Raw genomic sequence first — 121,896 nt, 5'->3', positions numbered from 1 at the left:
TCTAGAGCTAAAGAGTCTGAGTGATGTTTTTCATAATTATTTGTTGTATATTGGTATTATTTGGTAACGTTTGTTTATGTCGCCATGCTTGAACTGGTGTGTTCGACGGCCGAGGTGGTAGACTTATGTGAAATATTAAAATAATGTGTAAGTTCATATGTGTTTTACTAATTTATTTAAATTAATTCATTTCTTCTGTGCTTTACGTATTTTTTTTTTAAGATCGTGGAAATCTTACAGGAATATGTTGAGGTCACCACGCCAAACTCACTGTGGGCGACGAATCGCGGGTTCAAGCCCCTCGTAGTAAAAGTGTCTGCGTTATCCACGAATGCTTATCCTGACTTAATCCTTAGGGTCTAAACAGACGGACCGCATTTCAGCTGCAATCCAACTGCAAATTTTCACTTCGGACGCAGTTTGAATGCAGTTGACACGACTGCAATAGAACTGCGAACCAACCGTACAGAAACTGTCACACGACTGCACGCCGACTGCAATTGGACCGTACGGTTGCAGTCGCAGTTTGCAGACGTGTCGACTGCTTTCGAACTGAAAATTTGCCTTCGAAATGTAGACCGTCTGTCTAGAGCCTTAGTTGTTGATTTTCCCGGGTAACAAAAGGGGAATAGGTACAAATAAAACATGTTTTAACAATAACCATATATATTTGGAACATCTACCACCCATACGTCTCACATGCTGCGGTCATACCTACTATACAATGGAACACTACCGGACGCTACCGAGAGAGAGTTCTAAAAGACGCGTTTTAGACAGGAGAAGCGTTGAATAAAGCCCCGGATACACTAGGGAACGTTTTGTCCCGCAACATGACGCGCTACACAAAATATACGTGACGCTGCAACATTGCATAGAGTCCCGCAACACCACCCTCCTTTTACGTGACGCGTTATTTGTCACAGAGTGTAGTCGCGTTTGTACGCAGCACTAATAGCCAGTCTCCTCGGGCGACATTCCACGTAGTTGTTGAGGAACATGTTGCTCCATTTGTCCCCTAGTGTATCCGTGGCTTAAGCTCTTCGGGCCCTTCAAACCGCCATCTGAGCAGTATACCGGAGTAATATAAAGTATTGTCGGTTAGTTCTCTTCTAACAATTGTAATTTACATACATATTTACATGTATGTATATTACAGCATTAATGCTCAGCAGGTCATTTCCAGAGCTTCATTAAACATTGTACTAAAATAAATGCGATTGCATCTTAACCGACATCAAAAAAGAGGGTTTCAAGAATCAAATATAAATAAATGCCAGAATCTCTCTCTCAAACTTATACAATAATTCTACAATTAAAATATAGCCAAATTTAACGCCATTTTCTCGAATATTTACAAACTATTTGGTCATCTAAAAATAACACGACTTCACTTTTTTATAGTCGAAAACTAAAACGTCAAATACCTTTAAGTAGCATTTAAGTGTCATGCTGTCACTTTAAGGTGTAGGGCGACAGATATACCTCTAACGACTTCAAGTTACTTACGTTTTAGTCTTCGGGGGATAGCATAACAGCACTCTCACTTTTAAACCGCGGCTTACACACAGTTTGGTACAAAAATATGTATTAAATGTAATTTGATAGTCGACAATCTATTTCTTAATTAATAACTTAAAAATTTCGTTTACAGAGCGATACTGAAAAAAATTGGCATCATAGAGTATATGACTATTTTTTATGTCCAAGACAGACAAAAAAATACACTTGGTATTTTTTTAAACAACTCTCTGCGCTGCTATTTCATTAAAAAAAGATACTGTCCCATAGAGGTTTAGATCAGTTTTTACTGACGACATTATTTTATGGAAATCCAAGTTAATTTTTTGAACATTTTTTGAAAGTTGTACAATTGACGGACAAAATTGATATTTGAATAGTCATAAACCCTATTTTAAGTACAATTGTAGATCGGTCAAACAGAAAAAATATAATTCCAAAAAAAATTAACATTTCATAGCAATAATATTGAATTGTGACAATATTTAGAGTTCCGTACCGAAACGGCTTACAGAACCTTAAAGAATAACAATAAAAAATGCGAATTACAGTTAACTTGACCATTTTTAATATTGCTTTGACAAAAGCGTTTCAAATTACAAATTATGTGCGGAACCATTTAAGTGCGACTCGCACTTGACCTATTAAAGCCTATTCAAGACCGTATTCAACAATAACACTGAAAAAAAGTCAAGTGACATTCTTTGTCACTGTCACGTGTAATGTGGAGACAAAGAGACATTTTCGGACGTCACTTCGCAAAGTGTAGTTCTTGAATATGGCCGATAATCTAAATCCCTAGACATCGTTCATTGATATGTAAAAAACCCGGGATGCATTGTCTCAAAAATCCTACTAATATTATAATCGTGAAAGTTTACAAGTATGGATGGACGTCTATTATTCTTTGACGCAAAAAATCCTCAACCAATTTGGACTAAATTTGGTACATACGATAGTTTACATCCCGACTTGACGTTCCCGTGGGATCATTTCGGATTTATAGCGGGCGAGCCACATGCAGCAGCTAGTCTTGTCTTAAGTGGTATCGGTCACGACGCAAAAGCTATTGCGCGACGTGTCGCGATTTCAATCCTCGCTAAGACAATTATTTGTGTGAGTTTTTAATAACCCCGCGATAGGACTCAAATCCTTAGTGTGGGAGTCGTAAAAAAGCAAACAAATATTTCGCATTAAAATTGTCCATCTTGTGACCTTCAAAATCAACCCAAACTAGCCACAAATAATACTAATTAAAAACTGTATATTGCAGCAAATATTCTCAAATACTAAAAAGCAACTTTAACGCATTGGTAAATAAATATAAATTCGCGAAAACCAACATTTTAAATCTTCAGTTCCCATGCCTACCGTTCGGGACACTGCATCCAGAGTTTCTACACATCAACGGCCTAACTTATAAATTTCCTAGCTATATCAGCGTTCCGTTTCGTTCACTATACCTGCATATATAATCTGTGTCGTCGTGTCGGTCGCGCGACTCACTTGGCGACCCCAACGAGCGCGGGCCGCACGCATCGCTCGTGTAACTTGTAGCCGACCTTGCTGACAGCCACTACTGTGCCCGCTTCGGCGCCCTCTACCTCCTGAGAAGGTCATAGGTCAAAGGTCAGTTAAGGACCAGACATAATTTACTTTCTATTTTCACGGGATAACTTCATGGGAAGAGAACCGGTCCTTTTAAAAGCGTGCACTGGGTCACAGGTCCAACATGTAGAGGATTTTAATCTAAAATGTGATGGGGTACCAGGGGCCATCCACCCCTGCTCTATAAAAGAACAGACATGGACGGTCCAAGGTGGCTACGAAACAATTGTAATTTTTTAGACTGATTAGGGCTATAGGTGTGTTAAATGTATTTCCTTTTAAAATTTGGGAACCCTATGGAAATTCTACTCGTTAATATTACGGCAAAAACAACTTACACTAATAAAGAAAATAGTATAAAGGTTTACATTTAAATTAAATATTAAACATACAAAACGTCACTGAAGTTAATCGTCGCTTCGATCAGTCTTTGTATGAATGGATTACAAATAATAAATTGTCAGAATCTTACCTGCTGGAAGAGTGCTTCATGCAAGTTGGGATCGAACTTCTCTCTTAGAGGTGAGACAGACACCAGGCCGTGTCTGCTGAACACCTGTGGACACGAAAATTACATTTTTTTTAGGTTTTAATACATTTTAAAGACTTTTTAATTAAGTATGCACTTTTTCATCTGGGTATTCTCTAGGCGAGTTAAATTGCTGTAGCTGAGATCAATTAAAAACCGCCACAAAAAGCGTAAGTCTTCCCTTTTTTAGAATCCTACAATTTCTTTTAACAAAATTTTCAAAATATTAACTTCTATGACACTCTAGAACTTGTTGTATAATTTGCTTGTCTGCTTTGTATCCCATGCATAATAACCGCAAATAAATTATTTCTAGACAGGTGACGGTTCTTTTGCCCTATTTTTTCTCCCCAGTTTCACAATCTAACGACTGCAACCCACGTCCAGGTCACCGGGTGGGGAGATATCAGTCTTCCACCGACTAAAAACACCCTGAACCCCTACATTTACCTAAACTAGAGTCACAGGACTCCGGCTAGACAGTTTCTCTGCCTTTCTTAATGTCTCTCCACAGTACCTGTGTGAGCTGATCTCTGGTCAGACGGGATATGTCGAATTCTCGCCGACTTATAACACCCTGGAAAAGCTAATGACCTCGGTCCACGGCGGGGTCACCGGGTGCGGGGAGATATCAGTCTTCCACCAGCTAAGAACACCCTGAACCCCTCCATTTCCCAAAGCCAAACTCCCAGGACCCCGGCCAGGCAGTTTCCCTTAAGTTCTCGCCGCGGTATGTACCTGTGTGAGCTGCGCCCGCGTGAGGCGCACGCCGTCGTGCAGCGAGCGCAGCGCGGCGGCGGCGCCGGGCTCGCTGCCGCCGCCCTCCGACACCTCGCTCTCCGGGACGCTCTCCGCCGCCGCCGCCAGCGTGTCCGCTACCTGCGCGGATACATATACACTCAAATATAATGTTCTGCCAAAAAATGTAACCCTCCTTTAATTAAATCGGATAAAAGTAGTTTATTTGCTAATCCATAAGAGTCAGCTATCTTCATACTGAATTACATCGAAATCGGTCCAACCGTTTGTGCGTGAAGAGGTAACAAACACACACACACTTCCCCATTTATAATATTAGTTTATTCATATAAGATGTGGCCCCACGTTGGGCGCCAATCGGACTTGTACAGCGTAATTGCCGCTATTGACAATTCAAAATAAATACTAAGTTTGTTAAAGTTGCACTCACATCAAGCAGGTCTTTGCAGAAGCTTTGTATGGCGAAGGACTTGGCGTCTTCAACTTGCTTCATCATGCGACGTCGGACGTTCTCTCCGTCGGCGAGGGCGCGCTTGTATTTATCCTATAGACAGGAGATAATAATTACAAGTGAAGTCTATTGTAGCGGGGGATTTCACAAACATTCAAGTCACATGCACAAAGACACCCAGGCTCGGGACATGCATTCGTGGATCACACAAATGCTTGTCCTACGGGGTTATCGAAAACACGCGACATATTGCGAGGTCTGGGTTTGGTGTGGTGACCTATAAGATTCGGGTGACCCACGCATGCGTGTCCTGAGTTTGGGTGTCTTTGTGCATGTGACTTAAATATTTGTGAAACACCCCACAATACAAGATTTAAATTCTTAAATGTAGTAAGGTTTTATAAATATAAAACCTGGGCAAAGGCCTCATTTATCAATCTCATCATCATCAGCCCATATTCGTCCACTGCTGGACATTGGCCTCCCTTGCATGCCATTGAGATCTATCTTCTGCCATCTTGCGGAGATCATCACTCCACCATGCCTCTATCTAAGCCTATATTTACACTTAATAGTTACTAATACTCACTTCATACTCTTTGGCCTGCACTTTCAGCGCGTTGAGTTCCACCGACAGAGTCTCGATCTGCTTGTGGCACTCCTCGATGGTGCTCGGGTGCTTCAGCTCTGAATCCGGCTCCACTTGCTTCTCCTCTGTGCTATAGCCGCGAGTTGTACTTCTGGAGGAAATGGCAAATGAGTTTGTTAAATACCTTTACCAGTGATATGCAAATCTGAGGTGTTGTGGGCTCGGCCTTGAGTCTGGTTGTGTCTGTGCATGTAACTTGAATGTTTGGGAACCACCCCATGGCAACGGGATAAAATTCCTTAATGCGGGAGTCGCTTTTGTTTTAAAGAAAAAATAAATCTGATGCTTCTACACCACTGCATTTAATTTTATATCCGACCCACTGTGTCCCAATGCTGGATAATGGCCACATGGAATCAACCATCACACTAAACATTTAGATTGTCCCACCATCAGTTCCTAGGCCTAACATGGCTGTATTGACCGCTTCTTTAGCTACTTAACAAAAGGTAAACAATCTTGGTGTGTCTTTTGGACAATGGTAAATAATAAATAAATCCAATCATGGAACATAGAAACAAAAAATCATGAAACATGGTGTTAATATTAATTCAGTCTGAATAATTAAATGCTGCTCTCAGTGATTAGTTAAATTCTTCTCTTACTTCTCTTACTAATAAATTAGCTCATGGAAAGAAAGAAGGTTCTATAATAGTTACAAGAATATATATTATTATAATAAGTATACAATTGCTTATTATGTATTCATGTTTTTTTACAAGAATTTCTAGTAACATAACATTGGATGATTCTGAGTGAGAGGCCTAAGCCCAGTAGTGGGAAGCATGGAAATAAAACCTTTGAGGAAATTTTCTGTTATCAGCTAGTTTCCACTAATAAGACCTTAGCAATTCTTATACAATTTTCTTATCTTATGACAGATAACAATTGAGAAATGTGCTTTTCGGATAATAGTTGAGTAGTATGAATATGAATATTGTAGATTTCGGTATTATTAATGGGCTGAAGCACCGAAATTTACCGTCTAAAGGCTTTGTTTTCAAATAACCTTATATTCTAAACACATAACTCATGAAACTTATAGATACTACTTTCTAAGTTTGTGAAACTGGAAATCATTATTGAAGCGACTAATTCAGCCACCTAAAATACTTGATTTAGTGTATTTATATCCAAATTATAGAGTTTTAATAAATATTACATCAGCTTTTAAATATTAATATATGTTACAAAAATAACCACTAAGTAAACAGAAAACTTTTAAATTACTGTATAAACAAATATGAAAGTATTTATAACAGTAATTTTATGAAAAAATCGGGAATTATTCCCAAACCTAACCTCAAATTGATTGCGCAATTCTTACCTGTATACACTAGCTCGAAGGGTCTTCAGTGATGATTCAGTGACGTATTTGGCAAGTCTGCCCACTGAATAAACTTTTAACGAAGCCATTGCGATTAACTCGAGTAATATTTTATTACAATTTCCAAAATAAAATTCACATAAAAACTAAAGAGGTTAGGCTGCAGTTCTGAATTCTATCTGTCAAGTTTTTTTTTAATACGCTATGACGTTTGTTTATGACACAAGTTTGGATATCATTCTCATATTATTTCTGTGGCAAAATAAATGAATACTTATATCTTTGTAACTCAAGATTTTCGAAGACAAAATAATGATCATAGTCATAGTTTTGATCTCTAAAATTATGGCATTTCGCATAACTTTGTGAGCCTAGAAGGTTATTGTTTTTCTGTAACAAAAAGCTTAGCAAGCTTTTGTGTTTTTTTTGAAAAATTAAATTCCGGCTTATAATATCGATATAGGCGTCTGCGTTGCTAATGTACGATGAGAAATAATAATACGTAATGCAGTAAAAAATTTCTTCTTTATCTAGTAGTCAATGAGAAAGTAATGGTTATACAAAATAAAAAGGTCTGAACTTGCGATGATTCATATTACGTACTAGCTGTTGCCCACGACTTCGTCCCTGTTTTTTCCTGCTCCGATTTTTCCACTGTATCTTCGTTTCTATTAGTCGCAGCGTGATGGTATAGCCTAAGACCTTCCTCGATGAATGGTCCATTCAACACAATAATATTCTTTCAATTTGAACCAGTAGTTCCTTAGATTAGCGCGTTCAAACAAATATACAAAGTCTTCAGCTTTATATATTAAGTATAGATAAAGGATTTCAAGTTTTGTACGTGTATCTGAATCAAATTATTCAAGGTTATGTCAAATTCGAATCAATATTGTCACTCGCCATGTTATCACCTGGTTTCTGTCAAAATTAACAAGACATGTATTTTTAATTAATAACATTAGAGAAAAAACACTCAAAGATCATGATTGCATCATCTAAACACTTCGCTCTTTATTCTTCAATCCCATATGACGTCATAAAACGTGTCTGCCGAACACGAGTTGAAACAGACATCTCGAACTGACGAAAAATATTTCGAATTTTATAATCAGTCAGTGTGTGGTCGGCTGCGGGGGAGAGCGCGCGTATTTTTTAAACATGAAGTCTTTAGCGATCTTTGATTTCGATCGTACTATCGTTGATGATGATTCGGACGCGACTATAATAAATAGATTGAAAGAAAAACAGCCTCCGCCCGAGTGGGAGGCTGGCAATCATGATTGGACACCGTACATGAGCAATGTAAGTTTATATATTTTTTTTTAAGTGCATTAATAAGTTTATCGTTATATGGCAATTAATTTCGACGAATTTATATTTTTCTCCTTTGCTTAAAAACGATTAAACAGTTTCGGATATGGCCGTGTTTACAGTGATATGTAACAGCTGAAAGGTCGCAGATTTGTTATTATTATTAATAAAATTGTAAATTGGCCTATACTGGTATAGAAACTAGGCAGTTAAGTCAGTGAGATATGGTTACAAAATTGTTGCGCGATATTTTTTTTTTGCTCTGATCGTTAAATCGGAGAAGTATCTCAATGAATTAATTTATCGTTACCTAAGAATTGAACAATCCGCCCAAAAGCGAGTCGACATCTAAAACGTGATAGTGGTAACAAGAATATTAACGTATAGGTATATTTTTTCTTGAAAAAAAAGGTATTAAATCTTTTCGTCGCGGGGCTTTTACAAACATTCAATTCACATGCACAAAGACACCCAGACTCAGGACAAGCATTCGTGGATCACACAAATGCTTGACCTGTGCGAGGATCGAAACTGCGACAGTCGCCCCCAGTGGGTGTAGTGTTGCGATTTAAACCACTAGGCTATACATGCAGTCCAATTGACAGAAATTTCCGAAATTACTCTTAGACGGGGTTTACAAACCCTGGACTTAGAACATCCCTTCAATCTTTCACATATACTTGCCTCGCCTCATCTCGCGGTTGATCGACATATACTTGACGCGGTTGGTCCCTAGATGGGTGACCATCTTTGTCATAACGAGTTCCTCCGGGATTCGGAAAGTATGTTAAATTGTGGGCCCCGGCTGTTATTTATACTTTTCTGATAGTCGTTACAGGAAGTTAGAAGCTTGACAGTCTGGCACCTGTCTAACTAAGGGGTATCGTGTTGCCCAGGTAACTGTGTTTAGGAGTTCAGATAGGCAGTCGCTCCTTGTAAAACACTGGTATTGAGCTGAATCCGGTGAGACTGGAGGCCTCGTTCTCGTGTCTGTGTGTGTTTCACCACACTCCTCCATGGACCGACCTCAGTGACGTCTGCTTGCTCCTGTTTGCTTCACAATGATTCAGATTCAGAGATCACAAGCATTCTAACCCGCCTCACGAAATATTATAAAATAAGACATTTACTAACCGAAGCGAAAAGACGCTCATAATTGGGTAAACGTCGCATAATCTATACTCTATACTAATATATAAAGCTGAAGAGTTTGGTTGTTTGTTTGAACGCGCTAATCTCAGGAACTACTGGACCAAATTGAAAAAATCTTTGTGTTCAGTAGACCATGCATCGAGGAAGGTTTTAGGCTATATAACATCACGCTGCGACTAATAGGAGCGAAGATACAATAGAAAATGTGGCAAAAACGGGAAAAATATTAATCTTCGAGGGCTTTCGTTCAAAAATTCCTAACTTATATCTTCTAACCACGCGAACGAAGTCGCGGGCAACAGCTATTTTATAATATAGACGAAGAATAGTTTCCTAGATATTAAAAATGCGTTATCTTTACTCATGGGAATGAATAGGCATACAAACAAGTGATTGAATATAGAGTATGAATTTCCACAGCTTTGTCTGTTATAAGTATCTTTAAAGCTTATCCCTTGGGGGCTAGCAGGGTACATATTATTCCACTAGCTGTTGCCCGCGACTTCGTCTGCGTGGTTAGAAGATATAAGTTATGTCTTTTTCTTCGCTCCTATTAGTCATAGCGTGATGGTTTATAGCCTAAAACCTTCCTCGATGAATGGTCTATTCAACACAAAAATAATTTTTCAATTGGAACCAGTATTTCTTGAGATTAGCGCGTTCAAACAAACAAACTCTTCAGCTTTATGTATTAGTATAGAGTATAGATTTCTCTTCACTGATTCAATATTACATTATACCGCACATAATCCGACGTACATATGTAAAATTGGGAGTGGACTTGGAAGATTTTTTTTTTGGTAAGGCGGGGATTCCTCATGGACAACCGCTCCCTCGGGGGAGGAAATGGGTAGGGTCAGACTCTTACTGACTAAACCTGAACCGCCGTGCTACGTCATCCGCGTTGTTGTGTCGGTGTATGGCAATGCGTTGCAATCCTTCATACACCGACCGTGAATGACGTTGAAAGATCTGTCTTAAACGAACATTTTTGCGGTGTAGAAGTGGTCTATGCCATTTTTAGCACTGTCACGTTCTCACAATAATATGATTTTGAGTCATGGTGGACCTGAAGTCTACCGCGCCTTTTTTCTTCCATTCCATCTTGCATAACTTTGCGCTACGCCTCTGGAAGAAATTTACGGGCTGGAAGCTTACATCCATGTTCAGTAATTTTATTGAAGTTTTGATGCTAGGTATTTTGAATAAAACCTGTTTTGTTTTTAAAGCAAAGTTTCATCAAAATCGGTATTGTTGTTTAGCCTTTAAAATACCCTTAACAAAGAGACATCGTGATGTACCCATTTAATTAAATGTCAGTATAGAAAACTACCTCCGACATGTTTGCAGTTGATTCAATAATATAACAAAGCTGTCGTTAAAAATATTTTCAATTTTCATTTGCGTATGTTTTATAATCACTGCAAACTTTCCATTGTCAAACGGGGAATCGAACCCGCGCCATTCGACTCATTGTATAATAAACTTTAATCTGCTTACAACTAAACATTGATATTTTCGGCTTTCAATTGTGTTGCATGTTTGTCTGTGTTCGAGAAATAAGGAAGTTCTTACTTTGGTTACAATATTCTCTATGTATAAACACAGTAATAAATTACGCAACTTAAAAACTGCACCATTTACGTCATAGTGTGTCATGGAAGGTATTTTTTTAGTAAATTGCTAAGTGTTATACTTAGCAATTGATCATCATCATCATCATCAATATCTCAGCCTATTGCCGTCCACTGCTGAACGTAGGCCTCCCCCAAAGAGCGCCAACCATCCCGGTCCTGGGCTGTCCGCATCCATCCGCTGCCAGCCACCTTCTTCAAATCATCGGTCCACCGTGCCGCAGGGCGTCCAAAACTCCTTAGCAATTGGCTTCTAAAAATTCAAAATACCTTCTTATAGTAAAATCTACCGAGATTAAGACAGACCTTATCAAGCGTAACTTAACCCGTGATCGATCAATTTGAGCAGGTTGTTGTTTAGGTACTTCTAAAACATTACAATAATGACTCTAGTTGCACGGGTTCCAAAATTACATTCCTATGGCGGAGAACTGCCATGAAATTCCATAATTTTAATTTCCAGTGCGCCTAAAAGACTCTTTAGCAGCGAGAAATTAAAAGAAAAGAACTTTTTTGAAGTTCAAGGTGTGTGTGACGTAACTATGTAGCCTAAAGCAAGGAGTGTCGTAAGCTTTTTAGCAAACTTGAGAAAATCTACATATACACCGTAATTTTTTTGTCGTCTTACAAAAGCAGCCCAGTTCATGTATCCAATGACTACAATACGTTCATGATAAAAAAATAGGTAATTATGAGATTTGAATGAATTTTAAATGCAATTTGAAATCAATATTATGATGCAATTTGTAGTTTTAGAGAGGAGCGCGGTCCGAGCCTTGTAACAATGGTGAGGGTCGCGGGCGGCGGCGTTTTTATCATTTTTAAGAGTATGTTTCCGATTTCTCTTGTTTCATTTTTCTTCGTACCTATTATCTTAGCTGATGATAAAAAGAAAATAATCGCGCCTGGGGGTATTTTACGTCGGATACATGAACTGGGCTGCTTTTGTAAGACGACTAAAATATTACAACTTTTCCACATCTACATTTGGCCCATTTGGTACTTTGTTAAAAGGATTGAGCGTTTTAAATGTTCACCCAAGTTTACTATTTTATTATTCTTGAGTCTTCGTTTTAGCTGATGTTCATATCACCCTAGGGATGTTAAAGAAGCTAGCGTACATCCTCCTCAAAAGCCGACAAGTCCTCTAGAGTTTCAGGTTGTCTCATTCGGCGGTTTTTTGTGTCTGTAATTAAGTCTCTGTAAAGAGATATTAGGTTCCGCACAAACTCGTCTCTTGATGTCTAGAACTAGTCGATCCATCGAGTAATTGTTTTGCCTCGAAAGTATTTTTTTTTGTCTTACGAGTAAATGATTAGGCTCAAGGGACTGTCAGACTTCTACCGAGTAAAACCCATCCATGTTCCTTCCTTTGCCCTCCGTTTACCGGGGCCACGGTAACTCTTCCAGATATTTCCGCTTTCTCGGCAATAGGGATGATGACAATTTTTTTGCAGCGTTCGTCTTGTAGTTTTTTTGTATAATAATGGATACGTATTTTTTTATTTGTCCCGCAAACATAAATTGACTAAATGACAGTGAATGCAACTTCGTGTGACGTCACGATTGAGTATAAATTTTACTCTATCGTTACGTCACAAGCCCCCTCTACTAAACTTTAAAGCAGTTAATCTTTGTCAATTCTAGTTTTTCTGAAAAAGAAAAAAATACGTGTCTCATACTGTTCAATTATCTAACTGAGGGACAAATGAGATTTTTCCTTTTTATACCCAGTCATCATCCCTATTCTAAAAATACTTAACACTCATATTTTCCATAGTTACTTCTGTAATGGAACCTCATTTTGTCTGTTTTTAAGAGAACCGCTCGCTCACCTGACTTGGATCCTCTCAGTGCCAAGCCAGGTGCAAGGTCGCTGTATTGATTCCTCGCCAAAAACTATCGCAGAATAAAATTTGGACGTAATATGTGAAATATAAACGGAATGACAAACATTCAGCCTTGATTTTCTATATTTATTGGATGAGTTTGAAAATAATTACGTAATTCTATTTATTACTCATTTTGCCTTTTGTCTCGTGATTGTATGACCTCGTTTATCAGGTAAATAAGAAATTATTAATTTTCTCGGAAATAGAAAAAAAAATGTGAAAATGTTTTTATTTTCCCACGTTTTTATACACTCACTTTTCTTGTTTGTTTGTTGTTCTGGTTGGAGTTTCGTAACTCAATTTTGAGAAACTTTCTGATTAGCCAGCTTTCAAGGTAGCTTAAAACCAGCTGATAATGCAGTTTACACCTTTTTTATAGGTGTCAGATTGTCGGCTTTTGATCAGAGTCAGATTTTGATAAAATTTTAATAGAGTGATAAATCGTGGGGCTTAGGATTTCTTAAATCGATTATTTAAACCTAATTATTTAAATCATTTGTATTATCAAGATCTATTTCTGTTTTCTTATCTGTCTACGTCATTTCTTTATCGGTTGCGGGAATAATTGTCAAAAGAACAATGGTTAATTTTGCTATCGAACCGTTATATCCAGAAATGCATGGATTAATACATAATAAAATGTATGACGTCATATCGTACACGTGTACAAATATAATCGCTTCTTATCACAAGGCTGGTATAAAATCATCATCATCATCATCATCCACAGCCTTTATCCTCCCACTGCTGGGCATAGGCCTCCCTTTTCTCGTGCCAATTTCTACGGTCCTGTGCCAGCCTCATCCAGACTCGACCCGAGACCTTTATTATGTCATCTCTCACTCTGGCTCCCGGACGACCGATGCTTCTTTTGCTAGACCCTCAACCCAAAATATATTTTGTCATTAGAAAACTCTAGAGTATCTGGAGATGGAAGTCAAAGTTTCGTGAACTAAACGTGACGAAATGGCATTTCCGTTATATCTGAGCGTTTTCTATTGAAGTTCATGCTAATATTATAGAAATTGAAGAGTTTTGTTTGTTTGTCTGAACCAGGTAATTTCGGGTTCGAAGACCGGAGAAGGATTTGAAAAATTTTAATTTTTGAGAATGGCTATAGGAAATAATCATGTATCAATAGGATCGGAGCAGTAATGGGACATGTTAAGAAACGGGAAAAGATTAGTGTAATTTAAAAATAATAATGTAGATTGTAGTTACTTAGGTAGAGGATCCGGTGTCAGAGTTTAGCTGCGTCTGATTGTTGGCTCCGAGTCAAAAATAAATGAACCGTGAATTAATGAATGGGAAAACGAAATCACAATAACTTATATTTTATTAGTAGCTTCTTTTATTTGCATGTGTAGACCAGTGGCGTAGCTTGGGTCACCGTCGCCCGGAGCGGATTCCCGCCTTGGCAAACTAGGTATCTAAAAACTCGTCTAATACTTTATGTATTAGTGTTTGTTTATATTTCGGTTGTTTTAATTTTACATGATAATTTGCCACTTTTCTCAATTTTGCCGCCCTTCTGATAGTAGCGCCCGGGGTGGTCCGCCCCTCCGCCCCCCCCTAGCTACGCCACTGGTGTAGACCAAAGAAAGAACCATTCCTTTTTGTCTGAAAATTATAAGAAAATACCGTTCGTTTTTGGATCGAAACAGCGTTTATAAATAAACACTTTTTTATCACAATACGTAGAAAAACAATCTTTAGTAATAAAATTTATGCGTCAGTAAAAGTATCTAGAAACAAAATAGGATTTTTTTGTACTGTAAATATGTTTTGGTTGAATAATAAAACATGCACGATGAAAGACTTGCAAAAAGTGATTTAAGTATTTGCTTACCCCGACAGTATTTTTTTATTATTATTTTTTTCTATAGAAAAGTGTAGATCGATACAAATAGAAAGATGTCGTTACAATGTCATTGTCAACTTTAAAAAAAAACGTCTCCCGCACTAAGGAATTTAATCATGGTGTCGCGGGAGTTTCACAAACATTCAAGTACAAAGACACCCAGACTCAGGACAAGCATTCGTGGATCACACAAAGGGTTTTCCTCCGCGGCACGTTGCGTAGAGTGGATTTGGCGTGATGCCCTCAACCAATCGACTATCTATGACTTCTTTTTAATTTCTATTTATTTTTTTAGGTATTCGAGCATGCATATTCAGCTGGGATGAACTCTGAAGAAATACTGTCAAGTATTGAGAGTATGAAACCTATCAATGGTGCTGAAAAGCTGATCACAACACTAGCGGCCGAGGGATGGGACATCATCATCATATCTGACGCCAACACAGTCTTTATTAACCACTGGCTTAAGACCCACGGTTTGATGGTGAGTAAGACCAGCCTGTAACTGTCCCAGGCCTCTCATACGGAGAACGAGCATTGATCAAGACATTTGTGAGCTGCCCCACGGTGGGGCGACATTAGCGAAAATGTTAATCAGACCATCTTGAGCTGACCGCTTAAAATGGAGGGAATTAGAAAATACTTTTTTCCTAGTCATCCTATCAAGCATTTCTAATTAATTTATTAGCGGGTTCTAAGACAATTACTAATTTCTTTGAAACACACCGAGCTGAACAGCTAATTGTTTTTCGCTGAATATAAAGAAATAAAAATTTATATATGGCAAGCTTATTCCATAAAAATGCTTGAACCTATCTCGTTGCAGGCCTCTCATACAGAGAATGCGAAATAATCACCACATTTGTGAGTCCCACGGTGGGCACCAAACCCGGAACCACACTTTTAGAACTAATACATATAAAACGCTACGTCATGCGTCATGACGTGACGTATTTCCGCATATAACACACATTTAATAATGCAATACAGTCGTGAACATTTTATTTTCGCCATTGTTCAAGGCAATAAGATCCTAATTATAATTATCAAGTTTGAAACACGAGACTGGATGTGCGATCAATTAATAAATAAGTTTTTATTTCTGTCACGAGATAATAGTTTTGTTGACATTCCAAGACGAGTAGCCATAAGGGTTGAGGAGTTCGTGGCTATCCTACAACTGCACAATTAGATCGATCATAGGTTACTCTTGATGCAGTCGGTGCGTGGATGGGTGACCATTTATGGGTGTTAACTGCTGCATCACCTTGGACCCAAGATTAACCACGCTCATGAACGTTGATACCCATCCAGTTGAAATATACATTGATAATCTTGAAAAATAATGATGAATGGACAATTTTGTGGTCTTTATTGTAGTACTAGCTTTTCGCCCGCGGCTTCGCCCGCGTCGAGGTCGGTTACAGCGCGTTTCCAAGAGAAATCTTCAAAAGTCCGGGATAAAAACTATCCTATGTTCTTTCTCAAGGTCAACTCTATCTCTGTACCAAATTTCATTAAAATCAATTCAGTGGTTTAGACGTGAAAGCATAGACAGACAGACAGAGTTACTTTCGCATTTATTATATTAGTAGGGATGATATTTCTAATACCAATACTCAATACTTTACTGCTTCCATGATGTAGTTACAGGTGATAATTTTAGGTATAATGAACAATTATGGACCCCGTAGGGCACAGCATTATGGTAGGAGAGAGGAAGAGCTCTGTTTTATACTTTATTAATTAATTATTTCACTTTTGTATACGACACCGTTTCAAAAACGTATAGCAAATGATAAAATATAGGTTAAGCAACGATTAGGACAGATAAAATTTAATTCAGCTTGTAATATTTTTCTCTAGCCTATTTCGAGGGGACCGCACTTAACCGGTTTCAAAACTCCACATTATTATCCTTCTTTCAGGATTGCATCACAGCCATCTTCACGAACGGCGCCTTCTGGCAATCAGGCCGCCTTTTCATCAAGCCGTGCATGAACCAGACCACTTGCCCCCGCTGCCCGTCCAACCTCTGCAAGAAGAAGGCTCTTACTAAGTGGTTGAGCTGCCACACTTACGCCAGCTTTGCGTATTGTGGTGACGGTAGGAACGACTTTTGTCCGTCAACTGCGATACCTGCTAATGTAAGTTAATCTTTTAATAATTATTTATGAAGGTAGGTTACTAAAAAGCACTTTCTGAAGGTCAAAATACAATGACCAGTGCTCATCATTCGCTCTTTACAGCTTCATAAGTGCTTGCAAGAGAAGAAATGGAAACAACTCCCCTTTTTTGACACTCATTCATGGCCGTTCATGTTTATCTGCATGGACTGCAATACGAGTGGCTGAGGTCACCACGTAATGTCATGTCGCGGGTTTGATCCCCGCGTGGAAAGAAGCTTTTGTGTCATCCACGAATGCTTGTTCTGAGTCTTCGTTTCTTGGCATGTGATTTGTGTGTTTGTGAAATCCCCCGCGACACAAGGATTAAATTACTTACGCCGCTAGTCATATAAAAAAAAAATCATAGATTTTGGTTTCAAATAATATTGATCTAACATCAAAAATATACAATAGACTTGTAATGAAAAACTGTTGACTCAAAATTTACGAGATTTTATGCGACCAAATGACAGCTATTTCACATTTAATAAAAAGACAATCAACAAAATCGGTTTATCCAGTCTGAAGTTCTAAACTAACATACAAAAAAAAGTGAATACAGACGAATTGAGAACCTCCACCTTCCTAAACTTGGTTGAAAATCTTCTAAATAGTATATTTACGATCACTGACTGCCTTTTCTTTTCATTTCCAGGGTATAGTCTTACCCCGCTACGGGTACCCCTTAAACAGCCTTATAGAGAAGGACAAGTCATCAGCTGAGCCCCTCATCAAAGCAAAAGTGTGTCCCTGGGTCACCCACCACGACATTCTGTCCGCCTTATTCCCAGAGAAATGTCCGCCTCAAATAAACTAAGATCATATAGCAGACAATTCAACTCATCTTTGAGTGAAGCCATGTGTGGGTCATCATCATCATCAACAATTCTTCCCACTGCTGGGCATAGTCGTGGCTGAGCTGTGGATCGATTACAGGCTAAGCTACACTTGATACGGTCGGTCCATGGATGGTTGACCATCTGTGTCATAACTAGTTCCTGTGTGTTTCGGAGGGCACGTTGAATTGTGGGTCCCGGCTGTTATTTATACATCTTTGACAGTCGCTACGTGTAGTTAGAAGCTAGAGTCCCACAACCCGTCTTACTAAGGGGTATCGTGTTGCCCAGGTAACTGTGTTGAGGAGGTCAGATAGGCAGTCGCTCCTTGTAAAACACTGGTACTTAGCTGCATCCAGTTAGAATGGAAGCCGACCTCAACATAGTTGGGATAAGGCTAGGATGATGATGATGAAGGAACAATGACTTTAAATCTCACGCACACATATCGCCCCGCGCAATGATTAGTTGTAACTATCTCTGCTATATATTTATAATAAGTTATTTGTAAAGGTATCGTAAGTCTCCCATTCCTTTGGACTGTGGTCTTCTCGTCAATGATAGCCTAGTGGTATGATTGGGTTGCCAAGTGAATGATCGTAGATTCGAATCTAGGCACTCACTAATGTTTGCCAAAACGCTTGTAAAGTCTCGCCAATATGTCCAATTGTCCAGTTAAGTAATCAAACGCTACGTTCAGATTAACTCTAGAAACCAAGTTCAAAAATCTCCTCAATGTCTTTTGAAATTCATGTCCGTATTACAAAGAAATTATCCCTTGCTGAAAACGGTGAAGGAAAACATGGTGAGGCGCGACACACTCTGACACCAGGGGGTACATCAACTATACGATCAGAAGTCAATTAGATTTCTATGGAACTCATTAGGGACTAAAGTTTTGTGTTTGGGAGATCTGCGATACCTTACAAACGGAGTAAGAGAGTTTAGAAAATGAATTATAGTTCAAATTGTTTTAAAGGTATTCATTAAATTTTAATATATAGACTCTAATGTCACCGGCCAAGTTTACTTCAGAACCGTGTAAAAAGATCCATCGTATTTTTTTTTATTATTTGTTGATACATAGCTGCAATAGAAATGCAAACTTCAACTGCCATAATTGTTTTTGAGAAATAGACGCTGATCGACGCACGGACACGTTTTTATACATTCACTTCCTTGTTTGTCTGCTTGTCATTCCGGTTGTTTTTTTTTCATTTTGACTACCTATGACAGTTCGTGAGATACCACCCATTGACAGCTGAAACACAGTGGACGTTTAGGAATTAAGTCCTGTTGACTCTATGTTATAGCACAATATTAACCATAAAATTATGACTGCAGTTTATGACAAGCAGTCACATTCTTTCGTAGATTCTTTTTACACACTTTATACACTCACTTTTCTTGTTTGTTTGTCGTTCCGGTTGGTTTTTTGCAACTCAATTTTAAGGCACTATAATAATTTAAAAGTAACTTTCGTCCATAAATGAAATGATTTATATTGATAATGTATTTTTTGTCTGCATATTGCACTGTTCAGTGGCGACATCTGTTGAATTTACAAAGTATTATAGATAAATTTTATTTACAAATAAAGTTGTATTTATAAGGGATTTGTTTTATTTTCTTTGTTAGCAATTGTTTTTTTCCTAATTTGCTTCTAATGTCTTATTCGCTTTGAACTTCCATTGTGGAGTGCAACAAATTTTATTCGCTTTGAATTTCCACTCGGCTACCATTTGCTAATTTTCTACTAATGTTCAAGCCGCTAATTGATAATCGGATACGAACTTCTACGGTAATCACGATTTCTTAGAATTTTACGATCGGGGCTCCGATTCAGCTATTTACAAATGGCCGATGAATGAATGGCAATTGGATTAAATTTGAAATTATTTCTATTCGCTTAAGCATTTTGCGAACACAATAATTGGAGATTCATTGTATTGATTTTGAGTATCGTCCCGTACTGAATATTGAATTATTGTCTACGAGGTTACGAAAAGTGTCATTTTGAGCAAATTTTCATTCATTCATCGACCATTGCAAATAGCAGAATTGGGGCCCTATACCGCAATTGAAATTGACTACGAATTTTTATAATGCTACGAAGTTTTCCATCTGCTACGAATTTTCGACCTACTACAGCTGGGAAATTGCTACGAGAAAAATTTGGCAAACGGACAGTGACTTTGAAAACTAACTATGAAGACTGACATGTTTAGAATTAGATTACAAGTGCTAATGTTTAACTTATTCTTATATTTGAAATGAAACTACTTTTACGGATTTTATCGCGGTTTTAATTTTAGATTTTAGTTCCCGACGTTTCGAAACCTTTGCAGGTATCATGGTCACGGGCAGACTGAGATGGCGTTCGTCTTGACAGAAGATGTTGCTCGTTCTACCTTTATATTTAATTAATTATTTGTGGTCCGACCTACGCAGTATGAGCTCACTGTGTCTTGATGTCTTGCAGCGCTGCTCTTGGGTTCGGCCTTGAGTTTATTTATTATTGGATCCCAAGTAGGTGATATCTTCCAGCCATCTTCTCTATTGAAATTAGGGTGTTTTTTAATCTCAATAGCCTCGCGAAACATCCTAGGTAGGAATTTGGATTCTTTAGCGAGGATCTGTGGTTGGTCAAATCTAATATAATGGCTGGAACCTTCAGCATGTTCGGCGACTGCAGACTTCGTTGAGCGGCGGTGTTTGACGTCAGCTATGTGTTCTTTTTGGGGAAAGGAGAGAAGGAGTATTTGTGTTACTTTAAAATAATACTGCAAAACATATATCTAACATCTTTTATTACGACAAATAACTTATAAAGTTTTTATTCATGTTTCTTAATTTAATAAGAAGCGCATGCAACGCCACCTAGCGTCTTGTTAAGCAACACATTTTAATAGGTACATTAATCTTAGCCTATAAGAAATCTACCAAAAAGCTGCGTAGTAAATATTTTGTCTTTCCATATGGCAACTTTGACATTTGACAGCTAATATGGCGGTGTTCGGATGGCAGTGATTAGTTAGCCTAATGGTAGATCTCAATCTTAACAATATTTTGTTATTTTAATACTGATGATAAGAATTAGGTCGTAAATGCGTTGATAAGTGTTACCATTTTATAAAATTTCTACCGTTTTGATAGTAAATAAATAGGGAATGCTTTAAATTACATTTTCTTATAGCTACCATTTAAATTATGATATTGTGTTTATTTCTTTAAAAAGATAGTTCTACAAATTAAATATTAAAATTCTACCACATCTTACTAAGCAGAAGATAAAACTGTTTAATATTTTTGTAAAATATAAAGAAATAAACACAAAATCATAACGCTTTATTTATAATTACTTTACACATTGCAACAGCAACATAAATATAAATTTAAATATATATATTTTTACAAAAGATCTAAAATAAAAAACAATATGAGGCCATCATCTTTAGTTATAGAAACGAATGATCTTTACAAATTAACGATCTTCACACACGCGGCAACGCAAGACTCCCATACGTGTCAACTTTTATCTCCGACGCGAACAAATAAAGTCTCTATGAACATATGCTTGTAGAGCGATAATCGCGTGGTGGTTTCAAGAATCGTCTGCGAGCAAGATTAGTCGACGATATAGTAAAGGTCTCGGGTCGAGTCTGGATGAGGCGGACACAGGACCGGAGAAATTGGCATTAGAATGCCAGCACGCCCAGCAGTGGGAGGACTAAGGCTGTGGATGATGATGATGATGATGTATCGGAGTCTTGTAGTGCCATACCTAAAATATATAACAGACCTAAAAATTACTAATTTCATTCTCGATAGGTGGAATAAGGGTAACTGGACAATCATTTTGATAGTAACTGTCTTGAGAATGACTCATTATTAAATGATGTAACGGTTTACTCACGCGTATTTATCGGGGTAGCCCGACTAGTTTCGGACTGGCTGGTCGGCACGGTATGCACCGACTCAGCCAGTACGGGAGCACGGATGATGACGATGACGACGGCGGACCACCACCCGCGACACCGGCGTCGCGATCTCGCCACGTCTGCTCATGATTAAGGACTCCGGTTGGGTCCGAAACTAGTCGGGCAACCCCGATAAATACGCATGAGTAAACCGTTACATCATTTAATAACTAGACAATCGACTCAAATAAGTATGAAAAGAAAAATCTTTAAGTAAGTCATACAACAAACCTTAACTAGTAATAATTCTTAATCTATTTATTTGAGTTACTCTTAAGACAGTTATAAGAGAAGTTCTAGTTAACTTCTTCATTGATTGTGTGAAGGTGAATCATTCGTTCCTATCCTAAAGATTGTATGCTTAATTCTAACTTATAATTATGACAAATCGTGGCAAGATGAGGACTGGCTACAGAACGTCGCTCGGTAGATGGCAAGTAGTTGTATTTAAGAAGATAATACGAAAGAAACAGGCTGTAACTGAAATGTGAGCTTTTATAGTAGTCTGTCATTGTGGAAGTGAGATAGAAAGAACAATTTGTAGCTTCGTCACACGTTCAAATAGCTTCTGCTATAGAGCAAGCGTATCTATTGTAGTTGAGTGATTAGCAACACGATGAAAATATTTAAAATCAAAATAGTAAGTAAGATTGGTTGAATATGCCAGTGAGTGTCAAGTAAAATGACATTTAAGTTAGTGTTGCTGATAAAATGATCGTTAGTTCTACTAAATTAGTAGATTCTAAATTTATTATTGCATAGTTTTTAACACTGAAACTGCATTGTTTTATTTTATATTTGATTTATAGCCATGTGAAAGGTATTAATGATTGATAATTAAATGTGTCAACCATATTTATTAAGTAAACTGGGTATCTTCGCCTTAGACTCTTTAGCTTGTAAAAAAATATACAAAACATCTAAAATTGCATAACTTTTCTGAAACTAACCTAACCCATAACTTATTTAATTTTAAAATAATACTAAACGTCAATACATTAAAGAATATAATACTTAATCTAATTAATTATAAAAATAAACAACATATAAACTAATATTAATTAATAAATAGATTAATTACAAGAATGAACACATTATATTTTTATTATTTATTGAAACTTTTTAATGTTTCTTTGCTTTGTCATGGACATGTATTGTGAATGCGGGCTTGAAACTTAGAAGAAATAAAATTATGTGATTGGTTTATTCATTTATGAGAGCATATAAGATGACAAAATGGGCTTTATTTATATTTACTCAAAACACTAGAGCCCACTTTCGCATGCTTATTGAAATACTCGGATTTTAACATTGACATTTCAAGCCAGTGTTGCCAGGTAGCAATCGTTATTATTATAGTAGTTTTACGCGTAATATTTTGTCTGTTCCACGTGGTTTTTTATACTTTTTTGTTTTGTCTATTGCAATAAATGTCCTACTCTCGGACACCTATTTTCGAAGCAATTATCTGCACACACATAAAATATTTATCAATAATCGAAGCCTCATAATATTATTAATTAAACAATCTTTAGTTAAGAGAAAAACGAGTACTTATAATCTTTAAGCGTATTCAGGTTAAAACCGCAAATGATATGAATTATACCCTATGTTTAAAAATGTTTACTCCCAAAATAATAATACTGGATTTTGAGTAAGAAGTCTCTGAAAACAAAAGAGGTTTGTCTACGTTAGAAAAATCTGTTGTCAGTGTTACTTGATTTGTCTCCGTTTTGTTTTTTTGGGTATCAAAAGTTTAGTCGAAACAGGCGCCTAATTTATTTGTGACGTCACACTTTTACATTCGACAAAATCGATTGATAGTTAAACGATATGCATTCCCATTCCTAAGGCCAAAGTCTTGATGTTCAGAAAAAGAATATAATGTAACGGTTTACTACAAGTTAGACAGGTAATCATGAGATTAAGGACTCCGGTTTGGTCCGAAACTAGTCGGGCGATCCCAATAAATACGCGCGAGTAAGCCGTTGTATCATTTAATAAAGTATCGTTCTCATGATATTTACTATAAAAAAGGAAATAGGGAATCAATTTCATGTCTTTTTTTAGTCCGAGTGGCTGTGCCTATAACCTTTTTTGAAGCCTGGATCTGCGCCTGAGTCGATTTGACGTTCTGTTTCAAAAGAGCAATCATTACGTTTTATAAGGCCTACGGTTTACACTCTGACACCAGGTTGTACATCAACCATACGAAAAGATCGTGTGTCATTAAGTATTTCAAGGTTCTGAAACAGAGAGAGCATTCTTGCACGGTACGCGGTGAGGTTAGTTCCTCCCCCTGTCGCCCCATAGTAGGCGTGCATGACGTTCTCATCAAGTATTATTATTAAAAGGAATAATAATGGCATGAAGATATTCGGGGTTATTGATACCTAAAAGTATAGGTATTAGGCCTTGTATACTGAGGGTCCAAGGTCATCTCAATATTCAATATTGTGTCATTTCTCTTCCTCACCAATAATATACTTTAAGACGTTAATTGTTCACTGTATAAAACTTTCATGAAACGTGCGAATGAGTTGGGTTTTAAACGTTTTGCATTATCATTACTATAATATAATTATTAATTAAGTATTATAGTAATTTATATTAATATGGGTATATTATGTCTACAGGTATATAAATACAAAAATGATTTTGTAATGAAAGGTTATGTTAAAACGATGAACCGTCAAAGTTGTTGATATTTTCTTCCTTAAATGATCAATGTGAACGTGTATTCGCTGTTTGTTACACCTTTGCGGCTAAACTACTAAGCCAGTTTTGATAAAACTTATATATCAGTGAGTTAAGATCCCAAGAATGTAAAAGGATATTTTTTTCCGTGATTAATGTCATAAAAACATGGCCACATACAAGAATATGGAATATAATGAAAAATATATTGCACAATGAGGTAATTAATCAACAATTTGACAGTCCAAAGCTTAACTTTACTGATTTAAGTCGAAATACACAAACACAACTCACATTTAACACGTCCTTAACTTCATACTGTCATTAACATTAAGTTTAAAGAAACTGACCGATAGATGTCGCTGTAATACGAGCTGTAATGGAAAGATTTGTACTCCCGGTTCTTGACCCCGGTACCGAAGCTAAAGCGACTGGGGTATTGAACCAATATGGGGTAAATTTCCAGAACGAAGTGTATTTTTTTCGGCTACAATATATGAGTTAAGTAAAAGGTTATGCATTTGACTGCACGGATAGCCGACTGGTAAAGGCAGCTACGGTAAACGATGTGGGTTCGATCCCCGCGTATGGCACGCATTTGTGTGATCCACGAATGCTTGTCTGAGTCTTTGTGCATGTGACTTGAATGTTTTGAAACCCGATAGCGATAAATCATCATCGGCCTAGCCTTTTCCCATCAATTTTGGGGTCGGCTTCCAGTCTAACCGGTTTCAGCTGAGTACCAGTGTTTTATGAGGAGCGACTGCCTATCTGACTTCCTCAACCCAGTTAACTAGGCAACACGATACCCCTTGGTTAGACTGGTTGTTAGACTTTTTAAGCTTCTGACTACCTGTAACGACTGTCATAGATGTAGGAATAACAGCTGGGACCCACAATTTAAAGTGCCTTCAGAAACACGGAGGAACTCGTTATGACGAAGATGGTTACCATCTACTGACCAACCGCGTCAAGTGTAGCGTAACCTGTGATCGACTCACTTACGCGGTTGTAGCTTAGCCACGAGCTCCTAAGCCCAATAGCGAGAACAAGGAATCAATTTCTTTAAGCTAGATTCGTCATTTAAATAAAAATCCAACATATTTGTGTAAGACAGATGGAGATTAAAACACGTCTTAAATTTAAGTTGTGTTTGTGAGTTATCTAAACTACTCAGTTAGGCCGTTACTACTCATTTCAATCTTATATTCAAATGGGGTATAAATTCGCTTTGTTAATCTGCTTTAAGAAAAATGATTTTACCCCAAGACGAATTACATTTTTACAAACGCAATACTCAACAAATCGCTCTAGTATATGACAGTGACAGGTAATGTAAATTTCATACATTTTTGCAATTTCTGTCACTGTTAACGTGTTTGTAAATATGTTTTTTGTCTGAGGTATGTTTGCTACGATTATATTATAAATCTTACACAATAGCTAAATATTACAATATTGTAAGGATGCATCAAAAAGCATGTATTATTGTCTATTGCCTGGGTTGCCAGCTCGTTAAAATGTGAGTGTTGTCATGTTATAAAAATAAAAACGTACCTTTAAATCAAATTAGAAAAAATATAAATTAATCGGTATGGAATTTATTTAGTGAATTTGAAATGTTAAATGTAATGTTCTAAAAAACCTTCTTTCTTAACATGACAACACTTTATACCTGTATCTTATATTATCATCTATTTTTCTACAATATACAGAAGATGAAAGTGGGGGTAGAATAAGAATTACAATTTTGTCGAGCATTTTGTAGTGATGTCATTACACTTTAGGATATAAAGATTTTGGGGTAGCAATACCTTTGCTTGTGATTGGGGCAAATTATCTAACTGGCTTCAACATATACGGTATAAATGGGGTAATTTCCACTTGTGAGTAAGGTATAAACTGGGGTAACATCCGCTTATGAGTAGCGTAAAATGGGGTCACTTCCACTTATAAATTGGATACAAATGGGGTCGTTACTTCTTACGTCTACGGTTTATATGGGGTAATTTTCACTTATGTATAGGGTATAATAGGGGCATTAGCTTGTATGAGTGGAGGGTGTAAATGGGGTCGTGTCATCAGTCTTGGTTCAGTGGAAAGGGGAGTTTCGCGCGCATTTCTTGCCACATGCGCACTTTCTGACTATTTCTATATCTTTGGTGTATCGTGTACCGTCGGCGCAGACCAGTCTTATCTGGAATGATGGAAAGAGGAAGAAGATTAGGTGATGCTGTTTGAAGTAACCAGGTTAAGGAATCTACGGTTGTAATGTTTTTTTTGTTTTTTTTTATAGTCGCACATCTACCGATATTATGTTGTGATTTGAAGAGTTAAGTATTTTACACTGCACACAATGTGATGGAATACTAGTCACATTCTTCAGATTCCTTTAAATTCTTTGGCATTTTGCTTCTGTATTCAATACATTCATAATCATTTGTGAATTAAAAGCTTTAATCACTGTTAAGAAACATTAATTTAGCAGTTGTCACATACCTTTCTCTTCTTGGTCTTCCTGGGCGCGCAGCAGTGTCCCCTGGCGCAGCCGAGCTGCCTGGCGGGCGCGCCCCCCGCGCCCCCGGCCGCGCCCCCCGCCTCCCCACGCGACACGCAGCGCGCCCCCCGCACGGCGCGCCGCGAACGACATGAACCTTCCGTTATTATCTCTCGAGTTGCCTCCTATACAGAATAGAATGGTAATTTTATTAAATAGTTACGAAGTATATGCAAAGGTTAAAATACAATATACGCTATTTCGATCAACTCTCTATTAGGGTCCACTGAAAGACAGGCTGAACTGCTTTTTTTATTGTAGCTTTTATTGGACAACCTATAGTTTCGCAATAGACTCGACTGTCAATAGGCAAGCTGTATATTTGCAATAGGCTTGGCCCCGTTTCGAAACTAGTCGATCTTCATTTCTAATGTATATAATTATATATTTTTTTCACAATTATTTAAGCCTTTCATACCTTTCTGCAGACGCCGATGGCAGGTGTCGGCTGTGAGGGTGCGTGTTCAGACGGCATCTGTTGTTTGTGAGACGGTGCAGCTGAAATTAGAACAAGCATATAATTAGTAGCTTTCTTTTCGTTAAATATCCATTCTTCAAAATGCAGTGCTGTATTTGTAAATTTAAATAAATAGTACAATAGATAGATTTTTTATGAATGTCTTAGTGTTTATTTGTTACCTGGTGAAGCTTGCACGTTGTTGATTGCCTGCTTCCGTTGTAAGACCTTTGTTCCTTGAGTGATGACGGGTGCGCCACCTGGTGGTCAACTTAATGTTAGTCATACTGTCGAAGTAAGTAGAAGAGCAAAAAAAGTTTAAATATTGTATCGTTGATACGGCATTATGAATACTACTAACACTAAAATTAAAGTTTTAAACTATCAACATATTTTTTTCTTTTCCAATCGTTATGACTTATTTTCATTTCACAAAGTCATGATTAAACTAGCCATGTCTGATTCACCTATTCGTCATAGATTACAAAATTATGTGTAAAAGAAACACTGCAACCAACTCTATTCGCGGATAACCATTGTAGTTATCCGAAATTAAAAAGCGACTATTAGCCTATTTTACTTACTGATAGAAGCCCGAAGCTCACACTGCGGGCCGGCGGTCCCGGCGCGGCAGCGGCACGTGTAGTCCGAGGGCGAGCCCTCCTCGCGCACGCAGCGTCCACCGCGAGCACACGGGTTAGGAACGCATGGGTCCTGCGAATAGTTGCGCTATAGGTCGACTAGTTTCGAGTAGTTGCATAACATTGAAGGATTGTTTTGCGTTCTACAATAGGTACCGCAGTGATTTAATAAAATTATTTGTTTTACAAAATATATTTGAAATTTTTTGTTAAGAATTTATTATGCTATCCCAGAAGATATTAAAGTACAAATATTGATAAATGTTCATGGAAAAGATATTTTTGTGAAATCGTCTTTATCTCTAGAATATATAAAATGTAACAACTGATAATTTTCTATGAAGAAACCACTTTGTTTGGGAAATTGATAATTATATCCTAAACTTCAAGGTCGGTTAGATAAGTACCTGGTTATGTCTCCCAGCATCTTCTTGCACGAAGACAGTTGCAGCTACAGCGCTGGTGGGCTCGTCCTCACCACAACCGGCTGAGGTCCTCTGCACCCTGACAGCGTTGACGTAGTCCACCCGCTTGTGGTTGATCCAGGCTTCTTTTAGACAACCTGAGGAGAGGAAGATCAGGTTAGGGTAGATTGCAACTCGATATGAGTGTAGTAACCAGGAGTGCGTCGGTTCCCAATTACTCCAGTATATATAATGTTTGATCTGCAAGGTTTAGCAAATCTCTTTGGCCTGTCTTATCATTAAAAAAACTGTTAGGTGTCAAAGTGATTGTTGTCCTGTTAGTGATCAATAATGGCATGCCTTTTGGCCTTGTCCGTGACTAGCTGTCTTGATAGAGATTTTTAAAGGGTTGAAGAATAACTTCCAGGAAGAAAACCTAACAAAAACAAGATCGAAAAAAAAACGAATCAGGCTACTAAGCAGCACTTTTTTAATAACAAATGCCTCGCACAGGGTCGCAGCATATGCTGAGAGAGGGCCATTTCGCGTGCCTGTGTCGCATATTTTTCTCATACTTTGTTCTTTTCTTTTGTATATATATTTGCTTATTTTTTTGTGTAATTTATGCGTCATATACGAGAATAAATGCTTTCTTTCTTTCTTAGATCTTTGTACACAACTTTTACCAAGGTTCCTTATTGTTTGTAGAGCGGGGCCTCTTAACACAGGTATATCCTTACTTAAAAGGAGGTCTTTACATAAGACTAAATGTAAAAGATGATTGTTAAAGAATAAATAATTTTTGAATTTTGAATGAAATTAAATAGGACAGCACCTAGTTGCCTACCTGTCACATCATCAGTAATATGCTTACCTTTAAAACTGGTTATGTTTCTGAGATGCCACTTGCTGAAGGCTTCCTTGGCGATGTCTTCCGGGACCCCACCGAGATACATCGGGCGCTCGAGACGGAGGTACTCCTTTGGACCTGAAATGAATAAGGTAGAAGTGAAGCTATGACTTAAAACTTTTAATTGAGATACTTTACTAAATTAGTATCCGCAAGAAACACGAAAATATGATATTGACCCGAAAATGCATTTGACTTTATTGATCGCATGATTGCGATGAGTCTGCATGCGGACACGGCCAGTGTTAGTGCTATCAATTTAAACAAATCAAGAGGAATCTTCGAAATGTATGCATGTACATAACCACCAAATTGGAAGACTCTCGGTTTTAAGTAAACGTTATTGTTAATACAAGGTTTGTGTGATATAAGAAATACAAAAAGAAGTAAATGATTATAAGAATCCGCAATTATAGAACAAGACTAAGTAGTCCTACCTTCATTGATGATGGACCTGGCGGGTCCGTCATCCACCTTCAGCGTGAAGTTCTTCTTGATGGCTATTAACTCCGCCTTGTGGTAGTTCCCATCTGACACCATCTCGAAACTGAGGGGAATAGAGTTTTGGTAAGATTATCAAAATAGTATTAAACTGGATTGGAGATCAAGATGGTTTTTAGAATATTGAATTATGGAACGATGCGCTCATGTTTCACTATAAAAATTCTCATATTTTTTGGCGTGAATTTTTGAAGGAAGAAAATTCTTGAAACTGTTAAAAAGGCAAACATTCGTGTGAATAGCCGGTACTCTGTAATTTCAAACACATCAGGAAACAAAGTATGGGTAGGTCACCACTATGCTTTTCATTTTTCAACACAATCATGCTTGCCACATCATAAGTCCAGCTTTTTCCCAACTGTGTTAGGGTCGGCTTCCTGTCAAACAGAATGCCCGTAAGTACCAGTGTTTTACGAGGAGCGACTGCCTATCTGACCACCTCAACCCAGTTACCTGGGCAACACGGTACCCCTTAGTTAGACTGGTTACTTTGCGAAACCTTACCTGTACATAGTAGAAGTGGGATGGTTCCCTATATCATAGCTGATGCGAATCCTTCCGTTGAAGAGTTCCACAGCGAGATGCTCGTTCTCACCGAAGTACATAAGCACGCCGTGTAGCTGAGTCGTACTGAATACTGAAATTATGCATAAAGAGGTTCCAGTTATGCTAAGTGTAGAGTTGGTAGTTGGCGGTTAATAGTAATAGAGTAGAAAAACTATGAAAGCGAGACTGTTGCAGTTGTAAACCAAAGTCATTGTCGCGTAACAACACCTTTATTTGGTTTTGCGGGGATTCTTCATGGACACCCAGCGCCTTAGGGCAGAAAGTGGGTAGTGTCAGACTCTTACTGACTAAACCTCAACCGTCGAGCAACGTCTTTATAGCAATGCATTTTGCACCGCCTTTGGGAGACCCTTGGCGAAATGGGGCCGACGGCCACGTGCCATAAAATGCAACAGTATTGTATAATGTATGGATGTTTGTTACATTTTTACGCAAAAAACAAGGATTTGCACGAAATTTAGTACACAGATAGTTTATAACCTGGATTTTGAAATACGGATTTTTAACCCCAATGTTATGTTCCTGTGGGATCAGTGCCGGCGTAAGGGCCACTGACACCCCGGGCGAAAATATTGTGGCGCCCACTTGAAGGAAGCAATATCAAGTGTCAGTTTTTTGCTGATCCCAAGTAAAATTATATTAAGAATTTCATCTTTCCTTTAGCGTTACGTTTGGCGGTGGAAGTATTCCACCTCTAACGTAGAGCACAGTTCTGAGGGTTTGCGCCAGGAGAGGCAAGAGAACTCCAACTTCAGACCTTGGCGCCCCCCTGAATTTGTCGCCCTGGGCCATCGCCCCATCACGATCCCCCCCCTAACGCCGGCACTGTGTGGGATCATTTTCAATTTGTAGCGGTTGGAGCTGTTGGTAACAGTATTCCATAATAAACTCTTGTAAGGAACTTGTTACTTACCCAGAGTAACGTTAGCTTGTGGTGCCGTTCTCAGTGGCTCCAGCTCAACCAGCGAGTCGTTGTGGCTGAAGGTAAGAGACGTCAGGTATTCACAGAGGCGACCTGCGAATGAGGGAAAGTTATGTTAATTTTTTATCATATATTTGGATACTTGCTTACTCAGCTTATGAAGCATAGGCTGACAGATACATTCTGATCAACTTTTAGAGAAAAGGCTGTGGCAAATGTCATGATTTTTAATTATTATTTTGACAATTCGACCTCCGCATGCACGAAAACTATTTGAATTCAGATTACGCAAGTTATATACATTATGCCATTACTACGATTTATTATAAACGTTTTAGTTTAGTTTAGGTACTAGTTTCTTAGACGTTCGTTAGGTCCATAACTAGTCGGGGAATCCCGATGACATTTTTATTTGTGGTCTAAAATCTTATCATACCTCATGTACTTATGTTTGATCAAATACCTATGTTAAATTGTTTATACCTGAGTATCCGGGCGCACATTTGCAGAGGTAATCATTAGAAGTGCTGAGAAGTGGTCGCTCCATTATTATATCATCCTGGAAATATAAACATTAACTTGAATTTGTGACAAAAAACCTGTCATCCTGCCACCTATTGCCCTCGCATCATTTAAGACATCATCCATCCTCAGCCAGCCAGCCCCCGGGCTCACCTGCAGCGGGCGCGGCTGCGGCAGGTAGCAGACGCCGTGCACGCAGTCGTGGTGCGCGCAGGGCGAGGTCCCGAGCGCGGCGTGCGGCGCGGCCTCGCAGTAGCGCCCCGCGTAGCCCGCCGCGCACGCGCAGCGGTACTCGTCCAGACCGTCCACGCAGGTTGCACCGTTCTGTGTAATGTGAAAATTTGTATTATTTGAAGATTCTGGAGTAAAGAAGTATGAATTTGTTAAGATATATAGACTTAGGTAAACGAAAAATCCTCTGTTGAAGAACGCAGTGCTTGTCCTGAGTATGGCAGTCCTTGTGAATGTGACTTGATTGCTTATGAAAGCTATTAGGCCCGGGTCCGAGTAATAAATACTCCAAAACACGAGACTGTATTAGAGAACTTTTGGAACATGAAATACAACCCTTCTTTAAGTTTAGATTCTAATTTCAATCGTGTTTTAAAGATTATCTGATATATTGTTCTTTAAAAAGCATTTTATATTGTTATTATACTTGCATTGGATATAAAACAAGTAAAGTCGAGTGTCATGGCATTTTTATCAAACAATTTAGAAGACTACCAAATCCAAAATACAACTAATTACAATATTAGATATTTTTTCTAAAGCAAAAGCCATCAGTCGCAATAGAATTGTTCAAGGTAAAAAAACAACTCAAAACTATCATTATACGGCAAGAAGAATATACCCAGCAGTGGAATTTATATTATATTACTCGATAATAGACTTTCTTTCTATACCTTCAAAGCCTAGTTTTGTATAAACCCCATACCTGGCACATATGGTTGATGCAGTCATCCGCGTTGACTGTGCAGTTCTGTCCGGAGTAACCCTTGGGGCAGGCGCAGGTGTAGTGGCTGCCGTGGTCGCTGCACACCGCACCGTTCTCACAAGGGTTAAACTCCTTCGTGCAGTAGGGAATCTTCTTCTCGCAGAACTCACCTGGTGGAGACATCTTTGATTTAGGATTGTGTATGTATTTCGACTGGTTGAAATTATTGTTGCAGTAGTATTATTAGCGCTTTTAACGTGAGTATTTTGGGGTTGGCTCAAAATGCAACGACAGATTTTAGTTAATTAATAGGTACTTGAAGTGGCTTTATGTAAAGCACTGGTGTCTCACCATTTATTCAAGCACATTACAAACGATTGCTTTGAGCTTATCTACGAGTAAGAAGGTGACTAAAAATTATCCCAGTATTTGACAAACTTTAAATTCAAATAACTACAGCTGTAAAAGAAATTACTCTTTATTTTTTGTGGAAGACAGGGAGTTTATTTTTTAACATGTTTTGACGTTGAGCAAAATCTGTACTGAGCATTTTAAACTGTTCCGGTTCGCAGAAATGTCGACTTACAGTTTTTGTTTTTTCAGGACACTTTTGGATTTTTTCAGGTTTTCACCCTTTGGCAAAGTCCCTTACCCATGAATCCTGGCGCGCACTTGCAGGAGTACCCCTCGAGATGGTCGACACACGTGGCGTTGTTCTGACACTTGTGCGCCACGCAGTCGTCGATGTTCACCTCGCAGCGGGCGCCGGTGTAGCCCGGCTGACACGAGCAGCTGGAGATCAGGGGTTTGGTGTTAAGGTTTAAAGATTGGATGGAGTTCGAATGTTTTGAAGCATTAGAATGCACTGTTTTTATTTGATTCTGATATTTAGACGATGCTGCCAAAAATATGCGAGATAGATATTTTTTTATCTTCTCCCACATTTCATGGAGGGAGGAAGGCATTACGGATTTAACAAAATAAATATTTGGTTTGTCAGACTTTTGAAAGATAAAGCCTATGTATCTTTTCATTTTCGCGTTAACGTAAAATGAAAACTATATTATAATCGAAACCCTTTTGTGACATCACTTATCTGTACACTTAACCGACAAGTGACGTTATACTTTCATATTGATCATCGCTGCCAGCGCAAGCATGATCCGTGTTCAGTCAAGAAAACAAATTTCCCCATAGCCTTTAAAATACTCACTGAAACCTCCCCTCCTCCAGCACATGACACAGTCCATGCGCGCATGGGGACCCATAGCACGCATCGATCTGGTACTGGCACGCGTCGCCATGGTAACCCCTCGCGCACGCGCACTCGTGCCCGCCGGCGCCGCGCGACCGACACGAGCCGCCGTTGCGACACGGGTTGCTATAGCAACTGTCGCATTTCGAGATCACTTCTGCTGGTGGTTTGCCTGGGAAACAAAGAAGATAACATTTATTTTAAGGAAAGTTCGTTTCTTCACTCAGAGAAGATTGCTTCGATAGCCGAGTGATTGAAGTAAGTCCACTGAGCACGATGTATAGCGGTTTCGACCCCGTGTGGGACAAGGGTGTCTTTGTTGACTTGAATGTTTGTGAAAGCCCCCGCGGTACAAGGATTAAATTCCTTAGAGAGGAAGTCGTTAATAAAAAGTAATATCATAATGAATAATCACTTTAATCATCACATTAATGTGCTTCTAAATAGCAGGGCTGAATGATATCCAGTTTCGAGATTTATTTCTTTACATAAGTTTAAAGTTAGTCAGCAAGTAAAGTGTAAAAAGGCTTCTTCTTAGACCTGTGTCCCAGTTTTAGCTTTAAAAATCATTATAACCTGGATTACCGCACAGGGTACTTCTTATTTTGATTTCATGTCCCCGTGGGATCCATATCGATTTCATCATCGATCATTTTCAAGCCACAACCAAAACCTAATCGGAAACATTTACAAACACTTCTCCATTAAAATTCCCTACTACAAAGTATCATACGGATACGTACCTTTACACACGAACGCAGTAGATTGCGTGCTCAGTATGAGCTTGTCCCTCATGGCGGCCGGCTCGGAGCAGCGCGCGATGCCGGGCTCCACGTACTCGCCAGCACTCTTCACCCACTCCGAGAGCCAGCGGGTGCTGCAGTCGCAGTACAGGGGGTTGGAGCCAAGAGCACTGGAATTAAGAAAAAGTAGGTTAACAAAGTCAATTAAATTTAAAAATAATTATAGGTTATATCTTACTGAATGGACTGATGTTTTTATTTGTTCTGTTTACATTAAAATCTCGGACAAGACTCGAACCTGCGAGTCTTGGCTGTACGCGCCAGTCGCTTTACCAACTAGGCTACGAAGTTCACTGATCAAGAATTCGGTTTCTTCATTGCATCGTGATATGATGGACATGGCATAATAAGCCACGGATAGCCGAGTGGTTGATGTCACCACGCCAAACCCACTGAGCACGTCCTGTCGCGGGTTCGATCCCTGCGTAGGACAAGCATATGTGTGATCCACGAACGCTTGTCCTGAGTCTGGGTGTCTTTGTGCATGTGACTTAAAATAACATTTACTTAAAACGCTAAGAATTTTTTATTATTATTACGAGAATACGAGAACGATAATCGTTTAATTATACTTACACGTGCGATATAGACTCCAGATCCCTGAAGACCCCATCAGCTAGTATAGATATGTTGTTTCCATGCAGTGACAGCACCCTCAACTGAGTCAAGCCTTTGAGGGCATCCCGCTGTGAAACAAAATATTTCATGAAAGTTAAGCCCGGTATATGTTAGGAGAATCTATGGTCAATATTGGAAAGATGAAGAGTTTTTTTGTCAGACGATACTGGTCAAATCTGAAAAATTCTTTCAGTGTTAGATAGCCCATTTATTGAGAAAGAAATGTGCTATGATTAATTGGAACAGAACAGTAATGAAACATGTTACGAATAAGGGGCGAAGTTACCTGCACTCTGAAAAACTTTCAAAAAATTGTAGGTTATATCTTCAAAGCCATGTCTAATAAATTGAAATTTTTCTATGTCTGCTTATAGTATTTAAATAGCAAGGGTTTACTCTCAAGTATTCAACGAGATTGCCCGATTGGTTTCGGACCTCATTTTAGCCACCTCGTCGTTCGACTCACTCACCACAGCTTTATCTCATGATTCGTTAGGTCCGAAACTAGTCAGACAATCCAGATAAATACACTTGAATAAACCATTGCATTAGAGCAAACCAACCCGTATTGATCAATGCTCAAACCTTCCCGATACGTGAAGAGGCTTTTGCCCAGCTGTGACTCATATAAAGACTGGTTATAAACTATTGCGTCATTTGACTATGAACAATTCTCCATACCTGCACACATCTCAGTTTGTTGTAGCTGACGATGAGGGTGGACAGCTTGGTGAGACCCTCGAAGGTATTGTTGGTGATGACGCTGATCTGGTTGTTGGAGACATCGAGTCGCGTCAGTTGCGTCAAGTGGCGGATCTGATCCGGCAAGATGGCGGTGATGTCGTTCGATTCTAAGTACCTGGCGATTAAAGAGAGGTGTTAGTTGCTATGGTGGAGGTAGAAATGTCAAATTGTGGTGTTGTAACTTCTGATGGAAGAAGAGAGGTGTTAAGTTCGATGTGTCTGCTTGTGACATCATAGCTTTTGAATGGATTGAGCGATTTTAATTTAGTGCTTTTTGTGTTAAAGGTGAATTTTGTGTAACTGTTCTTAGATATTTTTGATAGAAATCCGTCAAGGCGGATTAAGGGTCGTGGGGGTGAAAATTTTAATTTTTAATTTTATTATTCTTTTAAGACCTGATTGTGTGACCTGATGTCTCGAAAAAAAGTAATTCTATTTCGAAAACTTTAGGCCTGAATCTCAAATTTTCTGAGCTGAAAACTAAATTATTTTTGGAACCCCATCATAGATCATTCGCAAAACAAAAACAATGTTCATTCTCAAACAGAAGAGAGACATTTTTTCACTTTCAGGACTTTTTCAGTATCCGCAAAATACAAATTAAAATAAGTACTAACACAAATCCACATATACTCACAGTTCGGTCGTCTGTTTGGGTATGTTGCTGGGCACTTGTGTGAGCTGCGCGCGCGAGCAGCGGACCACCGTACCTGCGCACGCGCACTGCGTTGGGCAGTAGTCTACTGACAGACAACCCTTGTCCTCCGCTAGAAAAATAAACGTAAAATAAGTATTTGGTCTAGTGGTTAGTGATCCAGACTGCTATACTGGTGGTCGTGGGTTCGATTCCCATCCAGGATAAATGTTTGTGTGATGAGCACGATATTTTTTCGTGTAATTTATATATATTATGTCTGTATTTAGAGATTTAAGTATGTTTATCAATTGTCTAGAACTCATATTAGCTTTGCTTAGTTTGAAACTAGATGGCGTTATGTAAAAGTTGTGAAGTTTTATTATAGTTTAAGATTCTTTGACGTCACTCTTCAAATAAAACAGAAATTAACAAACTTTTTATAAATGAGTATTAAACTTACGTGTGCACTTAAAGTCGGACACTTCCAAATGATGAAGGTTAGCGTCTCTCAAAGCCGCCGGCGTCCTGCAGGTAGCTGATGGTGACAGCCGGCGGCTTCGAAGCCAGTTCGGAAGCCAGGAGATGTGGCACGTGCAGTCCAGAGGATTCGACTCTAGGTTCCTGAAAAAGAGATAAGTTATACCTGCCTGTAACTGTCCTATTGTAGACCTCTCATACAGAGAACGAGCATTGATCAGCACGCTTTTGTGAGCTGCCCCACGGTGGGCGCCAGTATCAAAGCTCGTCATAAGAATCTTGTACACCTTTGTTTTTTCCAAAGACTATTACTTACAATGTAGATAGCATGGTGAGGTGATCGAAGGCTCCCGGTGTGATGCATTTGATCTTGTTATCCGTCAGTGATCTGGAAATATGAAACAAAAAAATATTAAATGAACATTTCAAAGATCAGTACATTTAGAAACTGATATATTTCATCAAATGCAGTTTTCAAAGAAAGGCTAGTTATTAAAAGACTGGCCTTCGACAATTATAATGATTTGAGTGATAACGACTTGATCTTTTTTGCGCAAACGATTGACCAATTCGATTGGATGTCTGTAAATAACTTTACTTTGAAAATTGTCGTTTCCAGGCAACTTATTAATAATAATTGATGCACCGGAGTTGTACCGGTTGGGCCCGAAACTGGTTGGGCAATCCCGATGAATAGGCGTGAGTAAACTATTGCATTATTTAATCATGACTCATCCTCCCGAAAGTATTTTTCATTAGCCATTACCGTCCCTCTACAAGGCAAATGACCCCCTTAACGTTTTTCACTCTGCCCAGTCTATTGCTTCTTTCATAAATTCACAAAAAAAGACTTCTTTATCACAGAAGAATGAACTCACAGCACGCTCAAGCTATGTAGCCCGAAGAACATCTTATCCGGGATCGTCTGCAGCAGGTTACCATCCAGTAACAACTCCTGAATGTTCGCAGCGCCGTCGAAAGCGTTATCTTCGATCACGGTTATGCCTGGACAGAAGAACATGTTCTACTGAGAAAGAAGCAAAAATCAAAGATGATTTGTTCGGGGAAACTTGGACTGTCTACGCGTAGGGTATCTCAATGTGTGTAGGGCAGTCATGTTAAAATATTGACCGTTTGAATCCAAATTCAATTGTCTTGGAAAGAAGAATTGGTCGCCCTGGTGATTGTTACAGTTCTATAAACGGATTTGAACACACGATACTGCAGGACTGAATCCCCTGCAGCCACATGATAGTGTAACTTTTGAACAGTTAAAATTGCGTAATCAAGGATTGAAAGGAACGGATTCTGGAATACTAGCAATGAGAAAAGTAGTTAACAGGGTCCAACTTCCAAAATTTTAAGAGCTATACAATTGATACTAATTCAATTATTTAGTCATGTTTTATTTTGTATCTTGGCCGCTGTGTCTCTCTGCTGGGCAAAGGTTTCCTCAAATCCTTTCAACAAATAATTGAACTTTTCCAAAATACCATTATTGCGTAGGTCCAGTTTCGTGAGGTCTGGTAGTCGTCCGAACAGCCCGTCTGACTTGATCTGACCTAAACTGTTGTCTGACATCAACCTGAAACGAAATAAAAATGTAGTAATGAGAGATAATATATATATATATATTTATTAAAAACATAGTTCACATTACTTAATACATGTACGAATACAAATGACTCAGATGTAAAACCAGTAAAAATATCTTAATAGTTATAATCATAGGTTAATCTACACCAAAACATAATAATATACGAGAAGGATGGTCTAAAGATAATATAGGGACACCCGAACTAGGTTTGTTTGATAGATATAATATTGAAAGTGAAATTTTGTTCATTTATTTGATTTGTAACAAAGTATTTTACATACAGGACCACCGTTCTTATCTTCGTTAATGTTAAGAAACGTTTTGTTTTGGGGGCATGGCAGTTCTCCCAGCCAAGTTTAAAAATCTTTTCGGCGGTACTACTTATGTTATTTTTATTCAATACACATTGCTAAAGTATTACAGTTGACTTGAGTGACGTTTATTTTTAAAATTCACAACTAAGGAAAACGCGACATTCGACGTATCCCACGGAATGTGGAACGAACCAACGTGCGTTGTAAACTGAAGCCTACCGACAACCACGGGCTTAAGCAAGTCATTAAATAATTACTAACCATCCTCAAAAAAATACTAAACTTATATTGTTAATTATTATTACACTTACAAAGCGTCAGTATTGACTGGCAAGTCTCGCGGTACTTCAGTCAGAGCCGCCCTGGAGCACACGACGCTGACAGCTCGCGCACCGTACTCGCACGCGCACGCCGCCGGGCACGCCGCCGCTGAGCCACACGCATTCGCTGACTCTTCACCCGCTGGTTAATGAAAGAGTGAGTTGTATACGGTATTTTTTTGTAACTACAAGAAATGGGGAATTAGTGGCATGACATGGCAGTGATGGAGTGAGACAGACGTGTGAAACTCAGTATAAAATGATCTGCAGTCAAATAGGGATTAGTCAAAATTCTGGAAACACAATGTACATAATTGCTAAATGGATAAGAGTTTTCACAATTACCTAAACATTATACTGGGTTACGTGGATTGCTACAGGTTAACGAACAAGGTATTGGAAGATAAACTTTAAAAACGTTTTGAGTTTTTTGATCGATTGATTTTTAGCGGTAAAAAAAACATTCCTTTAGCTAAAAACCGGCAAAAAACTAAATTGTTTAAGAATTCAAGTCCATAAGTTCTAAATAACAATAACTCACGTTTACACTTAAAGTTCTCCTCTCTCAAGGCATCAATCCTCTTTCGACTCATTCGCTTTGGAGAGTCGCATTTGGCTCCAGAAGTCTCTATGGGGTTCTTGTGGAGGTAGGCTGCCAGCCAGCGCAGAGAGCAGTCGCAGGCAAACGGGTTTCTGCCTAAATGTCTGAAAGATAAGATTGCTTTTTAATTGGTGGTAAATTGTAAGTGGAAAGTGGTGTCGAACGATTTTTTATTTAAATGTTTCGAGTTTAAGGTTCAAATTTCATTGTCATTAGTGGTTAGGATTACGAAAAATGATTGCTGGAATATATTACTTCGATTAGATTTATACTTTAATACCTAGAACATAAGTTTTACATTTAGTTGTTAGTACTACAGATTAAAAATAAGAAAAGTAGGGTTTCTAATTTCGACTCAGATGTGTAAAACATAAGGTTCACTTCAGACTGGGACAGATTGAACTGTTTTACTATTTTTAAAATAATTTGTAGAGAATCTGTTGCAGGTAGATTTCTACCTAGCTGACTAAAAGATAAAGTTAGTTTTTAAATGGCAGTAAATAATTTTATGAATACTTACAAAGTCTGTATTCCTGTCAAAGCATCAAAGGTTCCATTTGGTAAAGATCTGATGTTATTGTCGTACAGGGACCTGAAAACATTATAAAATTTTAATGAAAAAGTGTTGGACACAAATAATATCACATACAAAAACTTCATCATCAAACCTTCATCATCATGATGATGATGATGAAGTTTTTTTTATAAGAACAGACAATACATTGAGAATTTGGTGTAAAAATATTGGTTTAAAATGCTTTTTAAGGCAGTTTAAAGATTGTTCCGCTTCTGGAGCCTAGATGCGCAGAGTGTCAAGCCATGTTCAATAAAAATGGCATTGCTATAGGCCACAACATAATGAATTAACATAACATAACGAAGACTCGACGTTTATGATTTGATAGGGAAATTAGGGACTTACAATAACTTGAGATTCTGTAGATCACGGAATGTATCTTTCCTCACACAGGTTATCTCGTTAGAGTTCAATAATCTGAAATAAACCAAAAATTATAATTACTAAACAATTTTAATACAACATGACACACTTAATTAAATATTGTGTTGTTAGGAAATTTAAGTAGCTATATCGTTAGTTTTAAGTTTTAAATTTAACTTAGTAGTGTGCACTTTTGATTCCATACATTTTCATAAATAGGGATTAAAAAAATAATTAAATAATTACTTACAATAATTGTAGAGAAGACAACCCGTGGAATATGCCTGAAGGTAAGTCTTTGATTTTGTTGCCGTAGAGCACCCTGAAAATACACAATAGAAGAATTAGTTAGCGTGTTAATTACGAATTGAAAACATAAAAATATTAATTTTGTTTAAATAACAGATTTTATTCATTTTATCGCTATAGAATCAATTTTCACTTGCATTTCACCTACCCCTTACTTTTTTCTCTATACACCGTGATTTTTTAGTCGTCTTACAAAAGCAGCCCAGTTCGGGTATCCAATGACTAGAATACGTTAATGATAAAAAAATAGGTATTTATGAGAACTGAATAAATTTAAAATGCAATTTTTATTCAATATTACGATGCAATTCGTAGTTTTTTAGAAACACAGCTCTGTTGCGAGCGCAGTCCGAGCCTTGTAACAATGGTGAGTGGTGGTTGGAATGGTGGTTTTATCATTTTTAAGAGTATATTTCAGATTTCTCTTGTTTCATTTTTCTTCGTACTTATTATCTTAGTTGATGATAAAAAAATAATAACCGTGCCTAAATGTATTTTACGTCGGATACATGAACTGGGCAGCTTTTATAAGACGACTAAAAAATCACCGTGTATTACATTGGTACTTTTAAATAAAACTATCGAACTTGGCTTTAGAAAACATCATTATAACGTTTCCAAAGTCAGTCATTCATTATTTTGTCGTCTTGAGCAGTAACAAGCTAGTTTAAACTAACGCTGTCTTCGTCAAATCTATCGCCATTGCTACGGTCAGCTTGCTTCTTTCACGACGGAAACACCTAAGCTCCTTCCTATTCCCAAGTAACACAATTTGGCTTAGCTTAGTAGTAATAAATAACACTCACAAAGAAGTAAGATGCACAAGTCCGCTGAAGGCATCAGCTGCTAGCTTCGTGATCTTGTTGTTGGAGAGGTCGATCCTCGCGACGCGCTTCACCGATGAGAAGGCGGATGTACCTACTTCAGTTATCTCGTTCTGTTCGAGACGACTGTAAAGGAAAACCAACCTTATTGATTCCCAAACGACTTCCGAAGTAAGGAATTTTATCCTTGTGTCGCGGGGGTTTCACAAACATTCAAGTCACATGCACAAAGACACCCAGACTCAGGTTAAGCATTCGTGGATCACACAAATGCTTGTCCTTGTCTCCGGAGACTGACTGCACGGATAGACGAGTGGTTGAGGTCAGCACGCCAAACCTGCTGAGTGCGTCGTGTCACAGATTTGAGCTCCGCGTAGGACAAGCATTTGTGTGATACACGAATGCTTAACCTGAGTCTGTGCTTAAGGACTGTTTATAAATACAATGTCTCTACTGATCCTACAAATATGAACGCGAAAGTTTCTATGTATGGATGTTTGTCCCTCTTTCACGCAAAAACCACTGAACGGATTTAGACGAAACTTGGTTCACAGCTGGTTTATAACCTAACATAGTACAGTTTTTATCCCGATTGTACGCTCCCGTGGGACCATTTTCGATTTGTAGCAGGCCTGTGGGTAAAATCTATTATAACATACATTTCCGTCGCCCGATGAGGTATAGTAGCCGGCAGCTCGGAGAGTAGTTTCTCCCGGCAGTCCACGGTACCCTCAGGGGTGCAGCGGCAAGGTGGCGGGCAGCGCGGCTCCGCTGAGCACTCCACGGTCACCGTCTTACTGGGGCCTTCGGATAGAAAAAGAGGTTTTATTTCAAATAGGCCAGTTTTGAATTTAAACGTTATAGTAATGACTATAGGTGTATATTATATAAGTAGTATACAAAAATCTGTTAATTATAAGTCAGGCACGAAGCAAAACAAATTGCTCGAGACTTGGCTGGAGCACTGCCGTGCCCCAGATTTGTGAAAATATATTAGTCACCCATCAAATTCGTGATTGGATAGAAATGTTTAACTTTGATCGTTACTTTTTTGTTATAATAGCGATAGCAGGAGAACATAATAAGTAAAAATTTCAAGTCTCTACTTATCATGATTCATGAGAGACAGGCTGCTGAAAAGTGGACGGGCAAATATTTCAGAAATTGGTAATTTAATTTGATAAGTGTCAACTGTTTTACTTCAAAGATCAACTTCTAAAGGCTCAACTGAATACAATTTAAGAAATAAGTAATAACTTAGACCATTTTTTGACAGGTTTTTTTAATAGCTGATCATACAAAAATCATTTAAGAGAGGGATCAGCAACCAGTATCACAGCGCGACTGTCTATCTGACCTCCACAGTTACTGTGACACAGTATCACATAGAAAGATAGAGTTCGTCTTCTTCTTCCTAAATTTTACTTACCGCTGCATGTTAATTCGTGAGCTTCCAGTTCTGTTAGCAGAGCTCCACGCAACGCCGCTGGTGCTTGACATCTAGAAGGAAACAGAATGTGCTGAAATGATCAAGAAGATGATGATTTCGTTGAATATGATTTGTTCATCAAATCCATCGTGATGAATTTATAAAAAGATAATTAAAAAAACGGATTGATTCCGTTTTGCTTTGGTCTCAAAGTACTCGATAAGTAATTCAAACGAATATATAAACTCGATGGTGTTTTTAGAGGAACTTCGGCATTTGATTAGCTCTATGTTACGACATGATTTTGCATTGTAAATTTGTAACGCAATCTGTTTCGCAAATTATCTTATACTTTACACCCTGACACAGAATAAATGATCATGCTTATCACACATACATTTGTTCTGGATGGGAATCAAATACACGACCTCCGATTTAGCAGTCAGATTCACTAACCACTAGACCAACACACCAGTTAAATTTTATCGATCAGGTATATATGTGAACTAACCCTCTAAAAATATCTAAATATAAGTTAACGAAAGACAGTCATACCTAGCTCCAACCCCGAGTATCCCCGCAGCTCTGACGGCGGTCGACAGCCTTGCGACACGACAGTCGCACACGACAGGATTGTCGGTCAGTCGCAGCGTGTTCAGTCGCGTAATGGCGGCCGGCTCGAGTGACAGGTACGTGAGGTTGTTGTTATTTAACGTTCTAAAATAAATAAACTAATAAAGTATTTGAAACAAAGATCTCTTTAGTGCATCAGATAGATTTCTAAAAAATATAGGATACGTATTCTTTCTTTTATCTTGTAAACAAAGAATCAAGGGGATACAGTGAACTAAATTTCGTATGACGTCACTTACCAGTACGCTTTATACTAGCAAGTGACGTTGCTGATGTTACTAGCTCCCTCTACCATTCATTTAATCATCTAGGGAGCTCTTAATCTTCTAACTGAGGTGATGACATGAAAAATACGTACCTAATATTTTTGGGAAACCTGTATAACGGACTATTTAAATTGTTTTAGTCAAATACCCCATTTTGGGATTAAGTCCAAAACTCTAATCATTTCTACAACCTTCAAATCATTTACTTTAAACCTCACTCACGAAAATTAAATCATAACTTATTTAAACCCAAGGATACTCTCATGACAGGTCATTAATTGCCCCGATCTGACCCAAACTGACCCCAAACTTATTGATCTGACCTCAGGGAATTATTGAAACGAAAATTCGACCCAATTACAGGCAGAGTGACGAATTAATTTGGTAGCAACGTAAATGTTTTAACAAAGAATAATAATGGATATGCTAACAGCCAAGTATATGACACTCAATTAAAACGGGGCTGCAAGTTGATGATACGAGTTTGGTAAAAACGTTATATTTTCAATTTTAAAGAGAGCTTAGGAAGCGGTGAAGTGTGGGCAAATTGGGTGCTGTCCAATGTGATCTGTTATTCAAAAAGTGCTACTTCGTAGCCTAGTTTGAATAAATGACTTTTGATCTTAATTGGAAGGTATTTAACAAGTGGACAATCACATAATTAAAATATAAATCTTCTGTCATGCTCTTAAGGGTAAAAAAACAAAGAGGTTGTCTTATTTTCAGAACTAATGAGTATGTGCACAAAATTTCATAAGAATCAGTCGAGCCGTTTCAACATTGATAAATTCAAGTTTTTTTCCCAATAATCTACAAAGCTAACCGAATAAAGTTACTGTCAATGCAAATACATACATATGAACATTAAAAAAGTCCAAGTATCATGAAAGATTTGATCCCACGACCTTTCATAAATACACTCTTATAGTACGGATTATGCTACGAAGACATGATAATGAAATGTGAAATAGTTGTATACTTACAAGACTTCAAGACTTTTCAGGTTCTCCAAAGCTTTTTCATCAATACATTTTAAATGGTTCCCATCCAAATGTAGGCTTTTTAACGCCGTAAGACCCCTGAAGGTGCGGCGACTGATAGCCGTCAACTCATTGCGACTTAGATCCCTAGAAATTGGATAAGAATTAGTATTAAGCTTAATGTTAGAGAAAATTTTGAAGGAATATCCTGGGTTTGGATTATCTTTGGATTCTTTTGAGGTTATGTTTCTTTTTATTGGTTAGAGGTTATGAAGTATATTCAATGTTTATTAAGAATAGGGATGATGACATTTTTTTTTCAGTGTCCTTCTTGTAGTTTTTTTGTATAATAATGGATACGTATTTTTTAATTTGTCCCGCAAACATAAATTGTCCAAATTACAGTAATGAAACTTACGCGTGACGTCACGATTGAGTATAAATTTTACTCTATCGTTACGTCACAAGCCCCCTCTCCTAAACTTTAAAGCAGTTAATCTTTGTCAATTCTAGTTTTTCTGAAAAAGGAAAAAATACGTGTCTCATACTTTTCAATTATCTAACTGAGGGACTAATGAGATTTTTTATTTTTATACCCAGTCATCATGCCTATTATTAACGAAGTAGGTTTATAAGCGACTAGTAATTTAGTTATTTCTTTTAAGCATTTGCTAATTATTATAGTTTGGAAAGAGAAAGAGATAGAGCTATACATCTTTATAGTTCCTTCCCCTTCTGTTTATTAAAATATACTTAATTGTTATCAATTCAGTTAATTTGTTTGAAAAAACGATCATTGTAAGTTAGATTCGCGACATAGGGTTGTAACTGTTTCTATTTAAAGAAAAACAGTTCTTATTACCTTTGCTTAGCTTAGCGTCGACTACAAGTGAATTATACAGTGATATTACTAGCAATCATTAAAATATATGTGTACTATTCAAGATATTTAATTGCATAAGTTATTATAGGTTACTATAGTTACTAGCTGACTCTACAAATGTTTTGCCATATAAACTACTAGCCCTGGCCAGTATCACTCCCGCTACAAAACGATAATGATTTCACAAAAATATAAAAACGAAATAAAAACTTAAATGTTTGTCGTACACCAAGAATTCAATAGAAATCCCACTAATATTGTATGGATGGATATTTGTTACTTTTCACTCAAAAATTCCTGAACGGATTCAGACGTTACTTGGCACACGTATATTTCATAACCTGAATTAGAACATAGAATAGTTTTTATTCCGATTATATGTTGGCGTGGGTTTTTTTTTCGATTTTTAGCGGGCGTAACCGTTGACAACACCTAATATTATAGATGCATGTATAAGAAAATTTTCTATCCTTTTTGCGACATTTGCTTAATCTGCTAAAATGACCAGACTCCTTGAATCTTATTGACACCTTTTTAAAGAGTGGTAAAAGTGTGTAAGAGAGATGCCACACTTACACAACTATGATGGCAAGATTCCAGGGCCCCGACTCTGCTATTTACAAAGGCCGATGAAAAATAGAAAATTGGATTAAATTTCCGTGTTTCGGAAGGCACGTTAAATTGTGGGTCCCGGCTGTCATTCCTACATCTTTGACAGTCGTTACAGGCAGTCAGAAGCTTGAAAAAGTCTGACAGCCAGTCTAACCAAGGGGTATCGTGTTGCCCAGGTAACTGGGTTAAGGAGGTCAGATAGGCAGTAGTTCCTCGTAAAACACTGGTACTTAGCTGAAACCGGTTGAACTGGTAGCCGACCCCAACATAGTTGGGAAAAGGCTAGGCCAATGATGAATGATTAAATTTGAAATTATTCCGATTATCTTAAGCATTTTGTCAACACAATAATTGGAAGTTAATTATATTAACTTTGAGTGTACCGCCCCGTACTGAATTTCCAATTAATTTTAAATTTAAATTCAAATCAATTTTCATTCATTCATCGGCCATTGCAAAGAGCAGAATTGGGGCCCGGGTCAAAAAATCTTTTCTACCTATTTGGTGTAAACCTTCTTGCACAATTTAAAAACGACTTATTTACAAGAGCTGTTTGTGCTTCGGCTAGGGGTGTAAACGGCAGTTATTGAGATATAAACTGTGTCTGCACGGTATCCACGAGTTTAAATATTAAAGTTTAATTGCAGCCCTAGTGATGTTGGAATTGTGTGGATAAGATGTTTCTGGGATTTTTAGTATGCTTAGAAGGTTGAAAAAAAGTGTGTTTGTTGTTGTAAAGTAACGTGATTATTGTAAAAAGTAATGTTTGACTAAAACTCATAATATAAATCTGTTTACTACATCAGACAGATATGAAAAAAAAAATCAAAACCTATTTTTCATTTTATCACACCATTAAAAAGTGAGGAAGATTAAAATCAGTTTTAACTGATTTTATAAAACTTTGAATGCCCGTATAACAAGTTGTAACTATCGTATACTACGCCAAACCCACTGAGCTTAATGTCTCGTGGGTTTGATTCCCGCTTCAGACAAGTGTTTGTGTGATCCACGAATGCTTGTCCTGAGTCTGGGTGTCTTTGTGCCTGTGGCTTGAATGTTTGTGAAAGCGCCACACAATGAAATTCCTTAAAGCGGGAGTCGTTTATTTTTAAATCTAGGACTCTTAAAAAATAAAAACAAAACTCTTTTTTAAAACACCATCTTAATAAAATCACATCCACACTATTCTTACGTTCGAACTCAGGGCTGAACCAAATTGTTCTCTATCTGTTTGAGTTGAATAATTAATACTTCTCTCAAATTGCCTCGCTTTGTTATACATCTAGTATATATACAGGGTGTCCCAAAACTCAACGATAATCTGAGACCGGATGAAAGGCCAAGTGATAACAAATCAGGGAAAGAAATCCATATCACTCAGTTCAGCGATAAGAGACATTTTTTTTTTCATTTCTTTAATTTATAGTTGCGATTAATAGCGTCGTAAATGAAGATCCCGAAATTAAAAAAATCACAGCGAAATTGTTACATTAGAGATCACAGGACTTGAAAATGCGACGAGGGATGTCGAATTTCAACTTTTTAAATGTCTCTTATAGCTGAACTGAGTGATATGGTTTTTTTTCCCTGATCTGTTATCACTTGGCGTTTCATCCGGTCTCAGATTATCGTTGAGTTTTGGGACACCCTGTATATAACCAGTAAAACTTTTGATGAAACTCAGCTATAAATTATAAGGGAACATTTGACCGACTTTAATAAAAAAGTAGTTTATTATTCAGTGAGTTTGGAGTGTGACTTTTTGAAAGACAAAAAAGTCGTTTTTTATTTTACCGTTTTCTCAACAGTTGGATGTTTATCATTTATACTTATACTTAGGTCTTTGTCGTGGTGGATTTGAGGTTATATGTATAGATTTGTATGCGTGCGGTTCAGGTTCAATTCCAAGGCGACTGACGGCAATTTGACGACCTCCGTGGTCGAGTGGCGTACGCACCGGTTTCAAGGTGTCGCTAGCTCTGAGGTCCCGGGTTCGATCCCCGGTCGGGTCAATGTAAAAATTCACATTTCTACATTGTCTCGGGTCTGGGTGTTTGTGGTACCTTCGTTGTATCTGAATTCCATAACACAAGTGCTTTAACAACTTACTTTGGGTTCAGAACAATGTATGTGATGTTGTCCGCATTTATTTATATTTATTTAAGGCAATGTTAAAACGAAATCAAAGGTACTTTCTTAATTAGTCTAAGAGACAACTGACAAATAGTGTAAAAAAATGGATTCCAAATACTGGAAAATGAAATCGCCTGCAGTGAGCTAGCGTGGTGATCAATGCTCAAACCTTCCTTATACGGGAAGACGCCTTTGCCCAGCAGTGGGACAATTATAGGCTTAGATGTATCTAGGTATATACACTTGACCATCACAAAATCAGAAGGACTTTTAACTCATTATACTTCTTTAATACGGCTTTTAAAGTCTTTAGTCTTAACCCAAGTTAAAAACAAATGTCTTCAAAGGACCGAAAAGTCTCAACAACTCATTAAGCATTTCTGACTTCCGGTTGGGAGTAAGATGGCTGCCTTATTTCCGGTGCAGCTCAGTCGTTGTCTGAACGTCTTCCGGTGCGGACGTGCCGGCTTTGTGACTTTATTGGGGTTTTATTGAATCGCTCTTTCATTTAAAATTATTTGTAGGGTTGGTCTTTTGGGGTAAATTTTAATTTTATTTTATGATATTGTTAATTTATATAACGTATTAAAGTGAACAGGTCAATTAAGAGTAACTAATAGATCGATATAGATAAATTTTGCAAAAAAAAATTGACACAAATTAATTTAAGTCCGTGCCAATCGTTTCTTACCATCTATTTTGCGGTACAGCGTTAATACAATTATATTATGAATAAAAATTTCAACTTTCCAGCTATTACGGCTCATGAGAAATATCCTGCTTACAGACGGACAGACAGACAGATAGCGATAATGTATCTCGCATTTATAATTCTCAGTAACAGCGTATTGTCGCTCCCTGATCGACGGTAATCTTCTAACATACTCCTATCATCCGTTAAGTTAGAGGTTTTAAAATAATTGGATGTAATTAGCACCCTGTCAGAGGCACAATGTAAATAGGAAATGCAATGGCGTGACAAAATAGGGATAATGATTACTCAATAGTATTTTTAATTACGACTCCCTCACTTAGTAAGTTAAACACAAGCGTTTAAGTCATGTGCACAAAGACACCCAGACTCTCAACAACAGTCTTGTTCTAGATAAGATGTTTTTGACTTAGACAAGGATCGAATCTACAACATGTAACGCAGAGCTGGTTTCGCGACTTTTAGCAGTCGACTACTCGTGCGATCAAAAATGGAAATACATCTGACGTAAAAGTATTTTTTAATCAAATATCAAAATGTCACCCGCTGCGATGATTACATAAGTATCGCTATTTGCTCTTCGTCTGCTTTAGCAATACGTAATACAACCAGGACCTATTTTAAGAGACCCTCGAGAAGGTAAGAGTGGTTAATTATTTTGAGAACCTCTTAAACTCAATTTACATGTGGTTTGAAGGTGAAAGGGTGATATGTAGGTCAGAATGTAAGATGTGTATGTCACTCAATGGTGAAGGAAAATCGATTTTGTGTTTTGCAGAGAGAATGTAGAATTTCACCTATGAGGATATTAAGGAATTAAAAGTAATCTTAGAGAGCATTGAGGAAATAGCGATGAAGACTGGGTGTAAAAAGTATTTATTTATGTTAACACAAAACGAGAGAAACAAACAAGAAGTACGCATTAAGGAATCAATCACCTGCACAAAGACACCTAGACTCAGGACAAGCATTCATGTACTACACAAATACTTGTTCTAAACAGGGATCGAATCCGCAACACCTTCCGGAATAAGCCACGACCTGTATCACTCGACTATCTGTCTACTCTAATCTGAAAACTATACTATAGTTAGCTATAGGGAAAGCTAATAAATACTACTGAAAATTTCATCCCCGTAGCGAAATTCAGGCAACAAAATGAAATTATAGACTCTACAAAAAAAATATTGGAGAGTTGTTTCATAATACAAATTCAAAAAGATTATATTTCAAGTTGTGTTTTTCCTGGTACATTTGAAATGTTAATGACTTAAGCGTTGATTTAAAACGTTGTTCTTGTAAGCAAAACTGGCAAAAAAACTAAATGAGTTACTTTTTAAGAAATAAAATTTATATTATTTCATTTTCGTGGTGTTGCAACATAATTTTTGTAAGTGTTTTAGCTAATTTATCAAATTATATTAGACAAATTGTTAAGACAGATTTCTCAGCTGGGTGAGCTAAAGAATCGGCACCAATAGCCAGACTGGAAAAAATATTTAAATCCCTAAAAATCTCCAAAACGGTCTCAAGAAAAGCTGCCGTAGCTCATACTATTTAAAAGCTTTCTTTTCTTTTGCATTCAAACGCGACTATTTCAAGTGCAATGCATCTAGGTACTTCTGACAAAAGAACGGCGCCATTTGCAAAGTTCGTTCTCAACTGACGTTTGTAAAATAAGTTTTTAAGACTGTTCCCTTTGTTCAACGATGCAGATGTTTTAAAATGGAATTTTAACAGACATTTTTCAATTTGAATAAGTATTTTTTGTGATAAATTTTATGAATGTTGCTGAGGTTTTGATCATTATAGAAAAAGGTTATTTTTAACAGATTTCTGAAAAAGAGTTACCACATTTTCTAATATTTTTGGCTTGAATTAGTTATGTAAGGTTTATTAGGTATTTATCGATATTATGACACACGTACCATTGAAACCTTAAGCAGATGTATCCATAGAAAAGCCTAGTTTTAAAATGAAATCAGTTAAACTAAATCTATTTGATGGATTTTTTGAACCAAGTAGTTTAGTCCCTGTGTCGCGGGATTCACATTCAAGTCACATGTACAAAGACACCCAGACTCAGGACAAGCATTCGTGGATCACACAAATACTTATCCTATGCGGGGATCGATCTCCGACACGTCGCGCAATGGATTTGGCGTGGTGACCTCAACCACAAAGCAGTAGTTAAGTGTTGAAACAAAATATAAATCTATACTTCTATACTAGTCTATACTTAATATATAAAGCTGAAGAGTTTGTTCGTTTGATTGTTTGTTTGTTTGCACGCGCTAATCTCAGGAACTACTGGTTCGATTTGAAAAAATATTTTTGTGTTGAATAGACCATTTATCACGGAAGCTTTGCGGCTGTTGACGGCTATATAACATCACGCTGCGACTAATAGGAGCGAAGATACAATGGAAAATGTGGAACAAAACGGGGAAAATGCTAACCACGCGGACGAAGTCGCGGGCAACAGCTAGTTTAAAATATTTGTCGCGCAGTTATCACCTTCTCATTTAATATTACCCAATTATGCAGAATAAAGTGGGGTAACACGAAAGTGTCAGTTTCAAATTTCTGTTCCCCCTACTAGTCTCATGGGGTAAGTCTGACATTTTCTTAGCTGTATTTTATGGGGTAATTTCGTTTTCTTTAAGAATTTACCTTGGGTCGGTGTATAGTGTGTTTTTGTTTGACTTATTTCATGCTTTCTGTTAAGAAAGATGAGTTTTTCAAAATAGTTAAGTAAGAGTTAGAAGCAAAGCGGTAAGAGAATTTAAAAAATATTGGTCACCCATCAAATTGATGACTTTAGCAAACGTTGCTTATCCTCAATATTTATGTTTCCTATGTGTTTTAGCGGCAACCGAAACACATCATCTGTTTACTAACAGTTTTGCTATAACGGTTCATGTGATACAGCCTGGTGACAGACAGAGTCTTACTAATATTGTTTCATTTCACTCTCAGAGCACGGAACTCTAAAAATCTCTTCCAAAGTCAGTGAAACACATACCCTTACACCACACTTGAAATTCACGTAAAAGTGAATCAATTTTCGATCAAAATATATGCAAATTGGATTGTCGAACATTCAGTATGTCTATCTCTGTCTAACATATACCCATCTCTCTCTATCTAGGCTAGGCAACGTTAATTTACTTAAAAGGATATCCGCCAAACAGTTTTTGGTGTTATTTTCTTTTTTATTCAAGTACAGATGGTAGCAAAAGTGGATTGACACAAATTGTTTTACAGACAGTATTTTGAATATATAGGAATTGTTGTATAATGAGTTTTAACTATGTCGTGGTGGCCTTGCAGTTCTACATAGGGATTGGGATGCATGAGGTGCAGGTTTTAACCCAAAGCAGGCAAATGTTATTTTTATTTTTTTACTATCTGTTGCCCGCAGACACGCCTTAGTAGGATAGTAGAGTATATTATAAGTAGCTTCGAATGTCCCACTGTTGGGCAAAGGCCTCCCCACTCTTCTTCCACTTGCCTCTCTCAAGAGCCGCGAGTGACCAGTTCGGTAAGAAAGAATCCAGGTAATCCCGTCATCTCCGTCTGGGTTTGCCTCGCTGACGTCGGTTTTGTGTCATGGACCATTCAGTGGTAATTTTTGGCCATTGGCTCATACCACTCGATGCTTCAATTTACTGGCCTATTGGTCTAGTGTTTAGTGGCCCTGACTGACATATATACCGGAGGTCGTCAATTCGGTTACTACCCAAGACAAATGTTTGTGTGATAAGCACGATCATTTGTTCAAGCTTTGCTTAGTTCGACACTAGATGGCGTTATTTGAAAGTTGTAGAATATTGTGTTAAACGATTTCTGTCCCTGACTATACTCAGTTTGCGAGCAATATTTTTCGTGAAAAATGTAAAACTTTGTATAGTTGGGTGATGATGGATGGGTTTCCAAAATGGCGGCAATGTAACATGTCAGTTATAACGGCCTATCGGTATAGTAATTGAATTTAAAAACATAACTTTATACCTTACATAGAAGGTATTTAGAGAGGTTTGAGGCTCAGCTACAGTTACACTAGTTGATCGATCACAGGTTAAGCTACGCTTGACGCGGTCGGTGCGTGGATAACTCATAACGATTTGTTACGAGTTTCGAAAGGTACGTTAAATTGTGGGTCCCGGCTGTTATTCCTACATCTTTGACAGCCGTAACAGGTAGTCAGAAGTTAGAAAGTCTGACAACCAATCGACAATCTAACTAAGGGGTATCGTGTTGCCCAGGTAACTGGGTTGAGAAGGTCAGATAGGCAGTCGCTCCTTGTAAAACACTGGTTCTTAGCTGCATTCGGTTAGACTGGAAGCCGACCCCAAAATAGTTGAGAAGGGGCTACCGGCTACCATGATGATGATATATTTAAGTTTAATAGTAAAACGTAAGTTTTACGGCTTTGTTAAAGTATAAAAGTATGGAACTCTAATTATATTACACTGCCACGCACCGGCCAAATTGCGAGAGACGTTACACGGCAGTTCAGGTTTAGTCAGTAAGAGTCTGACACTACCCACGTCCTCCCCCTCGACGGGGCGGTCCGTAAGGATTTTGCCACCGACCAAAAAATGGCTTCGTTTGTTTTAAAACCTTCTTATTTCTATATCACCAACAACAGCTTAAAAAAAAAACAGTAGAATCCACACTCTTAACACGTAACCTCAAAATGTCATTCCTATAAACGTCAAACGCGACTTTCATTACTTTTTTAAGAGAGACGAAAGCTTTACAAGTGTCCATACAGCCAGAGTTAAAAGGTTTGCGTTGTATCTTGGAGAATACGTTATCTATCCAATATCTACGTACGGAGATGCTAAAACCAAAACTTTGTCTCGCACTCGGTCACCTTACACACATATAAAAGTCGGAGTTCCACAGGGAAGTATCCTGGGACCCTTACTGTTCTTGGTTTATATTAATGAGTTTCCGCAAATAATAGAGGATCAATCTGTCTTATTTGCTGATGATGCATCAATATTTTTTACTAGTAAAAGTATGAATAAAATAGAATACGAACTAAAAATAAATAATTCTCTAGCTAAAATAATTGATTGGTTAAAAACTTTAAATCTTAAAATTAATATAAATAAAACAAAGTATATACAGTTTCAATCATATAAAGCTGCACAGAAAAATCTAAATATAAGTTATAACAATAATAAATTAGAAGAAGTAGATGCATCAAAGTTTCTGGGTCTAAATATAGATAAACACCTAAATTGGAAATTTCATATAGAAAATTTAAATAAAAAAATTAGAACATATTGCTATACACTACAGATAATAAAAAATACAACTAATATTAAAACAGCACAATCAGCATACTACGCTAAAATTTATTCAATTTTAAATTATGGAGTAATATATTGGGGTAACTCCGTGGATTCTAAAACTACTTTTTTACTTCAAAAAAGGTGTATAAGAATAATTCATAACCTTGATAATGAAACCTCTTGCAGACCGACGTTTAAAAAATATGGATATTTAACATTGACAGGAATATACATTCTCCAAGCAGCTACATTCATTAAATGTAACAGTAATTACTTTCCTGACAAAAACTCTCAAGAATATAATAGGCGATTGCGGAACAGAGATAAATTAATAATACCACAACCTAATAATGAAATGTATAAAAGAAACATGTATTTTACTAGTATAAAAATTTACAACCACTTGCCCTGTAAAATAAGATCACTTAAGCTAAAGAGTTTTAAGAATGTACTTAAAAGATTTCTAATTGAACATTGTTTCTATGATTTAAAAGAATACTTTGAAGCTAACTTATGAAAACTGGGATGCTGAAATATTAATGTAAGAACATCTTTTTTTGGTACTGCCTATTATTTTAATGTTGTTTTATATCTATAATTCATAAGCTAACATTTTATGTAAGCTAAGTACCCTATTGCATGCCTATGTAGGTAAATTGTGCAGAGCTGTAAACTTATATTAAGACCTTTTAATGTAACCACAATTAATGCAATAAAGATTTATTATTATTATTATTATTATTATTATTATAATAAAAACAAATTACCAGGGGGAAGCAAAATATCATGGCATTTGCAACATTCTGTAGGTATAGCTATTTCTTTCGAATGACATTTGTAACCATGGAAGACATAACATTGTTTTAACAACAAAAATATAGATACAAAAGACTGGAACCGAAAAAAATTAATTGTGTTCAAAATGAGTTTTCTTTAATAAAGAACAATCTAATCGGTTTATCCAGTTTGAAGTTTTTTTTAAGTCCGTTGAAAAGAGGAAGGAAGAGGCATTTGGATGCATGTCACAATTATTAAGTGATGATCAATCTTCGCATTTATAAAGATTGGAATAGATATGAAGTTTGAAAGATAGTTTGGAAACGTGCACCTAGAGTAATCATTGTAAGGTGTAAAAATGCGTGAAACATGGTGTACTTTAAATAAAATTTTTAATCTATATTAACATTATAATCTGAAGAGTTTGTTTCTTTTAACGCACTAATCCTAGGAATTACCGGTTCGATTTGAACAATTCTTAGATTATACTGGCTTTTAAAGTCAGTTATAGCTCCAAAAAATAACTTTCCTTTAAGAAAGTCGGATTAAAGTAGCCAATATCTTAATCCAAAGAGTCAGCTACAACCAAAGCATCTTAAAATTAATATAAATAAAACAAAGTATATACAGTTTCAATCATATAAAGCTGCACAGAAAAATCTAAATATAAGTTATAACAATAATAAATTAGAAGAAGTAGATGCATCAAAGTTTCTGGGTCTAAATATAGATAAACACCTAAATTGGAAATTTCATATAGAAAATTTAAATAAAAAAATTAGAACATATTGCTATACACTACAGATAATAAAAAATACAACTAATATTAAAACAGCACAATCAGCATACTACGCTAAAATTTATTCAATTTTAAATTATGGAGTAATATATTGGGGTAACTCCGTGGATTCTAAAACTACTTTTTTACTTCAAAAAAGGTGTATAAGAATAATTCATAACCTTGATAATGAAACCTCTTGCAGACCGACGTTTAAAAAATATGGATATTTAACATTGACAGGAATATACATTCTCCAAGCAGCTACATTCATTAAATGTAACAGTAATTACTTTCCTGACAAAAACTCTCAAGAATATAATAGGCGATTGCGGAACAGAGATAAATTAATAATACCACAACCTAATAATGAAATGTATAAAAGAAACATGTATTTTACTAGTATAAAAATTTACAACCACTTGCCCTGTAAAATAAGATCACTTAAGCTAAAGAGTTTTAAGAATGTACTTAAAAGATTTCTAATTGAACATTGTTTCTATGATTTAAAAGAATACTTTGAAGCTAACTTATGAAAACTGGGATGCTGAAATATTAATGTAAGAACATCTTTTTTTGGTACTGCCTATTATTTTAATGTTGTTTTATATCTATAATTCATAAGCTAACATTTTATGTAAGCTAAGTACCCTATTGCATGCCTATGTAGGTAAATTGTGCAGAGCTGTAAACTTATATTAAGACCTTTTAATGTAACCACAATTAATGCAATAAAGATTTATTATTATTATTATTATTATTATTATTATAATAAAAACAAATTACCAGGGGGAAGCAAAATATCATGGCATTTGCAACATTCTGTAGGTATAGCTATTTTCTTTTCGAATGACATTTGTAACCATGGAAGACATAACATTGTTTTAACAACAAAAATATAGATACAAAAGACTGGAACCGAAAAAAAATTGTGATTCAAAATTTGTGTTTTTTTTTGCGACCAAATGGCAGTTATTGAACGTTAATTAATGAAAAAGAACAATCTAATCGGTTTATCCAGTTTGAAGTTTTTTTTAAGTCCGTTGAAAAGAGGAAGGAAGAGGCATTTGGATGCATGTCACAATTATTAAGTGATGATCAATCTTCGCATTTATAAAGATTGGAATAGATATGAAGTTTGAAAGATAGTTTGGAAACGTGCACCTAGAGTAATCATTGTAAGGTGTAAAAATGCGTGAAACATGGTGTACTTTAAATAAAATTTTTAATCTATATTAACATTATAATCTGAAGAGTTTGTTTCTTTTAACGCACTAATCCTAGGAATTACCGGTTCGATTTGAACAATTCTTAGATTATACTGGCTTTTAAAGTCAGTTATAGCTCCAAAAAATAACTTTCCTTTAAGAAAGTCGGATTAAAGTAGCCAATATCTTAATCCAAAGAGTCAGCTACAACCAAAGCAAATTTCATCAAAATCGCTCCAGCAATTTAAGCGTGACGATGTAACAAACATACCCACAAACAAACACACACACTTTAGTGATATGGGGTACTTTTGAAGTATAAGGTTTTAATATAAGTATATAAAAACATCTTTTAACACCTATTGCTACTTGTTAAATACATTTTATGGCCCATGGCCCTAGGAGGAAACGGCCACAACTGGGCCAATGTGTAATGAAAAAATTCGATAATAATATCCGTTGAAATAGTCACATACGTATAAATCATGCGCTGTCAGAGCGGTAAGAAACGTGCGCCGGCGCAACACTAGGGATGTGCTCGTTAGATATCGATAAACTATACTATCGATAAAGTAGTGATTGGTTTATTGATTTCGATAAAATAGAATAGATACATTGTATATTTTCTATAAGTCTGATTTACATTTTATTGAATTGATTGCACGGATAGCCGAGTGGATTGGCTGCCACGCCAAACTCACTTTGTTCATCGTGGGTTCAATTCCAATGTAGGACGACAGTTTGTGTGATGACGAATGCTTATCCTGAATCTGTGTATCTTTGTGCATGTAACTTGAATGATTTGGAACCCCTGCGACATAAGGATTAAATTCATTAGGCTGTGAAAAAAACTGTTTTGTAAATGAATATGAAGTGTTTTTTTTTATCTCAGCATTTATACAGTCGAACATGCTATTATTAACCTTATATATTATAAACTTTATGCAGGTATATTATCAATTTATTGAAATACTCTGCATTAGTTTATACACTTGAATTTGAAAAGAGACTGCGACCCCTGAGTTTGTTTCGACTTTTCTTCTTAGAGTAGTCAGCTAGGAAATGTCGACTCCATCGTTCTCAAAAAAGACATGTAAAAGTGATAAAATATCCTATTTGCAGAATAAATAATTTCTTTCATTGTTTATAGGCCTATACTCATATTAAGAACCATTTCGTTTCCTGAAAAACTATGTTTGCTTTACAGTTAGTAAGCATTAGCTGAATGTTAAAAATTAACGAGAGAAGCCGAAGGAAAAGCGAGTGTTCAGTAATATGACTGAAACCCTAACTTAGTTATGAAATTAGGAGTCACTGAAGGGTGAACGGATTTGGTGATTCTTAAGGATTCTTATTATTAAAAATATCTTTATTTCTTAAGTATATAGTTACAGGTATATGCTTTTTTATATATAAATATATTTATAGATTGCTAAACTATCAACTGTGTTACAGTTTCTTAGAAGATTTTGTCAATAAAGTACATTTGTTCATAAAATTAATTTAAATTAGATAAATTGTAGTCTTGAGGTACTTTTTTAAAATTAAACCTATTTTGTCACATTCAAAATGAAGTGATTTTTATCATCTTCCAATGTTTTATCTAACTACACACAAACATTACGTCTTGATATAAGTTTTTGAAACCCTTGTTTCCTTTTCAAATGCAATAAATTCATTCAAATGATCCGTAACAAAGGTCTTAACAATTACAGACACTAGTGCAGCTAGCGACACCTTGAAACCGGTGCGTACGCCACTCGACCACGGAGGTCGTCGAAAACATGAATGAAGAGAAACAAAAACGTGTGATAAAGAGATACATTTATTTTTATTTTCCAGTAGCTCGTCAAAAATAAACCAGCCCATTCAATACACACTCCACCCTACAGCACAATAAAAAATTCCATTCACTTTTGTAATATTTTGACTAAACACAAACAGAAAAACAAACGCTCACAAATCCGTAACATACAACTATAAATTAAGCTTACTCATTCAATAAGCAACGAACGTGACCGAACATAGAACTACTCGTTCATTCTTTATCGATATAAGAGTATCGAGTTAATCCCATCACTAGAGGTTGCCGCACGTTCAACTCTCATTGTTGGTTTGTTAATACCGAGTGATGTAAGGAACGCATCCGGTATGGTTGTAAAGATTTGGTGACAGATCTAATACATATAATAAGATGTTCCCATCTTTATCAATAAGAATATATTGAGACAGAAAATTTTCATTTTAATCCCTACTAATATTATAAATGCGAAAGTAACTCTGTCTGTCTGTTACGCTTTCACGTCTAAACCACTGAACGGATTTTAATGAAATTTGGTACAGAGATAGTGTTGACCTTGAGAAAGAACATAGGATAGTTTGTATCTCGGAGTTTTGAAGAGTTCTCTTGGAAACGCGATATAACCGACCTCGACGCGAACGAAAAGCTAGTAATAATAATAAATGATGATAAATGCTGACAACATCACATACATTGTTCTGAACCCAAAGTAAGTTGCTAAAGCACTTGTGTTATGGAATTCAGATACAACGAAGGTACCACAAACACCCAGACAATGTAGAAATGTGAATTTTTACATTGATCGAACCCGGGACCTCAGAGCTAGCGACACCTTGAAACCGGTGCGTACGCCACTCGACCACGGAGATCATCAGTTAAGTTTAGCCCGTGGTCAAAAACTGCACAAGTTATTCAATCACAGGTTAAGCTACACATGGTACGGTTTGTCCAAAGGTCATCTTTGTCATAACGAGTTCCTCCGTGTTTCGGAAGGCACGTTAAATTGTGGGTCCCAGCTGTTATTTATACATCTTTGACAGTCGTTACATGTAATTAGAAGCTAGAAAGTCTGACAACGGCATCAATTTAAACTGTAAGCCGACCCCAACATAGTTGGGAAAAAGGCTACGATGATGGTGATAACCTCGACTTTAGAAGTCTTATTTTTATTTAAGTCATTATACATTGTAGGGTCTAGCTCCGATGCGAAGTCGACCCCTTTTGCTAAGCCACGCACTGACTATGAGGCATGTGGGAGATGTTGCACGGTAGTTCAGGTTTAGCCAGTAAGAGTCTGACACTACCCAATTCCCACTCCTGGAGTCTTCTTCAAGTCTTGTTTTGCTCATGGACACCCAGCAAGAACAGTGACAAACAAAAAAACTGTCTACTTATTCAATCATCTAATTCAAGAACGTTTGTATTGACCATTTTTACAGGCAAGACAAATAAACTGTATCACTTAATTTCAAATACATTTTGTTTTAACCATACCTAGTCTAACTAAGGTTAAGTTAGCCTCGGGTTTTCGGCATTAGTCATATAGTTTGCATGTAATATCATGAACTCCCGCGGGGGTTAATCGTTGACTCATAATACAACAATTTCTATGTAAGCACTGTCTAGACAATAGAAAGTATTTATTAAATTCCATCAATGCTAATTTTGAAATTATTTGGTAAAAACGCGGTAAAAAGAATAATTTCAGTAAATAATCTAATTAGTGTCAATGTAGAATTTATAATTATACTGGATGCGTATTTTCTAGTTAATTAATTAAATAAAAAACGATTAATTGATTTAATGTTTATTTAACGTCGGTTAAAGGATGTACTGACAAGTGACGTCACAACAAATTTCTTCTTTAAAATATCTGTATTTGTTTGAGTTATAGTGGTTGCTTTACCACGTTCTATTTTTAGTATTTCTTGTACTAGGGACTACCATAATTTATCTGTGAAAATATCAACTGAAAAGACACCACGGTTCATGAGATACAGACTGGTGACGGACGGACAGACAGGTAGATTGGCAGCCAGCGTTGCCTAAGTAATAGGGTTCCGATTTTACCCTTTATAAAATTACAAAAAATCACTTGATTACAGACACTGATCACCCATCTAAAACCCAACCGCGTGTCACCCAACTTAACCTTCACAAATTGCTATAATGACTGTTTCTTCTATAATACGACGTAGTATTAGGTATAATGATATTTTGTAAGAAGCCGTTTTCGCGTCAGGGGGAAGGAGTGTAAGAGGGGGGGGGGGGGTAGGGGGGTGTAGTGTGAACGAAACCTTATAATATACGCATGGCTGAGCCGAAGACGTCTTTGTGTAAGTTCAATGCGGGACAAAATTATTGGGCGCTTTGTAAATAATATTTTTTATATTTTTGTAAGATAATTGGTTAATTTGGTATGATTGTTGATAATTATTTTGATTTGTGTATTTTTGACTGATGCCTTAGGTTTTTAATTTCAATCTTGAAGGAAAAATCCTAATTAAATGGGAAAACTTTAACAATATAATACCTATCTGATTGCTTTTCAGCTATACATATGAATGTAGTTAAATCATTTGAATTAAGTTGTACTATTCTAGAAACTTTTGATTCCACTCACGTCGAAAATTAAATCAAAACACACATACAAAAACGAAACAAATGCATTCGAATCCTCAACTACCAAATTCTTACAACATACTTTCAAACATATTTTTCAATTTCAACCTATACCAACTAAACGAAACAAAATCTTCACTCAAAAAAAATTCCGTCAAAAAAACCGAAAAAATAAAATTAAAAACTACACGTTTTTTCGGCCAGTAGTGTACATTGCATCTTTTATCCTTCGCACGCTTGACTACCGCTGAAAGCTCTTTCAAAGTTGCTCTTTTCAAATGTATAAAAGATATGGGTATCTTTACGCTTGCTTGTATGGTGTAGGCAGAACTCTTTCACGAGAAAATTGGATTAAATTTAGTTTTAATGGCATCCCAGAGGAAATATATGTAGTTTTTGTTTCTAGGGTACCGTATCAAAAGGGTCAAAATGGAAACCTATAATTATGGCACTGCTGAACTGTCTGTCCGTCTGTCACCAGACTGTACCTCACGAACCGTAATAGCTGGTCAATTGAAGTTTTCACAGTTGTGTATTTTTCTTGCTGCTACAAAATAATCATCAAAGTAAAGCAGCATTTTGTTCAGTCATGTATTGGACGGGTGACCATTTATTCGTTGCATAATTGAAGACAGAGCCAGGAATAAAATTAATTCAACATCTTCAACATCACAATCTTGATAATTCAATACGTATAGCCAACATAATCCATTTAAATCGCACATCCGGTCACAAAATGGCGTCCGCATCACATCTTCCGGTAAGAAAACGAAATTAATTCCACACGACGTTTGTGCGTGTTCTAGCATTAATTAATTGTATATCCTCGTTTTTCATTAGGTTATATATTTATGTAATAAGCTCTTATTGTTTATCTTTACCGGCACTATTAGTGACAGACCCCAAATGGTGAAAAACACTACTGGGATAGTACCTAAGTGATATAAGGTCATCATAAGATTCAGTGTGCGCGACGTGTCGCGGGTTCGATCCCCGCGTAAGACAATTATTTGTGTTTTCCCCGAATTCTTTTACTAAGTGTCTTTGAAACTTAAATGTTTCGTAAACCCACGTGACAAAAGGGTTAATTTTATAAATTACCTAATAATGAAATATAATTATTACAATGTGTAAAAATATCAAATTTTATAGAAATCATTCGATGTGTGGAAATTACATTTTGTTTTGACCTGTATTTTCCATACATTTCAGCTATGTAAACAGGGTGGGTGCTTGTAGACATTTACCTAGGATGTCTAGAAGTATTTTTATTATGAACTAAGTTTAAAAGTTAGGTTGAATTCTTATGAAACGATGAGGGTAGTAAAAACTGACCCAATAATAATAATGGGGTCAATTTTAAATATCTCGTATATTTACCTATTTGCAAATTGTTGGAAACTACTTTAAGATACGGCGATAATTACAATATTACTTAGATGTGTTTTTATGCACTTTAACATGTGGCAATTGTATAGTCATATATACAGGGTGTTCTAAAATCCCAAATAAAACTTTATTGAAATATTCTTTTAAAGTTTGAAATGGGATTTTGATGACAAGTACTTAGAAATATTTATTTCAAGGTTTGAGGTTTGCCATAAAGATGTCGCGGCATAATATTACCTATTCAAGTAAGCAAGTAAGCTCAGTTGTGTAAGCAGGGTCCCAATTCTGCTATGAAGGAATGAAATTTGGCTTAAAATTACAATTTTCGTATTATCTTAGGCATTTTTTTACACAATAATTGGAAATTCAGTGCAAGACGGTACACTCAAGGCCAATGCAATTAACCTCCAACGATTGTATTGGCAAAATGCTTAAGAGAATAGGCATAATTTCAAATTTAATCCAATTCATTCATCAGCCATTGTGAAATAGCAGAATAGGGGTCCAAGACACCATTATAAATAAATAAATAAATAAATGCGGACAACATCACATACATTGTTCTGAACCCAAAGTAAGTTGCTAAAGCACTTGTGTTATGGAATTCAGATACAACGAAGGTACCACAAACACCCAGACCCGAGACAATGTACAAATGTGAATTTTTACATTGACCCGACCGGGGATCGAACCCGGGACCTCAGAGCTAGCGACACCTTGAAACCGGTGCGTACGCCACTCGACCACGGAGGTCGTCATTATATCGGCATCCCGCTTACACAGCTGTCTTTCTTCAAAAATAATTGTCGGAAAGGTTGTTCATGAAAACTAAACGTTTTCAAATATATTTTTGTTGTTATCAATGATGTTTAATAACATAAAATTATTGGTGGGTGGGTTTAATAACACCCTATATACAATAAAAGCCTGGTTATTGGGTGGGGTTAGCCCTGCGGCTCGGAAAACACCATGTAGCGAAGCTAATGGGAGAAGCGTTAGATCAAGGGGGATTTTTATGACGATTTTCCAAAAAAATTGTGGGAAATACTTTAACAGTTCAAATTAAGTGTTAAATTAAAGTTCATAGTTTATTAAGTTTAAGAAAAAAAATATTAAGGCAGGCTCTGTATACGGTCAAAGTTCGGTGAAAAATTTCTACTATTATTGTTATTTTAATGGTAAGTCTAAAATCCAGAGTCTTTACAGACGTCTAGGAGGTCTTTATTTATAAGTTGTGGAACTTATGCCCTGACTTTACATCAGAAACTCTTGAAATTATGCGAGATAAAGCAGTTACTACATTGCCTATACCTGCATCTGTCTTTTACTATTCTCAGGATGGTAAGCATTTTTTAAATGGTAGGTGTAGACAAGGTTTTTCTTTATTTTCATTTTTTAAATTATTAATAAACATGACACAGTTTTAACACATATAGTTTTTGTTAGTACTGTGCTTAATTTTATTTATAACACAAAACATACTAATTAATCAATTCAGATCTTCAAAAAATTACGACATATGTGACATCTCCACAAGAAAACCGTCATAAAAATATAACAAAAAATATTATATTATTCAATTTAGTTATAAGCTAGCGGCTTTGGGTGAAAATTAATGGAATTATACAACAAATGGTAGACCCGGTTTTAGGTACAAGCGATGCGGGGCGCGGGGGGACGAGTGCTGGGATCGATCTATTGAGGTCATTCAATCATTCAGTCATTCATCATTCTTTTATTGACATCCATGTACCTATTTGTATCCAATCCTATGCTTATATCATCGTCCTAGCCTTTTCCCAACTATGTTGGGGTCGGCTTCCAGTCTAACAGGATGCAGTTAAGTACCAGTGTTTTACAAGGAGCGACTGCCTATCTGACCTCCTCAACCCAGTTACCTGGGCAACACGATACCTCTTCTCTATATCCCCAATCCCCCAATCCTATATTTATGTGGTGGGCAATAAAGAATATTCTATGTATCTATCATTCATTTACCATTCAATCTTCTATATAATTTGACAGTTCAAGTATTCTATAGCCAAGTGCATGCAATTGTTTTCATTCTTTAATTCATTGAAAATCTTTCATTTGTATATCGTTAAGTTCACAATTTTCTGATATTCTCATGTAGCAGCTAGTAATTCATTAAAAATCAACAATCAATTTCATTTACCTACTTCTCATGCAGTTTTCATTCATAAAGTGATTATTTGTTTTCTTTGATAATAACATCCCACAGCTGGGAAAATGACTTTCATTCTTCTTCCAAACGTCAGTAGCTTTCACGATTTCCAGCCAAGGCTTAATTCTTATTGAAAACACTTTGACTATCTTAACTTTTCAATAAATTAACATCAAAACACATAATCATTTCTTTAAAGAAAAACATTCACTCTCTCCTTCATAAATACTACATTCTATTTCTTACTAACATTGTCCCTACATTTTGTTGACCTCTAGAAGGACCCACAGCACCGTCCTGGATAAGTAAACACCAAGTACCGAAGGGGACCAAGGGACCAACGGGACCACACCATTGGCCTCAAATAGGCCTACTCACAATCGCTGTAGGTGCCTCAACCTCAGAAATAGGCCCTCTGGCAAATGACCGAGACGGTTATTGTTGAGTTTCCTGAAAAACATTACAATATGACAGCGAAACTTGACCTTTTGTTGGGGTTTTAGCCATTTTTAGTCAATAGTTTATATAACTTTGTTTTTTTAGCCAATAGTTTATTTATTTATTTTGCAAGTTAAGTAAAAGGTATACACATTTTAACAAAATGTTCTTTTTATAATAGATTAATTAATAAAATGCAAAAAAGATTTATTTGGTGATCTTCAAAAAATACATAATTTATTGGATGTAAAGGTAAAGAAACGCTGTAACATTCAAAACGACTTCACAAAGTCATATCACACGAAACCACGTAATCAGCTAATCTGATTCGTCATTTCAAATTTGAAACGTTCCATTCTTCTGCACGACATAACATTGTGTGGTTCATTTATTTTAAAATTATATTTTTAATATTGATTCATTTTTAAACTCGGTTTCTGAAAGCAATCATAGTTATGTTATATTATTAATTTTCTATAAAATCTAGCTGTGACTGGTTTTCTTCAAGCACATTTCTTGTCAATAATATCAATTGGAAAGCCTTTCAGAAACCGAACTTTAAAGTCTTTCGTACACAAAAGTACTGCGAGCCAAGAAACTAATCTTACCACGTGACAAAAAAAAATATGTAAAACAAACTAGCAATAAGGTTGACTTTCGTATCTATTCATATACTTTAACAAAGGAAAATCGACCTTATTGTTCATTGGCAGGCGTTTGATTTTCAACCTTAAGTGGTAGACCAATTTTTTAACTTGCTGTAAATATTGTTTTTCTTTATGTGCTAATTAAATAATTATACTTACAATCGTTCCAAAGCATTTAGCTCCAGGAAGGCGTCTCTTTCAATGGTGTGTATTAGATTTTCTGATAGTTGTCTGAAATGAAAAATAATATTACATATTAAAAGCCAAAATGCTTTACAATGTTTCCTCATTGTTTGAAGAGCAGGGCCTTCTACCATAGGCAAATATGTTTACTAAAAAAGAGGTCTCTTCGTAAGGCTGACTGTAAAAGGGTTATTGAAGGTAGCTATTTAGTAGGTTTACAAAAAAAACAATAGCTATCGGAACAGTAGAACTAAAAGCTAAAAAAACACCAAGTATACACTTAGATTTGAAATTTGTCACAATGTTTTTAGAGGTTCAGACACAAGCCCTTTAAATTAGCATCGATATGAATGGCCTGTGACACAATTCAAAATCCGCCATTTTGTGACAGCGTCAATTTTGAAGCAATTGACATTAAACATAGCAAATAACAGTTCGGACTAATTCAACTTTGAAACAAAAAAAATCTAAATCGATTCATCCGTACGAGAGTTGCGATGGCACAGACAAACATATTTCACACCCTCGTTTTTGAGAGTTAGAAAAATATCATGCCAAATAGAGTTAGAAAAATATCAAATATCAAGCATAATTACTGCTTTCTTGTACTGTTAAGCTAGATTTTGAGATGAGAAGAGCTTTAAGTCAGAGTAAAGATAAATATTTGGTAAGCGCCTACGGAGTTTGAGCGTCGATTTATTCCGTTGCTAATAATCTCATTACAGCCTTAACGTTTTTGTTTATTTTGTTCAAAATTGCCTTTTCATGAGACCCTATTTGAAAATATAAATAGATATCTTATGTATTATTATTAATTTCCTTAGTAGGTAAATAGGTTTTATATAAATCACAGTATGGCTGTGCTATAACTGCATAAGTGAATCGATCACAGGTTAAGCTATGTTTGACGCGGTCGGTCCGTAGATGGGTGACCATCTTTGTCATAGCGAGTTCCTCCGTGTTTCGGAAGGCACGTTAAATTGTGGGTCCCGGCTGTTATACCTACATCTTTGACTGTCGTTACAGGTAGTCAGAAGCTTGAAAAAGTTTGACAGCCAATCTAACCAAGGGGTGTCGTGTTGCCCAGGTAACTGGGTTGAGGAGGTCAGATAGGCAGTCGCTCCTTGTAAAACACTGGTACTTAGCTGAAACCGGTTGGACTGGTAGCCGACCCCAACATAGTTGGGAAAAGGCTAGGCCGATGATAAATCACAGTATGTAATAGTATGTATGTATGATTAGAACAATGTAGTGTATTAGATCTCTGCATTACCCTGTGGTTGACTGGTTGAGAGTGCCTCAGGCATTAAGTCCGACATTGTAATTTTTTTTTAATGTATAAAAATTAATAAAATATAAATTATCTGAGCTATTAGATGATCGCTTAGTTTCAGAAAGCTTCTTGTTATCGTACAGTTGACTGACCCCCTGGTGTCAGAGTGTACCCCGCCCGTAGTCCTCTGACGTGACGCGACACACACTTGAAACATTCTCAGGTGTGTCGCGCCTCACCATGTTTTCCTTCACCGTTTTCAGCAAGTGATAATTTTACTAAACTTTGTAATATGGACATGAATTTCAAAAGACACAGTGCGTGCCGGGATGTGAACATACGATCTATAAAATGGCAGTTTGACAGTCATTCCACTAGACTAGCAGTGCTTGATAAGACTAAAAAATTAACTATTTATCTAATATCTAATTGAATAACGAAAAATTTTGGCCACGTCTCCAAACGAGACAACCACTCCATTAAACGTCTGGTTGTGCAAGGAAAAGTGGAAGCCACTAGATCACGCGGCAGGTCACCTATGCGCTGGACTGACCAAGTTAAATCCGCATTAGGTAGTCGCGTGTCTGATTGCGCTGGAATGCCCGCCAACAGGGGGAGGTGGCGCTAGATCGTACGGAGAGCTGTTTTCGCCTCTACCAATAATGTGGAGGCCTCAACGTGGCCACGACCACTCTGCCAAGAGTGAAACGACGGACAAGAAGAAGAATTGAACAACTGTTTTCTGTTCATTACTGCCTCATTGTGTCTTACCATCGGCCTAGCCTTACCCCAACTATGTTGGGGTCGGTTTGCCTCATTGTTTCTTTTTATTGTATATGTAAATTGTTTTTCAATTTTTTTTATTGATTTTTAGGTATAAAATTGTATACTTACAATGTTTTCAAATCCTTCAAGCTTTGGAAGTCGCTCTGAAAGACTATCGTGATGTTGTTGCCTTGTAAGTCTCTGAAACAAACGAATATAAAATAAATTAATATTAATTAATAAGATTAAAAAAACTAAAAACGTTAACTGTCACTCCATTAAAATTTTATCAAAATCGGTCCAGTCGTTTTTATAGTTGTAAATTGCATTGTCATCGGGTTTGAAGCTACCCTGAAAATTTCAGCCTGATTGCTTATTGAGAAGTGCCTCAAAATTGAGTTACAAAAATCCAACCGGAACGACAAACAAACAAACAAGAAAAGTGAGTGTATAACAACGTGGCAAAATGATAATATGTATTACATATCAAAAAAAGATGTTGCAAAGCGTCTCGTTGACACTTCTCGTGACCCAAAGGCTGGCTTTTACCTCGCTCAGAGGATTAGCATTGCCATTCAACGTGGCAATTTTAGATTAATATTTTACTATATTATTCATTGAATATTACTTTTTGGCCACTGAACTAATCAAAGCAACTTCATTAATTAGTGGCAACAACAATATACACCTTTATTTAATGGGAGAGCCCGACAAACACTAAAAATAATTTACTAATGATCAATGTGAATCGTAGACTCAATAGCATTACACCAATAAAAGTTTATACCATAGACTAATAAATTAAAAGACAGGGCATTTTATTTTAATACTAAGAATTGCACTTATAAGTCCAATTCTTTTTCGTTTTGAACTATTTATTTATTTGACAATAATTTTTAACAGTAATGAGTTACATTTCAAAAAGAAACAGACAATTCTTGTCCTAAGTCAAGTTCTCATATATAATATTTTGTTTTTTGCATCATCTACTCTATATTTTTCTAAGTCAACGGTCTCCAGTTTATTCCTCGGCGCAATAACATAAAGTTTATGACATCACGACGGGCTATAATAAGCTGACACTTTACTGAAGGGGGCAGAATAGGACACTACCCCTTATTGCAGTGGTAGTAGACTATGGGGTTGGTTTACATACAATATAACAACATAAAGTTGTAAGAGAACACAGTTATTTACAAGAAACTTATAAACAAGCAGTAAGTTTAAAAAAAACCAGCGTTAAGTAATTTAATCCTTGTGTCGCGGGCATTCACGAACATTCAAGTCACATGCACAAAGACACCCAGACTCAGAACAAGCATTCGTGGGTCAAAGGACACAAACGTTTGTCACTACGTGGGATCGAACCTGCTACACGTCTCATTCAATGGATTTGTCTTGTTTGTAGTGACTTCAAAACTGTTTTCTCAAGATTTGTATCCACTCATTCTCTGTGTGTGTGATCCACGAATGCTTGTCCTGAGTCTGGGTGTTTTTGTGCATGTGACTTGAATGTTTGTGAAACATCCCGCGACGCAAGGCTTAAATACACTAATGCGGGAGTCACTTAAAAACGAAAGCCTGTGTCTTTTGCAATTAAGTAATGTCACTTTGATAACATTATTATGTATCTCAAAAATTAGGTTTTAAATATTCCTTGCAAAATGCCACTGTTTTAAATGAAAATAGTCTGAAAATACCCCTAAGTTAACATTGTGGTATAGTATCACTATACACCTAAAGGTACTTCCTCCACCTTCAAAGGGCAAGTTACGGAGCACTTAAGACATTAGCGTTGGCACATTTAGTGCCACTTAGTACCATTTGAGTGCCATTAAAGGGTGACCGCACACTACACCAGTTTATGTAGGTAGGAAATGTGTCAAAAATATATGTCACATGGAATATATACCAACATAGACCTATTCTATTTCATCCTATAAGGGTACAGGCCTGTGCCCGACAGTGGGCTGATATTATAATAAAATTATGGTTAAACCTAGCAAAAGGAAAGAGAATTTGGAAATGGATCCAAAATGAGAATGCTTAGTTCTTGCTTATGACACTTCACAAATAAGATAGAAAAAAGTTTTTCAAATTCGGTTCAGTAGATTTTGAGATTAAACCCTACAACAACATCTCAAACTCACAATCTTTACCAATTTATGATATTCTTTTTTCGCACTCGTGTTGCAAAAGTTTATTAGTTAAACAACTACAACATGATGTGCACTGGTTTTAATACTAAATTATATCAAAATTGGTCTAGGAGTTTAACCTAGATGAAATAACAGACATACATGCATACAACCGCTTTCATATTATTAGTACGAATTATAAAACAAGCATAACATTAAAAATACAGTGCTTTATATTCACATTTTTAAATATTTATACAAATTAACATAACTTGTATAAACATCACTCAAATCAACACATCACTCATCTAATTTGTAATTATCGATAATAAACCATCGATAGAAGCACATCACTATTACGTGTTTGTTAATCCCATAAAACGTTCCAATTACATTCTCGATAAACTCAATAATCATTACGGTTGAACGAATCGATTCGACGTGAGAAACTCGGTGATTCGATTTAGAAATAATCATTACGTTAGGTTAATTTTTATTAGCTGGGAAATCGATCGATTTCGTTTGGGTGGTACAACACTATTAGGTGTTTTTTATTGGTTTTAGTTATTTATGGTTGTTTTAAGAATTAGAGAATTTGGAATGATGTGTTTGGATCATGTTTTATTTGGAAACATTTTTATAATTGATAATATGTAAATCTATACATACACTTATATACAATTGTAATGTCTATCCGTATTATTAAAAAAAAGAAAAAAATCTGTCTGTTTGTTCCGTCCAATCTCTGAAATAGTGGTACCGATTTTGAGCGGACTTTTATTGGCAGGTAGCTGTTGTAATAATTGTGAAATCGCAGGTACAGATATAGAATGATATAAATAATTTTAGAAATTTGTGCTTAGGTCAAGTATCGTTTACCTAATCAAAAGGTTAAGTTTCACTTAAAGCGGTTGTTCCACGGATGGGTGACCATTTGAATTGAAATCACTAATTAAATATGAAGTCTTGCTATAATTCCTTTAAGAAAAAGACTTAAATTGGGTCAGTAGTATTATAACCTCAAATTATATGAATTACCATAGTTGTATATTAAATTATTCAAACAACATGAATAGCATGCTTGCAGACAGTACAATGTTATCTATACTAATATATAAAGCTGAAGAGTTTGTTTGTTTGTATGTACGCGCTACTCTCAGGAACTACTGGTTCAAATTGAAATATTATGTTTGTATTGAGCTCGTGGCTAAGCTATAACCGCATAAGTGATTCGATCACAGGTTAAGCTATGCTTGACTCGGTTGGTCCGTAGATGGGTGACCATTCTTGTCATAGCGAGTTCCTCCGTGTTTCGGAAGGCACGTTAAATTGTGGGTCCCGGATGTTATTCCTACATCTTTGACAGTCGTTACAGGTAGTCAGAAGATTGAAAAAGTCTGACAGCAAGTCTAACCAAGGGGTATCGTGTTGCCCAGGTAACTGGGTTGAGGAGGTCAGATAGGCAGTCGCTCCTTGTGAAACACTGGTACTTAGCTGAAACCGGTTAGACTGGAAACCGACCCCAACATAGTTAGGAAAAGGCTAGGCCGATGATTTTTGTATTGAATCGACCATTCATCGAGGAAGGTTTTAGGCTATAAACCATCACGCTGCGACTAATAAAAGCGTAGATACAATGGAAAATATGGAAAAAACAGGGCTGGTATAAATCATAACTTATATCTTCTAACCACGCGGACGAAGTCGCGGGCAACAGCTAGTATCACATAATTTATTAGTTTATGAATTATTAACACAAACGTACTGGTAAACATTAACTTCAAAGTGTGGGAGAACATAAATAGATGTAGGAATGAAAAATAATCTACTAACTGTTGCCCGCGACTTCGTCCGCGTGGTTAGAAGATATAAGTTAGGATTTTAACGCAACTTCTGCCCTTATTTTTAAGATATTTCAATATTGCTCTGCTCCTATTTATCATAGTGTGATTGTAGCTCTGCCCGCTATAAATTGAAAAATGACCCCACGGGAACATAAAATCGGGATGAAAACTATCCTATGTGTTGATCTAGGTTATAAACTATCTCTGTAACAATTTTGTCGAAATCCGTTCAGTGGTTTTTGCGTGAAAGAGGGACAGACATCAATACATAAAATGGTATGGCTGTATAAATTAAGACCATAAGAAATCTCGTGTAAAATAATAAATAAATAATAATAAATGCGGACAACATCACATACATTGTTCTGAACCCAAAGTAAGTTGCTAAAGCACTTGTGTTATGGAATTCAGATACAACGAAGGTACCACAAACACCCAGACCCGAGACAATGTAGAAATGTAAATTTTTACATTGACCCGACCGGGGATCGAACCCGGAGCCTCAGAGCTAGCGACATCTTGAAACCGGTGCGTACGCCACTCGACCACGGAGGTCATCAAAAATACACTTAACTGAACCAATTGCCCCTTGAATTTGCTAAGGAAGGTATGGTTCGATGAAGTTTAATTAATCATTATTATCAAATTTGACTTATCAACTTGTAGACTTATTTTGTACATGGATAGCCAAGTTATCACCACACCAAACTCATTGTGTGTGGGCTCAATTCCCACAGGACAAGTATGACTGTTCTGTCAGGCGTCTATATCTATGCGTTTTTTTAGACTTTTTTAATTTACGTTTTTTTTCTGTGTAGAAAATGTCACCCCGATGATTTATAGAAATGTTTTGAAAATTCCAATTACATGTAATTAATAGCTTTGGCGTGATGCTTTGGGCATTATATCTATGCTTGCGACTTGAATGTTTGTGTGTTCATAAACCATTAAATTCCTTGGTACGGGGGTCGTTTGAAAAAATGATTTGTAACAATACAATATGCATGGGTATTGCATCCAAGAGTCGTGTCTGTAGCCAAACATTTCAGCATTTATGAACATAATTCATATTTAAATGCATGCTTTATGACCGACATTCATCTTTGTTATTGGTATCATATAACAGTTTCATCAGAAGTACAAGTGTATACCAAAACTCACTCTCTCACTCAAATACTTCTAACATCCTAGCCTTTTCCCAACTATGTTGGGGTCGGCTTCCAGTCTAACCGGATTCAGCTAAGTACCAGTGTTTTACAAGGAGCGACTGCCTATCTGACCTCCTCAACCCAGTTCCCTGGGCAACACGATACCCCTTAGTTAGACTGGCTCAGATTTTCTAGCTTTTGACTACTTGTAACGACTGTCAAAGATGTAGGAATAACAGCCGAGACCCACAATTTAACGTGCCTTCCGAAACACGGAGGAACTCGTTATGACAAAAACCCATGTACGGACGAACCGCGTCAAGCTTAGTTTAACCTGTGATGGATTCACTTATGCGGTTATAGCTTAGCCACGAGCTTCGGTTGGTATACCCAATAAATAAATAAAATAAGAATACTTATTCTTTGTCTTATTCTTGTATCAAAATTGTCTGTATGTTTATCTAGATTTAGACAACAGTTGCAAGTGGACCTTCTGCCTCCATGCCTGTGTTATCAGACACATCGCATTCAGTAGTAATTGCTTACGCAATATAATTTATTTTGACGCAGTTCAAACTGTTTAAAAGTTTAGACTTTCAGTGAGCAAATATTGGTTAACTTTGAGGTTATCTATACTTCTATATCTATATCTATACTAATATATAAAGCTGAAGAGTTTGTTTGTTTGAACGCGCTAATCTCAGGAACTACTGGTCCAAATTGAAAAAATATTTTTAACCACCACGCTGCGACTAATAGGAGCGAAGACACAATGGAAAATGTGCAAAAAACAGGGCAGGTATAAATCATAACTTATATCTTCTACCCACGGGGACGAAGTCGCGGGCAACAGCTAGTAATATATATTACGAATCTTTATAATAATTAGGAATTTGATTAAAAAAAATAGATTTAAAAAAAATATTGGTTACGTATTTTTTTCTTTTGTCTTGTAAATACAAAATGAAAGGGATATAGTGATTTCATATCTCGTGTGACGTCACTTACCAGTACGCTTTTTACTAGCAAGTGATGTTACTAGCCCTCACTGCCTTACATTTCATCATCTTAAGTGCTTTTAATCTTGCTTACCTTTTAATGATGAGATGAAATGTAAAATACGTATCTACTTAATTTTCTTTTGAAAACAGATTAAATTATTAGATTTTAGTCAAATATTACTAGATATTTGACTAAAAAATTAGAGAATATTCCAAAAAATATCAGATACGTATTTTTGCTTTGGCTTAAGTTAAAATAATGCAGTCCTAAATTATTATAATTCTTTAAATCCAACACAAATCCATTTGTTTATTCATCCGGTACCATAAATAAAGTCTTAAGTGCCATAGACAACGTTTATATTAAATAGACATCTGTGTATTTTCAAAAGAGGATTAGGTTTATATGCCATAGATTATAGAGTGATATTGACGCGTGTTTTTGAATACGTTTATGGTATAATACTATCATATGGGTTTGGTATTAAAGTGCGTGATATAATACGGGTAAGTGCTCATTTAAAATATGATATAATATTCCACAACTTTCATACAACGCCATCTGGTGTCAAACTAAGCAAAGCTTGTACTATGAGTACTAGACAACTGATAAACATGCTTATATATTTCTAAATACAAACATAATATATTATAGATAAACTACACTCAGGCACAGAAACAATGGTCGTCCTCATCACCCTATCATTTGTCTTGAGTGGGAATCGAACCCACGACCTCCGGTATAGCAGTAAGGGCCACTAACCACTCGACCAAGAGTTTTACCTCATATGAGGACGCTTTACCGGCTTAAGGAAGGAGTTACCAATTCTGTCTGTTTGTCCGTGTACCAAGTCACCTCTTTATGAAATTGTTGTAACAGTTGAAACTTGGTAGGCAGGTTATTTCTGTCTCGGTCCGCACAACGACACCCAGACTCGGGACAAGCATTCATTGATTACACAATACGGGTCGGCTTCTATTTTTACTGGATGCGGCTAAGTACCATTGTTTTACAAGGAGCGACTGCCTATCTGACCTCCTCAACCTCAGTTACCTGAGGAACACGATACCCCTTATTTAGACTGGTTGTCAGACTTTCAAGCTTATGACTACCTGTAACGACTGTCAAAGATGTAGGAATAACAGCCGGGACCCACAATTTAACGTGCCTTCCGAAACACGGAGGAACTCGCTGTCAAAGATGTTCACCCATCTATGGACGGACGTGTCAAGCGTAGTTTAACATGATTGATCAACTTATACAGTTATAGCTTAGCCATGCGAACATGAAAATTTAACAAATACACACATAATAAAGTTATGTTTTGAAAGAACAAGATGGAAGTTTAATATCATCTGCCAAAGGTCAACCAACTCTCTAGAGTCAGCAAGAAGTATTTGCACAAATTTCAGAAGTATTCTACACAGTGCGGACTCAGCAATTATTCTAGAATATTTATTTTCAATTAACTCTCGACAAATCTTGAGTCAAAACGCAGAGTTTTAATTAAACTCTGTATTTGCATTGATCAATATCTGTCTAGTGGAGTACAGTCGGTGAGAAAAGTGCTTAACTTTACTTCGAGTAGATTTTTTTTTGCCAATTTTCTCATTTCTTTATTAATTTGAAATATACATGAAATTTATCATAACACCTAATTCAATAGATGAAGTTATACTTAGTTGAAATGAAACTACTTTTACGGATTTTATCGCGGTTTAATTTTAGATTTTAGTTCCCGACGTTTCGAAACCTTCCATCTCAGTCTGCCCGTGACCATGATACCCGCAAAGCTTTCGAAACGTCGGGAACTAAAATCTAAAATTAAACCGCGATAAAATCCGTAAAAGTAGTTTCATTTCAATGTCTAACATTCGCGTAAACCTAAGAAACCACTTATACTTAGTTTTTATCATATTTTATATTTTTGCTTTTAAAACTGTCTGTTTATCTATCGATAGGATGAATCTCATGAACCATGATCGGTAAACAGATTAAATTTTCACAAATGCATTAAGTTTTTCGTTACAACAATAAAGGCTATTTATACATAGCCTTTATTCCTAGATCGAAGTTTATTTAGAATCTAGGAATTTTAGTTTTTTTTTAATATATTAATTTTTAAATCCATTCACATCTTTCCTCTTGATAGACAAGCGAAACCTCGAGTAAAACCTAGTCAATATAATAATCCGATCCAGGAAGCTAAAGAACTACAATTAATCAGTTCATTCATTCTCATTCGGTTCAGTAGCACAGTTTGTTTCAGTTAACTCATCTTAAATTACAGTTATAACTGCATTCAAACTGTTGTTAAGTGGTAACCTTATACCGATTCGTTGAACTTAGTTAAAATGTGGGTTAAATAATGAACGTCTGACCGTTTAAGGATGATTTAGGACTAGTTTTGCAAAATCTAGAATGAATAGGAATAAAATAGGTTAAGTGTTAATTCGAGGTTTACGTACAAAAAGGTTTAAGTGAAATAAATAGGCAAAAAAATGATTGTCTGTATCAACAGTTTCTCGACGACCTCCGTGGTCGAGTGGCGTACGCACCGGTTTCAAGGTGTCGCTATCTCTGAGGTCCCGGGTTCGAACCCCGGTCGGGCCAATGTAAAAATTCACATTTCTACATTGTCTCGGGTCTGGGTGTTTGTGGTACCTTCGTTGTAACTGAATTCCATAACACAAGTGCTTTCGCAACTTACTTTGGGTTCAGAACAATGTATGTGATGTTTTCCGCAATTTTTTGTTATATTGGCAATCGAAATACGTTTTAAATACGAACTACCTATTACGATTTCCGAGATACAGTCTGGTGACAGACGAACACTCACTGACCGACTTTCCAGCCTTAGTGAAAGGCTTCCGCTTTTACCGTTTGGGTATGGAACCTGGTGTTCTCACAATAAATGTTTTGCCAAAACACACAACTAATTTAAAAACGCTAAAAGACAAGCGAAAACCAACATTAAATCTATTAACATAAAGCACATAATTGTTTAACAAAATCCCACATAAGCAAGTTTTCCTTTTCTCCTCTGATTTCTCACTATTCCTAACAATTTTGCCCGCGACTGTACTGAAACGGGAACTGAAACTATTCGTCTTAGCGAGTTAGTAATGACTGTCGCCCAACTATTTCCAATTAATTCCATTTGTGTTCTACACCCTAATGTTTAAGAAGTTCTTCTCTATGCAGACATGTTGTGGTGTTTGCATATTTGGTAATAGCTGGCCCTTGGACGATTTATTGAGATTTCTTTTCGAGGTAGACAGATGGGAAATGTCGTATCCAGCGGTCGCAAAAAGTTTTGTAAAAAATGATGACAATTCAAATTAAATAATTTATTTTATTTTATTGAGGTGTTCTTGTTCCTTTCGAAAAGTTTATGTAGACCCTAGCTGTAAACCGTTGTCTCACGGGGTTTTCCCAAACATTCAAGTCACATGCACAAAGTCACCCAGACTCAGGACAAGCATTCGTGGATCTCATAAATGCTGGTCCTACGCGGGGATTAAACCCACGACATGTAGCGTAAAGTATGATTTTTCTTTGAATACTCGTATTTTTAACATTTGACGAACTGACGATAAACATGTTTGATTGTTTAGCTAGTAGTTGCTTAGTTCTATGAAAAGAACTATCGATACAAGTTTTGCAAAGAAGTTTATGTAATTATCCATAATAATATATATTGCAGTTGAAGTGTTTTGAAGTACCAGGGAAAATTACAGGTTTAAACGAGGTCAGGTAATGGCGCCCACCGTGGGACTCACAAGCGTGGTGATCAATGCTCGTTCTCTGTATGAGAGGCCATTTTTTTTTTTTGGTTAGGCGGGGGAATCCTCAGGGGAAGGAGGAAGTGGGTAGTATCAGACTCTTAGCAGTTGGACAGTTACAGGTTGGTGTTATTAACAGCTTCGGTAATGGCGACCAACGTGGGGCAGCAATCAAGCGAAGTCATCAATGCTCGTTCTCTGTATGAGAGGCCTGCAGTGGGTCAGTTATAGGCTGGTGTTATTAACAGCTTCGGTAATGGCGCCCAACGTGGGGCAGCTTACAAGCGAAGTCATCAATGCTCGTTCTGCAGGAGAGGCCTGCAGTTTGACCAAAAACGAGTAAATCTATGTTCTGTTGATGAGAAAAGCGCATCGGCTGATACAAAATATTTGGCGCCCACCGTGGGACTTTTCCATACTTAATTTTCTGACAAACTTCAGTACTTTAACGTCATTTAAATTCATTTCTCGTGTGGATAGTGCGTTTATTCTGTCGTATAGTGGCGCGCTGCGGGTCTGGCCGGCTGCCAGCGTGCCGCGTTGCAGTCAATTGATCAAGTTTATTGAATACCATCCTTTTTGATTTAGTACCCGTTCGTGTATTTGCACTTTGGATTTTGAGAATAAATATTTAATTTTCATTAAAAAATGTCGGCATTTTGGTGTTTTTGGCAGACTTTCGTATTGCAGCAGGGATTTAACATGCAGATATCAGTCAGTATTAAATTATTAGCATTTTTTTATTGATTGCTACGTATACATAAGTTTATATTTAAAAAAATAATAGAAGAATCTACATAAGGTTAGCGAACCCTAAACCAATCAATGACTTCTAGAATTGATTAAGTAACGATTTTTTTAACTTCTCCCACCGATCTTAGCTTAATCCTTGAATCGCGGAGGGTTCTACAAAGATTCAAGTCCATGCACAAAGACACCCAGACTCAGGACAAGCATTCGTGGATCACAAATGCCTTGTCCTACCCTGAGATCGGACCCACGACACAACATGCCCAATACCACTACCACTCGGCTGTACGTGCAATTGACTACTACCCAGGCTTGAACCAACACCAACCTCCCCAAATCAGTTTTATCAACCACTCCATTCCATTTCTCTTATTTACCAAAAATGTCTACAAAATTCACATTATATCTTCGCAATTAGCTATTAAAGAGCTTAGCCATAATTGATAGCTTCTCCCCTCGCCGACATCGCAATGATATAGCACTTGCGAAACGATTGCGAATTTAAATTGATATTTATTGCTAATATCCTTTGGGGAAATGTTCGTAAACATTTTGAAATTAAATATATCTAAGTATTATTTAGGATGTAGTTTTAACCAGATTTCGTAAATGAGGGTTGTGTTTTTTCGGTTAAAAAGGAACCCTGTTACGGAGGATTTGATTCTGTTTTTTTATTCGTCAGTCTCCAGGCTGTATCTCATGTAGCCGGATAGTCAGTTTTTTTTTACAGATTATGTATTTGTGTTGCTACTTTAAGAAATAAATCTAAAAAATAAAGTTCACCTACATCGTATCTATCTAACCTTTAAGTCGCGGTGAGCTTCTAGCGCTAAGCATGCACTTTTATGCACGAGGTGCCGGTTCGATCCCAACTCAGGCAAAGTACTTAGACGTTTTCAAACTTAAGAGTTTTTATTATTAGCTACGTCACTACAAAATTACATCAAAATGCACATACTGTAAATGTATTTCTTCGCCAACTGAAACCTTTATACACATCGCTTTAATTTATATTTCCCACATTTTAACCAATACATACAATTCCTGTTTAATAATAGTATTATTATGTTTCTCCCTGACTTTATTACCTCATAGTTCAGGTTTATAACAAAAGGAATCGGTTCAAACGAAGATTACTTTCAGGATTCGCTTACAAACGTTTTATGAAAGTGGGGAGCCGCGGGCGAGAGTAGGGGGACCATGCTGCGAGTGGTCTGTGAGACTGTCTTGACATTTTGAAGGTAAATATCGTGAAGAAGATTCCTTTTTAAATGGTGCTATGGTTTCATCGTCATTATCCATCATCATGCACAGCCTCTATTCTCCCACTGTTTCTCATGCAATGGTTTAAGCACGGGTATTTTTTGGGATTGCAGGGAGAGTTTTAGAAATCTTTAATTTTTAATTTTGTAACAATTCCGTTGAGGGAACTGGTACACATATTTCCCTCCCTCTCTACTATGTAAAAATGCTTATTCTAAAAGTCTTTAAATGTGATCTTAAAATCTTTGGAAACACACGACACATGAATTATTAACTAACTAAACTACCAACCATTGAATAACTAAAAAGATAGGTTGTATGAAAAGTATTAAAAAATAAACAAAATAATTCGCATATTTTCCAGGACTGTCCATCAACCACTCAACTCCTGGGCACCCTACTCCGCCGCCGGCATCCACTGGCGTCATTTGAAATGCTCTCGATGGCGAGATATTATGTTACTTCAAGATGCGCACTTGTTTGTGATAAAAATACTAAGATTTATCAATGTCTGCGCTTTTTGCATGTAAGTAAGAAGATTTTTAGTTAATATGAGAGCTAGTAGCTAGTAGAGAATAATTTTATTATTGATAAAATTATTCTCTATCATTATATATTGATGATAATTACGTATGAAGGAGATAGAACTAAAATATAACTATTCTTTCCATGTCCCCAAGAATGGTTATTTGTTCTCTGTCTGGGTGTGATTTTTATATTATATGTATTGTTAACGAAACCTCCTTTTCAAAGTAAAACCTTCTTCAAGATCCTTAGTAAAACCTCTTTCGAACCTGGGATTTGACAAGCAGTCCGCTATAAAAGATGGAGCGCTCTTAGCAACGCTCTCTCTCCGGTGTCAGCTGGCTTCGCTGGAACATCTCCGTGACCTTCGTTGTATTTATTCAGCATAGCAGCCATATTGTTATTTCGATAATTCATATTCCCTTGCAGTAATTAGAGTTTGATGTATTAACTTTAAGTTATCTTTGTAATGATTTGGTTAAATTGTTTGTGACGTAATCGTGCTTTCTTTTTAAAAACCTGTCCTCACTTCTGGTTTCTAAGAGTATGTATTTAGAAATATTTAAGTATATTTATCAATTGTCTAGTCCTCATAATACAAGCGTTGCTTAGTTTAGACAGCGTTGTGTGAAAGTTGTGGAATATTATATTATTATTATTCACAAACACACTAAGACTCTGAAAAAGCTTTCGAGACTCACACAAATCTTACCCGGGATCGAACACGCGTACGTTATTCTCAATTTGTGCTACCTGGAGACCTATGCCATTCAACTACTTGTGCAGTCATCAAAGCAATTGCAACGCATTGCCATACACCGACACAAAAACGCGGATGACGTAGCACGGTAGTCCAGGTTTTGTCAGTAAGAGTCTGACACTACAACACATTACATTTCCTCCCCTCAGGGGGTGTGTGTCCGTGAGGATTCCCCCGCTTAACCAAAAAAAAAGGACTATCCGATATCACACAACCGCGTGGTCGCCCTACACTACGCCAGTGGCATTGCCTTTGCCGAGTATTGAACCCTCAGTATTTACCACCTTTTAAAAAGACTACTGTTTTTTACGTAAAATTGTTTTTAACTGCAAATAGCGTAAAAGATATTTTACCTTACTCAAGGGTAAAAAATGGAAACCTATGCCTATTACTCGGGTTCCGCTGTCTAATTATCCACCACCAGTCTTTATATCATGAACCGTAATAGCTAGGATTTGTTAACAAAAAATAATAAAAATATACATTGGGGTTAAGCATGGTACAGTCTGAAAACCGACGGGTGATCAACTGGTGATGAACTGCTTGTTTGTTTGTCGTTCCGGTTGGATTTTTACAACTCAATTTTGAGGCACTTCCCGGTAAGCTAGCAGGCTGAAATGTTCAGGGTAGCTTCAATCCCGATGACAATGCAATTTACAACTATAAAAACGGCTGGACCGATTTTCATAAAATTTGAATAGAGTGACATGTAAAATACGGGTTTTTAGATTTTTAAAATCTAATAATTTTAAATTTGTATATCTTTAGCCCATTTGTTTAGGTGCTTACACTTATGCCTGACTTGTTTTATTCAAGTTATGTTTTAACCAACTTCAAAAAGAGTATGTTATCAATTCGACTAGTATTTTTTTACTACTTTTAGTTTCATAGCATTCGCTCACAGTCATCTATACATTCGGTTAGATTGCAATGTAATGACATTGTATACACAAAGACCCTCCCTAATTTCACAAAGGGACGCCAGGGGGAGCCACCGACGACTTCCGAAATACAATTTGCATTTCCGAGTTTTTCCAACGCATGTGAATTGGTTTAATAAAATATAAGAGTTTCTAGCGATGTAGCTGTTATTTGTTTAACGTATTCTTTGTGTTGTAAAGAGAACATTTGTTAGAAACACCTACAAGTAGGGATTCAAACGGCAACTCCTTTTGTTAAACACTAGCTATTGCCCGCGACTTCGTCCACGTGGTTAGAAGATATAAGTTATAATTTATACCTGCCTTCTATCTATCTTGTAGGATTCAGTCAGCGTTTGCAATGTAAGCGCAAATAATGTGTTTTTTTACGACCTCACATTAGAAACCTCAAAAATTGTAGCCTATGTGTTATTCTGATGTATAAGCTATATTGTGGTAAAGTTTTATTAAAATCCATTCAGTAGTTTTTACGTGAAAGAGTAACAAACATCCATACATCCATACTTACAAACTTTCGCCTTTATAATAGTAGTAGGACTAGCTGTTGCGCAGGTCCGTTGCAAATCAAAAATGATCCCACGGGAACATAACATCAGGATAAAAGCTAGCCTATGTGTTAATCTTGGTTATAAACTATCTGTGTACGAAGTTTTGTCTAAATACGATAAGTGGTTTTTGCGTGAAAGAGGAACAAACATCCAAATATCCATGCATACGTAAAATTCGCGATTTATAATATTAGTAGCACTATATGACACGGCAAATATTGATTGCTGTTTGAATTTCTGATCTAGAAAACTACACAGTCTACAGTCCACAGTTGTAATTGTCACAGATGTATTTTTTTTCTATAATAACAAATAACGTAAATAACTATTAAGGTTAAGGAACGATCCGTACGGTCAAAAGTATGATGGGCCTTTGATTTGTTTTCATTTTATCTATATATGCGGACCCCTCAGTTTTGTGAGTCAGATCCGCACTTGACCGTTTAATTTTTTACTTATTTCTTTTTTCATTTCACGTTTTGACCTAAAAATACACCCTCCAAATATATTCAACCAATAATATTCGTATAGTTTGAATCAATATGAATTCATGCGGAAAACACCCTGTAATGTGTAGTTTGTAAACATGAAGACATATGGCGGCACGTGCGCGCCAATATGATGCTAATATGAACACACCCTGTATAGTACAGGCGGGGGCGGAAGTGGGAGGTTAGCCGAGTCACTATACGCGACGTGTCGCGGGTTCTATTCTGAGTAGGGCAAGATTTTTTGGTATCCACGAATGCTTGTTTTGAAACTGGGCGCGTTTTGCTTGTGAGTTAAATTTGAGTGAAATTAACACATATTAATGAAATTTTTAAAAAAGGTCTCATTAATTACAGTATGCTACCAGCTAGTTAGATTTGATCAAACTCAATACAAAAAAAAAACTATTTACATAGCGGTGTCAATCTCCATTATGTTATCAATTTTAGGTGTAACACTTGTCTCTGTGACTGTACTAGTAGCCACCCCATTTGTACCAATAATACAGAGTTAATAAGAAATAGACAGGACAATATATCGATACTCCATAATCAAAATAGCCAAATATATTAAAAATATTTTAATAGAATAATTTGCGGAGGTCATCAATTAATACGTAGGAGACTAAATACCATTGGGTTATCGATGAATTTGTATGGAAATATTAATTAACTTGTAAAGTATGTAAATTAAAATGAAAAGAAGATTTACTACCAACAAAAAACACATGACAATCAACTTTAGCAGATTGTTTAAACTGATAAACGGCTTAACAATTTTACATGTCTAAGAACACATCACTTGTTGCTTAAATTGTAATCGCTCAATCCGTTCGGGAGCTATGATGCCACATATAGACAGAATCGTCAAACTTATAACAAACCTCTTTTAACGTCGGCTATTAAAAACCACAATATCTAAAAAACCGTTATCTCAATCAAAAATACGGCACAAAACCGTATTCTCCTTTTCAAAATCAATTTAAAAACCATTTTAGATTCTGACTTTTTGCCAACACATTTAATTTATATACCCTATCTATACTTTTTGTAGTCTATACTACGCCCCTATGAAAAATATTGGAAGGTAGAGTTTTTCTATAATATTAGGGTATATTACGGTTTCCATGGGTTTCTTACCCCATAATACTGGCATGGTGTTTATTGGAAATTGCGATAGTTTTACGGTCCAAAGATGTTTGGTATAGTGTGAAAATATTTTGTGGTGAGTGCAAAGTTTGGTTCAAAATGATGTGCGATGTTTTGCCGTGTTGATATGTAAGTTTATAGGGAGACCTCTGAAAAGCTTTTTGGAAAATCTATACTTCTATACTAATATATAAAGCTGAAGACTTTGTTTGTTTGAACGCGCTAATCTCAGGAACTACTGGGCCAAAAATTCTTTTTGTGTTGAATAGACCATCGAGGAAGGTTTTAGGCTATAAACCATCACGCTGCGACTAATAGGAGCTAAGATACAATGGAAAATGTGAAAAAAACAGGGCAGGTATAAATCATAACTTATATCTTCTAACAACGCGGACGAAGTCGCGGGCAACAGCTAGTGCTTTTATAAGAATAATGAATATAGTTTTTTTGCAAAAAAAAATGTAAAGAATACCGGTCGAATGCCTGGTCAATTCAATTGCTGATAGCTTGCCGAGGTTTCCGTACATTGTGTAGATCAAATCTGTAGTATTTGTCGCAATTTGGAGTGGCCTATTTGGCCGATTTTTCAATCGCCACATAAATTTTATCTGACGTATATGTTTGACGTTTTGTCAGCATAGTCATTGTATAGAAAATATGACAAACGGCCATATTTATTCTTCAGATAGAAGTTAACTGACGGTTGAAAAATTGTTCCTTAGTTAAATAATTGATTCTACTTTTTTGTTATACGACACCCGATATCATGAATCTAATCCTTGTATCGAGGGGGGTTCCACTAACATTCAAGTCTCATGCACAAAGACACCCAGATTCAGGACAAGCATTCGTGGATCACACAAAAGATCGTCCTACGAAGGAAAAGAAAACGCGACACGCCACACATATCGAGTTTGGCGTGGTGACCTCTACCACTCGGCTATCTTATCCCAAATTAGTCATTGAGCCCTCTTACTAGTCTAACTTCATCATCATCATCACCAAATTATCTTTATACTTACAATCGATGCGAATCAGTGGGCAATCGTTTCGGCACATGCAGTAGACCACGGTGCGCGCAATCAGCTGCGGCAGCTCGGCAAGAACAGGCCCAGGGGCATGCAGCCGCCCGGGAGAGAGACGCCGCGGTGATCACCGCAGCGGCGATGAACACCAGGCGAAGGTACGGCGACATCGCGGCGATTTTGTGCCGGACGGTGATTAGTTTTAGCCGTATGGTGAGTAGTTGGTTACGTCATTTTTTTGGGCTGTGGACAAAGGAATTTTTAATTTAGTATTTTTTATCATTCGTATATACAATAAACATTAAAAAACACAATCCCTACTAATATTATAAATGCGAAAGTAACTCCGTCTGTCTGTCTGTTACGCTTTCACGTCTAAACCACTGAACTGATTTTAATGAAATTTGCTACAGAGACAGAGTTTACCTTGAGAAAGAACATAGGATAGTTTTTATCCCGGACTTTTGAAAAGTTCTCTTGGAAACGCGATATGACCGACCTCGACGCGGGCGAAGCCGCGGGCCAAAAGCTAGTTTTGAAATACAAGGATGGTATATAAATTAACTATTTGTTAAAAGGTGTTGCTTAATTTGAGACAAAAAATATAATTTTATTACATGGTAAACATTGTTATTGATAATTATTTTCAAGTTAAGCAAATTTTTTGATGGATTGCCGTTTCTGATATAACATGAGAAAAACTAAGCCATGTTGTATCCAGCTCCCAGTCTCTCCGACAGCTGAGCCCCAGTATCACAGCGCGCCTGTCTCTCTGACCTCCACAGTTACTGTGACACGGTATCACATAGTGAGACTGCGCGACACAACTAACTGTAATGACATAACGACTGGCAAATATCAACGTATGACAGTCGGGAGGAACGACTTTAACTTAAACCTTTATAGGTTTAAGAGGTGGTCACATTTATATGTGACCTCATTTATCCGACTGCACAAAAAGAATAGTTATTAAAAGGGTCAGTTCAGGTTCTAGGAAATAACGTAGGATTATCTTGAACTTATTGGATTTATTTTGTTTCACAATCGTCCGATCACTTCAACACGTGGTAAAAGAATAATGTCCGTTACAACTGAATCCGCGAATGAATGAATCGTTGGAGTGACAGCTTGTCAAAAACGTCACTAATGCCAAGAATGACATCGATGTCAATCCAACATTCACTCAATATTAAGGATATTTAGTACAAAGAACATAGATGCTTATAATCGATTCTTACAGCTCGGCCATCCTTTTCAGTGTGGGTCCTCACACATGGCAACTTATAATGATACAATAATACTACAAACACCATATCATCTTAATCACATTTTTAAATTCAAATCTCTTTTATTCAATTTTGGTTACAAAGTAACAACGCACTTATAAATGTGATTTTTTTTTATATAAGTTAATAATAAAGATATTCTATAGATTGTATAAGAGGATGCAATCGTTAAACTGTTGATTACCTATATGTGATATATTATATTTTCAAGCAATTGTGATTAATTATTTACAACGGAACAAAATCAAAAATAGATTTCAAAGCACATAACAACCTTAGTTGTCTAATAACTTCTAGTCTTATCTGTAATCTGCTAATCATTCTTAATCAGATACAAACATTTATGTATATAATATATACTACACACTTCATAACCTCTCGATCGCATTACAAATCACGTAACGGACTTAACATTATAGTCGTATCATCTGTGCAGGGGCACTAACGCTTGCAACCTATACCAGTACAGTCTGTCACGATCTGCGTCATCTATGCAAGCAGCACTGACGCTCGCAACCCATACCAGTACAGTCTGTCGCAATCTGCGTTATCTGTGCATAAGCGCTGACGCTCGCAACCTATACTGATACAGTCTGTCACGATCTGCGTCATCTGTGCTAGCAGCACTGACGCTCGTAACCCATACCAGTACAGTCTGTCGCGATCTGCGTCATCTGTGCTGAACCTAACGCTCGCAACCCACACAGACTGATCTGCCAAGATCTGCGTCATCTTTGCAATTTTCATTGACGCTCATGACTCATGTCAGTGTAGTCTGTCACGATCTGCGTCGTCAATTCAGTGCATTGATACTCGTGACCTATGCTGATATGCATACATACAAAATCATATGCGATCCAACATCAAAATCATAATAACATACACGTACAAGTACCTATCTTACAATTTTTAAATATCATTTATCGCTTTCACAATCCGTATTTACTTTGTCGCTGTCGTTTTCGCTATCAAATTCCTTAAAATTTAACCAGGGTTGTATTTTATCAATAGAGACGATGTTTTCATATTTATTTCTCCCTTTTCTTGTAAGAGGGGTGTCTTCTACTAGAAATCTATCGTTGGGTAATGTTTTCACAATCCTATAAGGTCCATGAAATTTGGCCATGAGTTTCTTAGACTTTCCTATCCTATCCTTGTCAAATGTTGTCCTTTCTAACCTAATAAGATCACCTTCATTGTACTTAGTTGCCGATTTCCTATGCTTATCATAACGATCTTTAGCTATCACTTGTTCTTGCTGAATTTTACGAACCGATTCATTCCTCAGATCCGTTAGATTATCGCCGCTAACTCGGTCTACGGTTTTATCGATTGCATCACTTAATATATTCTCAGACATACTTTTAACCTTATAACCAAACAGTAATTCGGAGGGACTTTTACCCGTTGTTTTGTTAACCGTCGTATTTAGCCCTAATTGTACATCATTTACATACTCATCCCAAATATTATCATTCTTATCGTGACACTTAGTACTAAGAGCATCCGATATGGTTCGATTGAATCTTTCGACCTGTCCGTTCGCTCGCGGAGTCGCCACAGCGTTCAAGATGTGTTTAATACCGGCATCACCTACAAATTGTTTGAATTTGGTACTCGTGAAAGACGTACCTCTGTCCGTTATCAATCGAGTTGGTGCCCCAAAATAACTAAAATAGCTCTTAAATACTCTGATAGTAGTAGCAGTTTTTGTATCTCGGACAGGGTTAATACTAATAAACTTGGTAAATGCGTCTACGATTACTAAGAGATACATATTGCCCCTCCGCGAACGAACAAACGGGCCCAGATGATCCGCATGTAACGTGTGGAATGGGATATCAGGTTTTGGAATGGGGTGCAACACTCCTTCTTTAGGTCCTCCCGGTGTTTTATGATACGCGCATTCCAAGCATGCGTTTACGTACTTTTTGGTAAATCGTCTCATTTTTGGGAACCAATATGAATTTTTAAGTCGTTTCAATGTTTTCTCATAACCGAAGTGACCGATGTCATCGTGATTCATTTTTAACAGTTGCCATCTTACGGTTTTTGGAACTACCCATCGCAATCCATCATCAACTACTCTGTATACATAATTACCTTTTAACTGGTAATTTTTATGAACGTCAACGATGAATGCAGTGTCCTTGTCCGATAATATTTCCTTAATTCTTTTGATCTCATCATCACCGCTTTGAACGGTCGCAATCCAATCAGACATGTCTACAGAGAGAACGTCGATAACGTGTGTGGTATCCGAAGTGGTAGGCTCATCAACAGGAGCACGACTGAGGGCATCAACATGTGACATTTTTGAACCTGCGCGGTATTCTATTTCGCAGTCGTACTCCTGCAATTGTACCCACCACCGACCTATTCTAGGAACTAGATCCCTTTTTGTCATAGTGTACCGAAGTGCGTTACAATCTGTTACTATTTTAAACTTCAAACCTAATAGATAAATACGAAATCTATTTAAGGAGGCCACTACCGCAAGTGTCTCTAAATCAAATGAGTGTAATTTTTGTTCGTCAGCTGTGGTTTTCCTACTATAGAATGCCACTGGTCTCATGAGTCCATCAAGGCCACGTTGCATAAGTATGCCTGCAATTCCATGTTTCGAAGCGTCTGTGTGTAACTCCGTTTCTAATTTGGCATCATACAACGCGAGTATAGGTCTCTCTACTAATTTACTTTTCAACGTTTCGAATGCTTGTGAGTGTTCATCAGTCCATTTCCACACAAACTGCTTTTTTAATAGATCCGTCAAAGGTCGTGCTATCAGAGAAAAGTTCTTAACAAAACGCCTGAAGAAACTTGCTAACCCGATAAAGCGCCTGACGTCATGGACATTCTTAGGAGTCGGAAAATTTGACACAGCAGTTATTTTACGCGAACCTGGCCTTATACCTGAACCACTAACTTCAAAACCCAGGAAATCTATCTGTTTATAAAAGAAGAAGCATTTTTCTAGTTTAAGAGTAAGGTTTGCCTCGCGGAAAACTCTTAACACCTCATCTAATCTCTGCAGACCCTCATCGAATGTGCGCGCGGGGATTAAAATATCGTCCATAAATATTAACGTATAGTCAATTTTAGCTAGAATTCTGTTCATCGCCCTTTGAAACACCGACGGGGCATTTGTCAATCCGAATGGCATTCTTTTGAATTGGTATTGGCCATCAGGAGTTACAAAGGCCGTTTTATCCTGGGAGCCTTCTCCTACGGCTAACTGATAGTACCCAGATGCTAGGTCTAGACTTATGAATAGTGAATTTCCAGCTAAGCGATCCAATTGGTCATCAATCAATGGAAGGGGAAAATGTTCTTTTTTTGTTTTACTATTTAACGCACGGTAGTCAACGCAAAGGCGTTTATCCCCAGTCTTCTTTTTAACAAGGAGGACGGGGCTAGCATATGCGGAGTTCGATTCACAAATAATGTCGGCATCGATCATTTCCCTTACCATTGATTTCACTAGTTCCCTTTCTGGATATGATAACCGATACGGTCTATAAACAACCGGTTTCGTATCGATTAACTCAATATCTATTTTGTCAACATTCGTATAGCCCAAATCCGATAAATTACTCGAGAAACACTCGTTATACTTCTGTAATGTATTTTTCAACTGCTGAACTTCACTATCACTTAAACTTTTATCATAGTTTACAGTATCACTTATTTTGGGGTCATCGAAATCTAACATATTAATGTTTAAGCACATATCTGTACATATAGCACGTGTAATTAATACCCCTTGCTTTAATTTTAATACGCTATTTGACATATTTTGTATGAGCAGAGCACCAGTTCCATTTATTAGGTTATAGTCACCCGGCATTAGGTAATACTCACCTCCCGGGTAACCCCGTAATGAACCATTAACATATACAGTACCCGAAAAATTTATGTCACTACTAATTCTTATTACGCAAGTATCGCGCGGGGAAATTGTAACGTCGAAGAGAAGTGAAAGTCTCAATTTTGTAGGCAAAGTGCGGCTGAAAATCAGAGAATCGCTAGTTTTCGTGATAGTTATACCTGGTATCTCAGTAAAACTATGACCAATCAACACGTCATACTTAATGATACTATCTTCAACAACATAACAACTAATCGATTCCTCTATGCCTTGAATTTGGATTTTGACTACCGCTACTCCGAGTGGTAAGACAACATTATTACCGATTCCGCGCATTGTAGGTAGTTGCTCTGACGACCATTGTATGCCTAAAATATTCGCTACGCTACGTCGCAATAATGTACACTGACTACCCAAATCAATATATCCTTGAAAAGGTTGGTCATTTACATTCAAACTAATGAAATATTTATCATTACTTGTGCTAGATATTGCATTCAGTGCCATAACCGATTTTTCCTTGTTAGTTTCTGATTTTGAAATATTATTAGTGGGTAGTTTCGAACAATCAGTAGTTAAGTGTCCTAATTTATTGCAGATAGTACATTTCAAAATTTTCTTATTACAATTGAAACTGTAATGCCCTGTCTCGTTACAATTATAGCAGGTAATAGCTTTAGTACTATCATTCGATCTATTTAATTTAGTGTTCAATGTTTGTTTATCTGAACTACCTACATTTGTCCTTTTATCAAAATTGTTTTTCAACCTATTATCTGACTCCCGCGATTGTTGTTTAATAGACTGGAAGTATTTTAAGACCTGTTCCGGTTCATCACATTTTGTTGCCTTAGCGCCCAATCTCAAGCTACGATCATCCAAGCCGTACAGCAAACAATCCACTGCGCGTTTGCCTTTTATCTCGCAACGATTTAATAGGTTAATTTTTTGGTAGTAGTACAGTTCTAACGAATCGTTATATTTCGCCCTCTTAGCTAACATCTCCGTTAAAAGTTCTGCGTAATCATCACTTGACGGGAACGATTCCGTTAATTTAACCCTCCATTCTGACCACGAAAACGACATCGACGGCAGAGCTTGATACCATGTTTTGGCCACCCCACTCAGTTTCGGTAACGCGTAATGAATTATTTGATCTTCACCCCATTTATATAAGCGAGCACATTCTTCAACCTTGTTAAGCCACATACCGATGGTCTGGCCTTTAACCATGGAGTCAAACTCTGGTATAACGTTACCTAACATAGGGAACTTATTGCCTTCTGGTCGATTATTGGATATCGATTTAAATAATTCCGCTAATAATGATTGAGTACTATCTCTAAACTTGGAACGACTCACGTGATTCTCCTCCGATGATGTACTCGAACAGCGAGGTCTACGGCTCCGGCGCTTCGATCTCGAACGACGACGACGTCTAGAGTGCGAACGGCGCCGATGCTTCTTTCCCGAATGTCTTCGATGCTCCGATGCAGACCGGTGTCCCCGATGTAGCTCCACACTCTCTCTGCCTTGCTCACCATCGTCCTCTCCGCTCGAAATGGAGTTGGTCCTGTGACGTCTCTTCCGTCGTCCTTTGTCCAACGATTCCTTTCTTAGGCCTCGATCTTGAGAGTCTTCATGAGATTTACGACGATAGCGTCTTTTGCGGGTTGATTTGTCACGTCTACGAGGCGTACCTTCATCATCGCTGTCCATGGTGCAGTTCACCCTCAACGAGATAGATTGTTCAGGATGCGCTTGGTGCGGAAATAATTAGTGGGTTTTGGTTATCCCACTTCTGAACTAAAAGGGTCAGTTCAGGTTCTAGGAAATAACGTAGGATTATCTTGAACTTATTGGATTTATTTTGTTTCACAATCGTCCGATCACTTCAACACGTGGTAAAAGAATAATGTCCGTTACAACTGAATCCGCGAATGAATGAATCGTTGGAGTGACAGCTTGTCAAAAACGTCACTAATGCCAAGAATGACATCGATGTCAATCCAACATTCACTCAATATTAAGGATATTTAGTACAAAGAACATAGATGCTTATAATCGATTCTTACATTATGTTTTTCACACGTTTTCAATTTAACGTTACAACGCACATTCGATCTTTACACAAAAATACAATGGTACCCTTTCGTTTAATCACACTTTAAAAGAACGACAATGGCACTAAAAGTACCAGTGGTTTCACACTTAATGGCTCGGGAGTCAAACCCTGGTACTTGCACAACTGTCGTATTGTTTAAATGTAGTGTTAAAGAGTATTATAATTTGAATAGCATAACCCTATTGTATTTTACCGATTTTGAAAAAGGGGTTGTGATTTTGGCTGTGCCTGATAAATTGCTATACGCGCTCCGATGAAATATAATAATATTATCACAATACTAGCTGACCCAGCAAACGTTGTTTTGCCTAATAAATTATTTCTAGTTGTATGTATTTTTATGCCACATTATAAAAAAATAAAAACAAAAAAATTCGTCCAATAATATTTTTTTTTAGTGTGAGCAACCCTTAACACTTAGGGGTATGAAAAATAGATGTTAGTCGATTCTCAGACCTACTGAATTCGCATATAAAATATGGTAAAAATCGGTTAAGCCGTTTCGGAGGAGTACGGTAACTAACATCGGGAATGTTATATATTAGATATACCACAACTGTCACATAACGCCATCTAGCCTCAAACTAAGCAAAGCTTGTATTATGAGTACTAGACAACTGATAAACATACTAAATACATACATAATAATATATGTTCTTAGATAAATTACACTATTATAATTTTGTGGGTACCCTGAAGTGCTTATAGCTACCAACAAATTTATAACTTTAACAACCGTTGCTGCATCTTGATCATTATTTTTAGTACAAGGTGTTGTCCGTGGGACTTGAAAAATTGAAAATGATCCCACGAGAACATAAAATCGGTATCTAAACTATCCTATGCATTAATCTAGGTTAAAAACTATCTGTATACCAAATTTTATCTAAATCTGTTCAGTAGTTTTTGCGTGAAAAAGGAACAAACATATAGCAGGATAGCCATGTGGACGAAGTCGGGTGCAACAGCTAGTTAATCCCTACTAATATTATAAATGCGAAAGTAACTCTGTCTGTCTGTTACGCTTTCACGCCTAAACCACTGAACTGATTTTAATGAAATTTGGTACAGAGATAGAGTTGACCTTGAGAAAGAACATAGGATACTTTTTATCCCAGAGGTTTGACATTTGACTCGACAAGAGTTCTCTTGGAATCGCGAGGTAACTGACCTTGACGCGGGCGAAGCCGAAAAGCTAGTAGCTAGTCTATACTAATATATAAAGCTAAAGAGTTTGTTTGTTTGTTTGAACGCGCTAATCTCAGGATCTACTGGTCCAAATCGAAAAATCCTTTTTGTGTTGAATAGACCATTCATCGAGGAAGGTTATAGGGTATAAACCATCACGCTGCGACTAATAAGAGCGAAGATACAATGGAAAATGTGAAAAAATAGGGTAGGTATAAATCATAACCTATATCTTCTAACCACGGACGAAGTCGCGGGCAACAGCTAGTATATAATATATTGAATCAAAATCATCATGAGTCAAGCGCTCCTTAACAAGAAATACATAAATCCAATGAACCAAGTTACCATCGGTTCAATTGTTCGGCATTGAAATTGAATTAATGGGTTCGACGCCCGTGCCGGTATATTGGTATTATTGGTTCTTATAATTGTACTTTAGTGATATAAGTGTACGGGTTCAGTGACCCGAAGTTATTACGTATTATGCAAGAGCAAAACAATAGCAATGTTTGCACAATTATTGCTGTTATATAGTTAGTTTGTATTACGTTTGGAGTATGGATATAATGTCATAATAATTTAAAATTTGACTGTCCGTCTCCGGGCTGTATCTCAGAAACTGTTACACCTAACCTGATGATTTTTTACAAAGATAAACGGATTGATGTTAAGCAATGCTTCTTGCGGCCTAAAATTTGGTTTGCTTGCTTTAGCGTATTTCTAGGAGACGTTTTTTTGAATTGCGAACTTTTCGACAAGTGACGTGACTTTGACTTGTCAGTTCAATACATTTCAGAGATTCGTCAGCGTTAGAGAGGAGACATGTAACTTGTCAACAGACCTTTTTTTTTGGTAAGTCGGGGGGAATCCTTATGGACAGCCACTCCCTCGGGGGAGGAAATGGGTAGTGTCAGACTCTTTCTGACTAAACCTGAACCGCCGTGCTACGTCATCCACGTTTTTGTGTCTGTGTATGACAATGCGTTGAAATCCTTCACACAGCTTTTATAGCTCACTAGCTTTTCGCCCGCGGCTTCGCCCGCGTCGAGGTCGGTTATACCGCGTTTCCAAGAGAACTCTTCAAACGTCCGGGATAAAAACTATCCTATGTTCTTTCTCAAAGTTAACTCTATCTCTGTACTAAATTTCATTAAATCAGTTCGGTGTTTTAGACGTGAAAGCGTAACAGACAGACGCATTTATAATGTTAAGTAGGGATAGCAACCTAACTTTATTCTTATAACCTACTACACTGCTGACACCATAAAGTTAAGAGCTATGCCGGGATGTTTAATGATACCAAGTACCCATCATCTGAGTCGTAATGATAAAAAACACTACACACTAAGCTGTTAGGATATGACGCAGGGCTGTCACCTTGGGTCACTTGGGTAAAATGTTATTTTATATTTTCTATAATTTCTAAAAACCAGAAATTCTTCGTCTTTAGATGGTGTCCAGGAGTGATAGAAGTAGATAGAGAATTTAAAGGATAGCACAAAAAAAAAACGGGTTGCACTCCGGGAGTGAATGCAGAAGTGAAAACTTGAATATCGTTAGGGAATAATTTTGCACGAATTGTTTTAATTATCACTGTTAAATTACTATCATTTATGTGCTAGAATACAATATTTTTTTATATTACGATATGATTATATTATGACTTTTATTTTTAGGTACACCTACCTCTTAATATCACCGCATCACCCTATGGTTGACTGGTAGAGAATGCCTCAGGCATTAAGTCCATCATTGTACAAATATTGTATAAAAAGTGTAAATAAATAAATAAATACTTATTTATTTCGGTATCGATGCAGTATTGTGCTAAAGAAGCTGAAGAAGTTGAAGATGATCACGTCACGTGTCCTGACGTGAGTTTAACAGTTTTTTCTCATTACATTTCAAAAACAACAAGACATGTATTAAATGATGCAAAATAAATGTATTTAATTAATTTCTTTACCTTATGATTTCTTCAAACAATTAAATATTTTTGTTTTTTTTTCACTACAATATCCTAAATCACTTTTATTTCTTAACTAGCTGTTTACAATGGCTCCGCCGAAAATGATCAAACAGAAACATGAAATCGGAATACAAACCATCTTATGAGGTAATCTACGTTATAAGCTAATCGTGTACCAAATTTCGTCGTAAATTGTCAAGTGGTTTTTGTGTGAAAGTAGAGCAAACATCCCTCCAACAATCTAAACATCTTATAATATTAGATGAATATATCTCGTGACAGCCCTAAAGAAATGTGCACTTAATATTATCATTGCGCTGTGCACTAATGGAGCTCGTCTGTGAGAGCATTTATATCTTGAAAACCTCTGGCTTTGCTTGCATTTTACTTTGATTTTTTAATATTGCGTAATAATAGTGAAATGACACTTCCGAGTCTTGGTGGCGTTGTTCTAGATACTGATTACTGTGCACTAGGTTGCAGGTTCGATCCCGACGAAGGCAAGAGCTGACTTTTTTATAAGTTATACGTATTTTCTATTTTGTTGGTCTAGTGGTTAGTCACCCTGACTGCTATACCTGAGGTCGTGGGTTCGATTCCCACCGAGCACAAATGTTTGTTTTATGAGCACATTCATTAGTACTTGTCTATATTATGTATCTATATATTTAAAAATATATAAGTATGTTTATCAGTTGTCTAGTACACATAATAAAAACTCTGCTTAGTTTGAGACAAATAAAAAAACTATTTCGTCACAAAGAAATTTAAGCCATGTGTCGCTTGGTAAAACAAGCATTCCTGAATCACACAAATGAAGAACCCGCGAACCTTTGCGCACTGCATGCGTGTCGACCACTGAGCTATCCGTGCAAAAAATGTTGTTTATATATTATATAGTTAAATTTAATTTTATCCCATGATCTTTATAACAATTAACAATACTATTTTCGGATCAAAAACAAAAGATAGAGCCAAGAATGGCAAAAACATAATAATTTACGCAAATTTGGCATATCTGCTTGGCAATATCGCAATGTTTAAATTGGATTGGCAAAACACATCAAGTGCTATCGACCCCGTTTCGTATAATTGCTAAACGATTAACCAGTAAATAAAAACAATTAATTGCTAGAAATAAAACTGGTTTTTGATTGATTTTGACCCCCGAATAAAGAACGGAAATTATTTTTCGGAACTGTCTGTTTTAAATAACTGTAGACTTCTTACATGTCTACGCATACGCTGACGAATCACTCAAATGTATTGAACTGACAAGTCAAAATATTCGACAAGTGTCATACAACGCCATCTAGTGTCAAACTAAGCAAAGATTGTATTATGAGTACTAGACAACTGATAAACAAACATTCAAACCATCCAATTGAATTTTAATATCGCGGATGGTTTCACACACAAATCACATGCACAAAGACACCCAGACTCAGGACAATCCTTACTAATATTATAAATATGAAAGTGTGGATGTTTGGATGTTTGTTACTCAATCACGCAAAAACTGCTGAACTGATTTGGATGAAATTTGGCATACCTATAGCCATTGACATGGAAAAGAACATAGGCTACCTTTTATCCCGATTTTTGAAATAGTTCAGGAGGGGAAATTTAAAAGGTGTGTAAAAGCTATAAGATCACTAAGGGGATGTACTTCCATGGAAACCGGGACCACCGAACGCTGTAAACTGAAGTCCATGCAGACAAAGTCGCGGGCAACAACTAGTAGTTCATAAATCACACAAATAAGTACTTATCCTACGTGGAGATCGAGCTCGCACATTGTCTTTAGTATTGGAACCTCAACTTACTATCCGTGCATTCAATAATATAGACAATATTTCCCAATAACTTTTTTTTTCTTTTTAAATGCGGACAACATCACCGACATTTTTCTGAACCCAAAGTAAGTTGCTAAAGCACTAATTGTGTTATTGAATTCAGATACAACGAAGGTACCACAAACACCCAGACCCGAGACAATGTGCAAAATGTGAATTTTTACATTGACCCGACCGGGGATCGAACGCGGCACCTCAGAGCTAGCGACACCTTGAAACCGGTGCGTACGCCACTCGACCACGGAGGTCGTCATTGTTCAATAATATAGCTAACATAAGTCAGTTTTGAATGAGTCACTAGGTAGGCAGTTGGTGATTGTAGGCTAGACTTGACCTCACTGACACAGGCTCAAAGTTAGGTTGTATACAGCTGTTAGTACTAATTCTAAAAGCCTTAAACCAACTCTTAAAGTAATATGTGTGTGTGGGACAGAGATGACGTTCTACGTCTTGACTAGCGCTGTCACGCTCACACAATTGTCAATACATTACTTATATGCTATAGGTGACTAGTTTTATGAGAAATAACACAAAAGGAATAGTTTTCGCTTTACCAGTAAACCAGTAAAGTGCGAGAGCAGGGGTGAAATAAATAGGTTAAAGAAAACCAATGATCTGGAATACAATTTGTGACTTTTTAAACCGAAACGTAAACCGAACTATTTTTTTTTGGTTCGTAGCACCGTTTGTGGCAACAGAAAGACACAATCTGTGAAAATTTCATCCGTTTAGTTATCATGGTTTATGAGATACAGGCATGGGCGTATATTGGAGAAGCTGGGGTGCTTGCCCCACCCTAGCTCTGACCTATAAGGACCTTAATTAACAACAATCATAATATACGTAAGAAAGTTTGGACTGCACGGATAGCCGAGTGGTTGAGGTCACCACGCCAAACCCACTGTGTGCGTCGTGTCGCTGGCTCGATCCCCACGTAGGACAAGCATTTGTGTGATCCACGAATGCTTGTTTTGAGTCTGGGTGTCTTTGTGCATGTGACTTGAATGTTTCTAAACCACCGCGACACAAGGATTAAATTCCTTAGTGCGGACGTCGTTTAAAAACATATTACAAAAAAAGGAGCTGGATGTGGCCGATCTGATCAAGATTTTATCCTAGACTAAAAATTGCGCTATTTTTCTTGCCCAGCCATGTCCGAAAGTCCAGTAGACGTGGCTTCGTTCAACCATGAGCGAAAGTCGTCTAAACAGCCTGTGTATGCTAAATGTGCACAGAAAGAGGATCTGAATCGATCGTTCTGCTAAAACAAAAAAATACCGGCATAGCATCGCAATCAACTGCTGCCCCAGCATACCTGGCTTTGCCCATGGATACAACCTGGTGACCGACGGCCATGAGGTTGACTGCCCCACCCTCAGACTATGGCTGGCTTCGCCCATGGATACAAATACCTACAGTCTTTTGAGCGACGGACATGAAGACAGGCACACAGCGGTGCCTCAAAAGAGATATTTTAAATTACAAACTAGAAGAGAGATATTTTAGAAAACTAAATTTAAGAAACAAGTTTTGTCAATACAAAAGGAAACAATTTGAACAAAATTCTTTAAATGTATAAAAAGTGTGTGAAATCAATTATTTGTAACATCCATGAACATGCAATCTCACTGTTTTATTTAATAAAACGAAATATAAGAACATATTTCTAGGGTACCGGGCAACAGTTGAATTTATTTGTCGAACAACCGATTTGTTAATCTCAAAAAAAACTAGATTTATCAATTTGTCTTTTGTTATACGCTTTTATTATACACGGTGATTTTTAGTCGTCTTACAAAAGCAGCCCAGTTCATGTATCCGACGTAAAATACCCCTAGGCGCGATTATTATTTTTTTATGATCAACTAAGATAATAAGTACGAAGAAAAATTTAACAAGAGAAATCTGAAATAAACTCTTAAAAATGATAAAAACGTCGCCGCCCGCGCCCCTCACCATTGTTACAAGGCTCGGACCGCGCTCGCAACAGAGCTGTGTTTCTAAAACTACGAATTGCATCATAATATTGAATAAAAATTGCATTCTTTCTTTTTCAAATCTCATAAATACCTATTTTTTATTAAGAACGTGTTCTAGTTATTGGATACATGAACTGCGCTGCTTTTGTAAGACGACTAAAAATTCACGGTGTATTGTCGAAATTGTATTTTTTTTAGAAGGACATATTTTTTTATTTTTATGTCTTTTGATATATCTACGTTCTTGCAACTTAGTCTATTTTTTTTTAATAAAATTCATATTTTATTGAAATCCGATTGGTATAAAACCTGAAGCGGATTTGATAATAGTACGAACAAAAATTACTTTAACAATAACACCTCACTTTAACATGACAAACAAAAACCACCTTTACAGCTAAGAAAATAAGGACTAACAGCACAAATTCCCCACTAACCTAAATAATACCCAGTCATAAATACACCAGACATTGAACAGTAGCTCTCACCACCCCTTTGTATTGTATACACACAAACAAACATACAAACAGACAGACAAACGCCTTGGAAATTTAATTAAAATGTCACTTTTTGACAGACACCCGCTGAGGTGATTTTGGGTACGGTAAGACGTAGTTAAAAACGTTTGCTACTCTGTCCTTAGGATAACGATTTAATTTGTATTATTTTGAGTATATTATTAGAGATTTCTTTTTGAGGTATTTGGTCTATAAAACACTGGTAGTTAGTTTTATCTGGTTAGATTGGAAGCCGAATAAAATAGTGAATAGGAGACTAGGAGAATGATAACTTTCATATTGAAGCTATAATTAATTATGAAATAGCTGAATAGAATTTATTTTGCAAGTATAAAAACAACTTTTTATTTAAAAGACAATATAATAATTGAATGTGTAACACGATTTTTTCAAATCCACTGTCAAGAAAGAGTTGATAGGAATTAAAAACTTTTTTTTCTTAAAAACTAGCTGTCCCGGTGAACTACGTACCGCCTAACAATAATTTAAAGCAGTTTTTTTTATGTTTCGTCATTTAATCTCAGTTACCCCCTTCCTTTCTTTCACGAATATTTTAAGACTAAAATAACCCAAATCGGTTCAGCCATTTTCATTTTTAGCGAGACTACCGAACAGCAATTCATTTTTATATAAAAAATACAACCGTAAGAAAAATAAATGCATGTTTAAAAAATTTATATAACAGTTTTAAAGTATATATATCTCGCTTTGTAACATACGGAACCACTCTAAATATTTTAATTACAACATTCCGAGGTGTCAAACTAATACAAAGGATTTGACAGCTCTATAGCATTGTACTTTTTTTTTACAAACCTGCTGAGGTAGTCAGCCATACAGCCGCTTGAATGGTAAAGAAAAAAATAATGATTTATACTCTTCGTCGAAATGTAACCTCAAGTTGCGTACTTAGTTAAAAGAAGTAAAGGTTTCTGTGATATTAGTTAGTTTTTAGTTTTCCAAGAAGAAATCATTTATTTGCTATTGGGTACAAAATAAGGTTCTAACATAGTAGATAGTTCCAACATACTATGGCCTAAGGCATAGAAAAAAAAATAGAAGTTAAAAAATCTGTACTACTGAGGCACCACTGTCTTTATGTCCGTCAATGGCTGTATCTCATGAACAGAACAGAGCTACAGAGACACTTTATTTAACAAAAATATCTGTTTAGTCCGACAGACGTATTTCCAAAAATATTTGGAATTTTTAGGCAAATACACTATGATCTCAAACAAAGTCTGTTATTTGTAACAGTGGAACCCGATCATGTATTCATTAGCCTTAATAAAAGTGCTACAAGGCAAAAGTTCCAAACCGATTGTAATGAATTTCCAATCAGCCTTGAAAATTGGTCTAAATATTGTTTATTGATAATAGTGATATAATTTATGTGTACAGCGGTTTTTTGGGTATTATAATTTTAAGGGGCGAGAATGGATGGAGACATTTTATCCCGAATTTCCCCCACAAACGGGCCCACCACGCTGTAAACTGAACTTCACTCGTACAGAGTCGCGGGCAACAGCTAGTACATCATAAATCTATAGTTGCATCTGCAGTCACTCGACACGTAATTGACCGGAGGGAGAGTAAGTAAGACGGACAAGCGACACGCGACATCAAGTACAGACGAGCAGACAAGTGGAATAAACTCATTGAGTAAAGTTTTGCCAATTTTGATAGTGACGCTAGTGGTTGTGTGTCGGGTTGTTGAGCTGAAAGACAATGACTCAAAAAATCTAAAGTTTTTAATATCAAATAGGCACTTTTAAGCACATCTTAATCAGGTATGTCAAATTGTGGGACTTTGACAGTCGTTACAAGTAGTCAGAAGCTTGAAAAGTCTGACAACCAGTCTAACCAAGGGGTATCGTGTTGCCCAGGTAACTGGGTTGAGGAGGTCAGATAGGCAGTCGCTCCTTGTGAAACACTGGTACTTAGCTGAATCCGGTTAGACTGGAAGCCGACCACAACATAGTTGGGAAAAGGCTAGACCGATGAGTTTAGTCTCCGACTGTACGTTTAACTCAATTGTGAATGAGTCTGCCCTATGTGGGCTTGATTCAGTTTGTTTGCATGCCATTGTAGCTATAATTATATTTGTCATTCATGTATACTGCTTACCTCCCAAGAGAGTAGATTGATGATACGAGTATTGTGTCTCTAAGATTCTGGTGAAACTGAAAGTTTATTAGAAAAGTTGATTTTTTTGGGGTACCGTACATAATGGGTAAAATGGAACCTAATATAGGTACTGAGGCACTGCTTTCAATCCGTCTGTTCATCTATTACTAGGATGTATCTCAAGAACCTTGATAGCTGGACAGTCCAAAAAATATAATGTTGGCTGTTGGCTGGGGCATCGTTGTAAATCCGTCAGTCTATCTTTTACCAAGCTATATCTCATGAACTCTTATAGGTAGACAGTAAAAAAAAATACAGATGATGTATTTCTGTTGCCGCTTCAACAATATTTATCTATTAATCGACGTTAAGCAAATATTGTCATGGTTTATAAATTTGATGCTTGTCAAATATCAATATTGGCTATATCACAAAACTTAATGAAATAAGTCGACTCAAGAACATCCTCTTTATTTAAAGTCGGTCAAAGACATATACTTTCAAACAGTAACATCTATACTAATATCATAAAGAGGAAAGATTTGTTTGTTTGTTTGTTTGACACGAATAGGCTTCAAAACTACTGGTCCGATTTGAAAAATCCTTTCACTGTTGAGAAGCTACATTATCCCCGCTGAATATAGACTATAATTTATTTCAAAAATATCAGGGTTCCGTAAGAAAATTGCGCTACTGTAACCCAAGGTGTCATAGCTTATTATCTTCTAACCACGCGGACGAAGTCGCGGGCAACTTCTAGTATCTTATAGGCCTGCTCACCTCATATTCGATCAAGAGTGATAAAGCTTATCATAGACAAGCATACACAAACACATCACTCATTGATAAACTCCTGCGCCTGTTAAAATGTTGGAAAAATCATGTTAAGTTGTTCTTTTTAACACCTTTAGGGAGATAAAATTATAAGCATCGAATAAGCGAAACTGTATTGACTGTGTGGATAATGGATTTTGGCCCAAAATCCATTGAGCGCGAAGTGTCGCGGGTTCCATCCCCGCATAGGACAAGCATTTGTGTGATCCAAGAATTCTTGTCCCAAGTCTGGGTGTCTTTGTACATGTGACTCGAATGTTTGTTGCGTGGACTCTAAAAACTAATCCGATTAAAAAAAATCCTAACTTAAATTATTATATTCTAACAACGCGGACATAGTCGCGGGCAACAGCTAGTATCCAATATAAAAAAATCTACTTTAAGCAACGTCATAAACTGAATGGTTACCGATAGGTCGAGAGTCCGATACACATTTGACTATTTACAAAATAAATGTAGATACTTCTTTTTAAATATTATTACTGCTTGTGTTTATCCCTACTAATATTATAAATGTGAAAGTAACTCTGACTGTCTGTCTGTTACGCTTTCACGTCAAAACCACTGAACTGATTTTAATGAAATTTGGTACAGAGATAGAGTTGACCTTGAGAAAGAACATAGGATAGTTTTTATCCCGGACTTTTGTAGAGTTCTCTTGGAAACGCGATATAACCGACCTCGACGCGGGCGAAGCCGCGGCCGAAAAGCTATATCATAGCTTTAAGTCTAATATATCAAAAGTACCAAAAAGTTTAAAATGTCGGTCATACAACCAAAGCGGTAATACTTTAATCCAATCTTTTAACATTAAATATGAAGTAAGCCACAGATTATAAAACGTCAGGATGTTTGCAAATGACGTCAGCGAATATAGGTCGAGAATTAAGTGATAAAAATTTAAGGAAAATCTGTAAAATAATGATATGCTTTATGTTTAAATGGAGGTTGTAGATTGTAGGAAAGAGAGGCTGTTTTCGACGTGTATTGCTATCTCACGCATCTACAACAATCTATACTCTATACCAATATATAAAGCTGAAGAGTTTGTTTGTTTGTTTGAACGCGCTAATCTTAGAAACTACTGGTACAAATTGAAAAAATCTTTGTGTTGAATAGACCATTTATCAATAAAGGCGTTAGGTATACCATCACGCTGCGACTAATAGGAGCGAAGATACATTGGAAAATGTGGAAAAAATCAGGGAAAATTATTCATCTTCGAGGGCTTCCGTTCAAAAATTCCTAAACTTATGTCTTCTAACCACGCGGACGAAGTCGCGGGCAACAGCTAGTTTGCTATACTTTGCGTATTTTGACAATATAGTTATTATTAGTCCGCTACATAGGAAATCTCTCCTTATACGGTAGGTTAGTAATAATAAAATGAGACGCGACTCCCTCTGTGGTCCCGATAGCATCTTCAGATTGAGTTACGACAGGGGCTGCCAACATTTTCGGGTTTACTCATGTTTGAAGCTGATATTTGAGCTTTTGTATGTTATTCAAGAATTTGTAAGATATTTTCAATGAAAAGTTGTCTGAATTTTCATAGTTCTTTCCATCATTACTGATGACTTTCTTAATGATGTCACTATTTTAATATTTCGTTGCACATGTAATATAAAATATATTATGAAAATTGATATAACCGTCAATGAGATTAACCTGCACAAACAAACAGATAAACAAATAAAAAGATCTCAGTAAAAGTTTGACTATTATAACACTACTGCCATTTTAATTTTAAGACAGCAATTATTTATTTATAAAAAATGTTGTCAACCCCACCTCTTTTACTAAGATGGTATCACCACTTCGTTAGTTTCACAGCGAACTACACAACCAAATACATTGCATTCTTACTAGTGATGTCACTATGATTTTATCTATATCTATACTAATATATAAAGCTGAAGAGTTTGTTTGTTTGAACACGCTAATCTCAGGAACTACTATACTAAATTGTAAAAATTTTGTGTTGAATAGACCATTTATCGAGGAAGGTTTTAGGCTATATACCATCACGTTGCGACTAATAGGAGCGAAAATACAATGGAAAATGTAGACGGGGAAAAATATTCATAAACGACTGCTTCCGTTCAAAAATTCCTAACTTATATCTTCTAACACGCGGACGAAGTCGCGGGCAACAGCTAGTTATTACACTAAACTAGTTGTCCCAGCAAATTTAGTTTTGCCGTAGTGCAGAAAAGAACATTATGTACAAGTAAAAAAATAACGCACAAGAAAAGATGTTTCTGATTCTCAGATCTACCTAATATGCACACATCGTGAGGATCGAACCTACGACTTCGAGTATAGCAGTCAGGATCACTAACCAGTAGACCAACTGGCCATTCAGCAATCTAAATGTGTAAAATAATTTCTTTACCCGAAAACGATCTATTTACAAATTCAATTTTTTTATTTTAATTAAACCAGTATATGGCACTTTTTAACGTCAAACAATTTATATAAACAATATTAAAATCTAGTGTCAGTCTGTCGGTCAGTCTCCTATTGAAGCTACCGCTCGTTCGGAAGGTAGATTCTAATGGAGAAGAACGAGCAAGAAACTCCATGGTTACTCTTTTTCACTGCCGTACAATAATTATTTGGGTTAGACATGAAAGTTAAAACGCGAAAGTATGTATTATTGCATTTTTTTAAATTACCCCAAAAGACATTACCCTTGTTATTTTGGCCATAAATCGGGTAATAAATGCACACAATACAATGTAAAAATAGACCTCTGATTCATAATACGATTTTATAAAACAAAGGAAATTCTATCGAGATATAAATTTATCGACACTGTCCCATCACTAGCCGTTAAGTGATTTACTGACGTTCGTTACATTCCAGCGAACCATGTGTCTCGCTCATTCTCCTACGTAATAGGCGTGAGGGAGGGAGATGGCAATATTGTAAGAGTGAGTATGAGATTTTTGTAATTTTTCGAATTGTCTTTAAACTAAGTATTTGTTATGTTCACGACTTTTATGTTAAAATATTTGAGTAAAGCTGTTATGTATGATTATCTACAAAATTCCAGATATTTTTGTCATTTTAAGTCTCCCATGGAATGATGTACTTAGACAGGTAAAACTCAGAATGATGTATATCTGTTGACATCAAATAAATAAACATTGAGGTTAAGTAACAATTGATACGGTTAAAAATTTGATGGGTAACTTGACTAGTTTTCTACCGGACTGCGGTAGATTTTGGGTATTTTTCAAATGTTTACGAATTATGATTGTATTGTATTGAATTTACCTCATTGAAACTATAGACTTATCTAAAATATGGCTGGACCAATTTGACTAAAACTTTACGGAGAAAGAGCTTAGCATAAAGGAGTAATTTATCCTAATTTTAAAAACAATTCTGGATAAATATAAGTTCCAGAAAATATTAAAGGATTCTGCCATCAAAAATCGAATTCCAGGATATTAAAATCTGATTTTCATAAAAATTTATAATTAAAAAAACAAAAGAATACGGGCAAAACCGCAGTTCCTTTAGTAGTTTATAAAAACGGCAATTAGTAAAAATGTTCTTTCGGTTCACCATATGGGTTATGAAATATGAAACGAACAAAAAATGTTTGTGAAATAGGGTCGAATAGACCCAAAAGATATTGAAAAAAAAATAGTTTTGACCGCATCGGGTTTATCTTGTACCATCTATCATAGGCGCCAAGATCAGAAATATGAGTAAAAAAAAACGGACAAGTGCGAGTCGGGCTTGCTGCACAAGTTCTATCATATATGGCTGCACAGATATCCGAGTGGTTGAGGTCACCACGCTAAACACACTGTGCGTTGTGTCGCGGGTTCTATCCTCGCACAGGTCAAGCATTTGTGTGATCCACGAATGCTTGTTCTGAGTCTGGGTGTCTTTGTGCATGTGACTTGTATGTTTGTGGAACCATGCAAGTATTACTTGGTGCGGGAGGCGTTTTTTTAAATACACAAATATAGGTAGAATAAATTACCTTTTGGTTACAAAAAAAGTAGGTTCAAACTGATCGTAGGTATAGTCAGTTACCGACAAATGTTTATTATTTTCAATAAAACATTTAATTAAATGTGTAAAAAATATACGGAAACCAAAACGAATACTTATATATCACTATAAAACATTATCAAAAAAAGTCCAGTAGTTTTTGATATACAAAACAAAAAACACAAACTTTCACATTCACAATATTAAAGATTCCTTTAATTATCTTTCTGATAAATTTAACGACTGTTTAATATCTTTTATAACCTTTTAAAACTAATAAACTTAAAATGACTATAAAAATGTATCTACCTGTGATATTTCGAGATAAAGGGCGACTGGTATTGTGAGAGCAAGACAGCATATTGCATTGCGTAGCGTGGCGTTTCTTTTTCTCAATGAAATACTTCATTTTGCATTCAAACTAAATATATATATTGTCAGTAGACGATTGTGAGAGTATTATAGCTAATTACAACCCCCGACGCAACAAGGCGGTGTGTTATAATTTTAACGTGACTGTCTGTCTGTTTGAGGCATCATAGCTCATGAACGGATTAAGTGATTAACTGTGTGTGTAACTGTTTACTTATTTTCCTATCCCTACTAATATTATAAATGCGAAAGTAACTCTGTCTGTCTGTTTATCTGTCTGTCTGTCTGTTACGCTTTCACGTCAAAACCACTGGACTGATTTTAATGAAATTTGGAACAGAGATAGAGTTGACCTTGAGAAAGAACACAGGATAGTTTTTATCCCGGACTTTTGAAGAGTTCTCTTGGAAACGCGATATAACCGACCTCGACGCGGGCGAAGCCGCAGGCGAAAAGCTAGTAGTTTTATAATAAACAGTAATGGAAACTAAAAACCTCATTTAAAAAAGTCGGTAAAACATATTTTTGTACAAGAACCTTTTATTTCATTGGACTAATTACAAGCAAACCCGCGGGCAATCACTAGTTGTAAAACAAGAATGTTGCCACTCTATAAAATAATTAAAAGTTTTAATTTATTTAATTGACTTTCTGTATTTATTGGGTAGTAATAAATTAATAAAATAACGGTGTTACTAGTTCCTGCCATTTTTTAATTATCATGTTTTTTTAGGAGCTTTTATAACGATCTTAAAATAATAATTATTAAGAACAGTGATTAGGTCTTCTGCCATATTTTTCAAAAGTTTTAATTTAATTAAGTTTCTCAGGCACTTTTAAAACGTTACAATAATGACTCTAGTTGCGCGGTTACAAAATGTCATTCTTATGGAGAAGAACCGGCAAGAAACTCCTTAAGTTTCTCTGTTTTTTCCACATTTTCCATTGTATCTTCGCTCCTATTAGTCGCAGCGTGATAGTATCTAGCCTAAAACCTTCCAAGGTGAAAGGTCTAGTAATCACAAAATTTTTCAATTTGAACTAGTAGTTCCTGAGATTAGCGCGTTTAAACAAACAAACAAACTCTTCAGCTTTATATATTAGAACTAGCTGTTGCCCGCGACTTCGTCCGCGTGGTTAGAAGATATAAGTTATGATTCATACCTGCCCTGTTTTTTTCCACATTTTCCATTGTATCTTCACTCCTATTAGTCGCAGCGTGATGGTATATAGCCTAAAACCTTCCTCGATGAAAGAATTTTTCAATTTGTACCAGTAGTTCCTGAGATCAGCGCGTTCAAACAAAAAAACAAACTCTTCAGCTTTATATATTAGTATAGATTGGTACAGCTTATTTGATATTCTTTTTCCTTTAAATTAACTTCACCCAATAATACCTACAATCTACTATGAGATACAAAACACGGTACCCAACTTTAGCGAGTCGGTAAACCCCTTAAGAGTTCATCGTACCCATTTTAATAAAATTAATAATTGAAGCATCACGTTATATCGACGTAGGGGCGACACAATGCATTCTCATGGGAGTATGACGCATTTTATAAGTGAAGGTAAGCAACTGTTATCGAGGTTTGGTTTATGATGGGTGGGTCTCTTAAGTTTTTTGAAATACGATGAATATTTCAGGGCTGTTTTTGTTTTATTTCTATTTTGTGATTGGTGTTTTTTAGTTGAAAATGAAGAGATCAATTTCTGATGCGATTTTTTCTGGCGGAAAGCTATTTTGATCTAGATATTTTTTTACCTTCTTTCTATGCTTTTTGGAGTTTAATTTTAGTATTTTGTAAATAGTAAAAGAAGAGAATCGAAATTGCGACTCATGGCTTAGACAGTTTATTAATATCTCATTAAGACACAAATGCTTCTGAATGAATAATATATTGCAAATTGCACAGGTAAACGAATATTGTCTTTAAAAAAAGATCTGTCTAGTCCAAAATCTAGCATAATCTGAGTGTTTGTAATTAGCTTAATTACAAGTCTTCTGCTATAATTTAACATAACTTATCAAACGACTAGAAAAAAAAATGGGTTTTATAGTGTAAAAATAACAAAATGACCGCTTCTGCTTATAACAATGTTTCCACTTCTCCAATTAAGATATAAATAATAAATGATCCTTCAATAAAACGGGAACAATTATCAGAATTATATGTATTGTTATATAATAAAACTAAACAGCAGGGGCTTTGCAAATTGACCCGCAGTTTACAACCCCTGCATTAAAGATTAGAAGTAGGGTGACCATTGCGTTCAAATAAATGGGATTAATTTAATTATCATTTTTTTAATCCAATGTAGAGGCTCGTGGCTAAGCTACGTCTACATAAGGTGATTCACAGGTTAAGCTACGCTTGATACGGTCCGTCTGTAGATGAGTGACCATCTATGTCATAACGAGTTCCTCCGTTTGGAAGGCACGATAAATTGTGGTTTCCGGCTGTTATTAAAACATCTTTGACAGTCGTTACGGGTAGTTAGCGAGAATATTTGAAAACCAATCTAAGGGGTATCGTGTTGCCTAGGTAACTGTGTTGAGGAGGTCAGATAGGCAGTCGCTCCTTGACAACACTAGTACTTAGCTGAATGAAAATTTTGACAGCAAATACTTACATTTCAAAATTTGTTAATATACCACAGAAAATTAGAAAAAGACAGATATTTAAAGATTTCTATAAATAGTGCTATACAAATAATAATGAATTTAGTTTTGGTGTGTTTCTGTAATTACAGAGGGGTGTTCCGGGGTGATGAAACATGTATGCGAGCATCTGATTTTCATTGTTTACTTAAAGTAGCTGTTGTCTGACATTAAGGAACATTGGTTCGAAAATTTATGATTGTAATTGTATACACAGGGGAGTAAGCTGAAATCAGTGTGCCTGCCATCATAGATGCTATATATTCAATAAGCTAGCTTCAAGAACTTTATAAAGTTACTTGCTGCTGCCCGCGACTTCGTCCCCGTGGGTAGAACATATAAGTTATGATTTATACCTGCCCTGGTTTTTTCATATTTTCCATTGTATCTTCGCTCCTATAAGTCGCAGCGTGATGGTTTATAGCCTAAAGCCTTTCTCGATGAATAGTCTATTCAACACAAAAATAATTTTTCAATTTGGACCAGTAGTTCCTGAGATTAGCGCGTTCAAACAAACAATCAAACAAACTCTTCAGCTTTATATATTAAATATAGAAGTATAGATTTTTCACGGCTTCAATACCCAAACAGTAAAAACGAAATCTTATTAATAAAGATTAATTGTCTGTCTGTCTGTCACCAGGCTGTATATCATAAACTGTGACAGCTAGACAGGTGATATTTTTACCAATAATGTTGATTAAAGTTACCACTATAGCAACTTATATTAAAAATAGACATTGCGGTTAAGGAACTGTTGATACGGCTATGCATATGAGGAGTAAAAATTTTCTATACATTTACCTTATTCTAAATATTGACCGAAATTTATTGAAAAAATATATGACATCGACATAGCATAACAATCTCAAATACAAAATCAAAAAAGATAAACCAATGTTAAAAACTTTAGCCGGTAACTCAACCCTCCATATTCCATTGTCTGTCCGTCTGTCTGTCAGTATAGATTATCCAGCCTATTCTTAAATGTAACTCTAGAGGGCCGTGAAACGTAATGCCTTGAGCATTCCTCAGCTAATCCGTCTGCGGGTTTGAGTCCCGGCGTTGTAAAAAGAGGTATTGGGTTGTTTTTTAGGTAAAGGAGAGTTAAATCTTTGTGGCAGTTTAATCACGTGGATATCACCTCAAGTAGTGATATTTCTTAATAAAAAACGATCAACAGCAAGTTGAACTTATAATATTCAGGTTTCTGTACAATAATTTTATTGTGCGTTAATTTTGCTAGAGTGCTCCTGTGTCAATTTTTTTTTTAATATAAAGATGTTTTGTAATATAAATTTGGTTTCGCATATAAGTTTAGGTTGTGTCAGTTCGGTACATCTGCTGTGAAATTAGAGTCATTACTGTAACGTTTTAAAAGTGCCGGAAAAACAGCCTATTTTAAATGAAAACTTTTTATTTTGATTTTGCTGGCAAAATGCCATCTCCCGTTTCCTACTTTTATTGAACTTCAACAGTCTATCTATCACGGTTTATGAGATACAGTCTGTTGACAGACTGATGAAAAGCAAGTGGAACTTAAGTAGAATTTTCTTCAAACGCTTAGGTTCAATTCACAAAAAAAAATACTGTCCCCTTGTCGGTGTAACGTTTCCTATACAGCATGGCCAAAACTCTAAAATTAATTAGAAGACAAAATAGCCATTTCAAAACTACCCACAAACAATTCCTTTATCACATAAAAACAATGAAACATCTAAATCATTACGTCAAACAGAAAAATAAACACAACTAAACGCACACAACACCGTAAACAAAACGCGAACAATTATAACATCCTGTATGTCATAATGAACAACAATAAACAATTTGGTGTCAACTAATGTACACACGCTTATAATATTTACTGAACAATTAGCAAACTGCATTTGTTTTGCATTTTTTGTCAACAATTTTAGTTATAACTGTCTTTTTATTAATTTTATAAATTGTCATACTTTTAGGCTGAATTTCTGCACGGATTGTAGAGTTAAAAATCTCTCGCTCTCTCTCTGAGTCAAATCTAGTGCCTCTGAAATAGAGCAACTAGGATTCTTTTTTTAGAATCCCTACTTTAATATTATAAATGCGAAAGTAACTCTGTCTGCCTGTCTGTGTGTCTGTCTGTTACGCTTTCCCGTCTAAACCACTGGACTGATTTTAATGAAATTTGGTACAGACATAGAGTTGACCTTGAGAACGAACATAGGATAGTTTTTAAACCGGACTTTTGAAGAGTTCTCTTGGAAACGCGGTATAACCGACCTCGACGCGAGCGAAGCCGCGAGCGAAAAGCCAGTAGTAGATAAAGAAAAGAAAATCCAAGGCATTTCATGTAATTAGCAGCTAGATTCAGAACAGTATATAACAGCGCGACTGTCTATCTGACCTCCACAGTTACTGTGACACAGTATCACATAGTAAGACTGCGCGACTCAACTGTAATGACTTAACGACTGACAAAGATCTAGACAATTCAACAGCACGAAATTTCTTCACATAAAATAAAAAAGTATTTTCTCAAGACAAATTCAATTTGTTCAAAAGACACTGCTATTGGTTAAGTTGACTCACTCGGCACTTTTAGTTCAATGTACCTCAAAATAAATCGCATCAATTGAAAGTCCAAGTCCTCACTTTCGCGATACACTAATTAATTAATAGTGATTGCACAAGTGTCGAGTGGGAAGTTATGTTTAGCAATTATTCTTCATTTATTTTTAAATTTATTAGTTGTTGTTCGGCTGTGTTTAAGGTCGCAGGCAGTGCTGTGTAGCTAGGGTGTATTAGGTTGTCGGCAACCAAGAGAAAAATTCAGTAGCTAGATTGTGAAAATATGCCAGGTTATTCATAATTACAATCAATAAAATAAATAAATAATTATAATAAATCTATTTGTTAACAATAATTGAATTACCAAGAATTTACTAGATATTCTGACAAAGTAAGATTCTTCTGCTTAACAGCAAGAGCCGGAAAATCTCCTTCCAATAAATCATTCTCTTTCACGATTAGAATAACCTAAAAAAAGGTTGAATTTATGAAAAAATACTATTTAGTTTACGAAGTCCGACGCCTGTCTTCAAATACGATTAAAAAAGTACATAAAAAAATACTATCCTAAATTCACAAATAAATAATGGTCACCCTACACTACAGTTTAGGGTTGCCACTGGACAGGGCTGGACTGTCCCTCGTAATTTGCATACACACTGACGAACTGTCAAGCTTATGGGATTAACAGTTAAGCTTGTGAAATACTGATTGCAATCTTTAAATAGTATAATTAGGTATTTGAAATTTTTCACTTAGGACTTAGAATAAATTTGAATGATTTGAATGTTTGTGAAACCCACGATTCAAGGATTATTGCTGACAGTCAGGGTCGTTTAAAAATGGCATTATCACTACCAATATATAAAGCTGAAGAGTTTGTTTGTTTGAACGCGCTAATCTCAAAAACTACTGGTTCAAATTAAAAAAAAATCTGTGTTGAATAGACTATTCATCGAGGAAGGTTTAAGGCTATATACCATCACGCTGCGTCTAATAGGAGCGAAGATACAATGGAAAATGTTGAGCAGGGCAGGTATGATTTCTAACTTATATTATCTTCTAACCACGCGGACGAAATCGCCGGCAACAGCTAGTAAAATATATTATTTTTAGTGATTTATATAATTTTATTGTAACATTTAAATACGAGTGTGTTTATTATGTGTGCAGACGCATGTGTTACATCTTTACACTCAAACAACTAGACCGATTTCGACCAAACTTGGTACGCCACTACTTTTTCTACTTTTATCAGACATCGTTAGAAGAGGGTAAAGTTTTTGCAGCTATAACAAATATCTTAGCAGGCGAAACCGCGAGCAGAAGCTAGTCTATAAAACAGTTCTCGTCAAGTTAAAATCCCCGAAAATAAAAGCCCGTCTAAACGGCAAAAACCTTTTTGCATTCCGCCACACGTAACTCAACATATTTGCATTTGATCTTAATTGTGAGGGGTTGAAACTACGCCCTGGGGTTGAAATAGGGGTAGTTTCAACCCCCAAGGGCGGTCATCAAGTAGTAATCGTGTTACGTTTGACATAAGGCGTTATATGATGGGTTGAGATCAGAGTGTAGGTAGATAAGTGGTTAAATAATGTTATAACTATTTTTTTAGTGAATGAACTTCTAAAAAATAACACGATAAAAAATGCAGCAATCTGTCAAAATAGTCAAATTTTAGAACTTTTTTTTTACTAGGGTTTATTAGGGTTCCGTAAAGAAAGGGTGTACACAGAACCCAATTTCTAACACTTCGCTGTTTGTCATTCGAATGTATCTCATGACCCTTGATAGCTAGATCATAGATATGATTTATTTGATGATGCCGCTGTGAGAATACATAATTTCTAGAAAACCATTACGTCACAAGCCTCCTGTCTTAAACTTTTAAGCATTATATCTGCATCAATTTTTATCTTAAATATAGCTGTCGAATATTTCTCAATTATCTATCAAATGGATTAAAAAGATTTTGACTATTTATAACCAATCTTCAATCCCACTCAGTACATTGAACTTAAAAAGCCATTTTTACAGCGAAAAAAGAAATAAATTAAACGAAATAGTTTGACGAGAGTCACCTTTAGTTCATTTCATCCAAATTTAACCTAAAAACGTACAATTGACAGACAGGCGGAAACCGAAACTACGATTGTTTATTTTGGCTAACATTTAAGATATTTCCTAAGCGTTGATTGAGAAATTCTTTCACTATATCTCTATTTTCTTTCTAAATGTGTATTAGACTCACTACTAATATTATAAACGCTAAAGTTTGTATGTACAGATGTTTGTTCCTCTTTCGCGCAAAAACCACTGAACGGATTTTGACGAAACTTGGTAGACAGATAGTTTATAACCAGGATTAATATATAGGATAGTTTTTATTCCGATTTGATATAGCCGTGGCAACATTTGGTATGAGTGGACTGTTGGTCTAGTGGTTAGTAGCCCTGACTGCTATACCGGAGGTCGTGGGTTCGATTCCCACCCAGGACAAATGTTTGTGTGATGATAATTTGTTCTGTGTCTGGGTGTAATTTATCTATTTGTATGTAATTAAAAACATGTTAGTATGTTTATCAGTTGACTAGTACTCATAATACAAGCTCTGCTTAGATTGAGACTAGATGGCGTTGTGTAAAAGTTGTGAAATATTATTATCATTATTTTCGATGTCGAGCGGGCGGGCCCGCGGGCAACAGCTAGTTCTTTAATGTTTTAATTGAAATAATAAATACAGTTAAGTGTTGCCAGATGTATTAATCAGGATGCTATTTTTGTAATCGATTGGCGTGGGCACTTGAATCGATCGATTTCATTGAATTGGTTTTTGTTTGTTGTCTTTAACGGTGCGTTGACTTTTATTGTAATAAGATGGACTGGTTTCTTTACTCTCCTTTCTGCTGTACCAGAGTTCGTGGGTTCGATTCCCAACCAGGACAAATGTTTGTGTGATGAGCACGATCATTTGTTCTGTGTCTGGTTGTAACTTATCTATATTTGTATGTATTTAGAAATATATAAGTATGTTTATCAGTTGTCTAGTACTCATAATACAAGCTTTGCTTAGTTTGAGACTAGATGGCGTTGTGTGAAAAAAAAACTGCTTTGCAAAGGCATCTAATCTTCCCATCTTTCTCTCTACTTTGGATAGAGAAACATATATATGTATTAAGTGCCAAAACATTCCTGTTACGAAATAACTAGGTAATTAACAGCGCTGTGCTAATCTAATTAGTACCTATTCCAATCATTATCATATGCTGTGGGAATCACTGGGCCATGTCTGCCGCATGCAAAGTATGCAAACAGACCACCACCAACCTCTTGGGAGCAGCTAGCTACACAAAGACCAGAGTGGCGAAGAGCTGTTCATCAGAGCATACAAGACTTTGAACAGCGGCGTCTTGAAAACTTAGACGCCAAACGCGAGCTCCGAAAATCCCGTCCCAAGCCCTCCTACAATTACACCTACAATGCGCAAGGACAACTCTACTGCGCTACTTGTGACCGCGTGTTCAAGACCAAGTTTGGTTTCGCAAGTCATATACGAGCACATGATCGAAACCAAGCTGCCAGTATATGCCAGGGTGTCGCTGTCGACGGAAACGTCTAGGAGGACATCATCATCATGCAAACAGACCGATGGACCAAGATATCACACTGACTGCACGGATAGCCGAGTGGTTGCGGTCACCACGGCAAACCAAGCGACGTGTAGGTTCAATCCTCGTGTAGGACAAGCATTTGTGTGATCCACGAATGCTTGTCCTGAGTCTGGGTGTCTTTGTGCATGTGACTTGAATGTTTGTGAAACTCCCGTGACACAAGGATTTAATTCCTTATTGCGGGAGACGTTTTTGTAATAGATTTGAAATATTTGGGTTTCCTTTTTATTCTTTGTGGAACCCTAAAACCTAATTATCAAGACTTAATTGATTTGCAACCGATACCAAACGGATATCAATGCAACCAGACCATATAAATATAAAATTACTAAACCTTAAACAATTTCAAAAATGTGAATAAATACATAACCCTCTTTTGCTCCATAATCGGTTAAAAAAGGTAAACATTAACATTATTAAGTCATAAAACGTCGGATACACGACTGTAGCGGAGAAATTCACGCACATACGAACACACAATGAGATGACAACACGACATGCAGTTTAGGAGTTGTGTGGGTGTAAATGGATAAACATATTGCGTTAAGGCGAAGTACTGGCTTAGTGTAATTTTGTTTATTTTACACCTGGTGGTCTTGTGGTGTAATTAATGGTTTTTTTAATGGAGTTTAAATTTTTTTCATAATTGACGTGAATTGTCATTTGAGAGATTTGTCAGCGTTGGCGCTCGGGGAAATGAAACTCTTAATTCGGGGGCATAAGAGAATCTAGATAAAATTCCTCACAAGGCCAGTCCAGGAAATACTATGCATTTATGTCATAATGGTGTTTGGCCCTGACTGCTACACCAGAGGTCGTGGATTCGATTCCCGATCAGGACAAAGGTTTATGTGATGAGCACGATCATTTGTTCTGTGTCTGGGTGTAATTTATCTATATTATGTATGTATTTAGAAAAACATAAGTATGTTTATCAGTCGTCTAGTACCTACTCATAATACAAGCTTTGCTTAGTTTGAGACTAGATGGCGTTATGTGAAAGTTGTGGAATGTTATTGTTAAATTGAATAGGTAGTGCCCAGCAGTGTGTTACATAGGCTGGTATTATTATGACATATTAAATCAAGTTGTATCGTGACCAAGGGGTATCGTGTCGCCCAGTTAACTGGGTTGGGGAGGTCAGATAGGCAGTCGCTCCTCGTAAAACCCTGGTACTTAGCTGAAACCGGTTAGACTGGTAGCCGACCCCAACACAGTTGGGAAAAGGCTAGGCCGATGATGATTAAATTTATAAAAAAAATCTTAACTTTTAACCGAAACACCTTCTCCTTAAATGTAGTAGGTAATAACAACATCTTGTGTATAAATATCTCAATGCTTCAGAAATTGAGATGTTTATGTTGATCAAGCTTACTCAACTGTCCATATAAAGTGGGTTGTGTGTTTTTATCAATACTAATGTTATAAAGCTGAAGAGTTCAGTTGTTTGAACATGCTAATCTTAAAAACAACTGGGTAGATTTGAATGAACACAAAAATCTCAGGTATTATAAATAAATAAATAAATGCGGACAACTTCACATACATTGTTCTGAACCCAAAGTAAGTTGCTAAAGCACTTGTGTTATGGAATTCAGATACAACGAAGCTACCACAAACACCCAGACCCGAGACAATGAAGAAATGTGAATTTTTTACATTGACCCGACCGGGGATCGAACCCGGGACCTCAGAGCTAGCGACACCTTGAAACCGGTGCGTACGCCACTCGACCACGGAGGTCGTCAATTTTGAACCGATTTGAACAAATCTATGAGTTTTAGATAGCCCATTCATTGAGGAAGGCTATATGATATTTGTCATCACGGCATGATTAAAAGGAGCATAGAAGTTATTAAATATTTAACAAAAATACAAAGTTTCTAAGACTATTTATACTATCCTAGTTATAAACTATCTGTGTACCAAGTTTCGTCTAAATCCGTTCAGTGGTTTTTGTGTGAAAGAGGAACAAACATTTGCGTTTATAGTAAGTATTAAGCCTTTTTTCACAAATAAAAAAATACATAAATGTTATAGGGGTTAATATGCGAATATGTGTGTATGTTAGTTGCCTCTTTCCACTCAAACAACTAAACCAATTTCGATATAAATTGATATTTTGACGGGCCTGTTGGTCTAGTAGTTAGTGACCCTGACTGTTATACCGGAGGTCGTGGGTTCGATACCCACCCAGGACAAATGTTTGTGTGATGAGCACGATCAATTGTTCTGTGTCTGGGTGTAATTTATCTATAATATGTATGTATTTAGAACTATATAAGTATGTTTATCAGTTGTCTAGTACTCATAACACAAACTCTGCTTAATTTGAGACTAGATGGCGTTGTGTGAATATTGTCCAACATTATATTGTATATTATATTATTATATTGGAACCTTGCTTTGCCTCATACATACAGAGAGTCGCACTTTATCTACATTGTTTACAAAAGCTTTTAAGTATCATAATTTATTTAATTATAATTTTACAACTATGTTCTACACGTCGAACAGGCGTGTCAAAACAATACTATAACGCCCAATCATATATAATTATGTTTTAATTTATGATACATAAATAATATTTTATGATGTGTTTCAAAAGATGAGTGTAAAGCTAGTTCCTCACAGTCCGTAGTGCTCTGATTAGCTAATAGACAAGATTTGAAGATGCTTGGTGATTATCTATACTGCTATATCTATACTAATATATAAAGCTGAAGAGTTTGTTTGTTTGTTTGAACGCGCTAATCCCAGGAACTATTGGTCCAAATTGAAAAAATATTTTTGTGTTGAATAGACTATTTATCAAGGAAGGCTATAGGCTATATAACATCACGCTGCGACTAATAGGAGCGAAGATACAATGGAAAATGTGAAAAAAGCAGGGCAGGTATAAATCACAACTTATATCTTCTACCCACGGGGACAAAGTCGCGGGCAACAGCTAGTACTAATATATAAAGCTGAAGAGTTCGTTTGTTTGAACGCGCTAATCTCAGGAACTACTGCTTCGAATTGAAAAAATATTTTTGTGTTGAATAGACCATTTATCAAGAACGGCTATAGGCTATATAACATCACGCTGCGACTAATAGGAGCGAAGTAACAATGGAAAATGTGACAAAAACGGGGAAAATTATTCATCTTCGAGGGCTTCCGTTCAAAAAATCCTAACTTATATATCTTCTAACCACGCGGACGAAGTCGCGGGCAACAGCTAGTAACAAAATAAGCCTTCACATTTTAAAGAATAACAGCATTAATTAATAACTGTTTGCATCACGCATGCGCGATAATCACCAATATTGCGTACCATGGGACACAAGCTTTATAATAATTTTTAAGTTTAGAGTTATTTGTATGCAAGGTCGTAAGTTCAAAACCGGGTTAAACAAAAAACTATTTTAGGTTTTTCATATGTTAATTTATTGAAATTTGGTTTAATATTTAATATTATAAACTAAAGGGACAGTATATATATATTTTTTTAATAAAATGCGGACAACCTCACATACATTGTTCTGAACCCAAAGTAAGTTGCTAAAGCACTTGTGTTATAGAATTCAGATACAACGAAGGTACCACAAGCACCCAGACCCGAGACAATGTAGAAATGTGAATTTTTGCATTGACCCGACCGGGGATCGAACCCGGGACCTCAGGGCTAGCGACACCTTGAAACCGGTGCGTACGCCACTCGACCACGGAGGTCGTCAAATGTATGATGCTGAAGATATGTATGCTTGTTTGTGTAAAAGCTTGTGTACGCAACTGCTGAACGCTTTTACATGAGTTTGAAATAAAAATAGTCTCAATCAAAATCAAAAATATTTATCTAGTTGAAAATAGTTCCGCCGTAGTTAGGCCGTTTTCCAGGCACTTTCAAAACGTTACATTACTGACTCTAGTTGCACGGTTCCAGTGTCATTCTTATGGAGAAGAACCGGCAAGAAACTCCATAAGTTGCCTTCTCCTTTATTTAAGTGTTTGCGCATGTGACTTGAATGTTCGTGATACCCCGCGCTATACAAGGAGTTATTTATTTATTCACTATTTACGTACACAGGATACAACATTCTGTCTGGACTTCAAAAGAGACTGTGACCCCTTGAGTTTGTTTCGACATTTCTTCTCGGGGTAGTCAGACAGGAAATGTCGGCTCCAGCGTTCTCAAAAAAATAAGAAGACATGTAAAAGTGATGATATATCCTACTTACAGAATAAATGATTTCATT

General features: G+C 36.6%; 3 protein-coding genes across 3 annotated transcripts; 1 reads left to right on the top strand and 2 right to left on the bottom strand.

The window, feature by feature from the left end:
* Window positions 1–648: 648 nt before the first annotated feature.
* LOC113505431 (grpE protein homolog, mitochondrial) lies at window positions 649–6,933 on the bottom strand. Its single transcript, XM_026888100.1, has 6 exons — window positions 6,845–6,933; window positions 5,458–5,608; window positions 4,848–4,961; window positions 4,397–4,537; window positions 3,602–3,685; window positions 649–3,128 (listed from the first exon to the last, which is right to left on the bottom strand). Exons 1-6 carry the CDS (start codon window positions 6,931–6,933, stop codon window positions 3,024–3,026), a joined length of 684 nt encoding a protein of 227 aa, XP_026743901.1. The 3' UTR covers window positions 649–3,023.
* Window positions 6,934–7,737: 804 nt separating this feature from the next.
* On the top strand, window positions 7,738–17,955 carry LOC113505595 (pyridoxal phosphate phosphatase PHOSPHO2-like). The gene is made up of 4 exons (XM_026888380.1): window positions 7,738–8,149; window positions 14,993–15,181; window positions 16,626–16,844; window positions 17,521–17,955. The coding sequence occupies exons 1-4, from the start codon at window positions 8,006–8,008 to the stop codon at window positions 17,680–17,682; spliced, it is 714 nt and encodes a 237-aa protein (XP_026744181.1). The 5' UTR covers window positions 7,738–8,005; the 3' UTR covers window positions 17,683–17,955.
* An 8,464-nt stretch (window positions 17,956–26,419) lies between these two features.
* LOC113505540 (protein slit) lies at window positions 26,420–86,895 on the bottom strand. Its single transcript, XM_026888307.1, has 37 exons — window positions 86,625–86,895; window positions 69,391–69,462; window positions 67,200–67,271; window positions 66,334–66,405; window positions 45,547–45,690; window positions 44,220–44,381; window positions 43,665–43,735; window positions 42,895–43,039; window positions 42,218–42,361; window positions 41,353–41,424; window positions 41,085–41,156; window positions 40,683–40,754; window positions 40,103–40,266; window positions 39,553–39,703; window positions 38,824–38,915; window positions 38,209–38,335; window positions 37,647–37,718; window positions 37,314–37,474; window positions 36,854–36,983; window positions 36,154–36,331; window positions 35,431–35,540; window positions 34,795–34,964; window positions 34,010–34,223; window positions 33,449–33,588; window positions 32,797–32,966; window positions 32,013–32,183; window positions 31,821–31,896; window positions 31,329–31,430; window positions 30,353–30,485; window positions 29,785–29,894; window positions 29,312–29,425; window positions 28,441–28,595; window positions 27,977–28,106; window positions 27,575–27,652; window positions 27,354–27,433; window positions 26,878–27,060; window positions 26,420–26,575 (listed from the first exon to the last, which is right to left on the bottom strand). The coding sequence occupies exons 1-37, from the start codon at window positions 86,795–86,797 to the stop codon at window positions 26,471–26,473; spliced, it is 4,587 nt and encodes a 1,528-aa protein (XP_026744108.1). The 5' UTR covers window positions 86,798–86,895; the 3' UTR covers window positions 26,420–26,470.
* Between the last annotated feature and the right edge of the window lie 35,001 nt (window positions 86,896–121,896).

Source organism: Trichoplusia ni, chromosome 26, assembly GCF_003590095.1.
Source record: "Trichoplusia ni isolate ovarian cell line Hi5 chromosome 26, tn1, whole genome shotgun sequence".
In the NCBI taxonomy this organism is placed as follows: Eukaryota; Metazoa; Arthropoda; class Insecta; order Lepidoptera; family Noctuidae; genus Trichoplusia; species Trichoplusia ni.
Note: the sequence above shows the minus strand (reverse complement) of the source record. Positions and strands in the feature narration are given on the sequence as shown.

Bases quoted from the DNA above. Each gene is read 5' to 3' on its own strand.
- LOC113505595 (XM_026888380.1), top strand. From the start codon at position 8,006: ATGAAGTCTTTAGCGATCTTTGATTTCGATCGTACTATCGTTGATGAT. The intron at 15,182-16,625 runs GTGAGTAAGACC...TCCTTCTTTCAG, and splicing joins TTAAGACCCACGGTTTGATG to GATTGCATCACAGCCATCTT. The intron at 16,845-17,520 runs GTAAGTTAATCT...TTTCATTTCCAG, and splicing joins CAACTGCGATACCTGCTAAT to GGTATAGTCTTACCCCGCTA.
- LOC113505540 (XM_026888307.1), bottom strand. From the start codon at position 86,797: ATGTCGCCGTACCTTCGCCTGGTGTTCATCGCCGCTGCGGTGATCACC. The intron at 41,425-42,217 runs GTGAGTGTTATT...GTGTATTTTCAG, and splicing joins CTTGTGCATCTTACTTCTTT to GGTGCTCTACGGCAACAAAA. The intron at 33,589-34,009 runs GTGAGTATTTTA...CCTGATCTCCAG, and splicing joins CTGGAGGAGGGGAGGTTTCA to CTGCTCGTGTCAGCCGGGCT.
- LOC113505431 (XM_026888100.1), bottom strand. From the start codon at position 6,933: ATGGCTTCGTTAAAAGTTTATTCAGTGGGCAGACTTGCCAAATACGTC. The intron at 5,609-6,844 runs GTAAGAATTGCG...CATTTCCTCCAG, and splicing joins CTTCGAGCTAGTGTATACAG to AAGTACAACTCGCGGCTATA. The intron at 4,538-4,847 runs GTGAGTGCAACT...GTATCCGCGCAG, and splicing joins TCTGCAAAGACCTGCTTGAT to GTAGCGGACACGCTGGCGGC.